The sequence below is a fragment of the Python bivittatus genome, unplaced genomic scaffold (assembly GCF_059951505.1).
Source record: "Python bivittatus isolate LINGU-HERP-01145 unplaced genomic scaffold, Pbiv_v1 ctg000400_np1212, whole genome shotgun sequence".
In the NCBI taxonomy this organism is placed as follows: domain Eukaryota; kingdom Metazoa; phylum Chordata; class Lepidosauria; order Squamata; family Pythonidae; genus Python; species Python bivittatus.
The window spans coordinates 4,141,210-4,285,388 of NW_028277073.1; the positions used below are offsets into that span (position 1 = coordinate 4,141,210).

Genomic DNA, 144,179 nt, shown 5'->3' on the forward strand with positions numbered 1-144,179 from the left:
TTTTTCTCCCAAACAAGAAACTGGAAGGACAAAGACTCTTACCAAAGTTTTGAATTAATCTCTTGTGAGATTTTTGAAATTCGGCTGCTGGGGGCCACATAAAATTAGCCTGAGGACAATATGTTGCCATGTGATAGATTATTAAATCTGCTGGGGACAGGTCAAAGGACTAGGAGGGTCCTTTGCTATTTAATATACAGTATATTGGTAAAAGAACAAAAACCTTAAGTGCAATGTAGCTAAACCACAACTCCAGTTGCTGTCAACTTCGATTTATCTAGTAGGTTTCTACAACCATTTCCTCTCATTCATTCATTCATTCATTCATTCATTGATATGGCCCTTCATCTCAAAACATGACTCTGGGCAGCTAACAATGATTAAACCAAGGTTAAAACATAATTAACAAACCAATAAATAATATATATATAGCAAAAAAAGAAAAGACCAACCAACACATGGTATTCCAGTCTTCTTCAATCTAGCTCTTTCCATATAAATAGGGACTGCAATTCCCAGAATTCTCCAACCAGCACAACTAAAGGGAATTCTGGGAGTTGTAATCCCAACCCATCTGGAAGGTACTTAATTGGAAGGACTACTCATCTGTTTCATGGTGCTTTGTAATTCTAACTCCTGTTATCAGTGTAGCTAGGAGTAAATAGATCTGTAGTGGGAGATAGAACAAGGTGGTTTGGGATAAAAATGGCCAAAAAAAAAAAATTGCCATTTTTAACAAGTGCTGGAATATATGCATAATTCAATGAGTACAATGGGCTTACTCCCAAATAAATACAATAGCTATAAAATGTCAGTGCTTACAATTCATCAGATGCAAAGGGAATCTATGATATTGATCTTAGAATACTACCTCATGTTTAGCAAGATACTGCAGGTAAGAAATGACTGTCTAACCTAAGCTATATTTAAGCCTAGAGTGTGTTCCCATATTTAGTAAGCACTCCAAGTGTTTTGTCACCCACTTGTGTCTATGCGTGAATGTGCACGTTGCCGCATACTGTAAAAGTCTTCTGACTCTAAGAACCATCAATGGTTGAAGCTAGTGTTTTTCTACGTTTCTGACCGTAGGACCCCTTCAGGCCAAATTACACAAGGAGAGGACATCAGGGATTGGATATCTTGATGCTTTTATTTTACTTTATTTCTTTAAAGCAGCTGCAAGGGGGGCTCTGAATTGGCCTAAAGTATTTGTAACGAAGGGGGATCTTTTAAATTCTTTGTTCACATGCACTTTTCCGGAACTACATTGCCCTATGAAGCTGCTATTTTGTCTCATTATAGAAGAAAACACATCTATCGCTGATGCTAAAAGCAGCATCAGAGACATCATTTAAAACAGTGTTTTTCAAACTTAGCAGCTCCCAGAATTTCCCAGCCAGCTTGATTTAAGATAAAAGAAGAAAACAGTTTCAAAGGAATCTTCTTCCAGTTCAGTTCAGTGTTGTGCAGACACCTTTGAATTAAAAGAATCAGTCATGGAGCTTCCACATCATTCATAGTTTGGTCCTAAATATATTTACTTTTAGTCCCACCCTTCCTTCCTGTCTAAACCAGACTGGAATCCAAGGAACCACAGCTGGAAGAGGAAGTCCTGAATACTCCATCTGAATGAGGTTCTGTTGCGGAAAACACAAGACTTTCTCTATTCCACCCCAAGATATTTTTCAGAATATACTTTTCTACCAGGTGCTTTTTAAATAGATGGGAATCCAATATTCATAATCTCTACCTGCAATGATGGGAACTAAAGTCCAGCACATCTGGAGGGCATCAGGTAGGGAAAGATAGTAATAACTCTTTGTACGGATCTACTGTCAAAATGCCAAGAACCAGCTATGCCGATCATGGAGAGTGCTTGTGAAGGAAACAGCTTCAGCATAAGATGTTGTAGGGTATGACCTGGCCTAGAGAACAATCTGAGCAATAATACAAGACTTTCTCTGGCTGACCTATTTATTTATTTATTTATTTATTTATTTATTTATTTATAAACACAGTTATTTGTATGCCAACTGTCAATGGTTTACAATTCATAAAACCATAAACCATACAATAATACTGTAAAATAATAAACACATGAATGCCTAAAGGCAAGCCACTACAGAAATCAGCCCCACACCAAGAACACCTTCATTCCAAATGATCTTGCCCCCTTCATTCCAAAGCCCCTGCAGAAAAGAATGATTTTGCACCCTTGCAAACCCTAAGGAAGGGGGGGGGGTTAACACTGGGGACAGATTGCTGCAGAAAGATGGGACTGCAACTGAGAAGGTCTGGTTTCTCAGCCCCAACTCTTAATGTCTTGGGTGGGGAATCCATAGCATGCCCTTTTGGCCAACGTGTATTCCACCTGGGACAGGCAGTCATAAAGCTAATGAGGACCTGAGTCAAAAAAACCTTCAGACATGTCTTTACAGAGAACAAAAGCAGTAACATGAACTGTGAAACAAATCAAATCTTTATTACGGCCATAGATCAGCATAAGGAGGGTGGGGTACAATCAATTAAGAAGCATAAAAGATACATCAGAGTTTATAAAAAAAGTTTTGAAAAGCTAAAAGATATAAAACAGAAAGTGTATATAAAAAACAAGAACCTAAAAGGATCTGAAAAGGGGGGGATAGGAGCATTAGATGGGTGTGGGGGAGCATATCAAATTACAGAGCACTCTAATATGGCGAATTAGGTGCTCATTAACTCTGGTTTATGGCCCAGGTCATCATCTGACTAATTTTAATCGCTGCGTGGAACCTGGCAACTTTATAGGTTGTAGCAGGGTTGGTATCTGAAAGCAGCAGGGAGATGTGAAATTGTCCTGTGTGCCTGGGTATTTATGTAGTAAACATGAACTGTAGAATATATATTTCCCAGGCAATAATAGTAGTATTTCTTAACTGACATTTTCATCTCAGATACATTGCAAACTACTTCTGCAAACAGGAGTGTCTGCACTTGGCGGGGAGGTGGTTAAAAAAGTCAGCATGGCAGTCCCAATGGCATGACCGAAGCCCCTTTTGTGCACAGGTCACATGTTTTATATTTGAGATGGGTTGGGGCTTTGACTGCACAACTGCGGCTACCATCTTGGCTTTTATGATCTCCCTGTGGATGATCTGGCAGCAAATCTGGGTTTTAGTTTTGTTTCCTTGCCCTCCTTGTTTTTCTGCCCTGAGAAGCCTGTTATGTTTGGCAATAATCCATTTTAGTTAATGTAGGAAATGGATCCGGTTCTCTGATCATTTTGTGCATTTCATTCTCTTGCCAATAAAGTTCACGTGGATTAGTTTAGCTACAGTATTTCCAGACAGGTTGCCTGGTGGTTCAGGTAAAAGAATGAGGCGGGCAGCTCCTATGCCTTTTCCTTCTTAATGCATTTCTGTGGGAAGAAAAAAAGATAGAAAAGGTGGTGGGAAAACAAAACAGAAAGTGAAGGCATTAGGTGCCCTCCTCCTAAAATTCTGTGAAAGAATGCATACCCATAAAAGCTTTGCATGGATGCAACCTTAAGACTCACATGCTACAGGTCCCAGAAACTCATTTTAATGAAATTTAGAAATCAAATGAAAAGTGGGATAGGTTTCCTGACATAAATACGGAATTTAAGTATTTTGTTTTAGAGGGTATTTCATCTTTCTGCTTCTGGCATGGAAGAATAATGAAGGATTCAGAGAAATTGCACCAGGGCTCAGAGAAAGCAACAGATAATCAGGGGAGCAGAAGTGAACATCTATGAAAACGGGGTTGAAGGAGATAAGCATGTTTAGCCTGGAGAAAAGATGATCAATCAAGGACAGGATCGTATTCTTCAAATATCTGAAAGAGTCTGACTTACAGTAGAAGAATGTCAAGACACGTTCTCACTTGTTCTAGAATGCAAGATATGGAATACAGTAATGGATTTAAGTTTCAGAAAGGCAGATTCTGATTGTTAGAGTAAGCCAGCTAACTCTCAGAAGAGTATGACAGTGGAACCAATTCCTGAGAGTTTGTGAGTTCCCTACAGATGGAGATGGGCTGCTAGCTGACTGGGAGGTTCTGGATTCCAGCACTGAGCCAGAGTTTGGACTTTATGGGCACAAGGATCCATTTCAACCCCATCATTTTAAGGAGGTCCCCAGGTCCTATGGCAGATTTTGGATCAACAGATCTTTAAAAGAAGGGCAGATGAAGGAAAAGGTCCCTGCTAAACAGCTGGGAGAGTCAGTAATATTTGATTAGATCAGTGTTTCTCAACCTTAGCAACTTTAAGATGCATGGACTTCAACTTCCAGAATTCCCCAGCCAGCATGGATTAGATGTTCAGGTACAGGTAAATATGATGCCCTCTCTCCTGGGGTTCCAAAGACCTGAGGTTAATATGTTTGTGGGGCCCCTGGGGTGGTTTGTTATTGCTATTATTATTTTAGTCCAGGCTGCCTGTGGTGTTGAATCTGTTTTTATTGTCTTTGTCTCTTGTAAGCCGCCCAGAGTCTACCAGAGTGGGCGACTATAATAAATTTAAGTCAAATTATATTTTTTGGTTTAATGTTTTTATTTCATGTTGATATATATATACCAACAATGTCGCTTTACTGTTATTTGTAAATAGACTACACATGAAGAAAAACTACAGACTGTCTGTGTTTGTTTCTCCTAATACCGATCACTCGTTTAGCAAACTGCTTTGCCCTGCTCAACATATATATTTTGGGGTGTGAGCCACCCAGGGTTTTGGTTAAGATGGGTGGCCATCTAAATGTTATAAATAAGCAACCAAATAAATAATAACAACAATATGCAGGGCAAATAATAATTTGGGTGAGGATTTGAAATTGAAAAATGATCCAAGGAGTTCATTTCTTTTTGGATCTCTTCTGATTTCTCTATATTTGCAGTTAAAAGCAAGCAAGAGTGCAGAGAACCGTAGCATTAGCTCTCCTATGACATGTCTTCTTTTGAGGTTATAACCTTGCGTCTGGGCTGTCTCAAATATCTAGGGCAGTGTTTCTCAACCTTGGCAACGTTAAGACGTTGCTGGCTGGGGAATTCTGGGAGTTGAAGTCCACACATCTTAACGTTGCCAAGGTTGAGAAACACTGGTCTAGGAAAAGGCTTAAGAGGTCACCATCCTTGAACTGGAGGGAAACGTTTCTTTTTCTTTTTCTTATGGGGAAACGTTCTGTCATCTGAGCTCCTACTGGCAACCTGAAATGGTACCATTCACTTTCTCAAGATCAGGCTTTTTTATCTTGCTCTCTAGATCCAGGATGGCAATTACCTTGTTCTTTCTTTGCACTGGAGGCCATCAAAGGGCTGGCAGTTATCCCTCTGCCGAGAGGAGGGAGCAAAGGAATGTGGTCCAGCAGCTATTTAACATTAACTACACCATTAAAGAAAATGCTTGAGTCTGGCAGTAGCGGCAGTTGCCCGAGAAGTAAGTTGAGCTCCTCTTGAATGTATTTCCATAAATGTTCTGGGCTTAAAACCCAGTCTTTTATAACAAGAAAATCGAGAAACATAAAGTTCAGGTGAATGTAATTCCTACAGCTCAGTCCTAAATGTGGTTGCACAGACACAAGGACCAGAAAATTCACCGGGTAACCAAGTGCTCATCCAACTTCAGCCTTAAGTGTCTTCAGAAGTCCTTTTTAAAATTGTTGTGCAAAACCTGCACAGTAGTGCTTAAATGGTTATTGCTTAAAAGCCAAGCAGAGTGCAGCGTTTCTCTGTGGCAGGGAGAGGGCATTATGGCAGCACTTCGGTATAAATGGGTGCATGCTCGTTTGTGGGGGAGACAGTGGATTGTGTGATCCCCCCCCCCCCCAGCAGTCCCAGGAGGAACTATCCTTAAAAATGGGAGCATTTCTTCAGAAGCCCTGTGCATTCAGTTCCCTGTATGTGCTTTTCTTGGGTTTCAAAACCAACTGGACTGGAAAAATAAGTTGTATGGCCCTCATACCCCATGCTGGAAAATCAGTGATGCATCTTCAGTTGGAGTGAGAAAATAAATGCAAAATTACAACTCATGTTGTTTAGTTCAGAGCTAAGAAGTCCTCTCTAGAGGCACACAGTAAAAAGAGAGCTGTGTTAGTCTGCAGCGTGAAAAATGAGAAACTGGGTAGCACCTTTTCCAACTAACACGTTTTATTAAAAGGCATAAGCTTTCCTGAGCTGCTTACGCCTTTTAATAAATTGTGTTAGCTGGAAAAGATGCTACCAGACTCTTAGAAACACACAGACCCATATCTCTGCTATGACACAGCACATTGTATCTGAATGAAAGCAGTTGTAGGTTGAAATAGACATGCCTCAAAAGGTGGAAAGGAAAAGGCAAGGTGAGCCGGTAGGCCTGCATCATTATGGAGTGTAGGCAATTCTCCGTGGGCAACTTTTTATATTTTTATTAGATTTCTACTCCGCCTTTCCTCCAGACCCCCAAGGCGTCTTACGCGGGGGTTTCCCCTGGTTCTCCCAATCAACCGCCCGCTGTGCCCTCCCGGTCTGGGACGGAGAGCGCGCGCCAAGGGTCCCCACCCAGAGCCCTCTGCAAGAGGCCACCTCGGACTCTCCAGGGTCGGCAGAGCCCGCGTTGGCGCGGTTTCTTTCCCCCTCCTAAAAGGCGTCCCCTATTTTTTTTCCCCCAGCCGGGTCGGTGCAATGGCCCAGAAATGCGTCGGGTGTGTTTTTCACCCCCCTTCCCTGGAGAGTTCAGGGAGGAGCGTTTTTACGCGCGGGCCTCGCTTCTTCCGGAGCGGGAAGGGCGCACGCAGCGCAAGAAACGCGGCGCAAGGTCTCCGGGTGCCTCGGGAAGGCTAGCGGACGTGGGGGACGTGCGGGAAGGGATCCCTTTTCGGGGATGGCCGGAGGGGCCTCCTCCCCTTCCTGCTGACAGAAGGAGAGGGGGGGGGGTCCGCCACCGGCGAGGCTTCTTTGCCAGCCCTGCCGGGCCATCTCGCCTCGCTCAGCCAATGGTAGCGCAGGAAGGGGGCAGGTTTTCGACTTAGTCACTCTCGCGTGGAGGAAAGGCAGAGAAAGGAGCATCTTTTTTTCCCCGGCGGGGCTGAGGACGGGACCGCGGGGGTCTTCTCTTTCCTTCTCGCGGCCAGAGAGCCGGGGAGCGGCGCGCCTGCTTCTCCATCCTCCCCGCCCAGACTCGGGTCGTCTTCTCTCGGGGCTGCTGTCCGGCGAAGCCGTCAGGGGCCCCCTTCGGTTGCAGAATGATCGCTGCTCAGCTACTGGCCTATTACTTCACCGAACTAAAGGATGACCAGGTCAAAAAGGTAAGGCGCGGGCCGTGCGGGGCCGCAGCCCCGCGGCCTTTAGGAGCCCGTCGCGCGCGCGCACACGGCTTGGCGTTTTGCACCTCGGGGCGGCTCGGCGGCCGACGGAGCAGCCGAAGGAGCCGGCGATGGCAGTCCGCTGCAGTGTCCTTGAGCGGGGATGTAGGTGTCACAGCGGCGATGAGTAACGCCGCCGTCATGGTTCCCTCCCTCCTCGCTTAGGGCGGAACTTGCCGAGCGGATCGTCCACGAGGGGCGAGGATCCAAGGCCTAAGGGTGCCTCCTTGTATGCAAAATAAATGCATGGGAGGGGGCTGGCTGCAGGTATTCACCGAGGCACGTTTTAGTGCCCCTAATGATAATTCTTCGGATGCCGAGCAGGAGCGAGACTTGGCGGCGCTCCGAAGTCTGCCTCAGCACGTGCCTCAAATTTTGGTCACAATTTTGGTTAACGCGTGGTATTAAAGTCGCGACCCCACCGAAGGCCTCCGAAATAAAACGGCCAAAGGCGGTGACATGACTCCAGATGGGGATCGTTTGATGCAAAAATAAAATGGATTAAATTAGATCACTTCTGCAGCTGTAACGATTACGTGAAGTTGTTCAGGGGGACTAAAATACTCCTAAAATTTGCGATAAATCGCCTGTCTCTAGGATCGCTAGGCTTCGGTTCAGGTGGAAGGCCAAGCTTTTTAAATGTCGATTTTCTCAGTATCGTAGGCAAGGTTAATGAGCAGGCTTTGCAGAAATATTTTATTAGGGATAGAAGGTTTACAAGTGAGCAATGCTGTATTGGAAGAAAGTGCTGCTGATTATTTAAGAAAGAAACGGGTCCTGTGCTCTTGGAGGACACTATATTGTGACTTGCAAAAAAAAAAAAATTAGTTTTGAGAGCAAGTTTTAATCCTTACCTTCGTCTGAAGATGTTTAATATATTTTGGGTCAATCACATTCTCAGTAGATTTTAATTTGAGATTGACACTCAGCTTGGATTCCTAAGGTTTTTTCTAAATGATAGCATGTAGCTTTTGCAATAAGGAAAATGTGCGCAGACAGCAATGGCAGTAGCAGAGGAAATAGTTTATGGCCAGGGTGGGGAGCCTCTGCGCTCTGTGTGCATTCGTATACTATACGGTATTATGTTCTTCCTGGTTTCTTCGTAGGAGGAGAGTCTATGGTAGCAAACAATCAGAACAAGGTTATGACCTTACGCCTTTTAATAAAACTTGCTAGTTGGAAAAGAAGCTTCCAGACTCCTTCGGATTCCATTTCTTTTTTCCTTCATTAATCACATCTATATGATCTTTTTCATGCTTCTGCCCCTGCCATCTCACAGATATGCAAAAATGAAACAAAGCCAACACCGTGAAATAAATTAAGCGAAGCAAACTGCATGTGCACAAAAAATCGAGTTGTTTAATCCGTTGTGATAAAATGTTGGATTTTTTTTTTTTGTAACAGAACGAACACATCTCTTAGTACTAAGAAAAAAAGGTAGTTAGGTATGACTCTTTTTAAAAAATAAATGTACTCTGCATTTAGCTGTTTTGAATTGAAAAGTTAAAATTAAAAATAGAAATAATAATGTAAAAGTATTTAATAGTAATTTAGAAGTATTAAAATAATACTTTAAAATAATTCATTTGTCTTCTATAAATTCTATAAAGAGTGTTGAAAAGAACCCTGGAGCTTCATGATATATAAGGTCTTTTTTACTTATTCAAGATGCTGTAAATATTCAGGATTCTTATCTTTTATTACCTTGTTGAAAAAGAGGATGATTATTCTAGAAGATAGAGAAGCTTTAGATGATCAATATTAACTATATGATTGTGATACTTGTGGTTCTTCTGTGGTATGTGTGTGTTAGAGAGAGAGGGGTTGGATTTACACACACTAAGCTGTGCTTTGTTTTAACCATGGTTTTCTGAATACGCCACAGTTACTGATTCATATGTCAGTGCTAAGCCATGAACTATGGTTTTCAAAACTAATCGTTTATGCTCAGACAGAAATAAACAACATGCTCCATTGAAACAGAGGGAAAGATGGAAGCAAGTCCAATTTTGATAGTTGATACTGAGATGATACCAGGATTCTTGGTAAGAATGAGAGTTTGCTGTTTATGCCATGATTGGTTTGTTTTATCTTGCACAGAATTGTATGGATGATAAAAATACAGACAAATGAGAACACTGATGCTTTAAACACTGGGAAACCACTTGAATTAGGTTGTGCCACAAGAGTCCCTAGTATGGGGTACCCCATATAAGAGCCCAGGTGAGATAGACTTGGAACACAGATTGCTTCATAAACATGGAAAGAAACAATTTCTTGAGCACTAAAGTTTGAGTTTGCTTAAATTCTAAAAGCTGCTAGCTGCAGTTCCATTGGAGGAGAATTGTCAGCATGCTGTGCTCCTGCGAAATAAGTAAATGTTAACAAAATGGTTAGCTGCTGCTTTAAAATTATTGTCTTTGTTTTGGATTCCTCAGTCACAAAACTGTCACATAAACCTCCCAAGTGAAATAGGGACTTAAAGCTCTTACAAGATCTAGATCAGTGTTTCTCAACCTTGGCAATTTTGAGATATGCAAGGCTGGCTGGGGAATTCTGGGAGTTGAAGTCCACACATCTTAAAATTGCCAAGGTTGAGAAACACTGATCTAGATCAAGCACGTATAAGTTGTAGCTAGCTCCTGTACAGGAGCTAAGATATGCCTGTAGTAGATGCCACTTTGTGAATGTGACTGAAGGTGGTAGGAGTTGGTATGACTACCATCTTTTTGAGTGTTTCAGCTGTTTGGCCCTTCTGGTTGCAGTAAAGTGGCATTCTTCCAGTTTTGTTGCAATCTCATCAGAATCAGATGTCTGGGTTTTATTTAGGAGTTTCTTTTGGGGCAGCTGAGGTCTTTGGTATGGTTTCCTTTTTTAGATTACAGGAACAGAGCATATCCCCTGCTCAATGATAGCTGAAGGTGCTCCTTGCTGTGGATATCACATCTTGGGGAGATTGAAGGGGCTGGAACATCCCAGACAGTTTGATACTCTCCAAATAGTTTGGCGTGTTCATGTTTCATGTGGCAGCTGAACTGGATGGATGCACAAGATTGCCCTGTAACTTGGCAGTAACTTCTAGGGGTCCTTAGAGGGTATGAGGATTCATAACTTTTCCCTGTTTTTAACTTGTATTTTGAAAGGTTACTACGCTGGTTGTAGTACCAGTGAAGGGTATGGCCAACTGATATTTCAGAGTGTGTTTGTTGATTGTTAGGTGCAACTAGAATATGGTGTTTAGTTGGGTGCTGTAAATAAACAAAGCTTATGCCAGTGCAAGTCATTGGTTTTATGTTACCTACACAAGTGTAAGTTTTGGAATTCTCCAGATAGCTTCCTCAGGCAAGAAGATAAACAAAGAGCATAGATAGATAGACCAACCAGCATAAAGCAACAAAGCTATGTGGGGCAGACAATAGAGCAGTAAGATGACACATACTCTGACCTTAGCTCTAGTCCATTTAATTATCCATTATCTTCCCCTTCTATGTTCCTTCACCTTGTCCAAGTACTAATTTTTTCTAGTCCATCATTTGCTTATATCACATGGCAACCTTATATGAGTTTCTGCTTGCTGATTGTCATCTCTGGAGAACAGACAACCTTTATTTGTTCCAGGATTGGTTCTTGTAGTCCACGATACTTTAGTATCCATCTCCAGATCCATAATTTGGTCTGTCTTCCTTCTCTTGTTCTTTCTCAGTGTCCTCTTTTCACAGCTTACCATTACCAGTGGAAAACCATTGCTTTAATTGCAGTGGTCTTTCTTTTCTAGAAATATCCTCATCCTTCATGATCTTGCTTAAATTTGTTATTGCCTTCCTTCCTAGGATTAAATGCCTTTTTATTTCTCCAGCACACTTCCTTTTTTATTCTTTTCAACTATGAGCTTGCTAAATATGTTGGTTGATATGTTTTTGCCCTAATATTAGACCAGTTTGTGTTCAGTCATTGTAAATTCTTCTTGTTGCCCAAGGCTTTCATCTCCTATCTTTCTTTGACTATCAAGATAGCTTGTTCTGTAAGACTTTCATCTTTTCTTCTTTGAAATTTGTGGAATATTTTTCCACTTTGGTTTTAATGATGTCTCCTATCTTTCCCTAAGATCCTGGACTCTTTTTTGCATGAGTTAAGAATACTGAATTTGTTCCTTACATTGATCTTGTATTCTGATTCTGTTTTCTCAGGTCAAATCTTGCTTGCATACCTCCTGTCCTTAATTTTCTAAGTTTAATCCTGTATATTTGATGCCAAAAAATAACAATTTAAAATAAAATCTGTTTTGAACTCATTCTACCGTACGCCACTTAAAGATTTTCATAATGGATGTGGCGTACAAATAAATAAAGTTATCCTAGTTATCCTCTTGTAGTGATCAAGACTTGCTTTAAAAAGCATCTTTTTTCAGGATTCTTCTCTGCAAGGACTTCAGATCCTGGCCCATCTAGACAATTACTTGAATTTTAATTGTGTTAATAAAGCGTTCCAAGCTGTAGCAAAAATGTGTGCCTTTGCCAAGCAAATATTGTTTCTTCAAACCAATTATATTTAGAAATTCATCCACCAGTGCACAACAAAAATCCAGTGGGTCATTATTGGCTGTAACTAATTAATACCAGTTAGTCTTCCATTTCTCCCTGCATTCAGAGATGGTAGACATGATATGTAAGCTGATACACTACAAACTTCCAACTCTTTTTGCCTCTAGTACAGAGTCAAGTCACTGCCTTATCTGGTGGTTGCACCTGTACCAGAGGAAGGCCCAGTGAGGTTCCTGTGGCAGAATAAAGAAATGTGAGTCACACAGCCTTCTCTAATTTTAGCTGTGCAACAGCAAGTTACTCAACTTAAATCCTAAATGACCAACATCATCTTCAGGAAAGCTGTACCCACTGATTCTGTTGGCTACTTATGTGGCAAAGGTATAAGTTGATTCCTAGTGACTTCATGGAGATGTCCTTGTTGTTTTCTTGGCAACAATACAGAATAAAGTTTGCCATGGCCTTGATTTTTTTTTTAAACTTTCCAATCTAGCTTACAGCTATGGGATTTTCTGATAGGCTCCCATTTCTGATAGGCTCAATCATTTTCATGGAACATTGGAAAGAATTGAGAATATTGCAAACTTGGAGGGGTTTTTTCCTTTTCTCTCCCTGCCCTCTCAGTTTTCTTAAGTTTGAGGTCTCTCACCCAACCCTCAAAATGTGCTCAGGACAACTTAAATTTCTGAAAGTTGCTAAAATCTTGTATTGAACACCAGGCAAAAATCTTTCCTGTTCTCAAGCGTGTCAAATTCCTAGGACCTTAGACAACTGGATATCTCCTTGTGCTGGTATAATATGACCAACAGTTTAAATTAGCCTCTTCTCAGTGGCATGGCTGAATTGTTCGAGAAAGAGATGCCATTTCATTAAAAACAAAATCCATCTTTTTCTATTTTGGGTGTAAATCAGTTGTCATGATTTAGTTGCAAAGGTGCCTTCATTTTAAAACAATCATTTAATTGTTTGTGCCTCCTGATTGGATTGAAAGAGAATCAATTGATGATGTGGACTATGCAAAAAAGAATCCACACAAAGGCTGCTCTTTTATTAAGTTAACAAAAAGTTAATTTAATGGTATGCAAGCTTTCACGTTCCTAATAATTCTTCATTAAGGTGGATATACATTCCAGAAAGAAGGAAGAGAAGAAAGAATACAATGTTTTTAGTTGTGTCTGCTTCAGGGTTTGTAGTTTCAGTTCTATCCCTCTGTAAGAGTAGTTGGGAATAAATTTGATGACAGGTTTATTTGGCCTAAGATGATGTAGCTAATGTTGATAATTGCAAAAATGTCAAGCTTGCTGCCCATGTAAAATATGCTTCTAATAGAAGAGAATATCTGTAGCTCAAGGTTGAACTGTGGAGTCCTTGGGGTTCTGCGAGCTTGGTTGTTTTCTTGCAAACGTTTCGTTACCCGGCTAGGTGACATCTGCAGCGGACTGAAGATGTACCTAGCCAGGTAACGAAACGTTTGCAAGAAAACAACCAAGTTCACAGAACCCCAAGGACTCCACAAAATATGCTTCCATTGATGCCTCTGTAATTTTACATTCCTCAAGATTGAAACTGGGCTGATCGTGCAAAAGGTTGCATAGTACTTTCAAGTGCCATATTCTGCCCCAGATAAATTAAAACAGAGAATTCCATTCTCTTACACATTTGTGGCGAAGAATGAATGGAATTCTCTTCCTATGAACTCAGGAACCTGGTAGCACCTCTTGAATTTAACTTAAAGTAGCTAAGCGTCTGTATCATCCCTTGAGTTCTGTTGCCAAAACAGAATCCAGGACAGATGTTTTGCAGACTGATCCATCATGAATGGCATCACTATTAAGGGCTTGGGACTAGTTGGCCTAACCCTTCTCTGCTTTCTGTGCCAGCATATGGCCTCTACTCATTTCTGGGAGAGATGTCAGGTGCTGCATTTGGGGTACAGTGCTGTGATAGCAAAATCTTTTCTCAATCTTTGACGGCAGGTAGCCCTGCTGAAGTGCAGGTCCATTAGTGGGCCTCTGCATCTTGATCTCTGCACCCGTGGTAATGAAAATCATTTTGTTAACGCCTTAAAAGCAATTACTTAGCCTAATATAAATAGGATTGTAGGGAAGCAAACTTCAGATTGGCAGAGCAAACTTGGGAAAGTATGGTCCTGGTCCTGGTCCCGGTCCTGTCCTCCTACTGCCCCCTCCAAATCCTTGTATCACTTCCCAGATTTAGAACAGACTCTTGGGCTCCTGGTCCATTTTTGAGTACTGTTAATTATTACAAATTACAACTTCAGTTTCTCAAGAGCTATCTTATTCTCGTTCTGGAGTACATCCTAGAGCTCTTTTCCCTATATTGAAGGAAGGGCCTTCTCTGTGAGGGTGTTCTCAATTTCTTCTCTAAGAGGTTTTCCTTTTCAGCCCATTTAAATTTTCAAAGGAATCATAGATCTCTTGGTTTTACTCTGCTTTTATTGATTTCCTGTTTGCTGTGTCATGGGACTGAAAGCACTAAACAGAGAAGAACTGATAAAACTAAGTGGGTCTGGATTTGATTTGATTTGATTTGATTTGATTTGATTTGATTTGATTTGATTTGATTTGATTTGATTTGATTGTCTGATGGCAGACTGCTAAAGAGGCTTTGGGAACCATGGAAGAAAGAAGAACTACAGAGTTTTACTTAAATAAAAACATGTTTTTTTAAAAAAGTAGATATTTGTTGGGTGGGAATATTAGACTGAACAACAGGACATCAAATGTCTAAAACAGGGATATTGCTTGTAGAAAGTTGGTAGGAGATTAAAGTTCTTTTATATGATCCTTTTTTTCTCATTTAGATGTGGATTTTTATTGTTTGAAATATTGGTCAGGGTTAGTAGGTTTTACCTATGTCTATCTGAACAGTTAAGAAGGGATTTGATACGCTGTGGAAGGTGCAACTCCAGGACCACTTTTGTTCCCCTGGATCATAATAATGGATAGAAGAAAGTTTAAAAAATGCTGAGAAGGCTGGGCTGAAGCAGTTGGATTCACATAAGAAAATAAGAAAAAGACTTGGCCATTAATATGTTTTGTCCAAGATTAAAATGGAATCTTCAATTACTGTGTTTCAGTGATCTACTGTAGTAATAGCAAATAGCATTAATATGGCTTACTTCATCTCTAGCTGCTGGACTGCACAGAATGCTACCTTTTATTACCTTAACTGCTTAATCATATCTATGAAGGATGTGCAGTTTGGTTCCCTCCATATATTTTGGGTCATACTGTACTCTGACAAATCCTTGACATTTGTCTTGCCACTTGAGATTGATGTGAGTTGACATCAAAAATACTTAGAGGGAATTAAGTATAAATCATTTAGGGGAAACTACTTTTGATCATATAATATATGATTCCAAATCTCTCCATGAATCAGGATAGTTCTACACATGAGTATAGCAGGAGATCATACTCTCACACCTTGTGCATTGACCAGGAAACACCTCTCCTTACATATTTGTTGTGGGAAAGGTTAGAGTGACATTTCCAACAAGAGTTAAGAGATATGGTGATGTCTGCACATGGAAAATTGGTCTTGCATTTTTCTTTCCATAATTTCATGGTTTTCTTCTAAACATGCCTGGGTGTTTATATATTAGCATGCTTCATATAGAGCTGCCTTTGATTAATGGAAGGGGAACCATGGTAGAATGTGCTCTGCAGGTGAATATCTCAGGTTAACCAGTATCTTCAGTAAAAAGGATTAGGTAACAGGTGATAGATCTTATCAAAAGCTTTGTAATCTAGTTGCAGTTGGATTGTCATACTAAGCTAGAAGGAACACTGGTCTGGCTTTGGTCTGTAAAACGTCTGTTAAAAAAAAATTGAGCTACACCATTGTGTTCAATTCTGTCTTCTGATTGGGGATAAGTTTTACTAGTGGTCATGTGTGTTTCTTGCCTACTTGTTGCTTTCTGGGCTCAGTTTAAGGTGGTGTTGGTCAGTGAAATTTGAACTTCTTAAAACCAGTAAAGATATGCCTCCTTTCATTTATGTTCAGCTGAGAACCTCTCTACTTTATTACCCCTGTATCATTCAGATAGATATGCAAACAGAATAATTTTGAGTTGCTGCTTCTCAACTCAGGAATGTCTGAGCCCAAGGTGATCTTGTTTGTATGTTGTGTTTTTTTTCCTGGGGTAGGGGATAAAAGTGTTTACATGATGGAATTGGAGATTTATAATTAATATTACCTGCTCTAAGTGTTTTTGTTGGAGCATAACATACATCAGCATTTTTAAAGATTAAGCAACTTTATACTTATATTCAGAAACAAAATCATACAAGATCTGAACTTTCTGTGTTTCTCTCTGCCTCTTCTATAGATTGATAAATATCTATATGCCATGCGGCTGTCGGATGAAACTTTGCTGGATATTATGGGTCGCTTCCGGAATGAAATGAAGAATGGCCTCTCTAGGGATTTTAACCCAACAGCCAGTGTAAAAATGCTGCCTACCTTTGTAAGGTCTATTCCTGATGGGTCAGGTAAGGGTTATCACTCCTATGATGTGCTGTTATAATTGTTAATGAAGATGGTTTCCTAAAACAAAACAAATTCAGTATTGTTCCTTCCAATATAATGAGATCTGATGACTCCACATGTGGTCATAGGGATCCTAGTGGGGACAAAACTGTAAGAAGTAGTACATAAGGTTTGTAGCATAGTAAAAAAATCTCCCATCCAATAGAGTGTGTTATATCAAAATGTAAGTAGAAGATAAAGAGAATACATAATTTGCAGTATATATATATTCAACTCAGGCACAGTTTAATTAGAATCCAGGCAAGAGAGAAACCCAGCCAGAGGAAGTTCAACAAGAATTAGCTTCTCATTTGTGCTCCATCCAGATGGTTGAGTTGGTGGCACAGAACTTCCTTCTCTTTGTTCTCCTATAGCTCCCCCAGCCACCAGGCACTCCTGCAGGATATCACATAATATTGTGTGTGTGTACACCTATGTGTGTATTTTAAGAATTAAATAGAAAAGGTAAAACAAAAATGCCCCAAATCCCACAAGATCTTTCAAATTTAGGTATCTCCTGATAATGTGACCATTAGTATATATTATATACAGGGTATACCAAAAGTCAGGCCCCATAGGTCAATTACAAGGAAGTGTTTAGAAGAAAATGGGAACCAATTTGAACGTTTAAAGTAATTAATGTAATAAATTGTCCAAGGGGGCTGGCTTTTGGTACACTCTGAATATTGCCCTTCAGGTGCGCTGAGTTCATGCTGCTGAAACAGGACAACAACATGTTTGAATCTTTGGTGATGTGGTTTTTTTCCCTTTCTTAAAACAAAACAAAACATCAAATTCAGGGTGGGAATAGAAGCAGAAGGCTCCTGGGAGGCAAATTACTCTCATCCTTCCCCTTACCCCCCCCTCCCAAATTGGCCTGAAATTGGCCCAATAAATTTTCTGTGCCCTCTCCTATTCTTCCTTACTGTCTACCTCAGACTGAAAAAGCAGGTTGAAAAAATTCAGGATGCTGAATTGTGACTTCTTACCTCTCAGATACTGCTCAGCCCTGGTTTAGTTGTGTTTGACAAGATAATTAATTACCTAAGTATTATTTCCATATAATATTTGGTTGCTGCCCCAAACAGACTGCCATATAGACTGTGAAGAAACAACTTGGCACTCTCTTCTGTATCCAGTGAAGATAAATCTAGCTGGTGTCTTTTGATTTTGGCTTCTCTTTCAAGCCAGTACTTGATTTTGTGGCCTGAAGAGAAATCACTGTGTTTTTTCTTGTTTTGTTAAAAATCATAAGGAATTTAAGGTGAGGGGATGTAACTGCAATTAACACCCTTGTGCTGGCTGAGGAATTCTGGGAGTTGAAGTCCACACATCTTAAGGTTGCCAAGTTTGAAAAACACTGCTGTAGTGTTCAGAACTTCCATAATACAGTACTGGAGAGATTTAAATGTATCCAAGACTGATTAAATCCATCTTAATAACTGTGTTCAGAAATTCTTTTGTTACTATTCTTAAAGGGTCATATATCAAAAGCACAGGTGTAGGTTGGAAGGAAGTTCTAGGAGAAAAAGTTACTGATGGTTCTATGAATATGTGATGGATTTTTTTCTGAAGTAGTTTTTCCCAATTTGGTACCCTCTGGATAGCAACTTCTATGAGCTTTTGTAAAACTAGCCATGGATTTCTATTTTGGAGTGATGGATTCACCGTCCAGAATAACTGGAGGGAATCAGATTGGAGAAAGCTAACGCAACAATTAAATAATAGTTACATCAATCATAAATACAGAATTTAGTAATAAGGGTAAAGCATTACAGTGTATTCATATGGGAGGTGAAGAATGTCACATGTGTTATGATGTCATTCATGTCATGAATTATGTCATTTGCATGATGACGGGATGACCACACACGGCATTATGGCTTTTACCAGATGGCTGTGAATACCTTCACGTGAAAGACTGAACCATGAATTGATACGATGAGCGCAGACAGTCATGACACGCTGGTTTTAGCATCTTCCCTTTCTCCTCACTTTTCTTAGCACGTGATGTGAACTCTCAGTTCTGAGATGTGGGCAGACCACACTTCCTATTAGATTTAGATACAATGAACAATAGATAGTTCAAATTGCAGTTTGCTTGCATTTTAAGATCACAAGGCAGGAGCAGATGGGAAGATGAGGAAAGTCCATTTCAGGTCATAGCTGCTCATGCAGATAATATGGAATTAATTCATAACACTTGATCATGGTTTGCCTTTACATCGGAACGCTCTTTAAGTGTTTTGCTGACTGGGCATCTGATTTCTGTTTTCAGGCAGTAGGTCAATTTACTGGCTATTACAGAATACTCATTTGTTTAAAGTATACTCTGAGACTTGTTTACATTTGATGGGGAAAAAAGCACCATCTGTTCTACTGTTTATCTTTGAGGCTTTATTTTATGATAATGACTTGATTTTAAGCAGCCGATGGGCTACAATGATAAAGTCTATTAGTGCACTTGGCATAATGTGAAGTACTTTCCCAGACAGTGTCATTTCACATGGTTTGATCTCCAGTATGTTGCAAAATTGCAATAAGATGCATTAGCATCTGGAAGAATCATGGTGATGTCACATATGTTATGATAGCATCACACAAATGAGGCAAATTATACAATTTTAATCAGTTGTGTCATATGATTCATGCCATTTGCATGATGTCATGACTTGTGACATCACTTGCTCTCCCTGTGGTCACCCATGTTCAAGTTGGAAATGATGCTGGTCCAAGAAACCATTGTGATACTTGTTTGGGAAGATGTGCCTTGTGTCCCTTGTTGAGTTGAGAGAGTGCTTGGCTTCAACTCTTCCAAATAGATTTCAGAATAATGACAGCATTGTGGCATTACAAGAGATTCCTTGATGGCTCTCAGATTTTGCACAGCTTCACTGCTCCTTCAGAATAGCTGGGGATTGAAAAGCACAATTAACTTCTCTACTGAATGAGACCACTTTCTGGATTTGCACAATAACTTGAACCGTAAACTAGGTAAATAAATTGGGTTTGCAAAATGCACTAAGAGACAGAAAATAATCTGAGACGAACATTGACCATGCTTAGCTGGCTGTTCAAGTGTATCTGCTACATCTTGTTTAAATGTGTGTGTGCGAATGCAGTTGCTTGTATATCAGGCTTGCTTTGAAATGAGGGTAAGATAGGACTTGGTTGAAAACTGGGTAGGGCATGATAAAGATTTTCCAGGCTAGGCTCTGCAGTTTTGTGTTTCCTGTTGAAAGTAGCAAGAACTACAATGTCAGAAGGATTTCCGAAGGTCACAAAATAAAGATTGGGGAGGTGTTTATGGCCTTCAGATCTCAGGTTGCACACATCTATGAAAATGTCTACATCCTTCAAAAGAGGTAATTCAAAATGCAGGGGAGCACATATGAAACACCTATTTTTGAATCATTAAAGCAGCTTCATCTTTTTCCAGGTTCACCTGGTTGCTTTAGAAGCTGTTCCCCGCTGTCTCCGTAGCTGACCATATCCAGAGACAGTGGGGAGCAGCTTCTGAAGCACTTGCATGAGCCTGGAAAAAGTTGCAGTTGCTTTAATGATGAACGAATCCCACTACTGCCTCTTTGGAGCACCTCTTTTGAAGTATATGCACAACCCTAATCTGTTGAGTCATCTGTTCTCATGTTTTGGGGGAGGAGGGGATACTAATGTTATAGAAAGTTATGGCATTCTGTGCATTTTGACACTGGTGTATAGGGGCTTTTCTAGAATTAGGGAGAAAGACTTTGATAGGGCACCATTGAAGTGCCCCTCTTTGCTAGCAGGTGGGATGGGTCCTCTCAGAAGTGTGAGAAGCAGCCTCTTCAATGTAATTTGAACTCTGGAACAGGACCTCAGGGTGACAGAGGGCAAAAGCCTTGGTTTTCTGCTGCTCACCAGCACTGCCCATATGGGAAGCCAAACCGAGGATTCGTACCACATTTTTACAGACCATAGGACAGGGAAAATTAGCTGGTCCAGTTGATTGTCATAAGCATGGTGGTGACGCATGCTTTTGAGTTGTATATTTCAAGTCCCTCATCTTGTTTGTTTAAAAGCTATATAAAACATTTTTGGCAGAATCATTCTTTGAGATTCTCCCTGCATAAATAATAGTTTCCTTTGGGGAAAGGTGAACTTAATTACTTGAACCTTTCAGGTCTATTTTTGGCAATTTGCTTAGTTTCAGTCATATAGTAGTTTGGGGTAAGGACTTTCTGAATTAAGGTCTTCTTTGGGACAAAACTTGGCAGGTATTGTTTGCGGGAAACAGTTTCAGTACTTTCACTTAATGCTCATTTTCTTTCTTGCTTTCTAATCTCTTTTTTTAAAGATAAATTGGGCCTCTCATAATATTGTTTTGAATCAGCTTAGCTCTGCTGAAATGGTTCTTAAAGTTTTGTAGAATTTAAAACTGAGTTTGAATTATAACAGGGCTTCTTGGGAGGCTGTTCTATAGGGGTGTACACACTTTTGAAAGGAGTACTTTGCACAAGTGTGTTTATGAATATGAAGCACATCTCCTTGAAGCATTAAAGCAGCCACATCCTTTGCAAGGTTTGTGCAAATGCTTTGAAGGCTCTCCCTGGTTGCCTCTCTGTGTGTGCATACACAGACAACATATCTCTGAGCATGCCAGCAAAGCAGAGGGTTGTGCACACACACACATAACAGAGGTAGCCGTAGACAACTTTCAGAACGGTTGACTGGACCTTGCAACGGACTCAGTTCCTTTAATGCATCAAAGAAAGATGATTTATTGTCAAAGCAGTACCCTTGCTTTGCAGAGCGCCTCCTTCCAATATTTTGCTCAGTCTTAGCATTCCGCTTAAGCACTTCCTATTTGGAGCTTTCAATCGTGATGCAATTGCTTGGTGAACTTTATATCCGTATAGGCTACATTGTGACTGTGAGCTTGGTTGAAATCCCTCAACTCCCAGCCTCTCATTTCTTAATGATTTTTGGAAATTGCTTTTTAATTGCTATTTAACTATTAGAAATCTTTGCAATGGCATGTTTTAGTGCACTGGTGAATCTCCTTCAATCCTTAGTGAAAGAAGGTTTAAATACAGGTTTAAAGAGTTTTTTAAAAATGGGTTTTTTGGAATAAACAGTAAAAGGGTGACTAGAAGGTTGATTTTGGAAGTTACAAACAAAGGATCCAGATGGGTTTAAAATAAGATTTTGAAATTAATTATAAGAATCCTTCCCATGGGAAAATGCTGTTGCTCTGAATTCTTTAAAAAAAACACATGATAGGATGGGACTTTGAAGGTTAGACACTAGAGCGAACCAGAAGGAACTAAAGATTACAATTAAAGATTAAAGATCAAGATTGTTAAAAGTAAAAGGGAGAAATATAAAGTTGGTTTATTTCATCAAGGTAAAATAGATACGTTGTTATCTCTGGAAACTCTTAATGGACCTTTGCTGACCAGGACTGAATGACCAGGCTTTAAAGATTTGTTTATAGATAAGAGATGGGATATGGGAAGAAGAGATCATTTGTTGTGTTTTAAGAGAAGGAGATAAAATTACAGTGGTACCTTGGTTCACGAACTTAATTCGTTCCGTGACTCTGGTCGCGACCTGAATTGGTCGCGACCAGAATCAAATTTTCCCATAAGGTTCAATGTAATTACGGTTAATCCGTTCTGAACCAAATGTGTGTTTTTTTTTAAACCACAAAAATATGACACAAAGTACAGTACGAAGAGAGAGAACACTAACCTTGCTCGATGCGACTTCTGGCGTGGAGGACAGGAAGGTGGGTGGGGAGGCGGTTATTGCTTGGAGGGAGAGTCCCTCTCCCTACAGGAAGCCACAACCACGTGTCACGGCAGGGAAAATGGCCGCAGATCCTGTTCGTCACCCAATCCGGCGTTCGCAGACGGAAGCAAAATTTTGCAAATGGTGCTGTTCGTGACCTGAATTGGTCATGAACAGAAGCGTTCGTGACCCGAGGTACCACTGTATATACTCTTTTATATATATACTCTTTATATAAATAAAATTGTTTATACTTGTGATGAAGGGGAATGTCATTTCTTTATATGTTTCTTTTTCTTTACTATATTTTTTCTTTTCTATTTCTCTTTCTACTGTTTCTATTTTTTTCTTTCTACTTTTTCTTTTTATTCTTTCATTTTTTTAGTTTGTATTCGTTTTTATTGTTATAATCTTTAGTAAAATTACTATTAAAAAAATCCTGATGCAATTGCTGTTTCTATAATTCTGTTTTCATTATATGTCTTGGAAGTATAAAATGCAGTTACTCATCCAGTAACCTTGTAAAAGATTGAATAGTAATATTGATTATTTATGCAGCCTTTGGAATAACAAACTTGAATATCCTGTTCCTGTAAAATGATAGCGGGTTATTTTAAAAACTGGGAAACTAGTCTCTTTTAATCCTAAAATATGGTTAATATAATGGAACATTTATTTCATGTATATTGGACATCTCTGAGAAAGTTCAGCAAAGTTGATTAAAATTGCCAAGCGGCTGAGGATCATGATTTGTCAAAATTGTGCTTGAGAAGGAAATTGTGCTTGAAAAAGAATCATTCATCCTTCCCAGCTTGATTTAGATAGTGGCTGGATATTCTGGAAATTGTATTCCCATCACATTTGTGTTTTTTGTGGACTGGTGCTGAGCCTGAAAAACCTTGGGGAAGTTGAAATATGATTGTGTGTGTGATCTGCAGTGTTTGTCTAGTCTGTGTATGTACAGAGCAATTTATCTTGTTCCAGTGACTGTGTTAGTTGGTAATCTTAACTTTGAAATGATTCAGGATTACTATCTTTGTCCTATTAGATAGGCTTAGGCAAATGTTCTCAGTTGATTCAACAAATGTATTTGCAAGGTCAGAAAGTGAACGCTGATAGGATAATTTCCACGGCCCATGTAGCAGACTAATGGTATTTTACTTCAAGGGTGGGAAAATTTAAATGTATGGTTCTAATGCCTAAAATGATACCTGTTTCTTCCCAACAGAGAAAGGAGATTTCATTGCTTTGGATCTTGGTGGGTCTTTCTTCCGTATTTTAAGAGTGAAAGTCTCTCATGAGAAAAAGCAGACGGTGCAAATGGAAACTGAGATTTATGAAACTCCTGAAGATATTATGCACGGCAGTGGAACACGGGTAGATTCTTCCTTAAATATATAGTTAACATTCTGAATGTTTCCCATATTGCTTGTTAAATTGGGGATGATCTCTTGGGTTTTCTGATATTTAATTTTGAATGGAATAACAACATTAATTTGTAATTTTAATATTCAAGGAAATGGAATATTAAAAATCCTAAAAATGTTTCTTACCAAGTTTGAAAATATATTTTGGGATAAATTTCCTCTCATTTTCTTGCTGGAAAAAAAAACATGGAGAATGCCAGATTTTATTACAAAAATTGGCCTTTTGTAGTAATTTCTTCCAAATCATCCATTATAAATGTGGGTGTTTTGCTCACTAGCATAGAAAAGCAGAGCATACATCAAATACGGAGTCAAAACTAGCTGAACTAGCAGACAGATTAAAGTCCTGTGTGACGGGCATGAATGCATTTGCTTAACCATGAGTTAAAATATGTATTGCTGTTTATTTTGTTTCTTCATATGTTTATTATACCCATCTTTATTTTTATTTACTGTATTCTGGGATGGGTGAGTATCATTAAACATTTTTAAGGACTGATTGTTTGGAAGAAAATTCTTCAGTACAGTACCTTAGGCAGCAATCCTATGCATGCTTACTTGGAAATAAAAAAGATAAATATTCCCTAAAGTTGAGCTTGATCCCAGTGACTTCATAGTTGCATCCATGTAATTTTTGGGGGGAGGGGACCAGTATAGGAAGAGCTGGTTTAGCATTCTTCCAGGATGTTTTTTTCATTTCCCAGTCTAGTGTGCAGCCCTAGTAGTTTTGCTGACTTTAAGCCAAAGCTGGCTAGATGCCTTCTATAGACTCTGTTGAACTCAGATTATCTCTTCCCCTCCCTGGTTGCATTTGTACAGACAGGGAAACTCTGGGGTAAGGCTACCCCAGGAAATGCTCCTAGGGAGAAGGAGGCTTGGCAGGTGGAAGATTTCCCACCTGTCTTTATCAGACTGAATTCTTGAGTGATTTTCCTCTTCCTACATCTAGGAGAGTAAGTCTCATTGTATTCAACAGGACTTATTTTAGTTGACATCCATAGAATTGAAGTAATTGGAAGCCCATATTCCAACTTTTAACATTACCTGTTGAAAGAAATGGAGAGATGCTAACATATTTACTAAAAGTGCTAATACAGCTAGTCCCTGCGATCCTGTGATCACAATCCAGGCGCTTGGCAACCAGCTCGCACTTATGATGGTTGCAGCATCCTGGGGTCACGTGATTACCATTTGCGACCTTCCCAGCCAGCTTCCAGCAAGTAAAATTAATGGGGAACTGCACGATTCACTAAGGACCGCTGCAAAAAAGGTAAAATCAGGTCCAATTGCTTAACAACCAATTTTCTGGTCCCTATTGTGGTCATTAAGCGAGGACTACCTATAAGCAAAATTTAAACAAGGTAGCAGTGCCTGAAAGTATTGCTTGTTCTGGGTTCAGATAATATGCTTAACAGAACAACCATATGCAAATCGGCGTGTTTGTACTAACCAACCCTTGTGTTTAAGCATGCTGTGTGAACCCAGCCAGTGGGTGTCACAAGTGAGGGATGGTTTTTATGGTGGTGCCAGAGCAGTCTGTTTTAGGGAAACAGGTCAGTGAAGAATAAACTTTGTTTTCATATTTGATGCACCTTTGCCTGATTGCCATATTTTGTTGTGTGGTGGATCTCCTCTGTTTATTTTTTACCAAAGGACCCTTCTGTCTCTTGGTCTTCAATCCCTATATTGATCCCTATGTATACATTTTGCAGCCAGCAGCTCAAGCTGTAGACGTTATATGGATGGTTGGCGAAGCCAAGGAAGGCAGGAGAGTTTCTCCTACTTCCTCCACTTAAAACTCTTGTGTAAGTTACAGAATTGGTATCTGCTGTCACTGCTGCTGCTTTTTTTTAAGCTACATGACACAATCCATTGCCATTTCTCTTGCATTTCCCAAAATGTACATTCATGATGGGGTTCTGAATCGCGGCAGCATGGCTGTTGAGCCTAAAGGATGATGATTTGGCCTGTTTGGCGATGGCACTCTTCTCTGGCATCCTTTGGCATTGCTATTGCAAAAATTCTTATTTTGAGCCGGTCAATGCCAGGATTCTTTCTGTTTTTGCTGCTGGTTAGTTCTTGAAAATTTTAGTCTGGTTGCTTCCAGCGTGGTCATGGCAGAATGAGAAGCTACCTTCAGTGGCACTAGGATCAAAGGTTCTGATTTGCATCACTGATTGTTTCCACTCATATGAAGCACCTTATGTTTCTGCAGGCTTTGCACAATTTATTTATAAGTTAGCAGGCATAACATCCGATAAAAGTTCAGCAGTTATTTAAAGTTAGGTTAGCTATCGGTATTGATGTACTATAAAAATATGTCAGTTTTCAGGCAGGATACTTCATTTTTTTTAATGTGAACAAAGGTCAAACCAGTTAAGTTAGTGCATTATGACCTGCCATGTTTTCAGGCATGATTCTACTTGGCAAATGAGGTTTTTAATTTGATTTCCTGATGCTTTTTTATTTGAAGTTACACTTAGTAATTTGGGAGCATTAACCAAGATCTGATCATGTTAGAACACAGATCATCAGGTTGTTTTTATTTTTTGCCTTTTGTTTAAATCTCAAAACAGGAAGCATGGCCTTCCCTACCTGGCACTGCACAGATCTGTTAGGGTTACAGCTACCCAAACTTGGCCCTACTGGTGGGAATTCTGGAATTTTGAAATCTCAGCACACCTGGAAGGCAATGGGATGAGATGGCTGTGTTACATTTTTGACTTTGCTGAAAATCTACAAAAAAGGATGTGTCTCATGAACGTTGAGGGAAAATAAATGAGAAGAATGTGGTTAAAGGGCTTTGTAAAAAATGTAATGAAGTAATTTGGATTTTGATTAATGAAGAAGAACTCTTGGTGAAGGTGCTCTAACTCTGAAGATGTTCAGCCATATTGTTGTGCCCGGCTGCCACTCTCTTTTCTGTATTGTAGCGCTTGTTGTCAGACGTATTCCATAGCATGGAAAGAGACACAGTCTTGAAATCATATTCTAGTCAAAGAACTGCATAATTTGCCTGCATTGTGCTGCATTAAACACACACCCATTTTGCATGTTAAATATTAAGCAATTTCTGGGTGTGTACTTTTAAGAAATAACAGAAGATACTTTGCATGGGATCAATATTCTGGGTAAATGGGAAAATACATAGTTGAAATGCCACGGCCCAGGAAACATTGAGCTTGGCCTCCTTAGATAAAGAATGATCACAAAATTAGTCCATACAACCACAACATTTATCTGTAAGTGGATCAGAAATACTGTATCAGATTTGGTCTACTTTTTCAGTGAGGTGTCACTGTTGCTTCCTAAATTCTGTGCTATTTTGTTGTTAAAGTATAATATAAAAAAAATTGAATACTGTAAAATTATCATCCTACTCTGATGGAGATGCAGTCTCCCAGCAACAGTGAAGTAATCAGCGGTTGCCACCAAAATAATAATTATTATCAGTATGGATCCTCTAATTATTTTTCTCATTTTTCTATTATGGCTTGTAATGCTTTTCTAATTAATGTTTTAGATTACTTCTTAACATCCTTTTGTCTTTGTTTTGCTTCCTTTTCAGCTTTTTGATCATGTTGCTGAATGTCTGGGAGACTTTATGGAGAAACAAGAAATTAAGGACAAGAAATTACCTGTTGGGTTCACATTTTCATTCCCATGTAGGCAATCTAAACTAGATGAGGTATGACTTACTACAGGTTTGTGGATTCTACATTGTAGTTGGAACATAGGAAACTGCTTTATAAGTTGGGTGCACTCATTACGGGCATTCACACTTCAGACTTAGCTTTCTGGTATTTAAATGGTGAATGCACCTCCTGGGAATTCTGTTATCAGGCCAGTAGCTCTTAATTGCAGCCTATCACAGATTTACAGAGTGAATTCATGGTTTGCCTTAGAATTAGTAGGATTAGGCTTATCATAGAGGATGATTTGCAAGCAGCCTTATATGAGAAATGCCTTGTATTTGCAAGCAGCAGTTGTATGAAATTCTAGAAAGGCATGGTCAAATGTATTATGTGATAGCCACTGAGTACCTTCTGAACTGTTCAAAGCTACAGAAGAGGCAATTCAAGTTGTAATAGCTCTGTGCCAACAAATATGGAGCAAGATGGTGTGATCTAGAACTTGAAAAAGGTTGTGCACACCAAAGAAACAGATAACCCAGATTACAAAACCATTATGCTCATTCCTAATGCTAGGGAAGTTTTGCATAAGATCTTACAAAGAAAAATAGACACCTGCATAGGGAGAGAAATGCTACATTAATAGGTTTCCAAAAAGGGAGAGGGAGATGACGTAGGTTATCTAGCATAAAATGAATAGTGGAGAGAACAAGAGAATACAAGATTTCCTTTTGTTTCATTGACTTGAGCAAGGCCTTTGCATAGATAATGCCAGAATGTGTGTGTGTGTATGTATCTGTGCATGTATGTATATGTCAAGAAAAAAATACAACAATAGAAAAAAATAAAAGAATAAAAGATGGCAAGGGTAGCAACAGCCAGATGAGCAAAAGAGAAACAACCCCACATAATGCAAAGGGTGCTTCGCTTCCTCTTGCCAAAGGCCTGGGTGAAGAGCCAGGTCTTCAGGGCCCCATATGGACTATATTAAGGCTAATGGGTATGCCAGAACACCTGGTCATTAATATTTATAATGAACTAGAAGTTACTGTACAGACTGAATTACGATGGATAAAGTTGTGTAAAGAGTGGGGAGGAAAATGAGAGAGGGATGCATATTGCCCCTACATTTGTGTAACTTAAGCAGCAAATATAAATAATGGTAAGATTGAAAGAGATGGAAAACCTAACATCTTGAGATGTGCAGACAACACCACATTCTTTGCTGAAAGTATAGAAAACTTAGCTCATTATGCAAATAAACATGGACTGCGAAAAATCTAGGTCAACGTTAAGTATGAAGAAGACAAAAGTAATACCAGCTTGTATGCTTAGTGATCTTATAGTTGATGGCAAAGATATGAAGGTGCCAGATAGTTCTATTTTCTTTGCTCAAGAGCAGATAAAGATGGACAATGTACTGGAAAAATAAAGAGGAGATTAATTCTAGGTAGAAGGACAGTCACTTGATAGGATCATGAAGGATAAAGGCACGTGACCCTGAGGATCAGAATAGTTACTGCAATGGCCTTTCTGGAGGTTATGTACAGCTATGAAAGCTGCCCACTGGTAAAGAGCAAGTGAAAGAAGATAGATGCCCTCAGATTAAAGATCTTGAAATGGTTATTAAGATACCCCGGACTGCAAGAAAAAAGCCACTGATCTGTCCTGGATCAGCTAAAGACAGACTGTTCCTTTGAGGTGATGATTAGCAAGCCATATCTCATATAATTTAGATGTGTGCTATGAATGGATAATGGATGAGAAAAAATGACTATTAGATACAAGTAGACACAAAAGAAGACAACTCTTATGGTGGATGGGCAGGATCTAATAGAGCACCAGGATGTCTTTGGAACACCTACCAATTATTATTAAAGAGTAGTTGAGATGGTGAGTATTTGTCCCTAGCATCTTCAGGAATCAGACCTGATTTGGTGGCACTAATTAACCACCATGCAAACATGGCCAGGCTCTTTGGCTTGCTGCTGTACTAGAAGATGGTAGAGATTTAATTAGGGACTTTCCTACTGAACTATTGTAAGCTGGAAGAATCTGATGATATGAACGTAGTATTGTCATTATAATAACAGCTACTATACTGCTGTCACTACTACAGTGCAACTGCTTCAGTACTGCATATGGTAAGCAACTGAATTAAAACCATCTTCAGTATTCAGCATTGCAAGGTTATGGGAAGCTGCAGAAGTTCATGTGTGGACCATATTATACCAAGACCCCTGAAACTCTGGAAATCCTTTGGAAGAGTTTGCATATGAGCACAAATATGGGTGAATGTACTCTTTGCTCTCTGTGTACTCTTTGAATGCATTTACTGTGTCCCAAAATTGTGGAGTGTCTGGAATGGGGAGTCATAAATGTGGCAAAAGTGAGCAATGGGATATTTATGCAGTGGCATTGCTTGTATTCTGATTTATGATTGTAACAAAATATTTTGATTTAATTTTGATTTTGCTTGTATTACCTCACTTGGGATGTCAGCAAGTGGACATGTAGGAAGTTTGCTGATGTTGCCCCGTATTTGAACAGGTTTTCAATTATTTTAAACTCTTCCACCACCAACCCCTCAAAATAAGTGATATCTTGGTGGAAAGAAATGTCATGAATGTCATGTAATTTGGCCAGTATTGTAATAGTTTAATTTTTCTAGGGTTTTCTGATTACGTGGACAAAACGTTTCAAAGCAAGTGGCGTCGAGGGAGCTGATGTAGTAAAGCTGTTAAACAAAGCCATCAAGAAACGTGGGGTGAGAATGTATTCCAGACATCTCTGTATAAAACATATAGGAATTGGATGATTTGGGACATAATTTGTTAGATGAATTAAATCTTTTTTGTTGATGTTTCTCAGTGTTATTGGAAAATAATATGATACTTGCTTATTTAAGAGCATTTTTATTCCTAGCAAAATTATTGAGTCAAGATAATGTCAGGCTATTTTCTATGTTAAATATATTCAAATGGACATAACTGCCATTGCTTTAAACAATCCACTCTGAAATAACAAAGACTGTTGTACTGTAAAACCTTCGACCCATTTTACGTGGAAGCAAGTCATTCAAGCTTTATTGCGGTCATCACCCGGCAAGAAAATTGGCACTCAAATATCCAAAATATCCAGAACTAAGTTGACAATATCAGGATAATTAGGGAAAGGACCCACAGAGAGAATTTGACTAAAAGACAATATTAAATAAAAATATGCGAAAGGGCTTGCTCAGGCTACACATATGCAGCAAGAAAAAGAAATTAAAATTAATAATCTGGATAATATAAGCAAGTCCATTGGCATTCTCCTCTGAATGAGAGTTATCCTCAAGTCAGCGTGGGTAAGAATATATGTTTATGGGACCTGCATGTGCCAGAATGTTCTTTTAACATAGCTACAAATCACAGTAACCTTTTTGTTGGTCCCAAAGTGGCTACGACTCGGACTGAGTCACAAATGGAAGAGTCTTGATTTTTTGATGAGGGCCTTTTTTGAGAAGGAAATAACACTCCATTCCAAAGATACAGTCTGTCTTGTGTGTAGCAATAAGAAGAAAATACAAAATTGTGATCCTTAGGCTGGCCTAACATGCTTGACATGCCAAACTTTGTTGAGATTTGACAAGTAGAATATGCAGATCAACACTGATAATTAAATTGCTTGATCTAAGAAAATATTCTGTTTCATTCTAAAGGATTATGATGCAGACATCATGGCGGTGGTTAATGACACTGTTGGGACAATGATGACCTGTGGATTTGATGACCAGCGTTGTGAAGTTGGCTTAATTATTGGTACTAATTCTTTGCTTAGAATAATGCATAATAGCATTTTGATTTTGTGTTTGTGAGTATATTGAAGAATCCCATTTCCTTCTTTTAAGGTACTGGTACAAATGCCTGCTATATGGAGGAAATGAGGCACATTGATCTGGTGGAAGGTGATGAAGGGCGCATGTGCATTAATACGGAATGGGGTGCCTTTGGAGATGACGGCTTATTAGAAGACATCCGGACTGAATTTGACAGAGAGATTGATCGGGGTTCCCTTAATCCTGGGAAGCAACTGTAATTGAGATTATGTTACTATTGATAATTATCTTACATAGTCTAGTCTAACAGAGTTCCTTTTAGATTCTTAGCTCTGGGCACCTCTGGACAATTTCTTGAACAGTTGCATTAGGACTACAGCACTTAATTTATTAATGACTTACACTGTTCAATTTGGAATTTGCATAGAACCAACAGTTCTTGGTTGGGATTCCTTTCAGTGTGCATACTCTCAGTCTTTCCCTGCTCCCTTGCCTACAGAATAGTGTCAGTCAAACTGTGTGGCATAGTCTGGCAGAAAAGTAATGAAATTAGATAAGTTTTCAGACAGGCATAGCAAACTAGCAACATTCGTTAAAGGAATGGTCTTATTCAGGTGCATGTTGTCATGATATCACCATCATGCCTTTCTAAAGCTTTTGTCTGTCAGAAATAATGCTAAAAAATGTGAAAGCAAGTGGGTTTGGTTTAAAACAAAAACAAAAACCTGACCCTGCTGTAGAGAAACAGAATGGTGTGGAAAGCTGAATATGAATGTAGTAGGTATTGGGATCAGGGAATCATCTTGATTGCCTTTTCTTGAAGACCTTTGGATCCCACCCATCATTCTCATATGGGAACTTTCTACATGAATGAGATTTTAAACATAAAACTGCAATCTTACAGATGCTGAGTAGGATGTACTTCTGTACATTAATTTGAATGTTTGAACTCCATTGTTGTGACATTTCTTTTCAGATTTGAGAAGATGGTCAGTGGTATGTACATGGGTGAACTTGTCAGGCTTATCCTTGTAAAAATGGCCAAAGAAGGTCTCCTTTTTGAGGGGCGAATCACTCCTGAACTTTTAACCAAAGGGAAATTAGAAACTAAGGATGTTTCTGCCATAGAGAAGTAAGTAGTTTGGAAGTTTCCGCTAGATTTTCAATTGGATGTAATCCATCAATGGATTTTAAGAATAATTATTGGATAACTTTTAAAAATAATGCCTTGGATTTATGCTAAGTTGTAAGTACAGTAGACCCATTGAAATAAATGGGACTATATTAGTCACAATTCACTTGAGTATCATTAATTTCATTGGTCACTCTGAAGTATGACAAAACCTGGATTTAATCCAATTTTTAAAAATTAAATTACTAGGCAGTGCTAATATTGCAGCATTCAGAGATCATTAGAGATGAATCTTGGGTTGAAGATTGCCAACAATTTGGTTACCATTTTAATGAACCTGCAAGATTCTAAATTACAGAAATTGTGAATGTTTAATTTATTCTGTAATGTTCTTTTCTGGTATAGTTGCCATTGTTTTCAGAAAGCTTGACTTGGCCCTAGAAATAATATTGACATGCAGTGTTAAACCCCACTGATGTATACGTCTGAAATCTGTATCTGAATCTATTTTTGACGTTACCTTTCAAATGCAGCAACCTTGGGGATTAGACTCCTGTTTGTTCTGACAACTAGAATTCTGAAGTGTTGATCGTATCTGTATCAAATGATTAGAAGGCCAGATGTGACTAGGCTATTGTTCACCAATAACTTTTCAGGACTTACGAAACAGGCCACAGATTCAAGCACAGATGGTTTGAGTTTGCATTTACAGAAGTATTTTCTCCTTATTAAGTGTTTTAGATCTGTTTGCTTCCACAACAGTTTGGTCTTAGGGCACGGTAACATATTTCAGTTCACATTATTGCATCCATCCATCTATACCTTTTTGTTTTGCACAACACAAACATTGTGCCACAGAATTATTATAGCTATCATGGTATACTTACATTAATACATTTTACCTGAAAATCACAATTTTCAGTCTATGCAGGATTGGTTTGGGAGGGGAGGAGATATTTGTGTGATTTGAAGAAAATTGGTATGCCAGGGTCCAACTTCTAAACAGTTAAAATGGAAAAGCATTCCTAAAACAAAAAAACAACAAGAAAATAGTGGAATATAGCTCTGCAGCAAGAAAGAAATAAGATGTTAATGTATGCCTTCAGCAGCTGTATCCTTCTATCTGATTTTTTTTTACTTTCTTCCTGTCTGTGTGGCTTATTTAAAAGAAAGACATCACAAATTCTGTTCCTAATTGATTGCTTTGTTGCAAATTAGTTTTAAAACACAGTGCCCTCTTTCCAAATCCAGTACTACGGAACTGTATACTCTTGAGAAGAAGGTCATTGTGCTTTGTAGGAGACAATATCCAGTGACATCCATCCAGGTTTCCCATCTCTCTCCCGAACCTTCATAAGATTCCCATGACAGTAGCTTGCTATCAGATTGTCAGGTCAAATTATGAACTTTAGAACCTCATAGTATGTTTCACTTCTGGTTTTAGGAGCAAAGAAGGTTTGCATAAAGCCAAAGATATACTGACACGTCTTGGGGTTGAGCCTTCCCATGAAGACTGCATCGCTGTCCACCATGTTTGCACCATTGTGTCGTTCCGCTCTGCAAACCTGATAGCAAGTGTTCTGGGTGCTATCTTGAATCAGCTGCGGGACAATAAAGGAGTTGGCCGGCTACGTACCACGGTGGGGGTGGACGGATCCCTTTACAAGATGCATCCACAGTAAGATCCTGTGCAGTCCATAATTATATCTTGGCACCTGTTAAGAGCCATCTCTAGCAAAGGTCAGCTATGCAGCACATCATGCTGGCATTTGATACTCTGAACTTGAGCTAAATAAGCATAGCTCTTCATAGAGGGAAATGCGGACAGTTAACAACACAGGCTGGAACCTGAAACATAGCTAAATAAGATAGATATGAGGACACTCCATATCCTGAGCATCCTTAATATGGATAGCTACTTACAGAAGACAATATTTACAAACCATTTGCCACATCTGGCCATAACATGTCTGTAATGTGCAGTGCTCTGTGGCTTCTATTATATTTTGCTGAGTATTCCATGGATGCACATGCATGAAGGTATGGGGATGGTGGACTCCCATGCTTCTTTCCCCTCTTACCTGTTCAGGACCTGGTTAATAGTTGTATGGAAGACGCTGAGGAAATGCCAGGGTTGTTAAGGAGCTGAAAAATATCCTGGAAGAAGACAATGGGAAAGTTATCTGTCATCCATCCACCCATCCATCCATCCATCCATCCATCCATCCATCCATCCATCCCTATTTGAATTTGAACCACCCAACTAAAACCAACTCTGGGTGGCAATCAATATAATAAACAATAAAAACATAGTACAGAACAAAAGAAGATGGGATCTGGTCACTCTGTACAAAACATAGATAAAAAGACATCCAACAAGGGGCTCCATCCATCTTAACCCAAGGCCTGGAGGACAACCAGGTCTTTGAGGCCTTATGGAAAGCCAATGGGGTAGGAGTCCCATGGATATTAGGGGGGCCTCATTCCAGAGGGCAGGCACTGCTACAGAGAAGGCATGCTTCCTGGGTCACAGTAGATGGCACTGTTTAATCAAAGGAATCCAGAGCATGCCAACCCTGCTGGCTTGTACCAGCTGGGCAAAAACCATAGGACATAGACTGTCCCTCAAATAACCTGGTCCTGTGCCATGTAGGCTTTGCAGATGATGGCCAGAAATTTGAATTACACCCAAAAGCATACTGGGAACCAGTACAGCTTTGCAAAGCAGCAGTGTCATGTCGACATTCTGAGGCATTCCCATCACTGCAGTCTGGACCAGTTAAAGCTTCTGGTTGGTTTTCAAGGACAGACAATGTAGAGTGCATTGCCGTGAGCTGACTAGGGCATGAGTGACTGCCTGAATTTCCATATTCCTAGGAAAAACAAGGCTTTTTTATATTGGGCAAACCAAGAGTTTAATTTAGTAACCCAGTTAGTGTGCTATGTGAAACACAAACATTGTTACCAAAGTGCCAGGACAAGATAAGTTGTCATGTTCTAGATGATCTTTTCTTTGTACTGGGTTCCTTTGAAAGCTGTAAAGAAGTGCATGGTCTGAACCTTTCGAAAGGAACGTTTTTGTTACTTGTAATAAACCGTGATTCCATTCCTCCTGCCTGAATGCTTAAAAATTGTATTTTGAAGGAGTTGTTTCAGTTTTCAGCACTTGGAGATGTAACTCTAATTCTTTTTAATTGTCTTGAGACAGAGGGATTTTTTTCCTGAAGGAGTTGCTCATGTCGTCTTTGTGCCTGTTGCTCCAAGATTCATGTACTGCTATTTCTCACAATGTATGGGATTTTTAAGATAAAGTTTTTTCTGTTTTCTTGAGGGCAGAACTATATTAATCAGTTGAACAAATTAGGCAGAGATAGTTTTGGCAGGTCTCAATTCCATTGATTTATCCTCAGTTCTTGTATACAAATACTATCGTTGCCTTGTGGGACCAGGTCACCCCCTACATTTCCCAAATACAGGTAGTCCTCAATGTATGACCATCATTTAGCAACTGTTCGAAGTTACGACAGCGTTGAAAAATCTGCCGCAACCTCCCCATGATCACGTGATCAAAAATTGGGCGTTTGGCAACCAGCATATATTTACAACAGTTGCAGTGTCCCAGGGTCACATGATTACCATTTGCGACCTTCCCAGCCAGCTTCTGACAAGCAAAATCAGTGGAGAACCACATGATTCACTTAACAACTGCATGATTCACTTACTGACTCCAGTGATTCGCTTAATGACCACAAAAATGTCATAAAATAGGGTGCGGTCACATGGTGCCTCGCTTAATGACTGCACCACTTAACGACGAATATTCTGGTTCCTATTGTGATCATAAGTCAAGTTACTCCTAGATACCATATGAATTGGTTTGATACTTTTGTATAGGGAGCAGTAGTGGTTAGCATGATGGGAATGATGCTGACGATGGCCCAAGGTGGTCGTGATGTACATCAAACTAAAGATGATTTAACACTGATTTTTTCCCCCCCTTATTCCTTAGATACTCCAGACGCCTGCACAAAACAGTGCGACGCTTAGTGCCTGACTCTGATGTGCGTTTCTTGCTCTCTGAGAGCGGCAGCGGGAAGGGGGCTGCCTTTGTGACAGCAGTAGCTTATCGGCTGTCGGAGCAGCACCGGCTGATCGACGAGACCCTGGCAGAATTCAAGCTCACCAACGAACAGCTGCTTCAGGTGAAGAAGCGGATGAGGATGGAGATGGAGGCTGGCCTCAGGAAGAAGTCACACGACCACGCCAAGGTCAAGATGCTGCCCACCTTTGTCCGCAGCACCCCTGACGGGACAGGTAGCTCTCTAATGCCTCAAGTCACCTTTAGGGGAGATGGTTGGTCTGATGCCCGTTAGATATTTCAGACTACAGCCTCCATAAACCCCAACCAGCATGACCAGTGCTCTGGAATTATGGGCACGGGAATCCAAAAATCAGAAGAGCCCCAGATTGATGCAGAATAAAGTTGTTTTTTTTTTTTACATAAAGTATCTAAGGCTGGAACCCACCAATCAAGGATCTGCTACTGGTTGATTATCCTCAGATTCTGTAATTTTATGAGATATTGATGGATTGTTTTTCCAGGACAGAGAGAAAAATGCAAAACATTTGCAAGCCACTAATGGAGTCACTAGCATGAACAGTAAAGCGCTGTCATGTGAAATGTACAAAAAGGATTTTACAAAGCAGTAAAGGGCCTAGAAAATGTTCAGGCCGGTGGGTACAAATTAGTCCTCTAAGGCTGTATGTTACTAGGTGAATTTCTCTTTGGATTTTCAGCGGCAAACAAAATGAAAATGGGATATAAGCGGTAGTTCACCAAACAAAGCCACATCTCTCACCAACCCCCCCCCCCCAATTTCTGGAAATTCTGACCCTGCCCACATGTGACTTTATTCTACCACTGTTGACACCCCCCCAGTGAAGGAAGAATCTGAAGCGGCCAGCAGATACTTTACAGCTTTCCCAGGATGCAAGCTGAGATAACTTTTTAGAAGGCACCTTCCTCCAGCCGTTGCTGTTGAAAGCTGCTATGTCCAAAACACCAGCTGACCATTTAATAGAGCGTTCCATTATTTCCAGCTGATTTTTTGATATGGCCCTTAATTTGTTCTCTTTCTCTCATCCGAAGTGCCATTATCCATGCTTTGGTTTGTTATGAAGAGAAGGGTACCTGTTCCTCTTTTTATTTCTCAGTTCAGGAAAATTGAAAAAAGATCACAACCGCACTGCATCAGAATTGCTTTGGAAAGGCGCAGCCCTTTCGATCGTGATGGAGCTGCATCGCCACCTAGTGGCAAACCCTGCATACCTGATGCTCCTCAATCATGTTCAGTATCGCTCAGCGATCCAACTTCTGTTGGTGTGGGATATTAATACCAGAATACTGCATGCCTCACCTTCCTTTCTGCTTTTTCGGTACATTTTTAGGCCAATCAACCAAACGGGGTTAATCAGGTTCCTTGTTTTGTTTGTTTATTTGTTTGAAAAATAAAAAACTGTGGAGTGGATGTGCTTGTAACTTTCTAAAAATTGAAGGAAATGGGATACACCATTCTGACCAATGAAGCCAGCCAACTTTCAGAGAAGTAGGGGCTATGCTCCTTTAAATTATGATTGGGGGAAAAAAGGAAATTGCTTAAAGCTTATGTATGGTCTGGATTATATGACTTTGGCAGCCGTTGCTTTTTCTTTTTTTTCCTTTTTTTTGTAAATCTTGCCATACCTTATTCCTGGGTGTTCACAGAGGCACAGGGCTTTGTGCTTGTGTAAAAAGTGTTTACAGTTTGGAGGTAGTTCAAACCTACACTGTATTGAACTGGAATTTCAGTGGATCTTTGCAGCTGGGTAATGGGCCAGTAAACTCCCATCCTCCTGTTCCTTTGGTGTTTGCCATGTGTGGAAAAGCAAAAATAACCTAGCATATTTTTGCAAGTACATTGTCTGCAGTTCTGCGGTTCTCCAAAGCACTGAATTGTTTATCAGATTTTGGAAAGATCCATGTTTGATTTTGTCATTTCAAAGCTAGTGGCTCTATATTAATTAGCTATATTAATTAGTCCAGTGTCTATTCTTAAGAAGACTTGTACAGTCAAAGGCCTGTTAAGTGCAATGTTTTCCTCCTGCGGGGGCCAACCCGGTGCCTATGAGATACATACAAGCAGGACATGAAGACAGTAGAACCTTTATTTTCTCCAACAGAACTTTACTGCTAATGTTCCAAAATGCTTTATTTGCAGAGAATGGAGACTTCCTGGCTCTGGATCTTGGTGGAACAAATTTCCGTGTTTTGCTTGTGAAGATCCGAAGTGGTAAAAGAAGAATGGTGGAAATGCACAATAAAATCTATTCAATTCCTATAGAAGTTATGCAAGGGACTGGAGAAGAGGTGAGCATTACATGGAATGTCTTTTATGTTGTTATTCTTTTTAAAATACATTTTTTAAAAAAGCTGTATTTCAAGATAGGAATTTCTTTCTCTTCTTAGCTGTTTGATCACATTGTCACCTGCATTTCGGACTTCTTGGATTACATGGGAATAAAAGGAGCTTGTCTCCCTCTGGGCTTTACGTTTTCTTTTCCCTGCAAACAGACCAGCTTAGATGCTGTAAGTGACTCTTGTTATTTATAAATGTAAATGTTCATATCTGCTTTTGAGGGTCCATTTCCTTCGGCGTTTTATGAATGGAAGAGTAGAACAGATGAAAAAAGAGAGAAGTCCTACTGTTGTTTGCTGAACCATAAAGATGACTTTGGAGCAGGAGAACCCTGGTTTCAGGTTAAATATGTCCTTGGGAAGAATATCTGGGTGTGAGTTCTGTGCCTACATGGATTGCTGTGTCTCAGGCATAGCAGAGATGTTGCCTTCTCTTGATTTCAGATCATTTGGTTCACATTGTTTAGTACTGTCTACACTTAAGTCGTAGCTGCTCTCTTTGGCATTTCAAACAGAAGCATTTCCCAGCTTGCCTGGAAATGCCAGGTGACAACCTGGGACTTCCTGCATACAGAACAGAAGCTGTGCTCCTTTGTTTGAAATGCAATTGCAGCAATCAAAAAGTTATTCCCAGATTAATTGCTCCCCATGTATGGCTGTAAACTGTGCCTTGAAAGTGATCCTGAAATGGAGGTTGAAATAGATACTTCTGGGAATAAGTGGTTGCCATCAATTTACATTGCTGATTTATAGCTTAGAGCAGTGTTGTCAATTTCAGGACCTTTAAGATGTGTGGACTCCAACTCCCAGAATTCCCCAGCTGGCTGGCGAATTCTGGGAGTTGGAGTCCACACGTATTAAAGTTGCCAAAGTTGAAAAACACTGCCCCAGCCAGTTGGAGTCCACACACCTTAAAGGTTGAGAAACACTGGCAAGGAGGGAAAGGAGAGTGTCCTATCTCTTGAGAGTTTGTTTCTTCTTGCTTCACTTGGCTTTTTTTGGGTGGGAGATTTAGCATAGTAATACTGCATAGTAAATAATCTTTCATTAGATCTGGCTGAAGAAATGTAGGTTGGTGTCTACTTCTAGTCCCAAGTATCAGTAGCTTGGCCTAAAGCACAGTAGCTGGGCATAAATGTCATGGAAGGTTGTCTTAATGCCATCATTTTGCTTTCTCCAATCTAGTGCCCATTAGACGAGTTGGAACTACGAGGCCTGTTGACCAAGGGAATTTTGAAAGTTGTAATCTCAACACAGATTGGGATTACAAGGGCATGCAATAGTAAATGGCTGCTATATGTGTTCATTAATTGTTTTGGCCCAGTACTGCTTCTGGTGACTATTTCTGGTTTGTTCTAATAACACATGCACAGAATCAGAAAGGGACTTTATTTATTTTGCATTTTAGGGCATCCTTTTGAATTGGACCAAGGGTTTTAAGGCTACTGACTGTGAAGGAGAGGATGTTGTTAATTTGCTAAGAGATGGAATTAAAAGAAGAGAGGTGAGTTACATCTGTTTTAAGATTGAAGGATTGTGATAATTTTAAAATTAATGTGCTATCTTTCTGGCCCATGGGCCATAATAAACGTTTGATTTTGATTAATGTGCTGTTGGTCTGAGTCACTGATGTATCTTCACATTCTCTGCATTTCTTAAAGCAGGGTTCCTCAACCTTGGCGATGAAGATGTGTGAACTTCAACTCCCAGAATTCCCCAGCTAGCCATGCTGGCTGGGGAATTCTGGGAGTTGTAGTCCACACATCTTCAAGTAGCCAAGGTTGAGGAACCCTGTCTTAAAGTATAGTACATTTCTGTAAAGTGAAGGACGTGCAAAGAAAATGCTGGTGAAACTAAGCGTGCAGGTTGTAACAGCTTTTGCCAGTCCTTGGTGGAGTAGTGCTCCTTGGTGGTGACTTAATAAATATCTGATCTACTCAAAAATTATATAAATGGGTTTCCCATTAGACTGTTATTGCTAATGTTAATAAGAATATGTTGCTTTTTGGCAAAATGTATCAAAACAGTGTAATCAGAAGTGTTCATGGAGGAGGGGAATATTAAAAAAAAAAAGCCAGATGGAAGACATAACTATGTAGTTGAAGCTCTGCCTGTGTACACGTGTTGCATGTGCAAAGCGTTTTAAAAAGGACAGAGCTTCAATTGCTGATTGTGACTGCCATCTTGACTTTTTGGAGCCCCCCCTCCCCCGATGTCCCAGAAAATAATGGATTGAATTAGTGTGAGCAAATTCCTCATTCTGTACCATTTCTGAAGATTGGCCTGTTCTGTGAATGGAATTAGAGACCCCAATATTAAGATCTACCCTAATTTGAATCACATTACAGCAGAGAGCCAGCTGGGTGACCTTGGGCCAGTCACGCTCTCTCAGTCCTAGGAAGAAGGCAAGGGCAAACCACTTCTGAAATCTTGCCAAGAAGCCTCAGGAACTTGTCCAGGCAGTTGCCAGGAGTCAACAATGACTCTAAGGCACCAACCCCCCCCCAAAAAAAAACAGAACACCATCAGTACCCTACAGCATAGATAGGTGGGAATATAGCAATATGACTAACTCAGTAGGCATAGACAATGTCAACTGTTTAGGAGCAGAATATTAATTTGGAGAATTATGGAATATTGCGTTTCTCCTTTGTACCAGGCTGGCCAGGCCATCCTGAGACTGGAATGACTAGGACAGAGAAGGAACAGAACATTCTGGAAGGGCAGGTTTAGCAGATCCTTGTTAGCATGAAGGACTGGGAGACAAAAATGGGTTAATGTAAGGTCCATGCTGTTGCATTTAAGTCTGTATCTTTTATTTATTTATATATCAAATTTATATAGCCACCCATCTCACAAGAAGTGACTCTGGTTGGTGTACAACAAAGATATAAAACAATAAAACATGTAAAAAACCAAATCATTATTAAAAAGTTAAAAAGCATACAGCACAAAAGAGATTAAATTAGCAAGGGAGCCACCTCAAAATCTCATTGGTCCCCTGAGACCCCCAGGCTGATGGCAAAGCCAGGTCTTGAGGGACTTCTGGAAAGTAAGTAGGGATGGAGCTAATCTCACTTCATGGGGGAGAATGTTCCATAAGGCAGGTGCCGTGGCAAAGAAGTCAAGCCTCCTTGGGCCCGCTGAGTGTAATTCCCTAACAGATGGGGCCTGTAGCATCTTCTGCCAGATATATTGGAAAGTGTCTGGTATTATGTTCTGGTAGAAGGGAGAAACTATATTTTTTCATACATGTATTTGAATTTTTCATTTTTCAGAATTGTTAAATGGAAGTTTCTCAACTTGCTATTTTAAAAAAAAATTATAGATGATGCATAAATTTCTTCACTTTGGCTATAGAGCCATGAAAGAATCTGAGCTTTGCAACATAAATCACCATGTAGTAGTTTTTTGTAAATTGATGCCTTGCAGCTGGTTGGATCCAAACCTTCCATTGTCCATTCTGACTAGAAATGCTGGGAACTGTAGTCCCAAAATACCTGGAGGGTGCTAAATTGCGTAGAGATTCATTTTAAGCTTAAATTAAAATGAACAAGAAATAGAATTAATCCCATGCAGTAATTATTAGTATATTGCATAGTATAAGTGATGGGGGTTTTTTTTATGAAGGAAAGTTTTGTTTTTGAACATCATCCCTATATAGTCTTTGACTGTCAGAAGACCCCTCGCAATGTACAATGTCAAATTGTTGATCCTGGGTTGCTTTCAGATCTTACATCTTGTGAGTGGCTCTCATAAAATTGGAGCAACGTGGTTCAGCAAATTTGAAACAATGTAAGAGAATAAAGGATAATAGTCTTCTGACAGAACAATTTGTACTTCTTTTTCAGTCGTTTGGACAGCTTAAGTAGATGAGGAAGATGTGGAGTCAGTGCTAATCTTTCAGTCATTGGCAAAAGTAGATGGAACATTGAGAAGGCGAATAAATTAGGAAATGTGGCTGTAAAGATAAAACAAGATAAAACACAGCAAATCTGAATTCATCTTATCATTGTGGTGGATTGGGAATTAGCAAAGTAGCTCTCAGGAATCATTTTATTATTTATTTACTTTCATGTAAGAATTACAGTTAGCAGTTACTGCATGGTTATATGTTTACCCATCCTCTTTTGAATTGATATACCTTTTATAATATCTCTACATAATAAAGGACTTTGAAGAGAAAATTAAAATAGAGGTTAGCATTTTTTTCTCTTTTCTTAGCAAAGAATAAATTACATAGCAGTCTGGATGGAGCAAAATAAAGATATCCCTAAATATGCAATGTAACAATCAGCATTTTCTAATCCTTATCAATTTAGTTGTCCTTTGGTATGTGAAAAAAAACGCACCATCATCAAACTCAGCCTGACTCCTGGTGACATGTGACATTTTACTAGCATTCATCCGGGACCTTTCATCAGCTTCTCAGTCAGTTCCATAACCCTGGTAGCTTCCCATCCAAGTCCTACCAGATCTAACCTGGTGTGAGAGCTGATTCTTGGACTGACCAGTAGCCACCTTCAAAGCCTGTTTGATTGTTTTCCCGTTCTTCGGAAAAGAGACCAGCTTACTTCCCTTTACATAGAGAGTGTGTAAGAAACAGAAACAGAATTATTCTCCATATCCATATCAGTTGCCTATATGTGTTTCTTAGTTGAAAGGAGCCCTTGCTGGAATTCTTGTGCTGTTATTGTACTTTAAACTCCTTGTTAATGCATCTTTGTAATATGAGCTCAGAGCAGTTTCTTCTTGGGATCAACTGCTTTCATTCCAGGCTGCTACCAGAAGCCAGGCCTAGTTTTTTCCAGACCGGTCAAGTCAGCCAGTAGCTAACACTACTGTGACATTTCCTCAACCTAGTATTCTCAGGTTGGAGAGGATGATGCTCTACTTGTAATTAGTAGCAAGAATGTTTCATTGCTACCAATTGAAAGAAAACCCTCTTTTCCTGATCATTAGGGTATTGGTAAATAGCAGAGAACAGATAATAAAAGCTGGCTTGACTTTTTTTTGTAAATAAAACGGTGGTTGTTTCTTTAAAGGAATTTGAACTGGATGTTGTGGCTGTAGTGAATGATACAGTTGGAACTATGATGACTTGTGCCTATGAAGATCCGAATTGTGAAATAGGACTCATTGTGGGTATGTCTGAGGCTTGCTTTAAATTTTGTCGAGGAGTTCAATATTATTTAAATACTCACACAACAGATCATATGTTTTCAACTATGCCAAACCTTCCTTTTTATTTTAATAATTTTACTATATATTCTAACCAATCTGATGTTTACATTTCTCAAATCAGAAGCTTTTGCAGAAGCAGTTGTTACGTGCTCTTCAGTCTTAGTATTGGTTACCCTGGGAAAAGGGCTTTTCCCCCACCTGTGAGTTCAGAAGGCAGATAAGAATAGAAGAAGGTGTTGGCAAAGGGTATGGCCAGGAAGTATGGATGGCTGGGGATCGCACTTAGCTATGCTTGGAAAAAGCTGTTTGACTTGGTTTCTCATCAAGCGAAAGCATTTCTCTCTTCCCCTGCCCTTCGTTGCTATCCAGTTTTATTCCCCGCTTTCTATTTCCCTTCATTTCCAATTGCTGCCACCCCTTTTCCTGACCCCACCTCCATCCCCCTTATTTCCTTTTCTGTTGTTGTTTGTGCTGGAAGGCAGTGTGTGTGCTGTGAAAGATAATGACTTGTGTATATGAGAGAGAATGGTTGATTATGCAGATGGGGGAATCAGTTAATTTTATAAATAAAATACCCTGTGTTATGGGCTATTAATTTTAAGAGTTTTAAATTCAGTTAAGATTACGTGTTTTTTAAAATTCATTTTGGCCCTGGCCTTTTTTGGAGTCTGGTTTATGGCAGATATAGATATAGATGTATATTTACATATTCATTTATGCAGATAAGTTATACACATTTATTGGGGAGTGGATTGATTTAGAAAGCCTAGATTGAGAAAATGGCAAAGGTAGATTTTGTTTTGTGTTTATACTAGGGTACTTTTTTTTCTATTTTCTCTTCCTTCCTGGGTGAAGATTATCTTAATTTCAGGATCATTTTCCATTCTGAAGTTAGTACAGAAGGTGACCCAAAGAAGAAGGCAGTGAAGTCTCAAGATCTCTAACTTTGACTCTTACCAGTGTGAAACAGTGATCCAAATCAAGTCTGGTTGGAAATCAAGAACAGATAGATGGGAATTGCCAGAGATACAAGAGGCTGGGGAAAATCTTGCTTGAAACTTTAGAAAATCAATGACAATTGTCAGTCCAGTCCAGCTGTATAGATTTATTAGATCCATGCAGCGTAAACAAGACACATTGATCTGCAGTCCTATCTTTGCCAGATTTCCCCAACCTTGTGCTCTCCTGGTGGGTTGGACGTGGAGCTATTGGCTATATTTGGCAAGAAGATGGCCAGAATCTCCCATTTTCCTCTTTAATTGCCAGGACCTCTTCAACTGCTTGTATCTTTTCAGGATTGAATTTTTCAGAATATAATAGATTATATAAAATATGTATTTAAGATGTAGTTTTAGAGTAAGAGGTTATTACATGATTCATTTATATCTGCTGTATAAGAAGTCAGAAGTTATTCTTTTTGTATTTTTTCCTGTTTTTTCTTCTGTTTTCTACCACTTTTGTTTTCTTTCTTTATTTCTAACTTCCTTGCTTTCTACTCTTCTTGACTATTAGTTCTTGTTAGTTTTTAACCTCTTGCTTTTTAAAACTTAATAAAGTTCTTAAAAAAAAGTATTTTTCTGAAAATTGGTTTAGCAGGTGACATAATTGCAAATACAGGTTGGATTTAATAACTTGTGCAGTATGGGTAGTTCTTAATTATATTTTGTAAAAGCTAAAGTCACTGTCAGGAATGTTGAAAACCATTAACAAACTGATAGACAAATAGATGCCTTTTATTAGTTATTTGTGTTTCTGAACTGAGATCTAGGTTCACATTCCTGTTCAGCTATGGAGATTACAAGATGACTTTGGAAAACTTACTGTTGCTCAGTCTAATCTTTTTGGGGAAGAAAAAAAATTCTAGAATTCAGCTGAGCGGAGTATATTTTTGTCTCCACCTCTGGGTTTGTATCATGATCATAAGATACATGTTTTGTCTCTGGCCCCCTGCCCCCTTTTGAATGCCCATAACTGGTACAGCAGTCAAGCCAAGAAAGTTGCATGTCCCTACTCTTGGAAGATAACAACGAACTGCTGTTCTGGTTATGAACTTGTTTATTTCCTTATTGTAGGAACTGGAAGCAATGCGTGCTACATGGAGGAAATGAGAAATGTTGAAATGGTTGAGGGAGACCAGGGAAGGATGTGTGTGAATATGGAATGGGGTGCCTTTGGGGACAATGGATGTCTAGATGACATTAGGACTATCTATGACAAAGCTGTGGATGAATATTCGTTAAATAGTGGCAAGCAAAGGTACGTATTTATTTTTTTCTGAAATATGATGAGAAATGTGAAGTTGTGTGGCGTTTTTTCCAGCAGAGGGGATTATCACCAGTTGGGTGCATGGAGCAATACAATTACTGAGGCTGTGGGTTTTTTTACAAGATCCTAAGGATAACACTCAAGAAGGCAAAAATCCAATGTGAAGTCAGAAATATTTTTATCTACCACTATTAAAGATGGGCAAAAACTATCCTTGATTTGAAAAGTACTAGGATTTTCTAAGGGTTTTTTGGGGTGTGTGGGAGATTTCTTGGCAAAAGCTCAAGGTTCCTTGTAACTTCAGAAAGATCAAACATATTTTTACAACAATCTTATCTGCCAGCTTCTATGTGCTTCCCATTTGGGGTAGGGGAAGAAGAAACATCAGAGGAAGGGACGTATAAAACCAGTGGGTCTCCCTAAGTTTTCAGAAGTCTGTACTAAAAAATTCTGAGCATCCTTGTACTAAAAACAGTAGTGCTTTATTCTTAATGATAAACCAAGAGAATTAACTATATGCATAATTCACACATATGCGCACACACACACAGAGTTCTTGACTTCCCAAAGTCAGCAGTGGAGACTCAGAACATGCTCAGAAATCTTTATAGTGGAATGAGAAGAAACAGCTGTTGGTTTAACTTTGGGAGATACAGATTTGATTCCTGATCAACGTGGAAGAATAAAAACAGCAAATTGCTATCATTCCCCAACTCCAGATTTCCAGGAGAAAGCATCCTTTGTGCTTTCCTCCCTTCCTTTGGCCTATAATCTGTCAATAGAGGCAGTCCTCATTTAGTGACTGCCTCATTTAGTGACCATTTGCAATTACAACAATGATGAAAAGGTAACTTATGGCCAATCCTCACATTTACGACCTTGGCAGGTCTGTAAAGCAAAGGAAAGCTGAAGTAAGATTGTAAACACAGTTGCGGTTTCACTTAGTGGCAACTTTACTTAGTGACCTAGTTGCTGCTCCCAATTGTGGTTGCTAAATGAGGACCACCTGTATAGGAAAACAGAGGAGATTGGAAATGTGTGAAATGGAAGGATTGTCATATTCATTAACGGATGTGAAAGGAGCATGGGACACGGCTTCTCAGGTCACATGGATTTCTGAATCGGGGGAATACTTACTGCCTTGTTTTTACATTTTTGTTTCATGTAAATGAAGTGATATAAAAATTCTCCTCTCCAACATGCTGCTGTTATCCTTACAGTAGATTTTTAAAAACCTTTTCTTGCAAGAAAGGAGAAAAAAGTTTGTGTATCGGGGCAGATGGTTGCCAATCAGTTCTGAGCTAAATGATCCAGTTCTGAAGTGATCCAATGCTTATAATTCTTTCCCAAAGAAAAAGTATCTTGTTCTCTATAAAAATGTTTAATTTCTGTCATTCTTGCTAACAGCGTTTCTGAACCAGTGTTTTCGTCCATGATTGTAGGTATGAGAAGATGATCAGTGGAATGTATTTAGGGGAAATTGTTCGTAACATTTTGATCGACTTCACAAAAAGAGGATTCCTCTTCAGAGGTCAAATTTCAGAGACACTGAAAACTAGGGGCATTTTTGAAACCAAGTTTCTTTCACAAATTGAGAGGTAAGGGCACACAATATATCTGGAATGGAGCTTGTTATTATCTCAGTATACTAACAGTTACTTTTCCTTAGCCATCTCATTTAACATTTTCTCTGTAAACTGACATTAATACTTGTCCTCACCATCTAGCTGGTCTTGATTGCTTTTACAAAAGCTAACCAGGTTCAGGGCTGCTTAGTACTTAGATAGGGATCACAGGAAGATCCCAAACTTGTGAAGTCAAGAAACGTCATGAAACAAGGCAGTGGCAAGAACTGTCCATGTAATCGTCTAGAATTAAGTTGGATTTGAAGGAAACTATCCACCTTTTTTCTTGGAGTGACAGTCTAAAATGCCTTTCACATAACAGGTTTCTGCAATACCAGTGTTCTGGTATCAGAATGGAAATATTTTATTTATTTGTTTGTTTATTTAATGAATTTTGCTTCAGAGAGAGTGAGTGGCCCAAGGTCACCCAGCTGGCTTTGTGTCTAAGGCGGGACTAGAACTCCTGGTTTCTAGCCTGGAGCCTTAACCACTACACCAAACTGGCTGTTGGGCATAATGTAGGAACATACTAATATAAAAACTGAGGAGTAATGCTGAACATCTCCAGAACATCTGATTCTTCAGTGATTGTCTCTAGTACAATGGAGCAATCCTCTCCCAGGTTCTTTGACTAGGTCTTTTAAAAACCAGGCAAGAGGTAATGAAGTGCACTCAAAGGAATGTCTGCGTGCGTGAGACGTTATAGTTTTACCTTGCCAGACGTGTTTGTTTAGACATTTTTTGCAGCTATATTGTGAAACATTACAAGAGCATTAGATGAGGGCTAAAATTGAAGAGATGTGGGCTTGGGTTCAGAGATACTCCAAATGTGAAATCTTTCCCCAGAGCTATTTTGCCTAATGTTGAAAATAGTCATTTTCCTTGAGATCCCTGAGCTAGTTTGGCCCTCAACTGAGATGCTTAGCTTTGGAAAGTACTTCATGTACCTGACTCTACCCTCATGTCCTTTCTCAACAGTGATAGGTTAGCGTTGCTTCAGGTCCGTACCATCCTCCAGCAGCTTGGCCTGAACAGCACTTGTGATGACAGTATAATTGTGAAGACGGTATGTGGAGCCGTGTCACGGAGAGCCGCTCAGATGTGTGGGGCTGGAATGGCTGCTGTTGTAGATAAAATAAGGGAGAACAGAGGCTTGGAGCATCTGAATATAACCGTGGGTGTAGATGGTACACTATACAAGCTTCATCCACAGTAAGTATTTTGTGTGAGTTGTTTGCCTGGGTAGGGAGAAAATGCTGGATTCTGAGTGGCTTAAATCTTCCTCCAGTCTGTGTGGGGGGAATGTTGTAGGAGTGGGAAATGCTGTAATCCAATCTCCTAAGCAGCCTCCCCCCAGCCCCGCTGTTACATGTCAATGCAAGCGTGGGGTATTATGGTGGTTCATTGTGAGTTGTGTAGTTTTCAGAGGATGGAAGAGCTGGCAGGGTGGAAACTTCTTGAAGGTGTAAGGTTGCCTTACTGGGTGGAAGCTATCACAGATTAGTCTTCCTTCCTATGTTGCTCCACCTTTTATATGTGCAGTATATGCACATGTGTGTATAAATTATATGTGGCCATTTATTTCCAACTACAAACATAGGGTATATGTGATTGGTGCACACTCTCTTCCTCCAGCATTATTTTCTGAATGATAAATCGAGGATGGATTACGTAGGTAACTTGAGAGGTTATTGATTCTTGTTTCTGTGTGAATGAAAAGAAGTGCCTGCCTATTTCACCCATGTCCTTGACGGTGCGTAGAGCCCGTGCCAGTCTTTGCATCTGGCTTTCCTTTGACAGTTTCTGCCAGGCATTTCTGTATTAGCAGCCTCCCCCAAGGCTGTTGGTTGGCAGTTCTAGGAAAAGCAGTCTCAGCACATCTTGAGAACACCAAGTTGAAGAAGACTGTTCTATAAAATTTATATGACATTATTCTGTATAATATCTGTGGCCATTCATTTGCACTAGCATCAAGTCTTAGGCTTAATATGGGAAAAACACTTCCGCATCTCAGTCATTCCTGCCTACATGGGCATCTGCCAGTTGAGCCAAAATCTGCAAGATAATGGGTGTTGCATTGCAAAAGATGCTCTGCCCCTTTTGTACATGTGTGGCATCACCACACATGGCGAAGGGCAGGGATTCTCACGCTCCGCTGTGCCCACCATCCTGCAGACGTTGACCTTCTCGCAGAGGCTGTTCTTGCCTGCTTGCTGCAAGGCGAATCCCATCCCAACTGTTTTGATGACGGTGCCATTTTCAGTTGGGTGGAAGAAGGACCTTTCACACCTTCTGTGCTTTCTGCAGCTTTTCAAGGATCATGCACCAAACGGCAAAGGAGCTGGCACCCAAATGCGATGTGACATTCCTGCTTTCAGAAGATGGCAGTGGCAAAGGAGCTGCCCTCATCACCGCGGTGGGATGCCGACTCCGCGATTCTGAGCACAACTGAACTCTGCTCCCCGGGCTGCTTATGACTTCCAGGCACTTTCTTGACAAGCAGCAGTTCTGTAGTCTGAACTGGTGGGGAGAGCCCAGAATTCACTGCTTGGTGGAAGAGTTGGGTTTTAAAAAAAAAATAAAATAAAAATAGAATGCTGACTACGTATGATGTTGCTGATAATATCTCCCACTTTGGATCCTTTGTCTGCATGTGTCTTTTTCTGCCCTATTTAGTACATTCCCCATCTGTGGTTCATGAAAACATGGACTTATAATTTAAACAAATGTCAGAAACTAGTTTATGATTTGAGGTTCTAAAATTATGGCCGGAAAATAGACGTGAACGAGAGCAGGTGGTACTGTGTCAAGTATATTCTTTGCCGCTGCTACTACGTCCATATTAAATAAATATACCACCAACAGTGCTCAATATGAGGCAAATGCTTATGCAAAGGGAAGTTAGCAATTCCCATCTGACCTTTTCGCCTAATGTTTTATTCTCTCCTCGCCCGTCTTGGAGTTTCCACAGCTGTCGGGTAGCATCTGAACTTTCTGTACTCAGATTTCCCTTAATCTGAATTTTCTTCTGTTTGCACTGAATCGTTGGATGGATGGATCAATTAATCAGTCAACCAGTATCTCTCCCCACATTTCTATTATCCCTGGCATTTCTCTTTGCTTTGGTGATCGATGTCAAATTTCCAAGTAAAGCGTGTACCATTTCAAAAGGCAAGTCTTTACTGATAAAATCAAGTGTCCTAGGGTAATCCAAATCTCTAGTTATGGGAAATGTTTTTTGCCTTTATATTGGCTTTGCTATTGTCCAGGGTTTCCCCTCCCCACTTCTCTTAATAAAAGAGTTTGGAATTTCCTTCTTGTTGTTTTATGTCCTGCTGAGAGCCACTTCCAATCTGTAAGATCCTGAATTCTGGGAGAAACACGAGAGCTTGTATGGGGGAATATAATGAGATGTGGGGGGCAGAGCCTTGAGTTTCTGTCAGATCCAAATCACAGATGCACATCTGGGAGAACTGAATCAATGTAAGGCCAGTGTTAGCATCCAACTCCCAAGGCTATAGGCATCTGCAGAACTGAAGCCCCATCTCTTTTTCCTATGTGTTTAGGTAGGGCTTTGATTGTGTGGTCCTGGCCACCACCACCACCACCTTCTTCTTTTTTTACAAAGTCCACCCCTTTGCTCTGGACGTACGATAGCAGTGACTACAGACCTGACCACCATTTTGATTTTCTCTCATAGCCCAGGATGCCTGATACAACATTATTGCAGGAAACTGAGCAGGTGCAGGTGGCTTTCTAATTCAGATGCTTCTGTATGGCAGCATTTACACCATTGCAAAACATTAAAAAGTCTTGACTTTGCTATAGCCAAAGAATCAGAGGGGAAAATGTGACATACTCTACTTCTGTTAACATTACAATAGCAGAATTTGTGGTGGTGAAATCGTATTGATTTTTATGGAGTTGGATTGCACCCATTATACTTCTGAAAATGCACACTTGGAGGTAGTTTTAAGAGCACTGTTAGCTTTTAAATTAGGCATGTGGATAGCACGCTTAACAATTCTAGGAACATTAAGTTTCAAGGCCTGGTTTATGCTCCAGCTGGACTTGGCCGTGTGATTTACCAAGGTACTTGAAAAATACTGTTACAGGTGTCACCAAAGAAAACAGCATGCAAACCATGGATATCCCAGGCATAAGACCTCAGTTTGACCTAGACTTGAAATTCAAATTAGAATGTGACTGTAGAGATATCTGAACACTGTCCTCTTGTTAGTAATTGCCCAAGTAGTGAATGTATCAGCTGGTCTTTTTAAAAGCTGGCCAGATACCTCCATTCCAGTGTGAAATGATATCGATCACATCATTGGCAACAGCAACAAGAAAATAAAACAAGCTTAGTGTATTACTTTGTATCTCAAGATTTGGATTGCCCTCTCCTTTAATAAGCATTTTCAGTGTGCATTTTGGTGCATTGTGATCGAATGTTGTGGTAAAACGAGTCTCGCCCATTATTTTGCAGCTTTCAGTGTGTGTGTGTGTGTGTTGCGTGTATGTCTTCCTGAAGGACCGCATGATTCCCATGGTTTACCTATGCTAGAAAGCCTTTTTATATTGCCTACTAGTAGTGATGATACTACATAGTGCAAAGTGGATATTTGTGACATAATTAAACTTTATTTTGATGCGTGTTTATTTGTGTCTGGTGGTTCTTTCTGACAAAGGAATGAAAGGGGTATTTATGTTGTATAAATGCAAGAGAAACAAAGGAATAATTTACTCTAATTCTTAGACTAGAGCCTCCCTGAAGAATTTACAGATCTAGCAAATTTTGAATTTTATTAAACCAGTTTAGAAGGTCTCGTTATATTTCAGATACTGGACAGGTGGTTGCAAAACTAGTGTTCCTTTTAAGTCAGCAAACCTTTTATTTGTCAGATCAGTTGCTAATTTGGTATCCGTAGGTCTTAATCCTCAGAGGAACATGCTGAGTTCCAGAGTGGGTTTTTACATGCAAATGTGTGTTTTTTCTTTCAGGTTCAGAAGTTGGGAATGTAATTTATGTCTGCACTGTTAACTTGTGCTTATGTGGTTGAGGTAGTTTGCAGCTTCAGTGCTGAAGAAAAAGGTAAAAAATGGGTTGGTGCTTGGTTTCCCTAGAAAAGGTCTCAGCTGTTCACTGTGCAGAGCTAGAAAACCCACTGGCCTCATTTGAAATAAATAGGGATTTTCTGTGTTCCAAAGTAGGATAAAAACCCTGCATCTTAAGGGATTTAAGCTTAATGCTGACAGAGGCTAATGAAGGTCTCATTTAAAGGGATTGATCTGCCTGCAATATATGGAAAAGTAAATAGGATGGTCTGTAAAATCTGTGCCCTCCTGGACATTTTTAAATTTGTGGTCAAACCTCTTGACAAAATGCATGCTTGATGGTAGTTTATCCTTGGTACAGGTAGGTGCACTAAACTGATCCCAGAAATGAAAGAAACGATTATATTTCTCAAATGTCTTAACTTCCATGTTGCCCCAAGACTTTTACGCAAATTTATTCAATATGGTGCTTATTTTTTAGATTGTAAAAATGCGTCTAATTTGGGGAAACAACCAATCCATATACATAGTAGTCAGTTGCTTCTGCTGCTACTGATTGGGATCTCCCAAAGATCTTTTTTAGCAGATAGTTCTGAGGTTTTAAGAGGGTTTTTAAAAAAACAAAAAACAGCCTTTTTGGTTTTTCTCTAAACATTTTTTTTTCCCGATCCGTGAATTTATTTTGTGTTGCTTTTCAGTTTGCTGGGATCGTCTATGGGAAAGGTATTTCCGAAATTCCTTTTTTAAAACAATTTTTATCATTCCTTGGTTATTTTATAGTATAAAACACTATTTAATAAGTTTATATAAAATCAAGGATTTTCCTTTCTTGAATGAAATATTCTTGTTACCTCATAAATTATAATAAATATTTAAAATACGCCTCACGGTACACTGTTTTATTGCTATGCCTATTGAGAGATAATAATGAGTATTTACTGAAATAATCTAGTGTTCAGGTTTTGTTTTTGTTTTTTTTTAAACCATATTCTTTCCAGGAAGGTTTAGGGCTGATCCAATTACGGGGAAATATAAGGGAAGCACGTTTTCACTTTGTCTAGTTTTTAGATCTTTGTGTAAAGTTTAGTCTTCACTTGTCACAGTTCTTGTTTCGGCTCTGAAGCAGGTCCTGACCAGTTATTACTTGGACGGGGAAACAATCAGGACTCTCGTAGCACCTTTTCCGACTACCAAACAAAAGCTGATGCCTTTTAATAAAACTCATTTCCTTTGTACCCTTTGCAGGGAGCAGAACTTTGGGAAAGATAGAAGCCCTGTTAGCTATTATGGGTTTTGTAATCTCTAGTTGAATCAATCCAGCCAGGATCTTTAGTTTTCTTATTTAAGGAGGCTCTAACCTTGCTAGGATAACTCATCATGATCAAGATAGTTGGGTGGGAGGACCTTATTAATATGCCTTTCATTAATTACACCTCATTCTCAAGGCCCCATTTTTCACGATCTGTTCCCCCCCGTCCGCATTTGTGTTACAATTTGGTTTGATGTTCTTGAGGAAAGGAAATGAATGGTTTTGGTTTTCCATAACTCTACACTCTCCACAATCCATGAAATGTAGTTTTTATTATTGCAACAAGTGCATAGAGGTAATTGTGTAAATGTAGGCTTTTTCTAAAAGGAGATTCCCAAAGAGGAAATTTGTCTGGATCAAAATATTTTAAGCATCAGCACCAGGATGGTGAATGGAATCAAAGAAAATATGTTTAGGGAGAAAATGCATTTAGATTGCTAGTCAATTTATATCTATTTACTGTCTAGGAATAAACTGAAGGGGCATATAACTTTTGGTCCCCTTAGTTAAGGGCTCAGCATTCCTGAATTGTTCATGGTAACAACTGGTGAAATTGGGACCAGTTAAATGTACTTATAATTATTTTTAATGTATACAAATATTGAAACAGTTAAAAGTGCAATAAACAACTTAGATTGCCGATTAATGCTGTTTGGTGTACTGAAGTCAATATCATTGGAATTATTATTAATGTGATTATATCAAGAAATTGGCAAGTTAGATTATCAAGACATGTTGGGAAGAAAAAAAACTGCTTGATTTAGTGGGGGAAAAGAACAGCCAATTCCTTTCATGTAAAAAGCGATTTCAAAAGGGCCACTTAGACTGGCAAATTGCATTGCTACCATCAAAGAATAATTACAAACATGTCGGGATCTAGTGCAGTATTTTTGATGCTGCAGCAAAAGAACAGGACAATTAAACTATTATTCACACCTTCAGGATAAAAATCATGCCACCAAATATGCATTAGTAAATGATATTGTGATTAGTTGTGTATGTTGCTAGACTCGTGGGGAAGTTGGGCGCTTGTTCTCTTAGGATTTTCAGTTAGGGTGGGGGGTAGCTAAGGTTAAGCTGGTCTCTCTCTGTAGCTTTGACGCAGGGGCACCACTGAAAAGCAATTCTGAATCCGGAGCGGAACCTGCCGGGCACAAATATTAATAAAATGCATGTTATCCAACCCAGAGACAAGAGGGTGAAGCCATCAACTTCTTTTTCTAATTTCTACCACATCTTTCTATTTTTTAAATTGTTCTACAGTATTTTCTACCACACGTTTCTGATTTACTATGTGCTAACCCATTTGTCTGTCTCTGGCCTCAGCTCTCATCTCTTCCCTGGCTGCCCAAGCAGGGGTGTCTGCAAAGGTGGGCTCAGAAAAATCAAGATGGAGGCATGGCAATGAAGTCCCATGTTCTTTTAATGTGTTATACTATGGACTTAAAGAAGGGTTGGCCGTTGATCACATGGTTGGGCCGCTACCTTGACTTTTTCGACACCTATCCAACCTCTCTCTCTGTTAGAGATGTAGACCGATTGCCTGCTGAATACTTTTGAAATCAAGCTGAGATCAGGGATCAAGAGCGGTGGTTGAGCATTTTTGCGTGAAAGGCCTGCTTGGTCTTGGAATGGCTCATTACAAGCCAGAGAGCTCAGGACAAAAAAATGGGTGGAATCAGGGCATACCTTCTCCCTAAATTCAAAAACCAAAAGACAAATATTTCCCCAAAAGAAATTGATCCCCCAAACACTTAAACTTTGATCTCTCAAAATTCAGAATGGAGTAAATGTAGAATTTGCTCCTACATTTCCATGGCAAATGGGGAGGATGCAGAAATGCCACAAGATGCTCACTTCTGGTGCAGATAGAAATATTTCCCGTGCAGAGTGCTGATGAAATATGGTACACATTCTAGGAATAGTATTGTCTTTGGAAGGTTTTAAGTTTTCAGTCCTAACCACATGCCCAAGAGGAAGCCTTATGTTCTGATTACACATGGCTTCCTGCCACATCCCTGCTCAGATTGTGTCTCATTTGGTTACTTAGCCCTTACCTTTCTCCATTATCCAGGTATGCCAACAATGGCTGGGTTCACCTATGATAAGCAGTAAACACTCCCCCCCCCCCACTAAACATGGCTTAGCACACTGTGAATCCAGCCATTGTGGCTTCTAAACCATGGATTCATGACTTATTTTTATATAGGGGTTAGCTCACCACATCAAACCATGGCTTAGTATGTGGCGCTAACCTGTCTCATAACTTACCACTGAGCATTTGCTGCTTTCTAAAATGCTGACATTTTTAAGTAAAAAAAAATGAATGTTAGGAAAAAGGGCAAGAGTTATTTGGTGTGAGTGATGGTTTTAAGTCCCAGTTAACATTTATCTGCATGTACTTTTATACTGTATTGTCCTCTGGTGATAGATCTTTTTACCCACTGAAGCTGTAGCCCCTTAAACTACATAATACTCACCTATGATTAAGACAACAGTAAATAATTGGGCTGTACATTGCAGAACTCATGGCCAGCAAAAACACAGCCAGATAAACTTGCTGGATGTACTTCTGTCTGTTGATTTCCTTCCAGATGCTCCCCAAGATGAAGTAGAGATGATAAGGGAACCAGCAAATGGCAAATGTTATTACAACTGCGACCATTGCTCTGACGAACTGAGGGAGGAAAAAAAGCATAGGGATGTTTTATTGCTGTTTCACTCTTTCTTTCTCACTGTATAATCTAACTGTACCCCAAGGAATGGTACAAAATATTCCACATGAGAAACTTTCTGAGCTTGGAGCAGTCATTATTAAAGGGCCATGCTTGGACTCTGGATTCCAGAGTTTTGTTCTGAATTTGGGAAACAATGAGTGTTTTGTTCATAAACTTTCAAATATTTTGGCATCCTGTCATTGACTTGCTCTTAAAAACTTCTTCCAAGCCATGGCTACTTGGAAAATGCATTAGCCAAAAAAAAAAAAACAAACCAAAACAAACCCAGCAAGATTTCATTCTTGCCATACTCACATAAGTTGAAAAGTTAAGAACGTGGTAGTGAATGAGTGAGAGAGAAATGCTTCATTGTTGCTTTCACTGTTTGGAGACTTTTAATTCATTAAAAATGTCAGTTGTTCCCCTGCCTGCATTTTTATAGGCTGGGTAGCAAGTAGCAGTTAACCTGGATGTCCATCCACTTGAGAGGGAGAAAAGCCCTGTTTCAAGTTCCCACTGTTCCCTATGCAGAGCTCTTGAAACTTTCATGGGATACTCTTGGCCGCATCCTCGTGGAGGGGATGAGGGGGAGGTTCACTGCATTGCAAGCTGCATCATGGTGTTGTGAACAAGCCCCAGCCCTTTTCTATGTGCATTGCAACATTGCAGGCACACCCCAAAGAGATGGAGTTTGCCCCCAAAGGACACCGTTCACATTCTCATGGAGGTAGCAAGAGCAAGATGCCACAGGAGACTCAAAGCTTTCTAACACAACATTTCAAGTGGGGCTGTTTTATTCCAATCTCAGAACAAAGCAATTATTCATCTTTGATAAAGCAGTCAGCCTTTGACCAGCTTTTATGACTTTATTGACCCTGGCATGCCTTCACTACAAACCAATGGCTGGTCAATAAAAATGGGTTCTCTGTGCGGTTCTTATGGCTAATACAGTGGTCCTTCACCTTCGGAAAGATAAACCTATGGTCCCAGTTCCTTAGGGGATTGAACACCTGATGTTACTTGCAACTTATGAATGAGTGGCTTCAGACACAGATTATGGATGGAGGAGTACAATGAGGATATGATTACTTTTGTTGCAACTGTTTTATGAGAAGCCCTTACAATATAATCTTGTTAGTAGGGTGTTTCGCTCTTTTTCTTGTTTTCTTGTTTTCTATTTTTTGATTGTTTTGTTTAATTAAGTAATGGCAAAATAAAATTATTTTTAAAATCTAGGCTACAAAAATCCAGATTGTGACTGGATGGCAGGAAAGAGAGGAACAAAGAGTTCTCTGTTTTTTTTCCTGCCACATCTAGTAGTCATCCAGACTTCTGTAGTCCAGACATGAGAGGCCAAGTGTGGGCCCTTCTTGGTCACTTCATGAGTGCCAAGAAAATTAACCTATTCGTCACATTATTATCTTCACCTTGAAGTTCACTAAACATGGCAGGTTGATATTATTTTTACCTGAATTTTCCATTTTAATTTCTGAGTAGGCTCTTCTAAGTCTTTTTTTATGTTTCACTAGCAAAGTAGTTTTGTCTGCATATCTCAAATAATAAAAGTCTGGGGTATAAGCTCTCTGGGCCCCGAGGCAAACCTCTCATCTATGCAGCAAAACTCCAGACCAATAGATGCAGCAACAAATTAAGAGTTTTTTGTATGTTTGCAGTTACCTAAAGGTTGTCTAGAATTTAGCAGTCCATGTAAGATCTGTCTTTTCTTTCTTCCTTCCAATTGGAAGGAGGAAGAGAAGAGGAAGATGCAGAGAATGGCCAAAAGTAAGTACATTGAGGTCAATCTTAAGCTCAGAGGCACCTAAAAACAGATGTTAGGATGATGTACCAATGTTGGTGTCTCTGGCCAGCTGTTTTGCTCCTCCAGCTTGACCTGAGGTGTTTATATAAGGTTCTAAAAATCATAAACTGGTTCTAGAAGGAAGACCAACATGACTAAGATACCTTGTCAGAGGAGACAACTGCCAGCCAGTTCTTTGCTGACCTTCACTGCCATCACTCCCAAGGCTGCAAAGCTGAACACTCCTCCTTTGCACAGAGTATCCAGGAAAATGTATCATTTTATTTTTACTGCTGTTTTGACCACACTGGTGCTTACTAAGTGCAACAATTTGCTTAGTTAGAAGGTCTCATCTTTGTTAGGCGAGAGGGGCCCATTCAGAATCCCACGCTTGAGGGCCTCCAAAAATCCTGAAGTTCACGATGATTATTGTTGTGTTGGAGTTACCAGACCAGCAGGATTGTAATGGGTGACCCAAAACAACAGATGGATTCCCTGGTCTCAAACATGCTGACGCTGTCTTGATCCCCAGCCTGTGCCCCAGCTCAGTTCCAGACTAGCAATCTTACGTAGGTACATAATAGCAGGGAGCCTTTTGTGAAAGCTTGCTCACTGTGCCTGGTTTCACTGTATAACCTTTTCCCACAGACTGAGCTCTAGGCAAAGCTGGTTCTTCCTGTCTAAAGGGCAAGATAACATGTACCACATTGATTGGCTGGGCCATTATAATAAACAAGAAATTCTCTTCCAGAGACCTACCTTCCTTTGGAGCAGTATATATAGATTCTACAGGCTGTCAAAATTGTTAGGCATTTTATTTGAAATTAAGGCATTTTATCTGTGGGTCCTGGTGCCATCCATACTAGAAGTATTTTAATATTACTTGATGATGCAGCTATAGGCTGCTTATAAAAATGCTGAAATTTTTATACTTTACCCCTGTGAGATCTTGCCATTGAAAAATTATCCTAAATCATGCTGTGGCATTCATTTGTTTTCTTTTAAGGATTCAGGAATACAAGGTTGTGATTGTCATACTGACAAAAAGGGACACCTTCAACTTCTTTGCCACAAACAGATTAATGTCAGCCCAACTCTTACTGCCATGGGAACTACTGAAGACAGCAGAGGGCATCTGAGGAAATTTAAGCTGCTTTACAAAGATTGTTACTGGAGACATAATTGATTTATAATCTCCTTGGAATGAATGTGCACCTTTGTGGTGGTACAAGACTTGAATGGGTTTATATTACAATTCCATTTTAAGGCAGCATTTTATTTATTTTTTTTGTGAACAATTACTAACCTTTTTCTTAGCCACAGTCTTACGATGATAGTAGACCATATTAGTGTGATCTCCAGGAACATCATTATGCCACAGAGTTATTCCTATTGCGCTGTATGTAACAAACATCACAGTGAGAGGCAGCACATAAACCAGAACAATGACAGCTATGTGATACCTAAACAAGAGGAAGGAAGAAGAAAGAAAAGAAGAAAGGCTGAGTGTGAATTATCAAGGATAAATATTTCCCTTCCTTTAGTGAGAACATTCCCTGTGATACGGTGGGCAGCCTCTATCTACATGATGAAGCCATGATGGTGTGATCAAAGCTGTGCCTGGTTTTTATGTGCAGCTCATTGTAAAAGTTCATTATGTTTTGGGACTACCCCCCTTTAAACCTGTATTACATACATCAGTGTTTTCCAAACTTGGCCACTTTAAGATGAGTGGACTTCAACTCCCAGAATTCCCCAGCCAATCATGCTGGCTGGGGAATTCTGAGAGTTGAAGTCCACTCATCTTAAAGTGGCCAAGTTTGGACAACACTGGCATACATGATGCACATTAAAAAAAGGCAGGGCTTTAATTATGCAGAAGAGTCGCCATCTTGACCTTTTTGACCGTCCCTGTGGATGCCCCTGCTTCAAAGGAAAACTAGTTAAGCTTTCCCATCCATAATGGATTGAACAATCTTCTGATCCAATCAAGAAATGAAAACGGCCAGTGTCCGCCATCTTCACTCTTCCCTGTGTGAGAAAACTCAGAGCAAGATCTGGCACTGAAAGGAACGCTTTAATTATGACATCAGAGAGCGCATGATCACCTTCCTTTAGGGAACTGGGGCAGCTCATTAGTGGCAATGAAAAACTGATGAAATCATGATGGCACCATGTGGAATATATGGAAACAAAGAGGAAAAGAAGTGATGGGAACTTGCAAACAAGACTTGGTTGTAGTAAATGTTGTTTTTCTTCCTTTTGAAAGGAGATGGAATGGAAAAATATTTTAAGACTGCGTAGTAAAGACCTTTTGTTATTTGTAGCAGAGCGAAGCATTTTCAGTCTCCTGTTTTCTTTTCAGGCATTCTTATCTCTTCCTGTATCTGCCTCAATTTTTTTCCCTTTGCTCCAGAGAAAATCTGAGTCACCATGATGTAGAAGAAAATTTGTAATGCATCAACCAGTCTTTAGATGCTTCCATATTTTTTAACTGATAAACATTCAGATAAGGCTTGTTTTCATAACTTCCACTCCAGGAATCGGACACAGCAGTTAACTCACTTCTGTAATATTAGGTGGTGTCTATTTTAATGTAGTTTATGTACTTCACATTCCCACTTCAGCCATCTTTACAACACTGCAGCTAGTGGACCACCATGATTAGCTAGTGAATTATTCTGGGCTCCATTGGGGCACACATCTGTATGTGTGTATGTATGTGTGATACATCAGCCATTTTGAAAATGACAAAACCTCAGGGCCACAACTGTCACCTTGATTTTTTTGATCCTCTCCATGGACACCCATGCAAGAACTCTGACTAAATGCTTACTGCTCATGTCTTGAATAGACATGGGGGAGAGGACAGATACTGGCAGCAAGTCTTGCTCCCAACTGTGCTATATATCCCACATGTGCATAAAAGAAGGATTTTCTTCTAGCTGCTGTGAATACCAACTATATTAAAGACAGCAAATGTGAGAAGTTCTCAGTAGCAAATGGCAGAATCTATTTGGCCTTCTCTGAGCTCCAAAGTTTAGCAGGGTTAAAACTGGTGAGAACTTGGATGGGAGTTAGTTAGCTACACTTGGGTTCAACTCTTGATAATTATTGTGTTTGGTCATCATTTTATATTTTATATATCGGGTAGGTTTTTAAAAATGTTGTGTTGGTTTGTTTTCTTGGGGGGTATTTTTTGATTTTGCTGTACGCCACCCAGAATCACCTTGTTTGAGTTAGGTGGCCCTATAAATTCATCCTCTCCCCCAAAACCCTCTATGGACAAATGCTTGCCATCCATGTCTTGACTTATAACTCATCACTTTTCCAAGGACATTCCAGTAATCTTTTTGATGCCATCCATCTAGCTTGTCAATTTTTCTTCTTCCCTTCTACTTCCATCAGTGTTGCCAAACGTAATTATTTTTGCATACACAAACATTCTCCCTTTCTTGGGAATCTTCTTGGAGGGTGGCTATAACATAAATAAATATATAAATATTTGCTGTATAAATTTAACAGACATGGGAATAATATGTTCATCTCATTCTCATCCCTATTTTGAACAACTCTCCAGGTTCAGTTCTTATTGCTGCTTCAATTCTTCCAGTAAGGAATCATCTGGCACAACCATCAGCCTTACTATACTCCATTCAGTGAAATACCTTGCTGGAAAACCAACAGGGAACCCCCAATTATAGACTGGAAGGGGAAGTTGAAAAAACATCCTGGGAGGAGGAAAGAACAAATAATTTCCATCTTGTTATCGAGAAAATGGAATGAATATGTCCCTGTAACATCTTCCTTTCTGGGAAGACCTTGTGGCTTCTCCGAAATATCAGGGATACTGTTCCCCAAAATCTCTTTTCTCTTCCTTGCCCTAAAAATGGGATGCAGCTATTTATAAAGCCTAGTTGTACAAAATTTGAGGACTTTGACACAGAATTTCAAGTACTTCCCTTTCAAGGCATTCCTGATCCCAGAATGTCACAATCCAAGGAAGATAATAGCAATTTTTCATCTGCCGAGCAGAACCTGCAATATTTCTTTCATCTCATTATCTGTCATCCTGCTCCATAAGTACAAAGATGATACGCCTTTAAAAAGGGTATGGACTTTTTAGCTGACGGTTCTGAAAGCAGATGTAAGGCAGAACTACCAGCGACCCAGAATTCTCGTTCCTCCTCTTTCCTTGGATTAGATTTGTCAAAGTATATTTCTCACTTCAGTCTACATGGGGAACTTACGTGAGTTGCTGTCTTTGGCCATGATCGTGTGGCCAGGCAACGGCACATTTGGCCATGCCGTTATCAGTGATGACTTGCGCATAAAAGAACTGTGGAAAAGCTAGTCCACAAGCCACCAGCCAGATTATTCCTATGATCACTTTCGTGTTGGCTGCAGAAAGTTTTTGCTTGAAAGGGTAAATGATTGCCATATACCTGAAAGAAACAGGGAAGAATCAGAAGAAGTGAATTTTTCCATTGAACATCTATGCTAACAAACCCTTCAAATGTTACAGTTGAGGCAAATTCATTTTTTCTACATTAACTTGTTGAAAATGTCAATCTAGCTTCATGTAAACCCGACAGGTTTTCTACGGTTAATCACTTCTGATCTGTCTTGAGAGCAATATGGCCCTTCCCCAACAGTTTGCCTGGATAATGAAGAGATCTGAAAAGTGAAAATGAAAGGGAGGAAGAATGAAAAGGAGACCACAGAGAAAGAATGGAAAGCCACCTTCCCAATCAGCAACTGCTTCAGCCCTGCTCACCAGGAGCTTCCCTAAATGCTAGAAATAAGATTGTTCATCCTCTGGTCCAAAAAAGCAACAATGAATGGGGCCTTCAGTGCATGCAATGAAACTTTTGAGCATCTCTCCCCCACAACTATTTCAGAAATACATCATATTTCTTAATGTATTTCTTTAAAAATGTAACCAAGGAACTTTAAGTATTGATGTAAACTGCTAGGAGTTGTTTTCTAAGTATACAAACAATCCATTTAAAAAATGAAATAAAATGAAATAAAAATATTGAGGGATGCAAGGCCACATTTCTGCACCTCGATGGGGTTCTGAGGGCCAGCTAAGATGTATGCCATCTTTAGTGCCCTCGGTGCCAACATGTTTCCTTGATTCTCTCAACTCTGCTTGTAAAAGACGAAAACACAGTCCAACTCTCCAGCCCCTCTTCTCGGATAATGCTACCAACAATCCTGGATTGTGCAGATATAAGTTTCATTGCAAGGCCTTTTGTAATAATTTCCCACTCAGTTCTTTAAAATACGACATTATTTTATTCCATCTCTAACCTCTGAGAGGCAGAAGGGAAAAACTAAATGGCAATTTTTATAGGACCCCTGAAAAATGTTTTCCTTCCATTTTTCTAACAGGAATAGACAATGGTGTCATAGTTTACTCTGATTTGTGTATGTAGCTCTGGAAATGTTATGAGTCACTTTTCTTTTTCCCATAAGGGCTGTCCAGTCTTATCCCTTGCAACTGAAAGCCGCATGTTGCAAAGCTTTCTATCTCCCACCTGTTCTCAGCCGTCATATCAGATTGCTAATTCATACATTGCTTGGAGGGCAGTGAACTGTTGTGTACAAAGATGTTGTGTTTAGTGTAGTTATGCTCTGGGGCATGGAGAACATTTCATTTTTGGCAATCCTTGGCCTTCCCAGTTCATTTTTCTGCATCTGTATAGTTAATCTAGGCTTGTCAGAAGTAATACCCCTGGTGAAATAAAATTCAGGTTGGACTGGACTGGGCAATACACATACATGTACATAGAGAGAAAAATGAACCTGAAAAATACCATACTGATTTGCCTTTCTGGCAAATATTTAACATTTCTTACACTTTCATTTAGCTGAATCAAATGCAAATTATATGCTCCCAATTACTTTTTTATTTTATTTTTTTGTTATACAAGCTAAAAGCCCTTGCCTAGGAAGATCTCTAGGTTTTATACAGTAGAGTGTAAAAGAATATTTAGGAACGACAGGTATTTTTCTTGGCAATGCTCCTCAGCTGGAAAAAAAATGTATGGAAAGCAAAAATTTAATGGGTCAAGTTTGCCTGATCTCACTATTTGCTTGTCATATGCAGGAAAAAAACCCGACCAAACCTAATTGCAACAAAATCTGACTCATGTTTAGAAACTTACACAAGGAGGATTAACTTAGTTTACTTCCTTCCCTGAAAAAGATTTCAACAGCTGTTTGAAAAGCAAAAGTTCCACAGATGTGGCTTCTCTGGCCTTCAAATGTACCATTCCCCTACCCTCCTTCACTCAATACAGGTTGCTTGGAATCTCTAACTGCTGATTCCTCTCTGACCTACTTGGAAGGAAAGCATCTTTTGCATGCACCAGCAGCACACATGTGGGTGTGTTTCAAGTCACTTTCATAATGTCTGATTGCTCAAGTGATCAATATCAGCAAAGACCAGGGAAAATTACTTAAAAGTGATTCATAGATGGTATTATATCCCCATTAAAGTAACTAAAATTACTGGGAAAGGCCCATATAAATGTTGGAAGTGTGGTGAAGCAGAGAGCACCTGTATGCATCCAGGTAGTCCTTCTTTAATGTCCATTCGTTCAGCAACTGTTTGAAGTTATGATGGTGATGAAAAAATGGATGTATGACTGGTCCTCAAACTTATGACAATTGCAGTACCCCCGTGGTCATGTGATAAAAGTTCAGACTCGCCTGCATTTATGACCGCCCCCTTGCTGCTGCTGCCCCCCACCACTCCTGGGGCTTCGTACTGCGGCACCAAGGTAGCTGACTGCGGTGCAGGACTTGAGGCAACACTCTTTGGCAGTGGTGGCGGCACTAGTGGTGCTGGGGCTGAGGTAGAGGCCTGGGAGTGGAGACAGGTGTATGGGAGGAGCTGGAGGTAGTCCCTTACCTTACCAAGGCTCTAGGCTGGAAGGGACTAAGCCGGGGATGGCTTGGATCAGGATGGGTCTTTGCCTAACAACTGCATGGGATTTGCTTAACAACGGCAACAGGGACTGCCAGAACTGCCATTGATCAGTGGCGCAGTCACATGATGTCTCATTTAACGACCACATTGCTTAGTGACAGAGTTGTTGAGCATTACCTGTACAGCTAGTCCTCATTTAGCAACTCGGTCATTAAGTGAAGCAGTTGCTAAATGAAACCGCAACTGTGCTTATGATCATATTTCAGCTTTTCTTTCTTTTCAGACCTGCCAAGGTAAATGCGGGGATTGGTCACAAAGTTGCTTTTTCAACACTGTTGTTAACTACAAATGGTTGCTAAATGAGGCAGTTGCTACATGAGGACTACCTGTATATAGTGGTTCTGTGAGGTCGTAGAAAGATTGTGGTCGGAGGTGGGAGAGATAAATAGCGTGGATATAGGAAAATTTAGTCATGGCCCCAAGATAGGTTTACTGTTGTCGTTTAGTGAGGCCACTAGTGAACTAAAAATTAGACAATTGCTCAGTTCATGATGGTTGAGGCAAGGCTGGTCATAGCACACTATTGGAAGAATCCAGAGGCTCCATTATTAGAGCTTTGGTATGAAAAAATATGGAAAATTGTTGTAATGGAAAAACTGACATACAAAAAATGGGGGCGTTGGGATATACTAGAAAAATTACTTTTGACTCAATTTGGGGAAAAGTAATCCTTTTTCCAGAGTATAATAAGGCAAATTCCATTTTTTACCCCAGTACTTATAAAAGTTGCTATTGCAATCTTCCTTTGTTTTTAGATCTTTTTAATCTGTTGGTTTTTAAATTAATAAAGTTGATTTTTTTTAAAAAGGTATGATTGCTAAGATAAAGCAAAGCAGCTGAAGAATGCATAGGAAAGGTTCGACGCACCTTTGCTTAGTGTCTTTTATATCCAATTGTACTGTGATAAAGCAGCTCCTTCTAGGAGACTCAGGGAAAATTTTTCATGAGGGTTTTATTTTGTTAAATTTGGTTTCTTTGTGATTCACAGGATACAGCTGATTCAGAAAGAACAGGTCTTGTCAGGCCCACACCTTTGTTCTAAGTAAAATGCATTTCTGAACAAGGTGAACAAACATCTTTGATGCATTGTCCTTTCCCGACAAGGAGAAAAACAATCTTATTTGTACCTTCTGCCTGTTTAGAATAGACCTTACAGTGAAACTTTGTTTTACTGGACTTCAGTTCAATGGACTTTCCATGCAGGGGAGCAAAGTTCTCTTGCAATTGATATAATTTGCATAATGGCATCATTAGTTACATACATTGACATACATTGTATAATTTGTATCACTGTGTGATGATTTCATCACAGACATTATATAAAGTCTCATGAATCTGGAGTTTTGTTAACTCCAGATTCCATGCCAAACAAGTTAGGTCATGCCCAACTTTGTTTAAGTTTCTCTGTCATGTTTTTCTTGGATTTGTAAAAATCCTTTTTTGCACCAGTAAAATTTATTCCTTGCATTTAGAAGCCCACCCTATTCCATAAAAAGCCTGGGCAGAATACAATATTAAAAAAAGAAGCAATAAAACAAAGAAAAGAACAATGCACATCCAGAAGAACAAACATTCAAAATCACCAAACAAACGAGCAATCCAAAACATAAGAGGCTCACCAATACCCCTCGCCCAAGGCCTAGGAAGTGAATCAGGTCTTCAGAGACTGCCGTGGGGGCCAAATGGATCTCTTGGGATGGTATTTCAGAGGACACACACTGTGACAGAGATGGCCTCCTCCTGGGTCCCATCAGATTACACTGTTTGATTGGTGGGATTCTGAACATGCCCGCTTTGTCCCTCAGATAGCCAGGCCCTGTGCCATGAAGGGCTTTATAAGTGGTAACTAGCACTTTAAATTGCATCTGGAAGTTCTGGCAACTGGTGCAGCTTACAGAGCAGCGGTGTTATGTAAGTATATTGTAGAATGCCCATTACTGCTCATCCTGCTGTGTTCTGGACCAACTGAAGCTTCTGAGTGGTCTTCAAAGGTAGCTCCATGCAGAGCTCATAGCAATACTCTACATGTGAGATGACCAGGACATGAGTGACCATCTCCTGATCCAGGAATGGGTGCAACTGGCATGCCAGATGGATCTATGTAAAGGCCTTCCTGGCCAGAGCTGCCACATTCTCTTCTAGCAGGAGCTACAAGTCCAGGAAACCCCCCCTCCAAATTGTCCCCAGTGTGGAAGTGCTACCCCATTTAGGACTAAAGATTGAAATGTCTGGAATTGGGGAGCCCAAATATGCACAGCTACTCAGTCTTGTTAGGGTTGTGTCTGAGTCTATTCAATATTTTATTGCCCTAACCCTAACCCTGGGGTCAAGATGTACAGTTGGGAATCAGCAGCATACCGATGATGCCAGACCCCAAACAAATGGATGACCCAGTGGCCTCATGCAGATGTTTATTTATGTATTTCATTTATTTAACTGGATGACTCACAATATGCCAAACGATATAACAGAAACAACAACGAAACCAGACTTGGACAAAGAAAAAGAAAAAGAAAGAAGAGCAAGATGGTGAATGCAGCAAACCCTGAAATGTGCCACCAATGGATACCACCCAGCAAAGGGGGCACCAACCACCCTAGCCTAAGGCCTGGGAAAATAGCCAGGTCTTCATGGCCTTCTGGGATGCCATCAGTGTGGGAGCCATCCAGATTTCAGGGGGAACCTCATTCCAGAGAGCAGATGCTGCAACACAGAAGGTGCACTTCCTGGGTCCTGATAGACGACAGTGTTTAATCGAAGGAACCCAGAATGCACCACCCTGTCAGCTTGAATTAGCCAGGCAGATACTATGGGAGACAGACGACCCCTTAAATCAGTGTTGTCCAAACTTGGTCACTTTAAGATGAGTGGACTTCAACTCCCAGAATTCCCCAGCCAGCATGAATTCTGGGAGTTGAAGTCCACTCATCTTAAAGTGGCCAAGTTTGGACAACACTGCCTTAAATAATCAAGCCCTGTGCCATGTAGGGCTCTACAGGCGATAACCAGCACCTTGAACAGCGCTCAGAAGCAAACTGGCAACCAGTGCAGCAGAGGGATCATATGGGCATACTGAAGCATGGCTATAACTGCCCGCACTGCTGCATTATAGACCTGCTGAAGCTTCTAAGTGGTCTTCAAGGGCAATTCAGCGTAGAGCGTGTTGCAATAGTTGAGCCATGGGCACGAGTGACCGTCTGAAGGGCCTCCCGATCCAGGAAAGGATGCAACTAGCATATCAGATATTAAATAGAAAAGGCAAAAGCATCAAGTCCTGAGGCATCCCACATATAAGGGGCCTTGGGCTCACCACCTCCCATTTTGCAAACATTTGCAGGATTCTTCTTTCCAAGATGTAGGTATTTCCAAGGGCTTCTCCCTTCCTGAAGAGTGATCTATTAGGAGAAGTCCAATCAGTTCCTGTTTCCCTGGCTCTTTACAACTCGTAGCTTCTCTAGAGAGTTAATTCACTGGGCAACAAAATATTATTATTCCATCTTCAAGGAGGATAACCTTACTTCTCTCCCCCTCTTGTTTTTAAAGATTAGCTGTGAAAAAAACCCCTAGATCAAAAGCTATTCACCCTTCTCCTCCCACCATTTTGCTCTGATTACAAATGTCTTTACAGCAGACAAATAATTGGAAGGAGGTGTTTGGGGACAAGGGGTTGTAAATCACTAGCATTTATTTATGTTTTGTGAACTTTCTTTGCAAAAAGCAAGCTGCCTACACAGGAACACATTTTCAGCTGGCCAAAGTAGCGGAGGAAAATAGGTAAGGAGTTGATTGGTGGGTTTTGAACCAATCAAAATCTAAGTTTGCTTTCATCTTCCCACTGGTTCAATCAAACAAAATGAGACACAGCTCAGGGTGGCAATGATGGAGCAGAGAGATTATACCCAAAGCTTTTGCCTTTTTAATCTGTTACAGTCAGAGCTGGACAGTGCTAGGTGTCTGTGCAGAAAAGGTCAGGCATACTTCTGCTTACAGCTTCTCCTCCCGCAGCAGCTCCCTATCTATCCAGCCCACTACGGCTGATGTGAACCTTTTCTATCATCCTGGGGCACCATCTCTGAGTGCAGTGAGTGACTGCAAAAGAAGCAGAATCTTTCATTGGTGAATCTTCTATGGAAGCAGAATCTTCCATACAACCTATACATACGAAATTTAATCTAAAAAAGTAAGCCAGAAGTGGGGAACCTGCTGTTCTTTAGATATTTCTGAAGTACAACTTCTAGCCAACTCAACCAACATGGCCACTTTTTCTTGTTTGTAAATGAGGATTTCTTAGAGCAGATTTTTGAAATTCCTTGGAAGAAGAAATAAGGAACAATGTATTACTGGAGGCTTGTTTCAGATTTTGTTATGTTTACTATTCCTGTAGCCAGGAGCAAAGACACCTGTTCTGAATACTAGACCCTCTTTTCCAAATAGTGAGATAGTCCAACAACAATTTTTCCGGACGGACTGAAGCCATTGTTCTACTCCTTCATGTCAAATAGTCTGTAAATTAGTTTTACTGCACAATGCCTGCTCTTTTGGAAGAGCAGTAGACTGTCTTTAGGAAAACAAATAAACAAACAAACAAACAAACACAAGAGAAAGCTTTGATGGATCTGTGCACATGCATGACTGTCAGACCCAGCTCAAGAAACAATGGTGAAACTATCCAGCTGAGTAAAGTTCCTTTATTTACTTACACTATATAGACAGAATCTTGCCAGACTAAATCTACACTACTGCAACTAGTGGATATACTCTAGGAGATTCTAGGGAGTGGCTATCCTGAACCTCTTTTGCCTCCCACACTCCCCCTGTGGACTGTGTTGTCTCTTCTCCTTTCCCTCCCTGGTGCCCTTGCTCTCTGTTGCAATCCCCCACATCACCCTCCTCTTTGTAGATACATTCCATCACACTGAGTGCCATCAACCCTTTGCCCACCACAGCTGCTGGGGATTAGGAGATGGCTGCAGATAACATCAGCCTCAAGAGTTGCCTTTCCCTCTCCCTGACCCAGCCTCCAGCACCCACTGAAAGCACCAATGGAATTGGCTAAGGCAAAACAAAACTGATTGGTTCTGTGTTGACATAACAGCAGTGTCTTCTCTTTCCCAAATGCCATTTCAGTTCAACATGGGAAACCAGGTTCAAAGAACACTTTTCTTTTTAAAAAAGAACCCCTCTGCTGTTACCCCTAAGATATTACTTTGAAATCTGTTTTAAAGTTACAGGAGTACCTTTAAATACAGCACTATTCTGAACAACACTATTCCATTATAGCACTAAACCTGTGTCAAAAATGGCTAGGGTTAGAGTTGAAGCATCCCTATGAAAAACTTGCACAAAACCAGAGCAACATGTGACAGGTGGCCAACCCCCCCTCTCTAGCTACCTGTCAAAGCTTGTCTCCATCCCAGCTCCAAACATCTGGACTGCGGGATGTTTTTCCCATCACCTGGCGATCCTTGGTTGGAAGGCACGTGAAGCCAAGGGAATCCACAGTGCCTTTCCTTAACTTGTTCTGCATTAAAATGTTAAGGATAGCCCAGCCCCACTCCCTGGCACTGCTACTGAGGCAGAATACAGCTCAGCACTGAGGGGAGTGCAATTTATGCCTGCCAACTCAAGGACATTAACTGGTTAGTGAGGAAGATCTCTCAGTTTCTTCTAGAGGCCTGAACTAATCCACTAATTTCTTTCTGCTGCTAACTAAGGCAGAGATTTGATGTGTGTTCCATTTTCCACACAAGCAGGAGCATCTTTGGGGAGGGTCAAAAAAGTCAAGATGGTGGTCTCCAACCCCCCACCCCTTTTTATGGTTGTCACCCATGCAATGCATGCCCAAAAGGAGCAGGGCTTTGATCTCACAGTTTTGGCTGCCATCTTGATTTCTTGACTTCCCCACTCTCCGTGGCCACCCCTGCACACAAGCCCATGGCTTGTTTTAGTCAGAATATTTGAAACCTGGGAGATGTTAGCACATAAGTCTTTCTTTATAAAAGCAAGATTCTAGCCAAGGACAGAACAGGAGAAACATCAAGAGTCTTACGCTATCTTAAAGTACAAACAAAAATTAGTACTGGTAGAGTACTAACAAAGACTAATAGACCTATTGCAAAAGGCCAATAAAGATATCCTTCTGGAAACTTGAAAAACATTTGAGTAATGTTTAGTGAAATACCAGAAAGGAGTGAAGTGTTTCCAGCAGTAGTGAGATAGGTCATTGCTCTCTTGTGGAATCCTAACCAGCAGAATCTGAACAAACGATGTAAAACACGTTTTTGTAAAATGGTCACAGAAGTTGGATCTTATAAGACAAAATAGCACAGAACGTACATAGCAGTGGATAAGGGATGCCTCCTTGTAATTTAGGGTTAGATTAAGTTAGCTTTAGGCACGTCTACAAGAAATAAATATTTTTCAGTTCCATGGATTTATGACCAGGTAAATGTGCATAACAGTCTAGAACTATAACATTAACACCTCACTGCATTATTTCCACTTGACCCTTCTGAATACACGTGCTTTATGATGTTAGTTTTCATATTCTAAGAGCAATTATTTTCTACATTTATATATCTAACATACCTTTATGTACACCTGAGCACCCAGAAGGAGGTCTGTAGTTTTTTTTTTTTTAATTCCAAGGGAAAATTTTTCATCATTGCTTTTCTTACCTCTCTGCAGCAACAGCAGTCATAGAATAAATGCTGACAAACATTGCGGTAACGGGAACAAAATTATGGAAGCGGCAGAACCCCTCACCAAAATACCAGACATTATGACAGGCGTAAATAAAATTGAAAACTGTGTTTAAAGCACTCATAAGCAGATCGGAAAGAGCCAGATTCACAATAAAATAGTTGGTGACTGTTCTCATTTGTTGATGCGACAGGATAATCCAAATGACGGTGCCATTGCCTACAATCGATGCCGTGACTATAAATAAGTAGGTGATGGCCCAGAGCGCAATTTGCCAGCCAGGCTGAGAAAATGCAGTCATCGCAGTCTGGTTAACATCATCTTCAAAAATGCGATCCTCGGAAGCATTGTTAACGTTTGAGAAGGAAACTGTCGTCATGTCTTTCTTCTGCTCAAAAAACAAAATAAAACACCACCTGGCTGCAATTGACTTGATTTGGAGATCTCAGTCTTATCAATAGAATTATGAGCTCATCATAATTTTGTATGGTGGCTTGAATCTAGAGGCATTGGTTCATCACATACTGACATTCAGAGATGCAAATGAAGGAGAAGCGATTGCCGCTCTTACATTCGTATCATCGCAATTTGTGATGAGAAGAATCTTCTTAAAAATCTTTGTGTGTGTGTGTGTGTGAGAGAGAGAGAGAGATACATGAAAGAAGATACTGATAATTCAGCATGGAATTGATAGACTTTAGTGTGTTCTTCCTTTGCAGTTCAGAACATTATGGAAGCAGGCAAACGGGGAAAAAAATCTACCAGGCTTAACAAGATTCCAAAAGGAGGTGACGAGACAAGAGTATACAAAATTAACTATGCATCAAATCAGGTTTCAGGAAGTGGGTTCCTCATTTCCTTCCAAAGCTGTTGCATTAATCTCAGTGACTCTACCCTCCAGTTCAAGTGAGTAGCCTCACAGATTTTACCCTACAAGGACCAAGACCTTTATTCCTTGAATAACTACAAACTCCCACTTTTTGTGGGAGTTTCAATAAGCAGAACTTGGCCTGTAGAACACCATAAATATTGTCAAAAGGGCTCAAGAACAGCTCCAAAGCCATGATACAGAAGACAGGAAAATGATTTAGAAGTCAGAGGGAAACCCATTTCTTATTTCAAAAAATCTGCCTACTGACTGCTCTGTGAACCTCCCTAAACATTTCTAGGTAACCGCAGACAATGCATATTGTCACCAGGATCTGAGATCCCATAGGACAGTGTTGCCCAAACTTGGCCACTTTAAGATGAGTGGACTTTAACTCATGAGTGGACTTCATGCTGGCTGGGGAATTCTGGGAGTTGAAGTCCACTCATCTTAAAGTGGCCAAGTTTGGACAACACTGCCATAGGATAAGGTATCCTAGAACATATTTCCTAACAGTGGGCACATCTGTATCCCAAAACTCAAAGGGCTCTTCAGAATGTTATTCCAAGACCAAGAATCAGCTAAAGAAAAACATTTTGCCTCTCCCTGCAATATGTATGAACTGTTATCTGCCCTTGTGTGGGAATTTGTGAAATGGTATTTTACAAGTGCCATACATTTCTCTCAAACAGTTTGGATACTGTATTTATGTTCAGTGGTGCCCACTGGGTGGGACAGAGAGCACTTTCTATGGGTGTCATGACATCACTCGCACTCCTCATAGTGGAGAGCTTGTGACACGAGGCTACCACACTTCCTGCATCATTCTGGCAAAGGCAGTGAGAGCCTGTGGGTGCCAGTGTTCATCTACTACTTTATCTGCCCATATAATCAAAATCCATTCTTAAAAGTTCCATTGTTATTTATTTAATTTTAAATTGTATAATTTACAGTTGGGTAATTTCTTGTACATTTACGTCCAATGAAATTTCTTGAACTAGTCCATTATCCACACGGAACATCACCTTGAAAACACATTGAAGACTTCTGATTGACCTCATCTGAGTATTCAAGCAGGTGGAGATATTTTTGTAGAACAGGAAAGCCTTGATAAAATATTATGATGAATCACCTATTACAAAATAGTCAGAATTTACGCAAACATGATTTCAAGAGTGCTGTGTTCAGTTTCTAATACTTTTTTATTGTAAATACTTTTACATCAAACAATGCTTAGGAATATGCTAGCGATGAGGTACAAGTTAAAATCAAGCAGCCCAACCTTAAATAAATACCGTATCAACTCCAATTTCCCCATGTGCAGAATTCCCATCACTAATTTTTTAACATATGATCAATTCAATAAATCAACCTTTGAAAGTTACTAGTTTGCAAAGGTCAGTTAATAACTGCATTCACACATTAAGTCTGGTTAGTTTAAAACCTGGTTAGTTTTTTGTGGCTTAATATCCTGTAAGACTGTTGGATTATGTTATGGTCCAATGTATAGTGCAAATGCAGAAAACTGGTTAATTCAGTCTCCAGGTTCTATGAACAAGAGCAAAGCTTGCATGGCATAGTGATTGTAGAGAAAGCTCTCAACATAGAAGCACACGCTCCCATGGTCCTAGCAGATTAATAATTACTAAAAGAAACAAACAAACAAACAAAACTTCTACTAAGGCTAAAAGAGGAAAGGCAAAGCGATGAGTCCCTTCCATTCCAGTCTGTTCACTTACCTGTATAGTAGGTGTGGTGGCCTTTGGGTATAGCTTGTGACCTATCATGCTGCATTTGATTTACGTTTTGCCCTTATGCTGCTATTACCCCAAATGCTTAGTGTTATAGGCTGGGTTTGATTCAAATGAATGAATGGAATTGTTCCATCAATTTCACTGGGAATAAATATGACAAAGCCTGAATTCAGTCCAGCGAGGAGCATAACTCGAATAACTTACATAGAATAAAAGTCTTGTATATATTGTAAAAGTGATATAACCTTTCATCTTTCCTTGTACATTACTGTCTGAGGAAATGAGCTAAAAATATCCTACATCTTGAGATTTCCCAATGTCAGTTTCAATTTCCTTGAAACCTTGATTTCAAATTCATCTGAAGACTTTAAAGAAGTGTTTTCTTTAGAATCAATTCACGTAAACCAGTCCATAAATGAATTTGAAAATGCACTTACTTAAATTTTAATCTTTAAAATTTCACCTGAAAATGTTGTTAGCAACTGTTGAGATTTTTCTCACAGACTCAAATCTTGCACAGCTGCACAAAAGAATGGAAAAGACCAACATCCTTGGATATTCTGTATGTGACAGAAGAAAGTAATTCATTAAATGCAAAATACAATGGATTTGATATTTAATATCTTACTTAATGGATTTCATGGACACAATGATCTGTAATTATTTTAAATAGCTGTATAGTATTTCCAAGAGTTCTCAAACAAGGTCAGAATGGTAATTACATTCTTTGATGGAAAGTTTCACAACTCAAGTTCTTGATGCTTCAGAAGATGAAGAAATACTGTATTTATACAAAATAATATGTATAAAAAATAATTGTTATGTTTTACTGCTAGACCCTTATACAGTAAGGGGATGTGCTCCTTATTGGTTAGCAGAAAGATTCTGTTCTGCTCCTAGAAGAAAATACATTTAAAGGTCACATGTAGGAAGTCCAGCAGAATTTCAAGCAAGTTTTTGTAGTTTTGCACAATGGAATTATTTATAAACCCTCAGCATAATTTAGGTAGTAATACTATAGTTTTAAGATACAGGGGTGACATGTAAGTAAAATTAAAGGAAGTGTGTTAGTAAAGACAGGAGTTTTGTTAAATGCAAAGCATAAGATGCAATGAGATGCATGGGATAAAACCTGAAAGCTACTCAAATATGTTGATATTAGACACTGACACAACTTGGGTAATGCTAGTCATTTATTCTCAATTCCTTCATTCATTAGCTTGCTTGTTGGCAAACGGCTAAGAACAAATTCCGCAGTTGTTGGCCACATCAATGAGCTATTCTCCCTCAAGAAAATAGCTTTCTTGTGTAAGGCCTGAAGTGATACATTTCTCTCTTTAAGCTAGGTTAATATCAATCATATATTCTACTCACGCTAGCTAAATAACATCATAACATTTCACTTTTTTCCCCCTTGTGTTCAGTTAGGGGGTTGCTGCAAAGTAACAACAATAATGAGATGAATAATGATGATGATTTTGGGCTATAGAATCTTTCACGATAAGAAAAAGATTCTAAGTGCTAAGTGCAGATTCTAGGCACCGACAATGCATTCCACAAAGCTGGTGTATATAATGCTACAGTGCAATCAATCTTTAATGTTATGAAAGATTCTCAGCCCATTTGCTTCTAAACAGTTGCTCGCCGTAACTCTCACAGGAAACGTGCACAAGCAAAGAGCTCCATATCACCACCAAACATAATAAAACTGCCTCCACAGCATCACCCAGATCTTAAAACACATTTACAGGTAACCGTAGGTAAGAGCTTGTACTAAGGACTACCTTGTAGTGATAACGGCAGCAACACATGAGTATTTCTCCACCCTTACTGCATCAGCAAATATCTGCCTGGCAACCCTGTTTCAGATTACTTGGTTCCTTCTGGGTAAGGAGGGGTCAGGAAATCCCTTGCAGGGTCGCCCTGGGGATAGCCAGGCATACTGATGGATAGTCACTTGGATTAGCTTGGAGTCGGATTTCAGCCATGCTGGTCCTGTAGAGGTGACTGAGATCCAGTCTTGTCCAGTTATCTGGGCAGAGTTTGATCTGGTTACTCCTGAGGGTCCTTGGGATGTTGAATTCTGCCACCTGTGCAGAATTAGATCTATGCCCCTCCTGGCTGGTCTTGGTTGGGTTCAAGTGGTGGTGCATGTCTCTTTGCAGGGGGGTGGTTCTGCCTGGCTTGAAGGAAGCGGTGGTTCGCCTTCTCCTCAGAGGCCATCGCTGGACCCATCTGTACTGGGCAACTTTCATCCACTCTCCAAACTCCCTTTTCAGCTTGTAACTCCAAAGGTGGAAGCAGATTATCTGGACCTGTGGCAGAGGGGATTCAGATTGGGTATAGCACTGAGACAGCATTGATTGCACTTGTGGATGACCTCTGGTGGGCTCGGGATGGGGGTAGTGTATCCTTCCTGGTCCTCCTTGATCTCTCTGGCTTTTGATATCATCCATCATGGTATCCTTCTGAACCGGTTGAGGGGATTGGGAGTGGAGGTACTCTTCTTCAATGGTTCTCCTCTTTCTTCCGGGGTCAGTTCTAGTTGGTAGAGGGGGAGAGGTACAGTCCTAGGCCCCTGCTTTGTGGGGTGCTCCAGGGCTCAACATTCTCCCTGCTCCTATCTGACATCTACATGAAGCTGCTAGGTGAGCTCATCTGTTGGCATGGGGTTAACTATCATCAGTATGCTGATGATATTCAGTTGTACATTTTGGCCCCAGGCCATCCAAGTGATGCTGCCAAGATGCTTTCCCAGTGCTTCAAGGCTGTGCGGGTTAGGAAGGGGAAGAACCAACTTCTGCTCAACCTTGACAAGACTGACTGGCTGTGGGTCTTAGTGGCCTCCATATTTAGTAATTGTCCATGGTTAACCCTGAATTGGGTTATGCTCCCCCACTCAGAGTCAGTGTGCAATCTGGACATTCTCTTAGACTCACAGCTCATGCTCAAGGAGCAGGTGGCAGCTGTGGCCAGGAGAGCATCCTGTGCGCCACTTGTGCCCATTTCTGGATTGGGAGGCACTGCTTATGACTCACACCTTACTTACCTTCTGATTGGACTACTGCACACATTCCACTTGGGTCTGCCCTTGAAGAGCATTCTGGACCAGCTAGTCCAGTAAGCAGCAGCACATGCAGTTTTGGGCACACTGCAGTACTCCCATATAACACTGCTGCTACACAAGCTGCACTGGCTCCTAGTAGGTTTCTGGGTTCTATCCAAGGTGCCAGTTGTCACCTCCAAAGCCCTACATGGCATGGGACCAGGTTACTTGCAGGACCACCTATCCCCAGTGTTTTTTGCCTGCTCCACCAGATCTGGTCGAGTGGGTGTGCTCTAGCTGCATCAATAATTCAATGTCATCTGGCAGATCCCCTGAAGTGTGCCTTCTCTACTATGGTGCCTGCCCTATGGAACAGCCTCCCCCTTAAAATACAGACAACCCCTACTCTACTGGCCTTTTGCAAGGCCGTGAAGACCTGGCTCTCCCCTGGCTCTCCCCTAGGCATTGGGGTTGGGATGTTACCATGGGAACCCTGAGATGAGTGCATGTGTCTAGTGCAGTGTTTCTCAACTTTGACAACTCTAAGATGTGTGGACTTCAACTCTCAGAATTCCATGGCTGGCTGGGGAATTCTGGGAGTTGAAGTCCACACATCTTAGAGTTGTCAAAGTTGAGAAACACTGGTCTAGTGGTTGGGTGTTTTTATTGAGCCTTGATGCAGTTTTAGTTGCATTTACTGAAACTCTCTGTTTTTGTTTTGTTTGCTGCCCAGAGTTTCTTGGGTAGATAGGTTGCCATATAAATTAGATTAATAAATGAATAAATACTTGAATAATTACATAACTGACATCCATAAATGTCTGTGACATTCTTGTGACAAAACTTCCACAGCACAACAAGTACTGTTAATCTTAGTCGTTATAGGGGATTATAAAGACTGAAAACAGATGTAACATTGAAGTAGGCGTTCTGAACAGCTTCTTCCAGCTGCCACCAATGTGAAATTCAAATCCCTTTCATCACATTTAAACGTGTTGCTTGCTTGTATCACCCCCGCTGTACTGTGATTTAACAAAAATTCTGTTCGATGGTATGGAATAAATATTTTGGCTTAGGCCCAATTGTTTTTTTAAACAATTTTTTTAAACCATCCTATTTAGTTTCTTCATAGATATTTTGTGATTTAAAAAAGTGAATGCAAGTCAGTTGGATGGGAGACCCAGGAAATACTAGGAGTGTAAGCTAGATTAAAATCGAAAGAACATCTGGGAGGAAGATGTAGATTCTAAGGACTGGAAGACTTCATGCTTTGAGGCTCTATATGAAATAAATACATGTGCATAAAAGAACTCCATGAGTTCATTTACTTCCCCATTCAAATGTACAGGAGGAAGCATAAAAAAGAAAAAGAAGAATTATCTGTGCAAACCTTCAAAGTGAAGTTAATATTCTGCTGCCTTTATTACCATTTGCTTCTCATTTCTTACACGGTTCCGCAGAATATGATGTCCTGTGCACTGGCGGTCTGACCCTAACCCATGTTAACCGAACAGATTTTTCTTCCCAAGCAGCCATCCTGAAGAATCTCACCCAGTTGTGGAGCTAAAGAAGAGGGCTGGAGGACTTTGAACAGTTATGCACAGGAAAGGTTGGACTAGAGATCTCGGAACTTTCTTTCAGAAACTCTGGTTCTACAATATAAGGATCCCAAAAGGTTGGAAGCGTTCAGGCGCTCTGGAAGAGGGATTCACTCCGGACCGAACCAGGCGCAGACTAGACTTACAGCGCAGCCCGCTGCTTAACCCGAGGCGCTCCCTTCCCGACGAGAGGCGATCTACGGACCTCCGTTGGACCTCCACTCGTGGCCTCGTTGCCAGCTGCCACAACGCGCCCGCCCAGCCTTCAACCCTTCCAGCCCGAGCAGGGCGCGCCCATCCCTCCTCTTCGCAGTTGCTCTGCCGCGCTCAGCCACGCAGGCCGGCTGGCGCAGGCGAGCCTCTTCCCGGAGACGCCGCCGCCGCCGCCGCCGCCGCCACCGCCACCGCCACTGCCACCGCCCGCGTCGTCGCCCCTGGGCTGGCTGGCACGGGGCGTCGCAGGTGGCGAGCGGAGGAGGCGCGCGATGGCGGCGCCGGGAGACTCGGAGCAGGTTCGCTACTGCGCGCGCTTCTCCTACCTGTGCCTCAAGTTCACGCTCGTCACCTACTCCACGGCGTTTTGGGTGAGTGCGAGAAGGGGCGGGCGGGCGGCGGCGGCGGCTGCTACAGGCACTCCGGGCGGGGAGGCCGCGGGCGCCGGCCGGGAAAGGCGGAAAGCGCGCGGAGCCAGCCAGAAGGTGGCCGCGGGGCGTCTCCGGGCGCGGCGCTCGCCTCGCTCCCCTGGAGCGCGCGACGGATGCTCGGAGGAGAGGCGCCGCTTGCAGCGCCGGGCGCCCTGCGGGCCACAGGTGGCTGCCGTGGGGAGGCGGAAAGGCGGCTGCACGGGGAAGCTCGTCTGGGAGGCGGCGGGAGTTCCCGGCGGCGCGCGAGGGAGGTGCTCGGCTGGCCAAAGTTTCCGCGCAGTTTGGAACGCTCTGCGCCGGGGGAGGCCGGCGAGGCTCGGTCCCTGCTCGAAATGCCGGTTCAGAGGCGGCCGCGGCCGGTCGGGATGAAGGCGGAATCCTGTGCAAGCAAACAGAGGCGGCGGGGGTGCAATTGTGAGGTCAGCGCAAGTGCAGCTCGCTTCGTTTGGAGCATTTAATGAGGAGACTTGCAGGGGACGGTGGCCCGTGCCAGTAGCCGCGCTGTTTTTCGTTTTGATTTCTTCTCTTGCTTTGTTTTTGAATTCGTGCTTCCCTTCTGACGTATGTTTTGATGCCTTTAATTTCAGCTTTAGACCGACTGTTGTGTTTGCATTGTGTTGGTTAATGAAGTTGGATTTCTCAGAGAAATGTGGCTAATCCGCATCAAAATGCAGCTGAATATCATTGAACTGATTTAAATAGTTATTTTTCTTTATGGGTCAGATACAGAAACAGATGCTCCGTACAAATTATAAATATGATTTTACTCTCATGGGGAAACGAGGAGCATAAATGTCCTGCATGGGGCAGAAGGATGGTTAATGTATTTAATGTATTTGTTCTAAAGGACCTACAGCCTTTATGTTTTGTATAATAAAATTTAAGGCTGTGAGCTGACTGCATACCTTTTAGCCGACTGATTTAAAAAGCTGGATTACTGCTTGAAAAATTAGGCTGGGCATATTATTTTTAAAATAACATAAAAAACAATAAAGAATAAATTGATAATTTATGTAATGATAGATAATAGTAATAGTAATAATAATAATAATAATAATAATAGATAAATGAAAATGTGTCTTTTTGTGAATGTATATAAACTCCTGCAGCTGTGGCCACCAGGTTCTTTGCCCAACACCTGGATTGGGAGGTTCTGCTTGCTGTCATTCATGCATTAGAAACCCACCAGTTGGATTGTTGCATTGCGCTCTACATGAAGCTGCCCTTGAAAAGCATCTGGAAGCCACAGTTGGTACAGAATGCAGCTGGTGGGAAGCTACGGCTGCATCTTCGTCCATCCACTACTCAGTCAGCTGGCCTGGCTCCCATAGGCTTCCAGGTGCAATTCAAGGTGCTGGTTATCATCTATAAAGCTCTACATGGCACAAGACCAGGTTATGTGCGGGACCGCCTGTCCTCAGTGGCATCTGCCCATTCCACATGCTCTAGTAGGATGGGCAAGCTTTGGGTCCCTTCCCGGGTGCAGGGTCACCTGATAGGACCCAGGAGGTGAGCCTTTTCCTTTGCACTCCCTAGCCCAGTGTTGTCCAAACTTGGCCACTTTAAGATGAGTGGACTTCAACTCCCAGAATTCCCCAGCCAGCATGGCTGGCTGGGGAATTCTGGGAGTTGAAGTCCACTCATCTTAAAGTGGCCAAGTTTGGACAACACTGCGCTGCCTCTGGAATGATCTCCCCCCACGTCCCCTGAGATACGGTTGGCCCTGACTCTGCTGGCCTTTGGGAAGGGTTAAAAATATGGTTCTTTCCCAGGCATGGGGGAAGTTCATTGGGGTTCCCACCTGGAGGGGTGTAACAGAAATTTGGCTTCTGGTTGCTTATTAATTTTTTTTTGTTTTGTTTTCTTGCCCAGAGTCACCATCTTTTGGGTTGGGCAGCCATATAAATTAAACAAACAAACAAACAAACATTGGGAGACAAATGTAAAATTTTGAATGATTAATCATGTAGTTTCATTGATGTTTACACTTCTGCTTAAAATATATTATTTTCTCATTTAGATTTAATACTCTTTCTTTCCCTCTCCTATTTTATTTCCTTGAGCTAAATATAGATACATTCTTTGGGGAAAGGTTTGGTGGGCTAATACTGATGTAAAACCCTTTGCACATTGCTGATGCCGTAGAAACAAACAAGCAAATAAATAATGTTTATGAATAAAATCTGTTGTTGATAAGACTTGTTCTGGTGATTGTAGAAACTCCAAGCTCTTGTGTGATCAGAAATACAGTTTAAATATCACTACACTCTTCTTCCACATTCCTTTTTCTTTTGTATAATGCCATACTTTCACTACTTAAAGCTGTTTAGATGCTTTTTAAGTTTCAAATAATCATAAAAACACTGTGCATTTTTGATTAATTAACCATCAAATATAGATAATATTAACCATCATGTGTAGATAATATTAAAACATAGCTGGCTTGGACGGAACGTGATTTATGAACCAGTTAATGAAACTGAGTTCAGTCTTGCGCTCATGTGGTCATCGCTTGGTGTTATGTTGATAAGTCAACCCTGACTCCTGGTGATTACAGAGACAAGTCCATGCAATTTTTTTGACATTTTCAGAAGTTATTCTTGCACTTTCTTCCTAGGGCTGAGAAAGAGTGGCTGGCCCAAAAGACAGGATTAGAACTCGCAGTCTTCCAGCTTCTAATACAGCAGTTTAACATTTGACCAAACTGGCTTTTGGGGTTCTCTCTCATCCCTCTCCTTTTCTCTTTAGAGCAGTGTTGCTTAAACCTTTTGCTCTCAGGACCCCTTCCCTCTTTTAAAAACTGTGGAGGATCCCAAAAAAGCTTTTGTTTTTAAGGTTTATATTTATCGATATTTCCTGTATTAAAAATTAAAATTGATGCATTCATACAATATTTATTGAATCATGTAAAATTACAATATTAAACCCATTAGATATTAACATAAATAAAATATTTTTCATGAAAAAAACCTATATATTTTTAATAAATAAAAATAATAATAATGAGAAGAGTGACATTGTTTTAAATTTTTGCCAATATCTTCAATATCTGGCAAATAATTTTGATTTCGCGGACCCTTGAGAAGGTCTTGGGGGACCGCCAGGGGTCCTCAGACCACACTTTAAGAAACACTGCTTTAGAGTAACATCCTTGCTTGTTTAGGAAATGTACGCCTATTAAACTTTTAAGCCAGGTCTGACCTTGAGTTCATCTCCTGTTTAGTAAGCTGACGTTAAACTGAATTTTCAGATGAAGCAGGGAACTGTTCTTTCTGTACTCAGTCAAGTTTATGGTGGGAAGAGGAGTATGATATGCATACAGCCCTCATTCCTGGATTTAAACATCATGATTATAAAGCTGGGGTTATTGCATATGAACGTATTCCTTATTCACATGAATACAGAATTTTAAAAGGTGTTGTAATTGAAAGGAAAACGTCTCCTGACCATATGAAACATAACATGTTTAAATGTATTTTTAAGAAATACAGTTCATTACACCTTTTCTAACACAATTCTTGATGCTAGCTAAGACACATTAATATGCAAAGGAATTAAGGATAGTACCTACTAAAAAGTGTTTAGTTGCTTTATGCCCTTTACAAGAGTCACTGTTTCAGGAACTTTTTTTTAATAATAAAGAATGCTCATTTGCAGGGAGATTACTTGTTTTTGTACCTAAACAACAACAACAATAATTTATTAAACTTGTATTCTGCCCAGCTCTCAACGACTCTGGGCAGAATACGAGAAGCGTACAAGAAAAACATTACTTCGGTTCTTCAAGAGAGGGGGGAAGAAGATAAGCAGAAGAGCTGAGGTAGTTTCAAAATGGCATGCTGGTCATTGAAATTCTGGAATTATAGAATTCTGTTGTAAACTAAGTGAATAAGAAAGCAACATTTCAAAACCACTGGGAACTGTCACCCATGGTTTACCTAATAGAAAGTTCATCCGCTATTCTGTATTCAACACAGAGCTGTATGAGCGGCGTGAAAAATTAATTGAAGTTTATATAGGACTGCACTTCCCTCTCCGAAAAAGGAAGTTAAAGTCTCCTATCCCCTCACATTGGAATGCCAGTTTGGGTCAGATCCTTTTCATTTACTTTTGACAAAGAAAATAAAATTTGTAGGAAGTCTTGAAAGCAGCATATGTGACCCTAACACTGAATTAATGTGGAAACATGCTTGATGACACTCTGGCATGGCTTCTTGATACCTCTGAATTGTTCCAGAGGCCTTCATCCCTTTGAAAGTGAGACTTGGATACAGATTCTTCCATATATCTTTTCCTCAGATATTTTCCTTTAAGTAAGTTGCGTTTTCTGTGCATTAAAGGAAAATCCTGTATAAGCTTATTTATGTATTTATTTAACTTTACCGTTTTTATAGCCCACCCAACTTAAAAGAGTCTAGACAGGTTCCAGCAAGTTAAAATTATAAATGCAGCAAAACAATAAATGAAAATTACAGAAACAACAAGAAGAATAAATCAACAATAGTAAGTCAGCTGTACATTCTGCTTCTCAGAATGAAGCTCTCTTTAAACATATATTGTAAAGGTTTTACGCTCTCTTTTCCTTGCTCTCTTTTTGTACATTGAGAGTTTATAGAGATTTGATTTTTTCATGATTCTATGATTCTCAGTTCTTTGTTAGATTACTAATTTTCTGTTGGCTCTAACTGTATTTATGCACTTACTGTATGTATGGACTTTCCTTGGACAAGAGTTTATGCTGTCAGTGCAAACACACCTGAGACACTTGTAAAAAGCTTACATGTTTTCTTGAAATTCACATTTCATTTTTTTGTCTTGAGTAAACATCTAGAGACTTTCTTCTTTACTGTATCACATTTCTAACTAGAAAAAGGGTAGAGCATGTTAAATGACCTGTGTAGTTTCTGGGAGAGGAGGAGGAATAAGATAATTTAAGTAGTTAATTGCATTTTGTTGTTTAAGAACCTTCCAGGAATTTTGCTGGTCATTACTGGTCAAACTGGTTAAACCTTCCAGTGACATTTCCAGATTTCACAGACCAAGGTACTACAGTACTGACTAGGATTCTGTCAGAATGTGGAAGCATACATATTTTCATTCTGCAGTATCCGACTGAATTGTTTGAAAAGCATATTTTCTTTTCTCTCTTGCACACACTTGCACGCATCTTTTCAAAGATCTCATGCACCTTTCCGTTCAGAATGCAGTAAATGCAACCTCTGTTTCCATCTTTCAGGTCAACAGCAATAAAATGGAGTTTCCTCTTTGGGTTTCCAGATTCCTCTTGAATTCTGTTCAAAATCCATTGCTGAATTTGAGTTGGGAATCAACTGGGAATGAGCTCTACTTTGGAAAAACAGTCTGCTCAGTAGCTCTGTGATCCATCTGCAAGTAATTGCTTTTGTAATCTAGTCACATTCCTTATAATTCAGATCTTCCTCTGATCCTTTGTAATTCAATATTAGGTGACATGTGACCCACAGGGATGGCAAATTAATGTAGCACATCTGAAAATTATAGTTAATAAGGTACTGCTGTGTGAAATGTTTAGTTTTTTTAATCACAAGACACAGTATAGATCAGATGAAATCTCTTTAAGTGAATTTATTTTTGATCAGAAATATGTAAATGGAAAGAAATTGAGGATTTTGAGAAAACCATAATCTAAGTACAGTACAGAATATGTAAAATGCATAGTATGTACTGTAAAACTTTTACATTTCCTTACTGCATTACAGTAATCTCTTAACAATAGAGATTACTCTTCATTAAGATATCAAATAACAATTAATTGTTAGCTACCAGCAGAAGAGTCACCTTATGCAAAGCTCTTTCAAGAAACATTACATAGCAGTATAATTCCTTCCTTTGGATCTGTTTTCCTCTTATTTTCAGTTGTGTAAGTCTGCTGTGCTTTTCTCCTCCTTATGTCGAAATATGTACAAACATGGAGTCTTCGTGCCATAGTTTTTCTTCTGGATGGAAACTAAACATGATTGATAATTGTATATATTATATACATATATATATATATTAGGAGTATGAGTTCATCATGAGGGAGATCTCTTCCAGCTGAGGTGCAACTGGACTGCCCCTCACACTGATCAGCTGACTCTGTCACTTGGCACTTGTGTCACACTTTGTCCCAGCTTCATCTTGCTGCAGTAACTAGGTGTGCTGAAACAAGGAAATCCGTTTTCAGATAGCAGGTGTCCATGTAGAAGTTGTATTGCCACTATAGTCTAAGTGGCCATTAGAGTGGGTGCCAGACTACTGCCATGTTCTAGATCCCAGTATCCAGGCCTGGAAACAGGAAACCAGGACTAGTAAAGAGGCCACAATGAACAGGGTAAGGGATAAACAGGCTTGCCATCTTAAACATGCTCCAAAATGCCTGTTTGGGGTTTGTTTGTTTGTTTGTTTTTTTAAAGCAGTGGGTGAAGGGATTTGTTTTTTGGCATAAATCTGAGGGAACTGGATGAGGTGCTCCTTATTCCCAGTGGCCAGGAAGAGTGAGGTCCGACTGGCAGCCAGTTCCTTGTGAGTCTTGTAGATGTGTTGCCAAAAAATAGAAGTAAATTAACCTATTCTAGTACATTCTTGTAACCTCATTAGCCAGATTGATTTGTTTAAACTCAACTTCATTTTCATTATAAAGCCAGATTACTTGGGCCATGGGAAACCTGGTCAATGGGAAGTTCCCTTAATGTTTATAGATTTCATAAAATATCATATTGCAATTGAAAATAGACTGATTTCATCTGTTTGTATAGAGCGGAATTGTTTTGTAAGCTTCTGGCCTCTTAAGCACATCTTGCAAGCCATATTAATCCTGATCATTGCAACTTCTGTATTTTTTCCAAAAAAATCAGTTAATGACTTAGATTATAAGAATACAACATTGTTCACAATATCTAGAATAGCCTTTCTCAACTGGGATTGAGGCAGCTAAGTGTTCCATGAGATGTGATTGAAAAATAAAAATTGTTTTTTAATGTTTAATGTACTGTGAGCTGTAGATATAATAATTTTTATGCAGGGGTTCCCTGAGATCTGATAATTATTTCATGGATTTCTCCAGGGTAAAAAGGTTGGGAAAGGTTGATCTAGAACAGCATTTCTTAAAGTGTGGTCCGAGGACCCCTGGGGGTCCCCCAAGACCCTCTCAGGGGTCCACAAAATCAAAATTATTTGCCAGATATTGAAGATATTTGCAAAAATTTAAAACAGTATCACTCTTCTCATTATTATTTTTTATTTGTTAAAAAATAGTTTTTTCATGAAAAAATATTTTATTTATGTTAATATCTAATGGGTTTAAATTGTTATTTTTACATGATTCAATAAATAAATATTCTGCTTATTTTTAATACAGTAAATATCACTAAATACAACCCATACAACCAAAGCTCTTGTGGTCCTCCATAATTTTTAAAAATGGGAAGGGCAAAAGGTTTAAGAATCACTGATCTAGAATGATATCTGGAGTTGTCAGGGATCTTGAAATTATCTACATTGGCTCTTACTAAGTCCACAAACAGTCTGAGATGTAATTATAGCATCCTTGATAGCTATAGCTGTCCAGTTTCTGCTTAACTGCCTCTTGGAAGAAAGATCCTGCCCTGACCGGCTTGTATTATTGGGAGGCCAAAAACTGCTTCCCGCCACCCCAATTTTAGAGGCATTTAGAAAATCAGTCCATCTATTATAGCACAGGGCAAAATGCAGGCAGAAAATCCATGTCTTCCATTCTTATTCACAGGGCTACTTTCTATCCACTAATTAGGGGAATACCGAGATGCTTCTTGAGCACACCAGCTAATCAGTGTTTGTCCTTGCTGTCTCGAAGATGTCCTTGGCGGCTGTCCACATGTCCCACCCCCACACTGCATATGAGCTCATGCAAATTCTGAACCTCATATCCTTCCTTAAGCAAGCAAGCAAGCAGACGAACAAACAATCAAACAAATAGTGATTCCCTCCACCCACCCAAGCATTTGTCTACTGTGAACCCAGGTCCATAATTTACCAAGTGAGTGAAAAAAATTAATGGCAAAAATGACATAATGAGGGATCATGGAGATTTGGACCATTCAGAAGGGCTATTTTTCTATGAAAGGTTTGCCTCATCTGCCCTCTGATCTGTTCAATTGAAAAAAAAAAATCCCCCATCCCATGCTGAAATACATGGAGGTTTTTGGAAGCTGGCTACCTGGGAGAGCAAAAGATAGCTGACCTCCTGAAGATTGAAAATGATGTGGAGAGAATTGAAGGTCCCTGGAAGGTCAGGGAGCGGTAAGAAAATACTCCTTTAGCAAAGTCGTCATAGAAGATTCACCCCCAAAGAATGATGAAGTGTTATAAAAAGCCCTGACATTGTATAACAGTGAAGCAGGTTACAGAAGAAATAGCAGTGGATTGGGACACAAGGCTTTTTGAAAGTAATTGATTATGGTGTTGTGAGAATGGTAGGAACATAGCTTCTTCAGGTAATGGAAAAATGGGGTTTAGAAAGTCTTGTTCTCAGGAGCAGCAGAGAACCAATTTGCTGCATATACTTGTTCCATTTATACTGAACTCAGTTTTTTAATTCTTCATATTTTAATGAGCTGTGGCAAGAATGTTTATTTTCTGCCATTCAAAAACTTGGGTAAAAATAACTGAAAATAAGAGTAAAACTTTTCATTATTTCAAATAAAACTTAAACCTAGGAAATAGCATGATGGACCAGGTCTGCCTTTCTCCACATGGTGCCTTGCAGTTATGCTAATGGTCAGCTCTCAAGACCCTTATCCAAAAGCCAGCCTCTCTGGGGGAGTCTGGAAATTGGACCGGCATGTCTGAAAGGCACCAAGATGAGAATACTGTAGCTGGTTTTCTATCTCAGAGATGTGTCTTTCTCAAATGACTATTTCAGATGAGTAATTTTAAGTATTATTTATTATTTATCCTTCTCTACCTCAAGATAGATAGGGACTAAAATTCCCACTGTCTAGTCTAGGTAGAAAATCTGAAATGTATAGTCCTAACACACAGCAATCTGTAAGATTTTAAATAAATCAGTTCTTCCCCTGAGTAGTTAGATATACTTGGAGTCCTTCAATTATTATCTTATTGTCAGTTATATCGATTGAGCTACAAACAGTTCAATAATAACGTTTCTGTTGGGTGTACTGTACTAACCTAAAGGAGATGTAGTATGCTCATTTTATCACTGATCAAGAAGGTCACCATACTTCTGCTGCCTGCTGTTTTTTGGCAGGCAATGATTGCTTCTGGTCTAGGCTTTGGATTAGTGATGCTTATCAACATTTCTGCACCTAGTTATCAATGAAATGCACAGAATTTGTAATTCATAAGCCACAACATTTTCTTCTTTTTCTGTTACAGCTGCTAGGAGCGTTTGTCTTAGCTGTGGGCATTTATGCAGAAGTTGAAAGACAGAAATATAAAACTCTTGAAAGTGCCTTTTTAGCTCCAGCAATCATTCTAATTCTCCTGGGCATTGTGATGTTTCTTGTTTCCTTCCTTGGGGTGTTGGCTTCCCTGCGGGACAACTTATGCCTTCTTCAAGCTGTAAGTACTTTTATTTAAGTAGAAACCTATTTTCCCTTGACCCTTCTAAAATAACTCCATTCTCCTATCTGTAAACAGTTTTAAGAAAACTCATCTAATAACTTCCTTCTTCAAAAAATAGCGGAAAGAAATCTCAGTGGGTCAGTGTTGACTAACGTCACTTCTGCCAAGGTAAAGCAATTTTTATGGCTCCTGATAGGGATCTGGAAAAAATCAGGGGAAAAAAAGGTGGAAAAAGGTGCATTCAAAAACATCTGGAAAAGGGGGCATTAAAAAAAGGGTTAAACTGAAGTAAAAGTACCAAAGTAAGATTTATTTAAGAAAAGTGGAATATAAATTCAAGCTTTTAAAAACGTCGTTTATTCTTAATTAATAATTAACCCTTATGCTTGCATAGTGTGATGTTAAAAAACAAATCAAGATTTCATTCAAAACACTGTACAGTATAGATATCCATCTTTCTTGGTAATAAAGCAAAGCTGAGCAAGATTCTTTCATTCTTTCGTGCTAGAATGTTCACTTCCTTAACAAAACTAATTATTTTGATGTAAAATATGCATCTTCTTATTAATAAATAACTTAAATTGAAGTTAAACATAAGTTTGATTAAATCGAATAGTCCCAATTATCCCTCTATGACTAGAACTATTATAAACATTTTGTCAGCCTAGTTGCTGAGATCAGAATTGGAAGTGAACAACTGAGATAGTAACACTATTAACTAATTGCACGATGATGATGATGAACAAAAAAATTGTCAGAAATGTCTGTAATGAAGACCAGATTTAATTTGAAAGGGAAATTGTAGGGTGAACATTTGTTGTTCCAATATGTATTTCAGGCATAAGAGAAAACCTGGGTTAGTATTTGTCAAGCTTTTGACCTGAGACAGATTTGTGGTCACTTCTGTGATCCTGTACATATTATGATTATACATTTGTAATCAAATATTATAAACCTATAATAATTCTGCTGTAGCATGATTAGATATAACCTCTGTTTCAAAGTTAAATTTGTAATAGTTTTGAGAATATGTAGTTATGTCAAACATATTTTGCTCTTTTGAGACACATTAAAACTTAAAATCTGCCAAAAAAAAAAAAAATGGAGCAGGAATTTGATGAAAAAGTTGAAAGAATGGTGTTGTTGTTCACTTCCTGGCCTCTAGCAGCCTGAATGTTTTACCAGGTAAGTGTAATAAGACCTCCATAAAGGAATTACCGTGTACAAAACATCCTTATTAAAAACAGTTAAATATTCAACTCATGCTACATCCAACATAATCCCATTTCCTCTAGTATATTTCTTGACAGAGTAGAAGAGGACTCTTCCCAATCTCCATGTTTTGTTGTTTTGCTGTTTGCTTCCAAATACAGTTTACCATGAGTGAGTGACAGGAATCTAAATTTGTTTAGATTCTTGCAAAATACAGCCATTTCACTGCCAAGACATTAAAAGCCAACCAAGAGGCCCATCTTTTCAGGAAAAAGAGAATGTCCTGTGGTCGTTTTTTTTTTTAAATACTCATCAGCCTTGAGAGAGCTATATTGTTGGTAAGCTGAGATAAACAGGATGAGGAAGCGGTCGGGCTTGATAAATATGGGTTGTGCTCCATACATTCTATTCTGATGCTGTTCAAGACAGGAAAACTGTCGGGACTTGCAAAAATTCTTTTTACAAATGAGAGGGGACCCTCAGTAGAAACTGTTGAGAATTGTACATGAATAGGAGGAAGAGCAGCGACATTTCCTTGCAAGCAAGACAATAAAATGGGCAAAGATGGCCCCAGAAGCAGGAGGCATTGCTGTTTTCCCACTGGTTTGCTGCAGTTAACATCATGCAAGGCCCAGTAGCTGAATAAGGAACACTGCAGAATGCTCATAGTATGTTGGAGGCTATGATATTGGAGCCAGGCTACCTTCAACTATCTGTGCTGGACAATTCTCTATTCGGTATTTGTGCTTTTCCACACTGTTGGCAGAGATACGCCATGCCTCTATTGCTGCCTTGGCAAGTAAAGGTTTGAACAAAAAGAGTCCAGTTGCCACACAGTGACAACTAATGGCATCTTCCTAGTGAAGTGCCATGCGCCTACTTTCTAGAACTTGAGCGCTGCATGAGTGGCTACAATGTCAGGAGTATGTTGAGCACCTGGGGCAGTGTGTCTCTGTGAGTATGTGTAGAAATGGGAGGGGGGATTGGGGCAAAGGTGACTTTTCTCCTGCTGCCTTCTCAACTGGGTAGATTAGAGGCAAATATCTCCCCAAGGCATGGGTAAGAACTAGGGGTGTTGCCAAGGTATAGTAAAAAAAGTCAAGATGGGGGCCACAGTGGTGCAATTGAAATTCTGTCTGCTTTTTATGTGCATCACGCACATGATGCACTTCAAAAACAGGCAGAGCTTCAATCGCACATGACAGCCAGCATCCTGTCTTTCTTGACCATACCCTGCAGACGCTCTTGGTGAGAACTCAAATATACTAACTCATCTCCAATTGTTCTGAAAGTTATTTAAATTAAATAAAAGTCAGAAATTCATGATTTCAAAACTTTTGGATTGTGCAAGTTTTATGTAAGATTTTAAAAAATCATTCTTTTGCAGTTTATGTACATCTTGGGCCTTTGTTTGCTCATTGAACTAACTGGTGGAATTACGGCCTTAATTTTCCGAAATCAGGTAAGAAAATGGTTTACCGAGTTAACAGTAAAATAATCTACATGTAGGTTAAAGAAGAGTACAGAATCAGAAGAGAATAACTGAGATATTAACACTATTAATTAAATTACATGTCTGTTTATTAATATTATTAACAAAAATAATTGAGAAATGTCTGCAGTAAAGACCAGATTTAGTTTGAAAAATATTAAAAATGTACTTAATGTAAAAACTAAGTGTCTGAAGTAAGATAATAGCTAAAGTGAAATGATGTGTAGTTATGGCCAAGTTACAGAAGATCACGCCAGTGGCAAGCGTTGACTATACTTGGATATGAGAAAGTACCCCACAAACTGTATTCTGGCAATCTACATATTCTGCAAACTGAGCACTTTAAAAATCCCATCATTTTGTACAATTTATTTTGTAGTGTTTATTATTTTCATGTTCTCCCAGCCAAATTATTTTTCATTAATCCTTCTGGCTTTCTAACATATTTTTAACCACATCTTGATAACCATAAAGGTTAGAAAACTTAATTGCTTTGGAAGTTGGAGTCAGTTCCCAATACAATAACGTTTGCCTTCCTGTCATAACAGAATGCAAGCATCTATTTAAACTCTTTCGGTATTATAGAATTGGTATTCTCCCTTGCATATTTTTTTTCTCTCACGCTTCACAAAATTTTCACTTTGGAAACTTTGTGAGCTTTGAAAATTGTTCTTAGATTATTGATAGTGTCTTGCATGTGTTAAAATATTGATGGATCTGCTGCATCAGTGGAACGTTGATGGTTGAATATAATAAATGTGTCTTTTCTCTAATGTAATTTTAAAAGGCTGGCAGCTTTTAAACTTAAAATTATTGGCTGAAAACTCTGATGATCAGCCCGAAATTGAAATCAGCTTTGTATGTGCTACTAGGAAGCCAATAAAGCTTTACATTGCTTTAAAAAGATTTAGGCAGGCAAAGGTATATATGTTACTGATGTTATTTCATTATTCTTCAGGGACCTTTCTGATTTAATATGTGTGCAACAATATAGAAACGATAGCCTGAACCTAGCCTGGGCATCAAAGATGGCCTTCTGTATGCTGCTAAAATAATGTTTTATTATTTTCCTAATCAGAAAAAATAAGGAAGTCTTTCAAGAGGAATCCACTGTGAGTTTGTTCAAAGGTTTACCGAAGATAGTATGTTAGGAGTAGTGCACAGGGGCCCAGGGCATAAAGCCAGGGATTGGTAGCCTTTTTCAGTTGGAGGGTACTAGTGATTTGAGAATGCTTTGGTGTGGCACGCCTGAATGGAGCTGATGGATTGGGCCAATCAGATCAGGCCACAGGCACCTATACACATGGATACCTTCCAAACCCAGTGACATCTGCAACATCAGCTTGTGGGTTCTTCCCATACACATGTATAAGGGCAGAGCTACACTTCCTGCTTAGCCCGTCACCCATATAGCCAGGCATGCCTTCCTAAGTACAGGAACGGATGACATTGTCCTCCTCCCATTCCCAGCCTGTGACAAATGCACTCCCTGCTTTGTTTTCCAGCATCCATGTGTGCAAACATCCAGGAAAACAATGGAAAAGATGAGGACTAGCGAGGAGGGAACAATCCCTAAAAAGAAAAGACAGGGACTGGTAGACCAGTCCATAGAGGGGCCAGCCAGTGAGACTTCCTTGCATGGAAGGACAAGAAGCAGGGGAATGACCAGTCGGGTCTTGTGATGGCCATAATTCGAATTGAGCATCAGCCTGGTCCTGCTGCCAACCCACTGCAATCTGAATTTGGCTTAAGAAAAAGATGGGGCAGCATGGGAGACAAGCAGCTTAGGGATGGAATGCAGAATTGCCCATGCACTTTCATCTTCATGTGTGACACAAACACACCATTCACCCAAATACTCCCTCCACCAGTAATTGGAAATCTGGAAGTTAAAGCCTCCCTTCATCTTCTGTTCTGCTCTTGGTGCTTAATGTTGTGTACAGATATGCTTTTAATGTGAACGAAGTAATGAACTTAGCTGAAAACTTAGTTTTCTTGGCAAGGTGTTTTTTGGGAGTAGCTGGGGTGGGAGATTAAAGCGCCTGTTGGTCCCCCCTCCCAAATAATTGTGATTGAGATGGCGGTTTCCCTGCCATTAACTGTAGTATTAAACAGAAATCTCATCCCTGCTATTCCGCTGATCTGATCAACTGGCAATGGAAAAACGGATGTGCCTGTTGTTTGATCAATTGGTCAAACAACACAGTCTACAGGCTGTGTAGCCTAACATGGCAAAGAACATTCCAGCCCTGGATATTTATTGCCAAGACAGGAGAAAATTGGAGCCAGAAAACTGGACTATATAATATCCATAGCATGTTGGGTACTATGACATTAGAAACATCAACAGGAGAAGACTTCTCTGAATAGTTAAAAATGATGTTTTTTCGGCCCAGCAGCAGTCTGCAGGGAGTGGTTAAAGAAGCAGAGCCTGGCGAAGAAATGACTACTCACACCACACACTCTCTCTCTGTATAGAGTGCTGTGAGTAGTCATTTCTTTAATATATGTCAAATTAACTTGATATAATGAGGCCATGTGATCTACTCATTCCAGATAAGCTAGCAGGATAGAAACTAGTTGCAAGAAGCCTAGCTGGAAAATGAGAATCATAATGGAAGTAAGACACTTCCAGGTCCACCCTACAGAGTAACTTAAGGATGTACCACCACCATTATTGAAAAATTTCACTTTGCAACCATATCCCATGAAACACTCACAGTATCAGTGAAGTAGAGGAAGAATATTTTCCCACTGGAAAAACAGTGTAGTTGGAATACTTGGAGAATTAAGTCTGTCTATAACGGAAGCAGATGAGTTAGTTATGTAGATATTTATTTAGATCCTGGATATTAAATGAATAACAAGGATTATTGCGTAATAATATCATATGGAAGATCTGTAAGAAACAATCACTTTATGATTTTTCTTTGTGCTTTTGAGTCAGTGTTGACTCCTGGCAACTGCGTGGACAAGTCCGTGCAGTTTTCCTGGCAAGGTGTTTTTTGGAAGTGGTTTGCCGTTGCCTGCTTCCTAGGGCTGAGAGAGAGAGACTGGCCCAAGGTCACCCAGATGGCTTTGTGGCTCAAGCAGGATTAGAACTCATGGCCTCCTGGTTTCTAGCCTGGTGCCTTTAAGCACTACACCAAACCGGCTCTCTCTCTGGTAGGAGTAGTTCATGATTGTTCTACAATCTGGTGAAGTATAGATTTGGCAAATCACTTATTTGTCTACACAAATATCAATTCACTGATTGTTTGCCTTCAGTAATTTATTCAATTAAATCATAATATTGCCATTTTTCTAAGATGAAGACAATGTGAGATAATAACAGTTTAATAAACAAAGTTACCACTATTAGAAGAATAGAAATTTTACTATTTTCTCTTTGATACTTGTTATGTAACTCATTAAGCCAAAAAAATTAACTTTCATTTGTAGCTTCAGTGATTAACCTAATGATTACATTAAAATTGTTTCTAACTGATTTCATATCAGGGCCAGGCAACCTTTTGATTGTGCTATTATATGGTTGTTTCTTTTCCTTTTCAACAGAGCAAGCAGGAGTGTCTGCGGGGAGGGGGTCGAGACAGTCACAATGGAAACTGCAACCATGTGATCAAAGCCCTGCCCCCTTTTGATTGCGGGGGTTTGATCACATGGTTGTGGCTGCCATATTAACTTTTTTGACACCCCTGTGGACTGCCTTGAGAGAGAGCAAAATAAGACAAAAGAGATCAGGAGGCCTGGGAGATGCACGTGAGCAGAGGTGTTCAGTGGGGCAAATGATGAAAACAAGGTTGCATTGCAAACTCCACCCTTTTTGCACCTGCATTGTGATGTCACACGTACAAAAGGGGTGGAGCTTGGGCTATTTTGATGAAACAGTCCGATTTTACAGATGCCTCCGAGAGGCTCTGTTGCCAACCACCCAGCTGTATAGGGACGTATGCCAACTTGTTTCCATTTCATATCTTCTCTTCTTTTTCCTTTTAAAGACAATTGACTTTTTAAATGACAATATCCGAAGAGGAATTGAGAATTACTACGATGACTTGGACTTCAAAAACATTATGGATTTTGTTCAAAAGCAGGTTTGTTTTTCAGCCTCAGCTCAGTCCTGCCCAAACTGCTTATAGGTTCATTAATATTCCAGAGGTCAGCAGTCTTTTTGCCTGCAGGTGCCACCTTACATAATGGCTCAGGCATTCCTCCTTCAAAATTGCCAGAATTTCATGAGAGACTTGCTAGATGTTTGTATTCCTGCAGGAGAGCTTGTGAGAAGCTGGTGATTGCACACAGGGTCTCAAAGAATGGTGGCAGTCCTGCATTTCTGATTAAAAATACATCGTATCAGGGTGTACATTCAGAAAAATAAAATTCATTTGATAGTAAAATGTTTAATAGCTATTGTGGAATTCTGCCAGAACTGCAGGTCATTTCTGCTGCTCATCCATCCCTGAGTGACTTCCATTGCAGCTCATGGCATAATGAAATTAATGGGTGATATCCAATAGATGACATACAGAAGGCATCTATCAGCAGAAAGAGAAAGAATGATGGTCTTCTCTGGTTCCTTCCAACCATGACAATCTCTATTAGTTTATGTTGGGCTTTAATATAGTTTCCACTGGTTTTTGATAACTCTTTGGTCTATAGCTGTATAGAGAAATATTCTTCTTGATCCTTTGCAACGCCACTGCTCTAGAAATAGTGGATGGGGTGGGGAGTCCTTTCTCATATGGGGTGAGAAAAGGGATCACTGGAAATTTCCCTTCTCTGTTTCAACACAATACTATAGCAATAATCTGTTAGATGCTCATAATATGTGTGTAAGAGTGACATATTACCGATGGAGTTTAAAAGATTCATCAGAGAATGAAGATTTATTTCTTAATTACTGGCAACATTACAATTTACAGCATATCTGATCTGAAGTAAGCCCCACTGAATTCAGTAGAATGAAAGCATGGATGGAACCCTTATTGAATTTTTCAACCAGTAAGAAGTTCGTTGAAACCTGAAATTTTTAGTGAAGGAAATATGCTGTTAATATTCTCATGAACTTATGGTGAATTGGGTTATTTTTGCCTTAAGCTGCTGAGAAGCTCAATGAAATAAAAACATATAGAGAGGCATCATATATGTAGATGATAATGAAATCCCTTGTGATCATATAGATATGTTGGAACACAATGGAATGGAAGGAATATGGAGTGTGGAAGAACAGTTTTATATTTATATCACCTTTTTATTAAAGCTGTTCTTTATAACAATTAAATTAAATTAAATTACAATGGCAATCTTCTTTCTTTGGAAGAAAAAAAAAGATAATTTTTATTTATACCACTCTACTGCTTTCCAACTTGCCCATTTCTTCTATGTTTATGTTAGGATTCAAATATATATATATTTTGAGAGTCTTGTTTATTTAGTTTTATGTTAAGTAGATGTTTAATTCATGTATTAAATTTGATTAACAAATTTAATCTAATTATTAGAAAATGGATAGAGTTTCAAGCTCTATTCCATTTTCTAATAATTAAATTATATTAGCTGTAATCTGTTGCAATTTAACTGTGTCTAAAGTGGTTCTGATAAAATCTGTGAATCACATTTGTGATTTGTAGGCAAAACCAACTAAATAAAAGTGCAAAAGATAGAAGTGTGTGTTAGTAAGTCAGAACTAATGCATCTAAGGTTTATTGCCATTTTATCTGTACATTTCTAATCAAAATTCCAACTTATTTTGAAGGTAACTTTCTTTAGGAATGTCAGTGTCGGCAGATCCTATTTTGTTTGTTGAAGGTGCTTCTCTGTAAATGCATTGGGATTTTCACAAGATATTTATAAAGCTCTCAAAAGATTTTAACCATTTATTTACAGTATACCACATTTTGCATATTTCTTTATTTTTGACCTTAATCCTGCCTTTTTTCATTTCAAAGTAACTCATTTATCTTCTTTCTTTATGGTACAACTAGATGTCTTATTGAATACATATGTGCACATATGTGTACAAAGACATAAGCAAACACACGCACAATGTACTCCTTAATCACTAACCTGGAAAGTGTACAGTAGATTGGGATTTGACTGAAATTTAGTCAAATCAGATTTTAAGGCCTTATTTCCCTGCAGAATCTTTTCCAAAATTTTATTCTGAAGTTTATTGCATAACACAGTACAGCTACTCTCATATAACCAGCATTATTGTTTTCCTTGATCATGATTTTAAATGAGGAATGCTACCTTATATAATACCCTTTTCCCTTAAAGTTTAAGTGTTGTGGTGGAGAAGATTTTAAAGATTGGTCAACAAATCAGTATCATGATTGTTCTGCTCCGGGACCATTAGCCTGTGGAGTTCCTTACTCTTGTTGTGTCGCAAATAAGGTAAAAATAATTCATTACTCTGGATTACTTGGGCAGTTTCTTGAGTGTTTGTCATGTTCCATCAAATTAATAGTTTTCCCCTAAAAGATTGTCTGGTTGGCAAGCTAAGCTTGTCACCAGAAAGAAAAATCTGTGTGTGGAAGCATTCTTGATATCCATCAGTTTGTTTGATGTGATTTGCATGGGGCTAGATGTATATGGAGAATCAGTTTGGCATAATGGTTAAAGGGCTGGAAACTATGAAAGCAGGAATTATAATCCCACTTTAGGCACAAAGACAGCTGGGCGACTTTGAGCCGGTCACTCTCTCTCAGCCCGGAGAAAGTTGTCCTGGCAGACCGGTTCCACAAATGTTGCCAACAAAACTTCACGTAGTTGTCAGGAGTCAAGACTGACTTGAAGAACTACAACACACAAAGATTGTATAAAATAAACAGAAAGGAAGCATAGCTCATTGTTATATGGAAGTAGCCTGATGGGTATTGGGAGCATAGACTCTAAATACAATTTCCCTAACCAGCATTTGGATAAATCTCTTATAAGTTAATTTGTTTGTGTTAGGCTTTTTACTGATAATTAAACAGCATTTTTGCCTTATATAAACATTTTCTGAAACAAGTGAAGAGCCAGACTCTTTTCTTTCTAGCATGTCATTGAGGCTGATTAGATCATGTAACTCTTTTTGCGACCAGTCACAAATGCACTATAAAATATGGCTTTTCAAAGGCACAGTTCTGATTGTCATCCCCAGAATATGTATTCAAATGAATTGTAATGTCCTGCACTACTGAGACTTAATTCACTGACAGTGTAATCCTGTTTATCGGCTCAGAAGTAAATCATTGTGTTCAGTAAGGCTAAACTAACAATAATGCAGCTGTAGGCTACAGTTTTTGGAGGTAAACTATCTGTAATGCTCTGATATGATTATCAGTGAGAAAAATTTGCACGGTCTAATTATCAGATAACCCCAAAACCTATGTGAAGGCAATACCTTCATTAAGCCAACATCACTACATTTGTATGTTTTTTTCAAACACCTTCACGATGATAAAAATAGCACTGTTTTTTTAAAATTAAAAAATTAACATTATAAGCACATCAGAGAATAGTCCTTGACATCTTTGCAATGCTGTCTTGCGTTATACACATTTGTCTGAGAGATGCCACACCAGCATTCTAAAAATAAATTAAGCCAAATAAATCGTTCCTGTTTGACATAGTTTCCAACACTAGCTTGGCTTTTGCATTGGAAAAATACAAATGTGAGCAGCAGTTATTCATTTACTCTGTGGTCATGGAAAAGTACAATTAATATGTGAGGTCAATGTCTTTATCTTTGGGCAACTTTCATGGAATACATAAGATCTGGATATTAGGCTTTGCCACTTCAGTGAAAATCTATAGGGATAATGTCAACCAGCGTTTCTCAGCCTCAACAACTTTAAGATGTGTGGACTTCAACTCCCAGAATTCCCCAGCCAGCAGGCTGGCTGGGGAATTCTGGGACTTGAAGTCCACGGATCTTCAAGTTGCTGAGGCTGAGAAACACTGGTATAAACAAATGCTTGTGCTATTGAAGCCCAGGAAATTTTACCAGATCGAACAAGCTTACTTTGTTCTATCCATAATAGCATGCTGATCATGCCTAGGAAGGGGTGTGGAATGAGTCAAGTCCATTTCTCTAGCATAAGACATTAGAAGTAAATAGGGCTGTGTCATGGCTGATACAGGATAAAGGTGAGCATATCTTGGCTCAGTCCAGATCCTTTCCCATACCTTAACAGATAAGAAACTAAGGGCCAATGATTGTGAAATGAAAAGCTGGCCAGTGTTTCTCAACCTTGGCAACTTTAAGATGTGTGGACCAACTCCCAGAATTCCCCACATCTTAAAGTTGCTAAGGTTGAGAAACACTGCTCTATGCTAATGCTAAGAATACATTATTTTATAGCCAGCAAGTATTTGAGATGCTTGTGTTGTTGGGTTAAGCTTAACTAAAGGGCTCCCAAACCTACCACCACCACAAAGTTGTTGGAGAGAAAGGGAGAGACTGTAAATAGTCCTATTTCTACCCTCAAACTTGTTTTTAAAAAGTCCTATTTTGCAGGTATTCAGTGTGGTAAGTAGAATAGAAAAGATTTCCATGTGGAAGAGAGTAAATGGTTGTCTTCTCAAATGTCTCATGCTGACTGTCAAATGGCCCTTTTAGTTTTCTTTCAGTGTTTTGATCCATACAAGGAGATGTGCATAAGTGACAGTTTAAAGATAAATAAGAGTAGCAGCCTACTTGAATCAAGAGGAGGAGGACAATCTTGGCAGCTAATCTGATTATTCAGCTGTCTGATGGGTATATTGTGAGCTAAGTGTTAAATGCCTTACAGTAATGCAGCTGGAATCTTGCCCATTCCATCTGGGGAATTCTGGGAGTTGAAGTCCACATATCTTAAAGTTGCTAAGGTTGAGAAACATTGATTTAGAATATAATCCCAGTGAATTTTACCTTGATTTGTTCAATTTATGTGATTTGCCAGTTGTTGGATGCTCTTGTTCAAGACCGAAATGTATAGGACAAAGAATCTTGATTTTTCAGGGGCATTCTTGGAATGATTCATGGCTTAAACCTTTCACAAGTTGTTTACAAGAGAAATTGTGGCCTAGTGAAACCAGGTATATGGAGGAAAATGGTTGTATGGCCAAGTATGTACAGTGAATCAACAAACTGAAATGTAACATTTGAACAATTATTATAGATGCCAAAATCATCTGTAAAACACTTTGGGCATTTGGATACCAATAAATTGTACTAATAATTTGGATGCAAGGAAGTTTGTTTATGTCCCCAAATACTTCCTTTTGAGATATTTAAAAACTTGACAGAAGTAGGTATTGATTTTTGAGCTTTTAGCTACTTGAACATTAAGAGAAAATGTTTTCCATACAAGGGAAACTATTTTTTTTTCAAACTATAACAATAACATTTGGAGTTTTAACAGATACTGGGTTTTAATTTTTCTTGTTTATTTAATGTTTCAGGAAAGGTAAAAAAAACACAAGGTGATCATATTATAATTTTTATATCAAGTTCTAAAACAAGCTATATAAATCTGTTCATGACAATGTGTGTATATGTGTTTTTTTTTTCAGACAACGGTCATTAATACCATGTGTGGATATAAAACGATTAATGAAGAGGTAGGGATATGAAATATATATATATATATATATATTCAGTTTAATATTACTTAAAAATTTGCTGTTTTAAGAGTGCCTAACTTTATTTATTGCCAACTTTTAAAAACGGGGACAGTGGCCATCCTCTACTTTCTTTTGTCTTGTGCTCTTTTTTTGTGTTTTGGCAACCACACCCACAAAAAGGATGGTGCATAAATGGCACATTCCTTGTGATTTCTGTCTATTGCTGGTAGATTAAAAGCTTGCTGAACTACTGGCTTTGCTGATTTAAATTAAATTTTATGACAATGCCACCAGATTATGGCAGTATATAAATGACAAAAATATAAAATGTAAAACAGTACCCAATTATGTGGCAAACAGTATATTATAAACAGTACTTCAACATCAGGAAAACAAAACAGATCATCGTGTCTGAGAGAATAATAATAATAATAACAACAACAACAACTTATTCAAATTCCAAATATACTTGGTGATTCCTAAATGCTGGAGACCTGTCTTACTGTGTTGCATGTCTAAGAATGGCTATGCTTATCCCCAGGCCCTTTGGAACAAACCTGTTTTCCACAATTTTCAAAACAATATATACAGTGTAAAGCTGTCCAAGTGTGCCCATTATCTCAAGATGCCAGACTGACAGCATCAGATTGAGGAATGCTTTTTAAGTATAAAAAATAAGTTGGCCTGCTGGGGACTCTTTGGAGAGGAAGTTCTACAAGGAAGGTAGCATCATGACTTTATTGAGTTGTTTCCCCACCACCCTGGGACTAAATGATCAAAAAGAATTTGGTTAAGGGCACTCAGATATCTCAGTCATGCCAAGCCTTCTCCAGGGAGTCCTGTTCGGTAAGAAGTTATTCTTGCCAACTCAACCCAATAGCAAGTTGCCTGTATAAAATACGGTAGGGCTGTAGGCAGTCAAGAGAGGGAAAACCCATTTTGTCTCCCTGCATTAATGAGGTTGCTACTTATTACTTTACAGCGCCTGAGTGTTCAACACATCATATATGTCAGAGGATGTACAAACGCTGTACTCATTTGGTTTATGGACAACTATGCCATCATGGCTGGAATTTTGCTTGGTATATTGTTTCCACAGGTAACTCTCTTTGTAAGATAGAGGGAGCATTGCCCCTTCCTTCCTTCCTTCCTTCCTTCCTTCCTTCCTTCCTTCCTTCCTTCCTTCCTTCCTTCCTTCCTTCCTTCCTTCCTTCCTTCCTTCCTTCCTTCCTTCCTTCCTTCCTTCCTCCCTCCCTCCCTCCCTCCCTCCCTCCCTCCCTCCCTCCCTCCCTCCCTCCCTCTTCTACAACCTCCTCTTGCCCAGGTTGCTAGGCTGGCAAGGAATTGTGAACAACAGATTGCAGCAGACAGAATTCTGCCTGGTCAGGAACTTCTCCTGATAGTAGAAGCAGCAGCTAGAACTCACAAATCTCACCCAGCATCAGCTACTTCTTTGGGCTTTGCAGAATGTTCATGATGATGAGTGCAGTGTCAAAGTTGGGCAAATAGTGGGTTATTGCTGGCCCCTGAAAGGCTATTGGATGACAGTGAGGAGGAGAAGGAGGAGGAAACAGTTACTATGGGAACAATTTTGGTTTTTTGCTTTGTTTGTTTGACAGTTTCTTGGAGTGATGATCACTTTGCTTTACATCACCCGAGTAGAAGACATAATTACTGAGCACAAGTTGAATGAGGCACTGCTTGAAGGAAGAAGAAGACAGAAGGACGATGTTGAGCTCGCTGGAGCTGGGTGCTGTATGTGTTTTCCTGAGTAACACCAGGTTGCCCTTTGAACAAGACTAACAGTTAATATCCCCTTGCAATGTGCCTTGAATGTAAACTTGAATGTATTGTGATTTGTAAACAACAGAAGACAAACCTCCTGGCATTTTCCAGACATTGTTAATTAAGATGTATCAGCTCTAAGCATTCTTTATTATGATGAGATTTGTTCCTATCTTGGAATCTGTTTTTTCTTGTGACGTCTAAAAAAAACTAGCTAGTTTCCTGCTGTATGATAATCCAGGAGAGAAATAATAATTTATTCTAATGTAATTATTGTAGACAAACTGACTTTATACCTAGCTGATCTACCTAAGAGTATATATAACAAGATGAAATTATATTTATTTTAAAATTATTTTAGTCACTGGCAGAATATGGCAAGTCAACCAATGCAGGAGATGTTTCACAAACCCATATGTATTGATTTCCCACCATGAAATGATTCTGTGCCAGAAGCAACCCATGTTTCTTTGTTTCATGGAAGGACGCTCCTATCTGGGTGAACTCTTGCTTTTCTAAAAACTTGGACTTGCTGCAGTGTTGTTTTTAAAATGAAGATAATTTTCAAGCTCCTTGTGCAGATTTCATGATCACAACTGCAGATCGTAATAATTTTCTGGGAATAATCAAATGTGAACTCTTGTGTGGGAGCTTATGTAAGTAAAATTTAACTTTCCAGTTGCTTCTTCGCTGAGTCCTAGCCAATGAAGTATTTTAAGGAACTGATTTTCATTCTTGTGCAATCAAGTTTTTATGCTGCTTCTAACAGATAACTGAACGTTTTAGAGGACTTTGCTGTCTTTTGTGCCTTCCTGATCTAATCCACTGTGTGGTCGGTTAAGTAAAAGCTGCTTATTTTGATGCCAGTTTTTAAATTTCTGTCTTTAACTCTACAGACTTTTCTGTGAAGCATATATTTGATATCCCTAACTAATACGAATGTGTATGTACCATGTTGTATTTTTCTTCTGCCTTTGATCAGAATTCAGATGTGAACAGATGTGCCACTGAGAAATTACATTGTTTACATGGAAAATAAAAGTTACGGTTTTGTAAAATAAAAATGTAATCTTTTCACTATGGCATTGTAAAAATCGAGTGGGATTTTTAAAGAGAATAAGTGCCCAAATTAAAATAAATCACCCTCTTCTCTCACTGCTTTCTATGTAATGCCAGTGCTGTTGTTTTACCAGCTAAGAGGCTCTTCCCTTTCCATGTTTTCATTTGCTTGAAAAAAGAACCTATTTCTACTTTTGGTTTTCCAGCTGGTGCATGTGTCCAAAAGATCCTGAGCATAAAATATTTGTTCTGTTTAAAGATAGTGATAGCTCTACCTCTGCAAAAGATTACAGAGAAATGTCTCATGTAATTTTATTCACAATATATGAATTGACTAACATCAATAACACGTACATTATTGCTGCAGCACCAAGACAAAATTCTTAAGAGTTGGATGTAAGCAAAAACCATGAAGAAAAAGATCAAGTATAATCTTTGCTCATCTCCTCTATCAATGATAGTTTGGCTAAAACATGAAAAAAGACATTTTCAGCATGGCTTTTATCTACATACAGTACATTGAAAATAAAATGATAGACTAAAAGAACAAATGTTAACACTGAACTGTCTATGGGCAAGCAAATCTCAAACAAAACCTATCACACAGATTTCTCTAATGTATCACATGCAGTTTTCCCACAGACATTTTTACTGAAATTCCTCTGATGTATTTTTATATAATTGTCCATAATAAGACTTTTTTATATATATAGTAAGCACCTTTCCCAAGTATACATATTTTTACTCAAAACATTGGAGGTGAGCATAGCAAACATTCCGTGCTTTTTTGCTCTCCATCTTATGATAGAGTTTGGATTGGTTTCATCACATTATTTTGTGCCACATCTATGTAGGATTCCTTTCATATCCCAGAACCAAGGTGCCTATTACTTGCTGTTGGGGGGGGGACTACTCTTCCCATCCCTTTCTTCCCAAGAGCCCCCCAATGATTGGAGTGAGATTTTTCCCATTAAAAAAAAAAAGCATGTATATGCACCAGCACTTCAGTAAAGAGATAAAAACAAGTTCATTTCTTCTTAAGTGATCGTTGTTTTTGAGTAAATTATGGCTTCCAAAGCATCAGAGAAAGTTGACAGCTCCCACTCTCCATTCATCATCCCCAACGTGCAAAGGAGAACAGGCTGTAATTGAAGAAAACAAAGGAACAAATTGGGAGTTATTTTGACTCCTGACCCATCAGAGAGTCCAGAGATTTAGAAGGTGCCAAATGAAAAGTCCTCTTTCATGATCTCAAGTACTATAGGACTGCAACCATTGCAAATGTGTTACAGTACTTTTCTACAAAATTGTACCTGACCTGGATTTGGGGAATAAATTGATTCAATAGTGAAGGATAAGTTATCTACTTCCTCTTTCATAAATATGAACCTTCTGTTATTCTCCTTCAGTACTCTGGGTTCTTTAAAGCCTAGACAGACTTTAAATATTTTTACTTATTGGTGCAAATAAAGCAAAGTATTGTTTATCAAAATGTTTATCTTTAATGTTGTCTGTCCTATACTGTAAGTCTCTTGCAGCATGACAAGTGAAGGGTGAAAAGGATCTCACATATCTAAATATTGTATATCTTTTTATTATGTCCCCCAAACTTCTAACATTCAGTGAAATAAGTTTAGGGGTATCACTCATATAATTTCTACTACTGTACTTTTAATATTTTGCATAGTATAAAAGAAAGCAAATTCATTCATATAATAAACTTTATTATAATGTCCCTTGGTTTATTCACCTTTGCAAGCTGGATTTTGAACTCTGTGCACATTTACTGTGTCCTTTTCAGACAAATGTAATTCTGGGAAGAGATCATTAAGTCCCATGACTGTGAAATCTATCACATTGTCATCCTCAGCTGTTTTGCTTGTAACTCTGAAACAGAGGTTGGTTCATCCGTTAGAGTCTTCATCTGCCAGATATACTTTAACATTCTTGATACCTTTCTTAATCTTTTCTATAGTGGAGGCATTTGAATACTGAACTCATAACCTTGCCTAGCAGTCTGAGCCATGTCTAATATTAACCAAGGCAAGTCTTTAAATTATTTGTTAATTCTTTCAGGTATGCCTGATAAAACATCTTTTTTTTTATCAGAGTAAAGGACTTTTCCCATTCCAATTTCAGGTGCTGTTTGAATTCTTTGAAAAAAATACTTGATTGAGTTGGAATCCTCTTTTAATAACAAGATGATTTAAGAGCTGCGGTTTGCATTTTGGTTTTGTCCTCCTCTTCTCTAATGGAGGAGGACTTTTGATTTCTTGTTTTTGGCTCTTTCATGTACGTACTAATCCCTTTAGGTTTTTTTTTTTGCAAAGCAGCTCTCCTGGACACATTGTATTTATTGTTTGTTTTGAAAAGAAATTCAGTTCAGTTCAACAGTTAATAATATTTAAGGATGCTGAGTTGGGGGAAGAGCAAGGGTTTCAGCATGCCATCTGAAATTGGCTAATTATCATTCCAGATATTAAAGACAGGATTCAAGACATGTATAATCTATCCATCTTTGAAAAGGCATTTTTTTCTACTAATCAAAACATGATGCAATATGCTTCCCTTTGATGCAGATTTAATGACGTTTCTCGACAACAGAGGTTTTTCTTTTCTTCTGAAAATTTGAAATGTTTATATATTGTTTAATATTTGATATATAGGCAATATGCTCAGATTTTTCAGATTTTTCTCTTTTTTCTGTTTTTCTTTTTATGGTGTATTACTAATTACATCTCTTCTTTTTTTACTTTTGCTTATAGTTTGTTTTTGTTGTCAGTAGTTGGTTTTCTTTTTCTATATTTGTGTATTTTTTAAGGGTAAACATCTGCCAATCAATCAATCAATCAATCAATCAATCATCATTATATCTTATAATCTTCAAGTGAGGCCAAGCCAGATTCCCCAATTTGGTAGATATTCAGTGATGTCTGAGTCCATCCCAACATAAATATACTTTTTTGTTCAATTCCTCATAAGATTTGTTCTTGACTTGATTATTTTTAAGTTTCTCAACCTTTGATTGACCAGGTAGTCAATTATAAAGCAAGTTCTGCTGCTAACAAGGCAGAAACAGGACACTCCATATTTTGTACTGTATGTACTTCATCCTTTCCTTACTCCCTAGTGTGTCCCTTGCTAACCTCTCCCTTCAGGACATCCCCACCCACTCCTTAGATATATTTCCAGCCTTGGAGGCCCATGAGAAAAAACAAGAACTATTCTGAAACAACTTGGGCAGGGGGAAGATTGCAACTGAAAAAAGTTAGTTCCCTCTCCCACTTATCATCTGAAAATATTCCCTCCAGCATAAACAAAACCAAACCTTATACTTAAGATGGCTGTTTTTGCCTTGTAATCTGCCTAGATTTGAATCTTTACTCTGATTAAAAACTACAAGGAACAACTCGTTACTGGAGCTACCATTTTTCTAAATGCAAGGTCTTCCCTTTACTCTAGTGCAGTGTTTCTCGAATTTGGTAGCTTTAAGACATGTGCACTTCAACTCCCAGAATTCCCCAGCCAGCATGCTAGAGAACTCCAGGTAAATTGGGTGGCAGCCACCAAGATCCAGAAACATCTGGAATCAAGTCAAAGCTCTTCAAACAGCCTGCTGAAGAAGCTTTTGTTGCTTGCTGATTTTGAACACATCTTAAAGTTGCCAAGATTGAGAAACACTGGCATAAACTAAGAATTGCTCCTAGAATATGTTGCCACAAGAGAAAACAGGGAACAATGCAGTCCACATTTAATGGATGGTATTGCGACTCTGAAAAGAGGGGGATTGGGGAAAACAATAAAGTGGACAGTGCAAATGGAAGTAAAATTCATTTTATTTGAGCTCAGCAAATCTATTTCTCTTCCCTATTCCAAGCAAATTGTGAATCCTCTTCATGGCGTATCTGTAGATCATTTAATCCAGGTTGGCCACTCCAGCATGGAACTGATGTTGTCAAACGAAGCAACAATGAAAAGAACTGAAAGCTACACCAAGGATTACAGTCCAACTGGATGCATTTTATATCAAGCATTATACTGATTGTAATTGAGAAAAAACACACATGCCCTGTCCTCCAATAAACAATGATCCCAGTCCTAAAATTAGGAGCAGAAAATATTCTACAATAAAAGCAAAGACAATTCATGGCGTTATTTTAAAAATCCTCATAGGTGGTCTCCTCATTAACATCCATAATATTTTACAGAACAAAAACGTCTTCCACTATGGGGGGCAACCGTCAGCCAAAAGAAAACATGGAACAGACATTGCGGATCTTGAGCCAAACAAATAACATGCAAATGTATTTAGCAGCAATAGACAAACAATGAGCCATATTGAACAGACAAGGTTGCCCCTTTTTTCTTTTTATCAGCATTAAGGCCATTGGCAATGAAAATACATTAAGAGTATAGAATTTCTATAATTAAACTAACAATTCAAGAACACACATGAAAACTATATGCCAATGATGGGTCACAGTTTCACAGGATTCACAGGATTCACAGTTACCCAACCAGAATACTACCTAATGCTGTTAATGGAATATATACAGCAATATGGGTTTGTATCAGGTTATTGGATCAATAAAGATGACTCAGATGTTGACATGGAATTTAACAGAGGAAGAAAATCAATTCTGCATCTAATAATGGGGTTTAACATTATTCCAGAAAAGGTCAAATACTTAGGATTTACTAGACAAAAATAATGATTACTTAAAATAATTACAGTATATCAATTGGAAAAAAATGTAGCGTCGGATATTTCCAGGCAGAAAAAATTGAACTTGTCTTGGTTAGGAAGAACTGCAATCATCAAAATGAATAGTTTACCAAGACTTAACTTTCTCTTCCAAATGATTCCAGTACATATTGAAAACAAGTTATTAAGTGATTGGCATAAACAGGTAAGGAACTACATATGGTCCAATAAAAGACCAAGGATTAAATTCAAGATTTTACAGGAGTCAAAAGAATGAAGTGGTTTAGTGGCTCCAAACTTGAAATTACATTATAAGGCCAGCTGCTTGACATAGATTATATCTCCTTATGGGATGAATTCCATCTCCTTATGGCTTGGCTAACTCTATGGAGAACTTCCAGACATCTCAAGACTGATAAAAACAGACATAAACAATTTACAGGAGTTTGTGCAATAATAAGTAATGTATTGCATGTCTGGGATAAATATAGGAAAGGAATAAGCCTAGATTTTTCCTTTCTTGCTTTCCTGTTAAATGTTTATTTTTACAAAGAAGAAAGCACAAAGAAATTCACTCAGTGGAGAGAGAACTATTTGTTTAGATTGCAAGATATGATTATTAATAAGACAAAGTTTATGTCTCAGAGAGTCTTATTTCACAACCATCTAGTTTACCTGACTGATTTCAGAACTTTCAAATAAGCAACACAGTGTTAAAAGAGTTGCAGAAACAAAGGGGGGCACTTAGGCACTTGTCTGAATTTGAAAACCTTATACGACATAACTCAGAACATCTGCTGAGCCTTACCTATAAACTGCTGGTGAAGTATGGCTCAGAAACCAAATAAGTCAAAGGCTGTATGATTAAATGGATGCAGATTCCATTTAATGGGATTTTTCATGGAAATTTCAGGGGAAAATGGGAAAATTCAACGGGAATTCTGGTGGAAAAAGAACATTAAAATTATCCTCAATATTATATTTCAACAGCATATTGTTTTATTGTTGGTTTATTACTCCAATCCTGATTGCTAATATGGATATTCATTCTCTAAAAATTGCTGGAAATGTAACGAGCAGTCAAATCACACTGGATGGCAATGCTGTAAAGGTCAACAATTTTGGAAAACGATTCATGAAATAAACTGAATCCCCATTTCAATCTACAATATTTTTATTGAACTTCACTAAATCATATATTCTCTCAAAGTATACCAAATTAGTTTTGCATATGCTAACAGCTGCAAGGATTCTATATGGCTTTTATCGGAAAGAATGTTTAACCCCTTCTATGGAAGAATAATAGCTAGCAAGCTGTGAGGGTATACTTGAAAACTGAGGGAAATGCCTTGTGACATTTCAGAAGTCAAGAAGAACAACTGAGTCAGTTTGTCCAGTAGTTGGCTCAGTCTGTAGTAATGTTCTTTGCCCCTTGCTATGTCAAGAGAAACAAGCAAAAATAGGAGATGCATTTTTCAAGAAAGAAATATGTCAATTTACAATCTTTATAAATTTTTTTCCAGTTGAAAAGATTTGAGCATTTTTGCCATACAATTTGGATTGCCTGGGTGCAAAATAATTTACGATACATAGGGCAGAATTGTTTCATTTTTTTCCCTCCGTTTGCTCTAGTCAAAACATGGCATGGATTCTATTGTCCAAAAACTCACAATAGTAAAATCAGCTCTTGGTTTTATCTAAAATGTAAACAAATTTTTCAAAAGTATGTTGTGTGAACTGTTGTCCAGCCTTCTCAAACTGGTTATCTCCATAATTCCCAGCCAGGATTCTAGAGGATTTTTCCTAAAAGTCTCTATAAGAAACTACTATATAACACTGGCTAATTCTTCATCTGCAAGCTTGCTAAATATCTACCGATGCGCTTGTCATCAAGGAAAGATCAGCGCTACTCAGTGATTGGAAGAGTAGTGGAAAGATTTCAGGACAAATTCTTTATAATGTATAGCTTTGAGAATATATCAGATAGATCATTAATAGGTTATTCATAAAATGCTTTTGCTTTAGTTTTCTTTTAAAAGCCTTCTTGCAATTATATGTTGAATTGGAAGGGTTAATAATCCCTCAGAGAGTGAGCAAGGCAGATTTCATGTCCTCGGAGACAGGTCGTTGTTTGGCCATGTGGAAACAGATTACTGTTTTGCTGGATTTCTTTTACAGAACTGAATTTGTTAGAATTAGTGGCTAATTTCAGGTATGAAACTATTTAATAAAGATCAAGGTTGTTAGAAGTAAAAGGGAGGAATATCAAGTTGATTTATTTGATCAAGGTTAATATAGACACATTATTATCTCTGGTAACCTTTAATGGACTTTTGCTGACATCAAGACTGAAAAGATGATGTTTTATGGATTTGTTTATAGATAAGAGATGGGATATGGGAAGAAGAAATCATTTGTTGTATTTTAAGAGAAGGTGATAAGTTACTAAAATTGTTTATACTTGTGATGAAGGGGGAAGTCACTTTTTTATATATTTCTTTTCTTTTTCTTTACTATATTCTAATTTTTTCTTTCATTTCTATTTCTATTTCTCTTTTTTCTTTCTTTTCTGTACACTTATTTTTTCTTTTTTTTTCCTTTTTCTTTAGTTTGTATTAGTTTTTACTGTTGTCATTGTAATCTTTAATAAAATTACTACATATATGAAAAAGAAACTATTTAATAAACAGGCAAGTGTCATCCTGTTTCTGAAAATGAGAGTTCTGAGTTGGGGTTGTATTCTCAGACCTCTTTTATTTGGATACTGTGCGGAAAGGAAGGGTCTTATTTCACTCTCTTTGCCTTTCTGAGATCTTGCAGAGAGGATTATTACATTTACAAGTTGATTTGCCACAGATGCCAGTAGAAGTCATATCTGAATAGACCATAGCATAACGCTTCCTACCATCTGCTATGTTTTTGTTGACTGAAGTTGCTGTCTCATGTCCTGAAACTTATGTATTGATTAGATCTGTTACTCACTGCAGACTTCTAAAACTTCCTTGAAATGGATTAAATTTGTCATGGGGATACAGTGCTTGAACAACTCCCCAAGAAGATGACCGAAAGTCGCTTTCCTACCTTTTCTGTTCAGCAGAGCTTCAGGAAGTGTGTTGGGGATTTGGTAGTAAATGAATCCCATTGACAAAGAGAAAATGGTACCTCAAGGCTATCTAATGAAGATCTGAGAGTCTCTTAGAAATTGGTACATCCTACAGTGTCTTACTACCTAGACACTGCAGATGAAACAGTGTGAAAGAACACTAGACTAGGGTATAAAACCAGGACCAGCAATCTAGTCCAACGTTTCAAAGAAGGAAGATTCCCTCAATGGCTAGTGGGGACAGTGCCCACTGTAGTCCTTCCCTCCATAAAAAAAACTCAGTGAGGTTTCTCACTCTGAGATCTTGATCTTGTCTCCAATTTTCACCTCGCCACCATGCTGAAAAGGAAGCAATACAGTATTTGGTTTGGGGAAAGGGAAAGTGGTTATGGAGAAGAAGAACCATGTCTAATCACTTTGCATACACTCTAGTGGTGTGGTGTAGTTGAATGCAAGAATTCCTTCCTTCCTTCATTTTACTTTTCCCAGCATAGTTTTGGGGATTGTGGGGGACAGCTTGTTTTACATAGATAATGGATTAATTGCAGGGAGCAGAGCACGATCCAACGGATGGAGAGGAAGGGCGTTGAAGATCTGTGGCTCCAGGGATGGAACGCTAGACATCTCTAGCCCTGGGTCTGTGGGATAGCCTGCCCCTTCTCCATTCCACAAAGGATACATCCCTTGAAATGAAAGTTAATTACTGAGGTATATTGCCCTGGTTCTAGCTCAATAATTATCTCACCTTGGTCTATTCCTAGATACTTTTTAAATATTTAAGCACTCCACATAGAAGACTTTTCAATTTGACCTGAATTGGCCAGTCATCTGTTAGGGAAACAAGTGGCAGGTCCGCCACTGTGAAAACCATACCTGTATAAGCTCTGATATCATGGCTGAGTCTGTTCCTCATGTACTGTTATATTTATTATATAGAGTACCTGCTACATAATAAATGAAGGACAGAATGCCCATTGTTAGACTTCTTAATTGTTCTTCTGAACAGGAGGCCATCACTTTCTTTCTGTGAGATCAAAGCCATTTCCAAAAAGGTTGCCAAATTTCTAATTATAGCCATAGCTCATAAAAGTCACCTGGTGCCTCCTTTACACTAATAATTATTTCAAGCTTTCCTGTACAATGTTGATAGTTGTTTAATATCTTAGATTTGATATACTGTTGTATTGTTACGTTTTTAAAAAATGGTCTTGGACCATAAATTGACAACAACAACAATAATTATAATCGAAGGACCTCCCCTTCTCTTGCTTTTCTTCCAGCTTTAAAATAATAATCACAAGATGGTCATCTGGATTCTTGAGCACTCCTCTGGACACCACTAGCATAGAGAAAAGCAAATTATTTTTAGCAAAGTGGACTGAAAAATAAGGGGAGAGCACTGAAAAGAAAGCAGAGAAACAGTGAGATGTTGGGTAGTCTCTTGCATGCCCTGTAAGTACCTCACAATGGATTCCCATCTAGCCCATTGCTATCGTTAAAAAAGAGAAAACATATTTTAAAAAGAAAAAAAAATAACATGGGGCTGGGCTATCCATGGAAACTATCCATACAGATGTCTGGTAGAAGCCATGACGACATCATGTGCACCATGACATCATTACACGAATGACACAAATCATGTAATTTGCATCATTTGCACAATGATGTTGTAACATATGCAACGTCACTTGTCCTTCCCTCTGCAGAACTCAGGTACACACATACTGAAATACTTCATGTGCATGGGAGGAGTGGGGTTTTGTGTTCTGCCACCCCACCCACCCACCCACAATTTAAATTCATAAAAGAAGAAATCTACTTCCTTGCATTCAGGGCACTCAGGGTGTGTGTGTGTCAAGATGGCAGCCACAACTGTGCATCTGACCCCTCCCCTTAAAAGTGTGTTGCACATAAAAAGGGGGCAGGACTTTGGTCATGTGGTGGCGGCTGTCATTCTGACATTTGTGATGCACCCTGCTTCTCTTCATCTCCTTCAAGGTCTCAGCAAGCAAAGGATGAAAGTACATCACTGAGCTGCAGCTGACCTGAATGCTGCTGTGTTCAGAAGCAAATGTTCAGTGCCTAACAGACTTCAGGGAATCCATTCACAATCAAGTCTGACAAGTTGGCAGAGGGGGCTTCCCACTATTCTGAATAAATCTTACCTTAAGAAATCATTAGCCATAGAAGGCAGAAGCTGTCTAGATCTGGACAGTAGAGGGCACTGCTTGCTCACAGTTAACCAACTTCAGGAAGCCTGTTCCATCAGCTTCATTCCCAGACTCAACCAGCTGCTGCTTCCTGAATTGCTTGGCTGCCTCAGCCTTTTATGAGGAAAAAATTAGCAATTTGGCTTGGGGAAAGGATGTTGCATGTATTCAGGACCTCCACACTTTCATATAGGGTGGGGGGAGGTCATGCAACTCACTTGTCAGCAGTAAGGTCATCAGCAACTCGATTGCTGGGGTGGTGGTGGGTGAGGAGGAAAGTTCATAGAAGTTCCACATGTACCCCCCCAATTTTTATTAGGGACTTTTCTCTTGCGGAGGGGGGATATGATGCAACTATCCTCATTAAGACTTGCTGAGCCAGTCCTGGCACTCTCTTAAACTGGAGATGGGATCTTTGTCAGTTCCTGACATGATCTTGCCTTAGCCCTCTATGGGCACCCCTGGCCTTTCTGCCAAATCCATGGGTGGACTTGGCTGGGGGCCTTTTCTCCCTTGCCTCTTTTTTCATTAAGCCATCTCATGTGTGTGTGACTTTGGGGGGTGGGGGTGGGGAGGCGCTGCCTTCCCCTGGAATCGGCGTTAATTGGCTTCAGCTGCCCTCCAGAGCTGCCTCAAGTGTGCCTTCCAGCTGCTTCTCCCAAAGGGTTAACCATTTCCTAGCCGAGTGATGTGGTGTTGGCCAGAAGCCATTCCATGGGTTATGAGGAGATCAGAGGCAGAAGGAACGCACCACCCATGCCCTCAGAAATGTAGGAACCAAACATCAGAAGGGTCCTGGGGTAGGTGCTTGTTTAGCAACCTACATCCAGCCCTTGTATCTGTAGGGAGAGCAGGGGAAACTGTTCTGGACTGAGGCTGGAGATACTGTATAGGTTGAGATGGCAGCCTGGCCCATGTAAAATAGGGGCAGGGCTTTGATCACATGGACACAGTTGCCATCTTGGCTTTTTTGACCCCCTTGCGGATGCCCCTTATCTACTGGCAGCAAAGCAAGCCACCAAACCCTCCTCTGAATCTGTGGCAGGGTGAGGTTGATGGGATTTGGGCACTCCCTCATCCATGGTCTGTATTTCTTTTTGACAGCTCAGGGTCAGTGTTCGTATATTTATTTCTTATTGCTCAATCTTGTATTTTGAATGCATTGGCACAGAAGCACCTCCAAAAGTGCTTTGCTGTCTGCCTTGGTGGCCCCTGTTGGCTTGCCCTTGTTTTGCCCCTGCTGCTCCAGCCACCCACTCCACTGTCCTCCATCAGCAGTCTGGCAACTTAAAGGATTCCCATCTACAAAATGACATCAATCCACCTAGTCTTTGAACATCATCTAGCCACCAGTCATGATGGGACTACCCTCACACCACTGCAGCCAAAGGGCCCTCTCTTCTGCCCCAGCCACATTTGGAACTTTGCTGGAGGAGCTACTCAACGCCTCTCTGGAAGCCCTTTAATTTTAAGCAAACCATGCAAAGAATTTAAAAATTTCTAGCCATAGGAATATCAACTTCTCAACATTCCTACGGATAGAACTTAGGGGGAAAAAAACATTAAGGCAAGGTGACCTTCGCAGCCCCAGTGGAGGTGCAGAGTCCAATGGCTGGATGGTGTGTATGTGGACCTATAGACCAATTGCAGCCCAGTATGACCTCCAAAGGCTAAAGGCTTCTCCTCTGTGTGCCCTAGAAGGTCCATGTGAGAAGTCTTCTGCTGGCACAAGATAAAAAGAAAACTTTCAGCCCAGCTTCAGCCTGCAGCAGACTGATAAAGGGATGGACTAGATGATGAGAATGCAGCCTCAAGAAATGGCTAATAGGGCATCCGTGCACTGTGCCAAGTAGGTCATTTGGATGAGCCCCAGGCCCTCCTTGTATGGGCATGTGGTGGACTCTGGTTTGTGGAAGGCTGCTTTACTGAGGCCCAGAAAGGAAAATTACCTATCTCTTCTCATTGCTGCATTTGAAAGAGGAAAGACTCATGTGATGTGACTTTCTCTTCACAAAACCTTTGGAAGCCCAGACGTCCAGCTGTTTCACACATCACATAGCAGAATCAGCAGCATCCCCAGGGTAGGTAAAAATCAGCAAGTGGGCAGAGGGTTGCTCTGCGAGCCTGCTCCTTTTGAATGTGTGTCAATGTTGCTTATGGATTCAAGAGAGGTGGGCTTGCATTGCAGTGCTCTGTCAGCCTGCCAATTTTGACCCTCAGGTGTGGACTCCACTAAGCAGAATATTTGCCAGCTGGATTGTATTCCCAACTCATCTGGAGAGCATCAGGTTGGGGAACTAATCCTGGGCAGTTTCCAATGTTCCATCTATTTCCTAATTGTGATTTGAATTAAAAATGTCCAATCTTTGAGGGAATGTTTGCTGTAAATAAGCTTGGTATATCATCCACCAATTTCCCTTTTTTGAACATAGATGATTTTTCAATCTCTAAAGGTAAATTCTGCTTTGAGATGAACTTCTTTCCTGCAGTTATCCTAGGCACATCAGGCACACGATATGGAAGTGATTTGCTATTCCCGTCTTCCAAGTTTTAGTACTTGGATGGGAGTTAGTACTTGGATGGGAGACCATGAGGAAATCCCAAGACTGTAGGCAAGACTAGGAGTAAAAAAAACTTGGAAGACAGGAATAGCAAATCACTTCCATATTGTGTGCCTGATGTGCCTAGGATAACTGTAGGAAAGAAGTTCATCTCAAAGCAGAATTTACCTTTAGAGATTGAAAAATCATCTATGTTCAAAAAAGGGAAATTGGTGGATGATATACCAAGCTTATTTACAGCAAACATTCCCTCAAAGATTGGACATTTTTAATTCAAATCACAATTAGGAAATAGATGGAACATTGGAAACTGCTTTTACAGATCAGCAAAGTCAGTTAAGAGCTGCCACTAGGTTGGGCTTTGGGTCTCTAGACATGCACTCTATGCAAACCTTCCTTCAATCCATTGGAAGTGATGGTTTGCATTGCTTCTACTGATCAAATATAGCACATGATGGCCGTTAGAGTGGCTCAGTGCAATTCAGATATGCTTAAAGAGCCGGGGAGCATGGATGTCCAAACAATCCATCATTTAGAGGTCATGGGGATCACTAGTCTGTACGGGCATACCCCAGTGTTCAGTGTCTTCTAAATATTTATGAATGCTCTATGAAATTAGAGACCATCTCCATGACTCATATTTCCGCTCACTAACTTCCACATCTCCCTAAGGCAATTTCATATATTACTGAAGGACAGGCCAATATTTGGTCACTTGGCATACACCCATAAGGGTCTGTGGCTGATCCTGAGATGGCAGCAGACAATGCAGACGTTTGCAAACCTACAGTTTACCTTTGTGGGTCTTGGAGGGAAAGAACGTGAGGCTTATGCCAGCAACATGCAACATCTGAACCAGTCTTTGCTATTCAAGTCATCGCTCCCCCACCCAAAGCAACAGATGAGAAGAACAGCACAGCATCAAGCCATAATTACTTGGGTGTTGACGAGAATCAATGAAAAGAACGTGCAGGAGAGTTGTGAAGAGGTCATTTTAGTGCTTTTTCATTTCTTCTCTGAGAAGGAAGTTAGAAAAGCAGAGTTGCAAAGCAGCATTGAAAGAGGGGCAGGAACAGATAATGTGCAGAGCTGAAGCAAGGGGATCCCTGAGCGTGAACCACAGTGTCTTAATTATCAGTCAACAATTGCTCCTTTCAGGGTGGAACATATGGTAGATGGTTTGCTTAAGAAAGAAAACAAAAATACTTTAGAAACTTAAATGATGTTGGAAAAATAGTAGAAATTGCTTTAAAGGGGTTGACGCGGGGGGCGGGGGGAGTGTGTAGTGGAGAAGGAGGTGCCGTGCTTACGGATATGTTTCCGTAAAGAGTCAGCTGGGTTTGGTTTTCTTTAACAGTCTTGCTCCCGGCACACAGAGAAGCGGTCTGTTCTGTCTTTCTCTTTGCACAGGGTATTTTTGAGGGAATGCTTGGAACAAGCCAAGAGAAATAAGGAAAACGTCTTCATAAGGAAGCAGTTCGCAGTTGGAGCTGTGAACCAGTTCCCAAGTTTTGATCATGGAAAATCACTGTATTTTTCTGCAGAAACTACATTGGCATTGGGTGAGTGCATGGGGACAGGACAGAATTGCATATAGTGAAGTCCACCACTAATTTAGGCTTGCATTTCCATTTGCTGGATCCCACAAAATCTAAATAAATTATGCCTAATACATCCTTGGCTGAGTTCTTAAGCTCTAGATCCCAAAGTGGTAGATATGGCTGCAGAAAGAATTTGTTTCATCTGCATCTCTGAAGATAGGAGTAAAATGATTGATCACCTGTGAACTAGCAAGGCTGGTGTTGCTTCCCACTGAGATTCTGACATACAGTTTAACTCTCTTCTTCAGAGCTGCTAGTTGTTCAGCCAGCAAGGAAAGAAATTTCAGTGGGAGAGTGTTGCTTGCTGCAGTTCCTGGAAAATGTAATGTGACTTACAGTAGGTCTCCCCGAGAGCCAATCTGGTGCTGTGGTTAAAGACGCCAGACTAAAAACTGGGAGATTGTGAGTTCTAGTCCTGTCTTACACATGAAGCCAGCTGGGTGACCTTGGGCCAGCCTCTCTCACTAAGCCCTAGGAAGAAGAAGACAAGGGCAACCCACTTCTGAAAATGCCAGCAAGAAAATGGCCTGGACTTGTCCAGGCATCTCCTAGGAGTCAACTGACTTGAAAGCACCCACTCACAGGTCAGCCGCAGAAATCCAGACAACTACTAGAGGTCAGCCAAGACTCAGTTTTCCATCTCTTTGCTGACATTTAGTGATTACTAGATCTTGGCAGACTGGATTTTACTTTATTTTATTTTATTGGTGAAATAAAACAAAAATAAATAAAAATAATACTGCGTAAAAGGTACATATTAGCAATTAAAATAAATTGAAACTTTAGAGAAAAAGCAAAAAATCCCATATATTATTAATATAAAATTAGCTCAATTCTTTAGCATATTATTAAATCTAGACTGTAGAGAAACGTGTTTCTCCAGCTGTGGAGTTTTATAATACAGAGGCATCCCAAAAATGATCCATTGTTGCCAAGAAAACTATATGGATGTCCCTAAATTCACTATAATTTATGCATTTATTTATATCTGCTTGACTATATTTCTTTTCTTTATCTCAGGTACTATGATTTCTTACTCCTTTTCTGTGCTTTCCATGTTGTCCATACGAAAAGGGAATAACATAATGGGCATGTATGTATGTATGTCCCCCCAAAAGGGGGTTCCTGAAGTAATTGGGATCCCTATCCTCCATGTGCAGACTTGGGGGTCAGGGTTGGTCAGGTACATCACAGCCAGAAGAGAAGCTAACTTGAAGTCCATGGAGTTTGGGTTGTGATCTCACCCCTAGTTTCATCCTTTTGACGCCTATCTTTCAGGGATGTCTGCAAAGCTGCTTAGAAATAGGCACCTTAGTAAACCTGTCATAGCAAACAGATGTCAGAAGGTGGAACCAGAGGGGTCCACCACCTCTGAAGGTGGGCCAGGAAGGATACCTGCTCCCATTTTTCCACAAGGTAGCCCTAGAAGTAAACAAGGGCAGTTTAGAACATCCCATTTCCTAGGGATTTTCACACAGTTGGTGACTGTAAAGATGAAGTCTCCCTTGAGTCATGGAAATGTCCATGTAGATGGATGGATGTGGGATACAGATTTTTTTTCTTCCTAGCATTTTTCCTGCAGGGGCAGAATCCACTTTTTTCTGGATTAACCAAATGTTGATCCATTGGTTGCTTGTTGCCCAAGCCTGGCACTGGGGGCTGAGAGAGAGTGAATGGCTCAAAGTCACCCGGCTGGCTTTCATGACCAAGGTGGGACTAGAACTCACAGTGTCCTGGTTTCAAGCCTGGTGCCTTAACCACTAGGCCAAAAAATAAATAAAACAAGCAAACAAACAATGTGAATGTGGTTTGCTGTTGCTTTCTTCCAGCATATTTTTTTTCTTTTCAGAGTCACTGTTTAACCTAGAGTTTTAGAATCTTCTGATGCTCTTCTATCCAAGTGCTAACCAAGTCCAATCCTACAGATGTTCATGCTGTATTCAATGTCCTCCAACAAAGGGCTAAATTATACATGCCACACAAGGGTGGTGTTACTGGGTGCACTCTTCTCCAGTCCAGTTACAACTTCAGCTTATTACAACTCCTTCCAGCTTAGTCACTGTGAGAGATGCTGCAGGTTGCAGTTTCAGAAGATCTGAAAAGCCATAGATTCCTTATTCTTGCTATAGTAATTCAGTGGGGCTTGCATAGGACAATGCTCACTTGAAGTTATCACCTTTATCTCAACCACGGTTGCATAATGTTCCTGAACCACAACTTCCAGACACTCCAAACAGCATGGCCACTATGGAGAGACACTGGGAAATGTAGTACAATAATATTTGGGAGGCCATACTTGGGCACCTATCATTTTAACTATATAACTGTACATAGTTCTGGTTTAAAACTTACCCCAATTCTGCAAGGTGAAGATAGCACTTATATGGTGAGGAATAAAAGTTGAGGACCAACAACCAACACTGAGACAAAGTTATCACTTGTAGAATTTCCTGGGGATTCCAGTGAATTCACTGCCTGAGCCAAGATAATCACATTATTTTCTTAATCACATTAGTAGTTTGCCTGAAACTGGTGTCCTCCACCTGCACTGAACATCTACAATTCAATTTCCTTGAAGTTTTGTTCGCTTTCAGAAAAGTATATAAGATTTGTAAGGTTATTTTAGGAGGAGAGCTGTGCTTATATATGGCAGCAAAAAATCAGCAGGAGTTTCATAGCACATTTTCCAATAAATTTTATTAAAAGGCATAACCTTGCATGAGGTGCAGCTCACCCCATCCAATGCCTGGAGTGGCTGAACTGAATTTTTGGTAAGTCATGACAGTGACCCCTAAAGTATCTGTCAGTTGATTCCGTGCTGAGAGGCATAAATACATAGAATTCCATTTGTGTTTTCCAAACAAGCTTCTCTTTAATAATCCTATTTATACAATGGCACAACTACTGAAAAATAGATTGCACTTTTATTGTTCCATCAAGGGTCATTAAGAAGGTGGATATAGTTACTAGATAAATTCTGATCTGCTGGCTAGACCCAGAACATCAGGGAAGAACATCTCCCATGACAGGGCAAGGCACTAGTCGGTTTTCTCCAAGAAGGCTGGCTTTCAATGGCCTCCACATTCTGTAAAACTGAGGATAGTGGGAAGGAAGGAAAAGGAAGGAAGGGAGGAAAAGGAAGGAAGGGAGGAAGGGAGGGAGGAAAAGGAAGGAAGGAAGGAAAGAAGGGAGGAAGGGAGGAAGGGAGGAAGGGAGGAAGGGAGGAAGGGAGGGAGGGAGGGAGGAAGGAAGGAAGGAAGGAAGGAAGGAAGGAAGGAAGGAAGGAAGGAAGGAAGGAAGGAAGGAAGGAAGGAAGGAAGGAAGGAGGGTCTGCCAATCAATATTCAAGAAGAGGCACAGATAGTGTCTCTCCAATGCTAATTTTCATTTTGGTTGGGTAGTAAACTACTGTATCAGCTTTTGATTATCTTATAATTTCCTGCAGCATGGTCTCCAAGATTTTGTTCATCTAAAATTTAAGCCAGGCCTGATAGTGACCACCTCCCTTTAGTATTAAAATTAAAATATTCCAAGTGACTCCTTGGGAATATCCCAAATATCATCCCAACGTAGTGTCTGAAACTGGACCTGTGAGAATAATATGGAACAGGCAGGTTGGGCAAGCTGGTACAAGGCTATTCATAACCTATGTGTTTTGAAGAAAAATCCAAAGATCCCAGGAGGAGTATTTTAATAAGAAGTGTTTTGGCACGGAATGTGTTATAACCCTGAACTACCAGATATGGGCCATAATCTGTCACAAAAGAAATCTTCAAGCAGCTCTAGCAAGATTAGAGGACATGGGGGATGTGACCTTTTCTCTCATCATAATCTGGTTTTTATTATGTTCTTTTTTTTTATTGTTACTGATACCGTTGGCTTGGTTTTTTTCTTAATTTTTTTTTTTTAAGTTGTTTTGGGCTCAAGTCTTATGAAGACCATGGAGTAGCTTTTTAAACTGTTATATTAGTTTTTCTTCCTGTTGTTATCATGGATGCTTTATTATATTTGTTGCTTTTTCATACAGTGAATGTTTTATTTATACTTTAGAAATAAAGTGTATTTATTCTTTATTTGTAAATAAAGCAAAATAATAATAGTAATAGTAATAGTAATAATGAAATCAAAAGACCTTTTTGAGTAAAAAAAAAAGTCAATTGATACAGCTGTGAAGGTGAAAAACCCTTAATTTTCTGAACTCAACCCTTCCTTCCAACACAGGCCCATCTAGTTTGCATGGATGTATTGTAGCGTTGATGTCAGGAATCACATTTTTTAACTTTACATGGAACACCAGGTTTAGAGAACTCCATTTCTGATCTACAACACTGGCCCCCAGTGACCGTCACTGAAGCAAAGCAGTTGACTGATCAACTAAAGCTGGAGAAACCCTCTGGTAACAGTCTCTCCTAGCAGAACACTAGGTTAATACTTCTGGGTGGGCTCCAGTTCTTGCATCCATGTTTACCTCTAATGGGAATACAGCAGACACCCAAAAGAGAAGTGTGTTGCAAGGATCATTCCCACCTTCACAAAGGAGACAGAAAATGAACTGGCAACCACAGACCCATAAATCTTCCGAATAGCCAATTGTACCCAAGACATTAAGTTGGAAATTTGGGATGGAACAGTTTTGGAAGACCAGCCAGCTGGATTCAGGGAAGGGGGAATTGCAATCATCATTGTTTGTTTCTGCCACATTTTGGAGACAAATACACGGCATAGAGAGAACACGGTGTTACATTCATTGATTTCAAAGTCACCTTTGATTTCCAAACTCTTTTATAGGTCAAACAAAAAACCCACCACTGACAAATATTTGCTATTATTAATGCCTAAGCTGTATCAAAATACCAGTCCTAGATGCAGGTGTCTGTGGGAAATGAAGCCCCACGCCTTTTTTACAGGCATCACAGATGTGTGAAGCTTTGATCAGGTGATCATAGACACCATCTTGGTTTTTTTTATCCCTCTCCCAGTCGACATCCCTGAAAGGAAGTATCCTGGCTCCCTTTTATTTAACCTTTATATGCATTCCCTTGTCAAATACATACTAGGGCTAGACTTACATGCCCCAAGGATGACAAATGGTTCTTGTTTCTCCTGAGGATGCAGACAGTTTCCTGACCCATCTTGGTCTCCAGAGAGCGATGCAGGGAGTGACAGCTGGTAAATACACCACCAAAAAATGAACATTTTGGTATTTCTTAACAGTACCAAAATTTGTAATTGGTACATAGATACCAGGGTAAATGCATTAACCCAGGTTAAATGCATTACATAATGAAGAATAGTGTTACACTCTTCCAGAAGTAACAAAGCTGAGACCAGTTGTGCCTCCTCCATTGATTGTAAGAGCACAGCTGCTATTTTAAGATTTCACAGAGGCCAGAGGATACTTAATCCCAGCTGCAATTACACAGAGAAGCATCTATTACACAACCACTCCATGGGACACAACTGGGAGTTGGTTTCAGTTTTGTCCCTGTGAGAAGGGAAGATCTGTTTTTTCTAAGGGCCCTTTTTTGATTCCAAGATGTGGGCCAAGTGCAGGACTTGAAATTGAAGGCAGGTTTGTCCAGAAAAGAGGTTAGAGTTAGGCAACACCTTCTGTGCATGGGTTGAGGATCCCTTTGGACTGCTTTCACTCATCAGTAGGAATAATTATAGATCTAAAACTATGTTCCTGTGATTTGTTTTCTGAGTTTCACCTAATATTGGGGCAGGATAAGGCCAAGAAAATAATTATGCAATGGATAGATGATATGGAGCTTCAATATGAGCTGAACCACACTATAGAGATCTACCAGATCATTTAGGGGAACCTAAATCCTAGCAAAATACCTTTATTTTCATATTTATTATAATTTTTGATGGACCTTCTCTAGAACCTGTTTCAATGATCCCCTCTCAGCAATTTTGTTAGACTTATCCAAATTCCTTTATTGCAAAAGCTATTTCTATATACATTAGGCAAAACTGAATCAATGGAGTATGTCTTACATGTATTATATTCTGATCTGAGACAAACACTACTTTTGCTGCTTTTTAAACATTTGAATCAAACAGAGGAATTTTATGCAAGTTATAGCAGACAGAAAGCCCAAAATTAGCTGCTTAGCTTCCAAATTTTGTTCGGTCAGAAGGTTACCACTACAGGACAGGGTGACTAAATCAAATATATTGATAGGTGTTTGTTTTTTGAGCAGGAATTTTATTTAATTCTAGTCTGTGACAGTAATAAAGTTGGTTTCTTTCTTAATATCTCTCCAGACATCCTTTCTGAAGTTTTGAACATCTGCCGAAAAAAACCAAAGATGGAAGCCAAGTGAGTAGTAATAATTGGGTCCTTCAGCCATCCAGATTCAATGGGAAAAAGTGATTCAGAGAGCATGTGGGTGCACAAGTTGTACTTGTTAGCACCTCCTTAAATCAAATGCACCACTGTGCAAACCCGGGAAAAGACACAGATTCTTTAAGGAGCTGGTGATAGATGCAATGTGAACATCTCTGGATTTTTCCCTTTGAATCTGGATTCCTTACAACTCCAGTAAGTAAGCCCCCCAAACTCCTTGTTGTATTTAGAGCTTTTATTGTTGTCTAAATATGAAAAGAAGATTTGGGATTAGTGGAAATATAGGAAAGGTTCAGAGTTTGGGTAGGAGGATCCAAAACACTTTCCCTTTTTTCCCCCCTAGATTGGGTTGAGGGGAGAAAGTCTTGATAAAAGGGCTAAGTGCTCCTCAGCCAGACATACTAAGGGATGTTGGAAAGTTCAACCTTTAATAAGTATCTTTTATTGGGGAACCCTTGGAAAAACAGATCTGCCAGTGTTACTTTGTGTTGGTGTTACTGGCTTTGTTAGATGCAGTAACTTGTAACTCCACAGGGATGGTATTGAAACCAGCCTTAGCTAGTCAGGTCTCCTTCAAATATGTGGAGTTTATAGTTCCCAGAATTCCACATTAGTAGCCTTGTTAGTTGGAGAATTCTGGAAGTTGTCATTCCACCACCTCTTGAGAGCATCACTGGGGCAACTTTCTGTTGGTCCAAAACCTGCAAGATCTCAGAATAGCAGTGGACAGAAAGATCTCTGCTGAAGGCCTTGGACCTTGAGCTGAATAAATAGTCAACACTGGACTATAGAAGGGGTAGAAATATGAAAACATTGAAAGGGGTATGTTTGTGATGCTGCTGAGTTTGGAGAAGGCTTTGATGGACACACTGCTTCTATCATTAAGTTAGACCATAATTACATTCATAGTCTGTCCCTATCCAGCTGGATTGTTAGAGGTATTATTTTACAGCTTAATCTTCTGCAAGGCATTGTGGCAAAATCTCTCTCTGTCCCTCAGATCCCTGGGGACTGAATGACCCCCTACAACACCAGAGCTGCTCATGTTGTTGTTTTCATACTGTTTCCAGCAGGAAATTGAAGCAAGTGTAAGTACAGTACCTTTTAAAAAATGTGAATAAATGCACATGCCATTTACTTTGTAGGAATAAAAGTTCCAGTGTGCAAGAAAAGTCTTCCAATCTGCCTACCTTTGTCACCCATACTGCAATAGGAACTGACCCAAAGCCTTCAGCCTGGTCCTAAGGTTGGATGGGTTAGTTCCAGAAGACAGCGAGCTCATCAGAAAACTTTACTTGCATGGTAGGTGATTGTCTGTTGCTAACTAATCCCCAGGCCTTGTCTGTGTTACCTAGGAAGACCTCCAGAGACATTTCTGTATGTAGACAGAACTTTTTTCTCTTGCACTTTCTATGGACTGTACACACAAAGGACGCCGTGAAAAAGGGTAGAAGATTTACTGTGCCAGAATACAACTGGTGGGGTTTTTATAACCGTCCTTTCCTGCTTTTCCTATTCACTGAATTAATGACTGATTATTCCAAAGCATTTTCAAGTTGGTTGAGTAATTAATTATTTCCCTGTTTAAAACACCATTGATCTTTCTAATGCAGTGGGTGGGTTGTGTGAGTGAGGAGATGAACGGTGGTGATAAAAAAAGGAGTTGGGTAGGAAGGAAAGAGCATATTTTAAACTTGCCTTTCCAAGTCAAACCTTATTGTTTCACCTCGTGGCAATCAAGGCAAAAATGGGATCTTTGCATATCTCAAATCCCTGAATACATTACACTGGAAACGAATGGTCCCCAATTCCCTCTTGAATTATTCTTCTGGGATGAATGGATTGGTTGCCATCCCTGAACTTCTACCTTAGCTTAATTCATTCATATGATCTCTCTTGATAGGAGGAACTGCATTCTCTTCTTGAGATGATGCCTCATGAGAAATGTATCTTTAGCATCGTTTGGTTTTGCTACAATGGAATCAACAACAACAGAGGGCAGCCATAAATCTGACATTACCATTTATGGAATGAGAACATAGGCATTGCATCTGCTGGGTTCAAGACATGACCATATTGGTTCCCGAGAATTGCAGCGCTGCGACCTAAGAGGAGGTTAGCAGGCAATCACTGGGCAGGACAGTCCTGAATTTACTTGCAAATATTCTGGGCTCCATTGTGTCCCATGGAGACAATCTTCCTAGTTAATATGTTTAGGAGGGCAGCTTTTCAGACGTCTATGTTAAAAAGGCGTGAGAACAGTAGGATACTGAGGAGACTATTGGTTAGGGCTGTGCAGGGCTACCAGTTGGAAGGCAAAAACGTGCCTCAGAGCTTGCATAGGCACTCATTGCACCTGTCGGCAACTCCTTTCCCCAAACATGGGATTACACTGGAGCTGCAGTGTGCAGCTGTGCAATTCTGGGGGAAGATGTAGCTGCTTTAAGAAGTTGCAGACAGGTGCTAGATTTGGGCCCCCAGGCCCTCTGAAGTACTTTTTGGAAATTAAATCCAAAACATTGCACAATGGGGGTGTCTACAGAGTATAATAAAAAAAAGTCAAGATGGTGGCCACGTTGATGTGATCAAAGCAACATTCTAAAAACACACTAAACACACAGGGTGGACCTTTGATCATACCATCATGGCTGCCACCTTGGCTTTTGTGACCATACTTTGTGGATATCCCTGCTACGCAGCCATACTCTTCACACAGACCAGCCAGAGGAGTTCTCAACAGATTTTAGATTTTCTTAGTCTTGCATGCTACCAACAGAACAAAGACACCAATGCGCAAATATTCTCCTATGGTATTCTTAACCATTGGCTCATATTTCTGGACAGGATCATTTGCTTATATCCTGTGACGTTACTTACTGTTCTAATACCTTACCAATGGTCCCAACATTTGTTCCCTGCTTAGGGCACAAGGTTAACTAAATTCTGTACATTGATCTATAATGTGTTGGTCGGTAACTATGATAGGATTTGTCTGGATGAGACTGATGCTGTGTTCCTTCTAACCATAGTTATCAATACCTGAAATGACAACTTGGACACTGTTCAAACTGACATGAGAAATGTCTGATTCCTCTCTAAATCAGAGATTTCCAAGTAAATGTCCTTTCAGGTGTACTTTGAATTGATTCAGGACCAGAGGCTTCTTCAGCTCAGTCACTGAATTGTGTAACTAGATAATTCCATGTATTATTGCTTTTCATGTGTACTGGTTAAAGCATCACTCTTCCTTTATATTCATGCAATTGCTTCGTTTTCTCATATTGGTTTATTTTAGACTGCATACATTACATTTGAATCAGTAGTTTCTAAGAACTTCAGAATACAATATGATCAATCTGCATTCGATCAGGATTTAAAAATAGCACATTATTTTAATAAGATTGAACTGATTTTTCAACAAGTGACAGTTCATGATGTAATCAGGACCATAACAGAGAATACAAAACAAATTAGGAAGCATGGGTCTATAATAAGCTCACTTGCAGTCACTTTTCCTTAGTGTTTCGTTGAGAAGGGTTCCAGTGATATATGCCAAAAGTATTTTCCCTAAGATGCAAGTACTATCATTGTTATAGATAATAAAAAGTAACATTTTTAAAATGTCCACTTTGTTTGAAATTCTTTCTAATTTTAGTTGCTTAATTTACTTTTCCACAAATTCGATATCCAATCTTTCTGTACCAGTGTTTTTCAACCTCAGTGACGCCCAGAATTCCCCAGCCAAACTGATCAGTGAAGAATATCATTTTAGTTTGCAATTCTATCTTCAACCTGCTAGGTTAGAGAAAGTAGCCAGGTTAAGAATTTCTTTTGTAGGAAGGCCATATGTGATCATCAAAGAGATACAGCAGAGTCACTTTTGCACTGTGGAGTATGTGGTATTTCTAGAATGAACTACTTTTGCAAACTGCAATGCAATTTCTAGATTGTATGGAAATTGGCTCGTACTTTATTGTAACTCTCCAACAAGTTTTTTTATACTTTATATTCCTCCCCAGCTTTTCCTGAAGACCTCACCAGGTAGCAGCACCCAGCTAACCTTGGATGATTTGGAAAAATGAATAGAATTGGCTCTGGCTAGTAGTTGGGTAGAAATCCCTTGGCTGTAGCATAGATGGAAAAGTTGACCAAAAGTCTTTGAAGAAGGGAATGGCAAACTGTGCGTCTGAAAGTTATGACACAAACCTCAGATATCATCACCCAAATGACATGGCTTACCATCCAACATCATGATGGAAATACATAAGTGTGTCATTGTGTAATGACATCATGGATATATACCTTGAATGTATATTTTAATTTCCTTGGTTTAACTTATATTTCTTAACCAAGATGTAGAGGAATACAGAGATGGCCTTGAAGACAATATGCAGCAGCCATTAGGAAAACATGGATCTACCCCAGGAAACAGGAAGGTATGAGAAAGAAACTCAAGATTGCCTTGACTTGAGTCTTTTTGGTATAAGAGGGAGGGGTGAAAAGTTCTCCAAAATTTTTGCATGCATATATGCCTATTTAATCCAATAGAATTAAAATTGGACACAAAATTGTATTACTTCAACCCAGTTCTATCAGAAGTGTGGCCACTGAGTTTAGGATTGCAGTTGATGGCTCTTAACTAGAAAAGCCTTTTAAATTGTTTTAATTACCTGTATAATATCAGCAATACTGAAAATAATTCCCTCTAAGCACACATGCCCTTATCATCCACATTCAGTGGAGAGAGCAAACTATTTCTCAGGGTATCTGCATGGTATGGTCAAAAAAGTCACAGTAGTGGCTGTGATGGTGCGGTCAAAACTACACTTGTTTTGACTCACTCCAATTGCACCGGGGTGACTGCTATCTTGACTTTTTTAACCATACCCTGCAGACATCCCTGATATTTTCAGTCTTTTGAGCAAAGCAACCGGCACCACATTTTCCAGCCTTTCATAATCAAGAAACACCATGCAGCCAAAAGGGAATTCTTTATGTTGATTTCCCCCCCCCCCAAAACCACTACTGCAAAATTTGAGAACCTCTATCTTATTAGCATTATTGTGACTTGATTTTTAAAAATCTTTGTTGCAATAACACTGCTTTTAAAAAAGACACATTGATACTTCCAGACAATTACCTATTTTGATATTTCTCATTTTCAGGGGCTAACATTATTGTTGGAATTATTGTTGAATTACTCTTGGAATCAGTTGTTGCCTAATTTAGACAGCACTCCTGTCTAAAGGCAACTACAATGGGAAAGGGAATATCTGTAATGGTGCCTCTTTGTATAATAATTATACATTAATTAATTTATTTTTAACACTGTTTTATTTTTCTGAATCTATTGATAAATAACTCCTAGAAATATATCTCAAAATACATTTTTTAAAAATAATGCAATAAAAAATTACCACTTCAGTTTATCAAATGCTTTAGTGGCATCTAAAGAAACTATAGCTGATTTTAAGTTATTGCTTTTAATATAAGTTATGATATTTATATTTATATTTATATTTATATTTATATTTAGTCAGTTTGCATCAGTCTTCTTGAGCAGTTTTCTTCAATCTAGATACAAACATGGCCTTTGAGTGGCATGCAAGGGACCATGTCCCAAAATTGGTGGGACCGGGTTCAAGAAATGGTTTGAGCTAGGACAAAAACTAAATTTAATTTAATTTAGGTAATTGGGTTAAAATAAATTAATTAAATAATTTTAATATAATTACTACCCCCTTCTGTCCCAGTAAAACTTACAATTTGGTGGCAGCCGTAAGTCCTATATTCTGCTTTGTAGAATAAGAGATTTGTCTCTGATCACACATGCTTTGATTTCATCTAATATATAGTTGGCAGAACTCCTAGAAACAGACTTGTACTTGGTTAGTTTATATTATCCATCTATAAAAGCTATTTTCTATTTTTCTAATAGGTTTTGATATTATTTGTGAGGTTTGCTATGATCTGAATATTGGTTTTCCTTTTGAACTCCATGGAATAATACAATTAGATGAGAGAATATTCTTTTAACTGTTAATAAATTTTTTCTCCAAGCTTTGGTGAATTTTCTCTTTTATCCATGTTATAATCTCAGATTCAGTTTCAAAACTCCTCTAATCAATTTCCTCTTTTATCATTCATCAGCTTTTTACAAAACAGTTGATTTAAAAGTTCACATGATCCTTATTTACACAGTAAATTGACCCAATTTATGTATTTATACACCTTGATCTGTGATACCTTTATAAACATACATTTCCTTTCGTATCTCTTAAAATTACTTCCTCCCCATGTTGACTTTCTCTGCTATAAAATAGTCTCCAGTCCCTGAGTGATTCAGTAATTTCTCTTTTTTCTATTTGTGACATATTTCTTGAAAAGGAATGATGTTTGGTTATTCTTTTTTTTTTAACCTACTCTGACTATATAATCTTCCTTGACATTAAAAGAAAGCCCGTTCACATCTGCCAGGGGCATCCATGGGCGAATGTCAAAAAAGTCAAGACAGTGGCCATGATCTTGAGATGGAAGTGGTAAAGCAGTCATGGCCACCATCTTGACTTTTTTGGCCACACCCTGAAGGCACCCCATAGCTACTGAATCTCCTGTGTTGACTTTTGTGCCTTCAACTCCACGAAAACTAAATATATGTTAACTTTTAACCAAAATAAAAATCATTGGCACTCGGTGGATGGAGTATCCCCAGAGTTTAATTTTTGCTCTTAAAAAATGGCTTCCATGACATTTCCTTTAAGTGCTTTCATCTTTAATTTCTCTACAGTGCAGCAGTCTTCCTCAATTTGATGCTTTTGGGCCCTTCACCCCAGTCAGAATGTTTGTAAAGTTCCCATACATAATATAGCTAGATGGGAAGAATATACTGCGTCAACTTTTAATGAAGTTTTTAGGGGTCTCTGCAAGGTGCGGTAAACAAGTCAAAATGGTAGCCATGACAGTGCAGTTGAAACTCTGTTTGCTCTTTATGTGTGATGTGCACTGTGGCCACCATCTTGATTTTCTATTTTTTTTTTACCATACCTTACAGTTACCCATGACAGTTTTCCTGGAAACCCACATAGTAATCTGTAATATTTGCTTTTTAACAATTGCTCTAACAAAATGCTTGAAAATATTTTGGGTGGGGGAACTCTTCTGTGCACTGGAGACTTGCTGGTTTTGGTAACTTTTTTTTCATACTCAAGTTCCTTTAATCATTTTGTTTATTTTCATGACTGTTCTTGTTTTCCTCTTTAACCTTTTTTCTAATTTTACTTCTCCATAGTTAGATTGACTTGTGAGACCAACCTTCATCTTCTCAGTATTGTTTTATTTTTACAAAACAATAAAATTAAACAGAATCAAATTGTATTGTCCTGCCAGGTGATGATTGTTTTAAAAAGGAAGCCTATTGAGAAGCTACAGTATTTGTTAAGTAATGATATTATTTTTATTTTTGTGATGATTACTAGCATAAGTCCTGAAATCTATCCAACTCTGTTACTCCACATTGTCTTGGCACAGTGTCTTGTTGACAAAAAAAGTCCATGGACTTCCTCCATTTTGCAGATAGAGACCAGTAAATGCATTCTGTCTCCCTTGCACCATGATATACAGTATTGCCCAGAAATTTAATGGAATCACATTCTTCTTTTGCTGCTTTGATTTCTTGCAAAAGCTTCAGTCTTCTAAGTCTTTTACATTTTCTTGCATGCCAGTGTTAGACTTCTTTATTTTTAATATGGTGACAGATGGGAGGCATCCACAATGCCACAATGGTGTGAAAATGACATTGTGATGTCAAGATGCCAAATTCTGCCCTTTTGTATTTATGACATAGCTTATATAAAAAGACTTAAGGGGAGGAGATTGTGTTGTGACATTTGCTTCATTCCTTGCTTCCCTTCTGCACTTCCCTGGACACCTTTGTAGAGAATAATGGACTGAAGGAATAACCTTGAGGAACTGGAAGAAGAGCCGCAACCAAGACAAGGGTCAGATAAAAGAAACCTGAGTCTGGGCCAGAACTGTAACATGAGAAAACATCTCAGACAAGACCCTCCCTAGTTCTTATGAAGGTAAAGGGAGGCAGGTGGGAAACACGTTCAGACTTGTAAGATTCTGTTACTATAACCTTATAATAAATTTAGTATTAGCATGCATGACTTTGGCTTTGTAGTTTGGTCTATCCTGAAGGGCTGACCACAATGGGATCTATGTTTCAATCCCATTTCGAAAGCCTCACCCACAGTTTCAATTATGTCACTTACTTCTATAGAGAACCTTGATCATTTTCTGCCATTCGCTCGTGAGTTATTTTATTCTGTTTTTTCAGACAATGGATTCAGTGGTAGGGGCTGGCCATGAAGGTATTCCAGAAGCTTCAACCAACCCAGAAGAATGTCTACTTGTTAACTGGCTCATACTAGTACAGCAGAATTACATCTTAGCAACTACATAGATTTTCTCCATGATGATTGTCCATAACATGGTCCTTCAGGTCTTCCAAAACTGCACCCATCACCACTGCTTAGCTCCTTGTTATTTAGATCTGTACTTGCTCAAGTAATACATGATTATTATATTAATATGACTAGGTATTATTTTAGGCTATTTTTTGAAAGCTAGCTTTATCCCTAAGTGTTATTTTAGGCTAACCCTAACACATTGTATAGTGTCTTATAGATGTATAGATTCAGGCATAGTTTCTAGCTTTATAGATGTAAGGATGATCCTGGCTGCTGTGGGTCTTTTCCCAGCAGCGTTCCTCATGCTTTCTGAGGACAGGAATGATGGGTCTTTCATCTTAGAAGATTCATCTTTGTATGGAAACAACACAGAAAGTAAGAGATGGGAAATATGTTGCTCCAGTGTAGAAGAAGAGTTGGTCGTCCGTCTGTTCTGAAACATAATCCAAAGAATTAATGCTTACCTAAAAATCCTTGGTGTGGCTTTGGACTATCTAACTGAAGGAAGGCCTGTTCAATCTAGCAATGCACTGTGGGGAACTGAAACTTTCCTCCAGGGTCTCCATCATTTGAAAGGAGACGGGGAAGAGCCTTTTTGTGCTAGTTCTGAGTTTTGGCAGTCCCTGCCCTAACCTAGCTGGCTTAGTACCTATGGTGCTAATGTTTCAGTCCTGGGTCAGTCTCTGTAGACCCGTCTTCCCAGGACTTTGCCTTTGTTTCTCTGGGAGAAGTAATGGGGAAGGTCAGGTGAATAGATACGTACTTCAAAAGTGTGAAAAAGCTCTCTGGGATGAATTTATAGTCAAATATATACAGTAATATGCTATTAAAATACATTAAATACTGTATACAATATCTTAAACATATAAACAATATAAACTAGGCCCTTGGATAACACCATTTCATTATACTATTGTATTAATTATATTAATTATTCATCATTATCTTAATGTGAACATCACCTTTGAAGCAGCTGATCTCTGAAGCACAGTGCTGTCAGATGCTCCATTTCCTTAGAAATCACCTCTTAGGAGTGGGCTGGGACTCCCAGAGTGCAAGATCAGGGGAGATCAGAAGAGTCAAGAGGACAGCCATGACCATGTGATTGAAGCCTGACTCCTGTTTTACATGCAGCATGGTCACCATCTTGACTTTTTTTATCCCCTACATGGACATTGTCAACAAGATAATAGCTGGCAGTGGATGAGAGTACCCCCCTTTCCTCATTTTTCTGCTTCTGCCCCCACTTCTCCACTTGGGAATGGATAGCCCACTTGCACAGAGTTTTAACTGGTGCTACCTTCTAAGGGTGTATGTAGGCTGGGGGCTTCAGTCTTCTTCTTGCTACACTGATTATACTGTGGAGTCCTTGGGGTTCTCTGAACTTGGTTCTTTTCTTGCAAACGTTTCATTACCTGGCTAGGTAACATCTTCAGTGCTAAAATGGGATGGGGTTTGCAATGAAATGTTTGCAAGAAAAGAACCAAGCTCAGAGAACCCCAAGGACGCCACAGTTCAACCCTGAGCTACACATATTCACCTCTATTGATACTGGTTATACCCAGTAGAAAGTTTACCTGGTGTGAAATTGATTTCCCTTGGCTTCTCCTATGGCATCTCATGTGTCTCACTGACTTCTTTGCTGAATGATCAGAGTTTGTTAAAAGCCAGCGTAAGCAACCTACAGTATTTAGCTGCTGAAATCAAGAAATGCTGATTTCCTGTGCAGTATGTTGTCTTGTGAAGCTGTTTTTCTTAGCGCTTGTGCAACAAAGAGGCTAAGATGTCTGCTAGATTTGGGAAGACTTTTTTGATATTCTCCACCCAGCCATGAAACCTTCTTGGTGATCTGTCTTTCAACCTACCTTCTTCATATGAGCATTAAGAAATAAATGAAGTGTGTGAATGCTCTGAAAATTTTAAGTATTACAATTCACTACCTATTATTAAACAGTTCCGGAGAACTGGGAACATATCAGTAAGTGATCAGCTTGTGTTAATCAACCTGTAAATGATGGTTGGTTAGTACAGATTTATGAATCATCCCATGGAATTCAACAGTGCTCAGTGATTTGCTCTATAATGTTGCCCTGTACGTGTAGCTTTTGTGAATTCTTCATATTTTGGGAAGTTGTATTTAAATTTATTTAGGTATATATTTATTTAAATAAAATAAAAAAGTTACAAATAACTGCCTTTAATTTTTCTTTCAAAAAGCACACAGCACCTTTGGAGCTTTGAACAAATGACATAGTGGGAGGGGAGATTAAATTCCCCTAGTGTTATATTCTTGAGCTATATCCCTTTCTCCCAAACAGTTATTTTTTAAAAAGAAATGGCAGATGTGATCTCTGAAAAATGGTCTTCTCTGGCCCTGAGTCAATTTTCAGCATTAATAATTGGTTATAGCCAAAGGCACAATATTAAACTGTTCTAAGTAAAAAATTCTATCTCTAAAAAGCAACAACCCAAGAATTCAGGTTTAAACCTTTGTCCCAGACACAAATTCTCTCATTTGCCTTGCAAATTTGTAGAGCACTATTTTTCATCACTGAATTGACACTTGTATTATACTATTTCAGATATTCGCTGGCCTCTCCTCTTACAATAAATAGAAATGATGGCAGTTATTTGACTGAGGACTGTTTAATAAAATCCCTGAAAAATCAGAATACTAGAAGGACAAAAGTTATCTCAAGAACATCTAGATTAAGTCTCTCCATAACAGGAAGTAGCTTTCCATTTCTCCATTACTTTTTCCCCAGTAGATTAGCTGATAACTAGTTTATGTTGTTGCAAAAAATAGTGTAAGTTCTAATGGCCGATCTGAACGGTGTATCATCCCACATGCCAACATAATCAACTAATGTTGTGATCGGAGCATGGATTTCCTTCCCATTTTGGCAGAATGATCAATTGCAACCTCACTATGGAGTGTTGATTGGGTTCATCTGCAAAAAGAGGAATGTACAGACCTGAAGTTTCATGGTTTTGCACATGCAATGATTAACACACTTATATACACTTGTGCAAAGTGCATACTACTTTGGAACTAAGACTTAAGGCACCACTGAAGAAAGAGAAATTCGCAGGCCCATAAACACCCTTGTAAGGGCTAAAGTTGGTGAGCAGGGAAGCAGTTGTCAGGCTAGACAGAATTATTATGTAAACATTGAGCAGATATTTCCCAATCTCAAGGCTGGGGGAAAAATGGCCAAATTTCCATTGATTCTAAAAGGCAGAAAGAAAAGACCTAGAATTTAAACTTTGGAACAGAAACATATTAACAGGCTTGATTTCCGTGTTCTGCAATAAGCAGATCCTTTGTATATACTGTATATGTCTTCTAGGTTGTCTGCCATAAAGCAACTTATTTAGCTATTTCTTGTCTGTGAGTTTCTGCTGCAAACAAGCTCCTGAATATGGCCTTAGAGTCTGAAGAGCTGACTTATTGCAATATGTGGCATGAAGTTTGACAATCCTATGGTTTCTGAACTGTGAAATTCCTCTTCCCAAATCACAGTTGGGAATGGCTCATGAGCCATGTGATTTCCACTGCACCACTTATGGCACCTACTTCAATTTGAAGGCCATCAGAAGTTTTGGAATACGATTATCAGAAGGTTAGCCAACATGGATGATGGGAGCGGTCATCCAGCTTGTCTGTTGAACACAACATTAGGGAAGGCTGAACTGTAGGATCAAATTATGAATTCTCGCATCCAGAACTTCTATCTACTGTCAGTTCGTTCTAGATCAACCTTCTGCTGTGGAGACTGCCCATGCATTCAGATAATATTTAGGCTACTTTACATTAAAGATACTTGCACCATGATTCAATGAATCAAGTATCAAATGAAATACTAAAATACAACCAACATTGGCTTAAATGCAGCAGGCACAGATTAAACTAGATCACATCTGAATAAAGAACTAAAGGCGAAGTGAAAACTAAGGGAAGGAAAAAGCAGAAACCTGTTGCTCAGAACAGTTAGCAGAGCCTTTTCTTCACTCACTTATATGTTCCCTAGTTTCTTAGCAAATCCCCCATTTATCCTCTCACCCTAAAAGGTAAGAACTAGATATTTCTTGGAGATCTGGAGAATTTCTCTGCTCCATTTTGAGGTACAGCTTTTAATAACACACCCTTCTCTTTCCCAGGCTATAGCAAATTTGTTCAATTATTTTCCCAATTTGCTGTTCAATATCTCTTCTGATGTTGCTGCTGTTAATTATCACCTGATCTCAGTGGTGCCTTCAGAACAGAAGTCCAGAAATCATGGAAAATTCTCAAACATGATAGCGTGAACTTACTGGCTTATCCACATTCAGGAAAGAAAAAAGCAAAATAGTCATGAGCATATGAAGAAGGGTCTCAGTACTTTTCCATTTGTTTCCTTTGGTTTGGTTTTTGCAACAAAACAGAAGTTACACAGAGCTTAGACTAGTTTTCATCAAGTAGGTTTTAACGCATTACACAGCGCAACTCACAAAGGCTCAGGCCTTGTAATAAATTGTTAGTCGGAAAAGGTGTTTCAGATTCCTTTTGATTTTGATCAAATGGGTGTCTTTCAGCTACACTGGGAGCACAATTACCAGAATTCCCAGCCAGCTTGCTATTCTGGCTGGAGAAAGCTTGGTTAGGGCATATTGGAAAAGCGTGTACAAAAAACTTTCCCCCAAACTCCCACACATCTTTTCTAACCCTCCCAAATTCCAAATAATCAACAGGTGGAACACAGCTCTCTCCCCACACTGAAGGTTTCTGTCTAATCTATAGCTTTGATTCCTCTCTTTGGGGGTGGGGGGTGCGCAGGTAGAAATCCCTGTCCTGCTGAAGAAAGACACTTTGGATTCACTGCCTCTTTCTGAAGTGGGGAGAGCAACCTGGCCACCCCTTTGCGCCTGGTGTTTGCGTTGGAAAGCTAACCCGGGCGTCTGAGCGAAGGTGGAGAAGGAAAAGAGCAGCAGCAGTGGGCGTGCATAGATGTGCATTTGGGGGTGGGAAATCGAAGTCCATCTATCCATCTTGACAGCAACTCCCCCCCCCCCCCCCCGTAAGTCCCTGTCTTCTCCAAGGTTGGCAAGCGAGTGTGGCGTGTAAACTGAGTGGGTGCCTGTAGGTGCACGTGTGTGCGTGTGCAAGAGCAAGGCGCAAAGAGGTGGCTTCCGAGCGCTGGGTAGGTACCACAGGAGCAGCAGCTGTTCTCTCTGGGGCTTCTGAAAAGCAGACAGATGTAGGCGCTCGACATATGGTCCCACAAATCACGCTGGCTGGCTAATGGCCCCTCGCCTCGCCCTAGAGTTTCTGGTTGGGGTGGGCGGGGGTGGGGGAGGCGCCGGAAAGCAGAGCGCTGAGAAGTCTCCCCGGGCGCAACAGGTGTTCCGGCGGGCCTCCGCACCTTTCGGATGGGCTCCTCTCAAAGGTTCGTTTGTCGAGGCTGAATGGGGGAGCCGCGGCGGGTCCGAGCGCGCGCGCGCGCGCAGGCAGGCCAAAGGGGGAGGGGGGCGTGCACATACAAAGCCCTCCCGTTCCGACCCTCAGTCCCTTGTCTCATCTGGCGCGTGTCCACGGGAACCTCTTTCCTCTCCCAAGTGTGTGTCGCGTGCGCCTTGGTTTTGCCCAGAAGGTAACATATGGTGGCCCTCTTACCTCTCCAAAAATTATTATTAGAATAATAAAGGTGATGTCAGAAAGCTTTGGAGGGCCGTTTGGAGACCCGGAGAGTCAGATTTTAGTTTTTATGGGCTGTGTGGCGTGTCTGTGCGTGTGTACCAGTCTGTCTCTGATTGACTGACAAACTAAACAGTACCAGTTGGTCGTGGCAGCCTGCAAGCCGGAGTCCAGATTGCCCCAACCCTTCCCCGACGCCTGGCAGGCGAAAAGTGGGATGCTCCGCTCCTCTAGTTACCATATGCTTTCAATAAAATAAGACAAATAGGACGGGGCGATTAGGATTGCTGTAAACCTGTTATAAAGTAGCAGAAGGGAGGCCAATGTAAACGCCAGAAGGGTCCCAACTGGAAGGCCATTTCAAGCCAACCAGGCCTGCAAGCTGCCCGGACAGGTGTGAGGAAGAAGCCAAGGCGGCCCCCACCTTACCCCAGTCAATTTTTATCACGTTTGTGGTCATATTGCTCTTGTTATGCTAACTGTGAGTAAACAGAAGCAACCAGCCAATTGTGGCAATTGGAGGGAAGTTATCAGAAAATGGCACAAAGGGAGGAGTGTTGAGGCGGGAGAGAAGGTGATCTAACAATAAAGTTGCCTTATTTTTCTGAGCAGGTGATGGCTGCCCCCAGCCTCATGATTAATGTTTCCCCAAAGCACTCCACTTGGCAATCTCTTGCCATTATTTATTAAACGAAATCTATTTATTATTATTTTAGCAAACAGTGCGGCCAGGTGGGGCTTTCTTCTCCCTCGTTAGCCTTTGTTTGGAGGACGTTTGAAGTGGGCAGTCTAAGGGGTTGGTAACTCGCTCGCCAGATTTTTGTCATCCATTTGCGTGCAAGTAGAAAAATCTGCCAGGCCTATTCAGTCCCCCCTCTCTCCCTCCACCGCTCTCCTGGCTGCAGATCTAAGAGGGCCCAGAAAAATTCGAGAGGGAGAAAAGTCTCTTCTTTTCTCCCTACCTCACTTCCCATCTCCCTGGGGAAAACACACACAAAAAAGACGGCAAGTCTTTCATACCTCTCTTTTGAAGTGGAAAAAAAGAGCAGGAGCAGGGAACCGAACGGCTGTCGCCAGATGCACAGGGCTCCCGTCTCGCTGTGCCTCTTCCCTGCGCCTTTGGAGACAGCCGCGCGTAAAAGGGCATCCGCCCCCCGCCCCTCCCCAGGTTACCCAGCGCCTCAGGGAAGCTGCGGACGGGCTGAGTCCACCCAGGGAGCAACCGGGAAGGAGCTGTTTCAGCACCACCGCTTTCCCTATAGGGATCTCTCACCGATTCCAGCGGGGATTACCGCAACTCACGCCAACGCCCTCGGGAATGACTTTGGTGAAGAAGGTGCGGGTGACCTACCAGAGCAGCCAGTAGCGCGCCTTCGGGTCGTGACGGAGATTCCGGCCTCCTCCCAATCTCAGCTCTAGGGAGCCCTCTGAGCCTGGCAAGGGGTCCTCCCGGGATCATTCACTACCTCCGCTGGGAAAAGTGACCAAAAGCTCACCACTTCTCCGACTCGGAAGTGCAATTGCGCAAAATTCCGAGGTCATTTTTGCGCACTGAAGTGCCCCCTCCTATTCTTTTGTTCGGGGTAATTTTTTCAAAGAAGAGACTTGTTACACCTTAGACTTCCCAAGCACCATCATTCCCTGGTATTCCCTGCCTTTTTGGTGCTCCAGATCGTGTCCTTTCTGGCGCACAAATGCAGAAGGAGAGGAGGATGAGCTGTGTTTTGGAAAGGAAACGTCCTTCGGCCCTTTATTTCACTGGAGAATTAGAATGCAGGAGTCTTGGGGGACAGGACAGTTTCCACCATGCCATTACCGGAATGAAAACATTTGACTCCCTCCTGCGGAGGGGCTCCAAAGAAATGCTGGGACGATTCCACCCAGCCTCCTCTAACCCAGATGCGTGAGGAACTACAACTCTCATTTCCACCCAGCTAGCAGCCCTAGGCTGGTATGGATAATAAGAGCTTTAGTTCCTCAGTTCAGTGGGCACCTGGTTGGAGAATGCTAGCTCATGGGTATTTGATTGAAGGAAGGGAGGCTCCCTCATCTGAGCTGGCTGAAACAAGTGCGCACAAAGGAAATCCAACTGTGGCATCTTTATTGTCCCCAGACCTCAGCAACAGCAACTTCTTCTGTTCTGGTTGCATCTTTTGATCATGGCACTGTGCCAATACCTTTGTTTTCATTCCTGGATATATATGCATATCACTATAAATACTTCCTGACAGCTCACATTCTTTGGTCATAGGAAGGTCTCCCCAGCCCCCCCTCCACCCACAGGCAGTCTATGCAAAACTCAATCTAGCGGTTGCTTTTACAAGCCAGAGAAGAAAGAAGGGAGGGAAGGAAGGAGGGGAGACGGTTAAATAAGGAAAGGGTGCAGAAATGAAGCCACAAATGAAGTTGAATGGAGAGTCGGATGTGTATGTGGAGGAGAGGACCTGTACCATCTTTCAGATAAAACTATCCCTTTTCTCAGTTAAATGGGAAATAATTGAAACCACAAGGGCACTTGGTGGATTAGACATGAACATAAGCTTTCCCCCCACCCCACCCAGAAAGGCAGCCAGCAAAATGGTAAGCACAGGTTTAAGTCAAAGGGTTTCTTTTGGCTGCTTGTCCTTGGCATCATGAGTTACTGAAAGACAGGCCGCCTCTTTACAAGGATGATTTAACCTCCACGTCTGCAGTAACAGGCCTGGCTTCCATGCATGTCTGTAAGACCCCTTTGAAAAGCATGGAAGACAACTATCCCGTCTTGGAGTTAGAAGTCATATTCGTATTATGCCTCCTATCAAAAGGCACTTTCTGTTGTCAATCAGTCATGCAACAAGGGCAGGCTTATTCAGCAGAAAGAGCAGGAGGAACCTCCCCCCGCCCCCCAATCCTGCAGGGCTGCCTTATCACATTTCAAAATAAAGGAAACAACATGACAAGCGAAGGGGGTAGTGAATGATCAAACTACTAAGTTCAGAGTTTACAATGTCCTGATGACATTACTGGTGCCATCAGATGACTCTGAGATTTTGCATTGCTTTATTCAGTAGACCCCCAAAATTCAACATTATAAAAGAGGTACATGAACTTTTGCCATGCTTTCCATTTTTAGTACCATGTCACAAAACACTAAAGGAGCCTAAATGTTTTTATTTTTCATGGTTGGGAAGATGTTCCAACCTCATCTTAATTGGACTTCTTGCTTAATACTACCATGAAAAACTGGATGCAGAATAGCTTGGCACTGTAACTGAACAGATTACAAAATGCTCATCCTTGCTGTTACATCTTTCGGCAATAAAAGTGTAAAAGCAGAGTGTCAAGCTTTTGGTTTCAGTGTTGCTTCTGTGGGCTTTATTGTCACAACTCCAGTGTCCACTAAATAATATGCTAAATGAATTTACAGCTGTGCATCTTCTGGATGGCCTTGGTTATTACTTTAGATCTCTTCAATCTAAAATTATAAACATAAATTCATGAAAAGTTTGTATTTTGTATGCTAAAACAACGCCATTTAAAGGTGTGAGTTTCCTTGGCAATGCCTGGGCAACCATTCCTTATTGGTCTTGGCTCTAAAACTTAAGTGAGCTGTGCTAAATATCAACCCTTTGTAAGAATATGCCACAATAATGAATGTGGCCAATTCCTTGAAGAAATTTCTTACTAATTATGATCTGATAAATTTGCCATTATAGTTTAAAGGTTAGCTAGTTTTTGAGCAATTATTATCATGGGACATGTTAGTTGGGAGTTATGGGAATTGCAGTACAACACATCTGGAGTGTACTAGATCTAGAAGGGCTGATCTAGAATGAAGAACTGGGGGTTTAAAGTTATTTCCCTCTTAATTTTATTTAACAAACTTTGAACATTTCCTTTGTTTGATGGATGCTGTCTATGGTGAATAATTTAATGGAGATGTTGGCATTCTCTCAACTTTTGCAACATTGGCAATCCTTTGTGTTTCACCTATAGGGCCAGGCTATTTGTGGGACCACCTTTCTCTCATTGTCTCTGCTGACCTCTCCAGATCTAGCACAGAGGACATGCTCCAAGTTCCTTCTATCAAACAATGTAATCTTGCTGGACCCTGGAGTTGTGCCTTCTCAGTGCCACCATCTGCCCTATGGAACAGCAATCCCCTGGATATTTGGATGGCTCTGATTCTGTTAGCCTTTCACAAGGCACTCAAGACCTGGCTGTTTTCCCAGGTGTTTGGGTCAGGAGCTCTGCTGCTGTTAATGTGTTTTTTTTTTGGTAAGTGGGGTCATTGTTTTATCCTTTGGTGCTGGGGGTTGTATATTGCAGTTTTCATGCTTTTAATTCTTGTATGCTGCCCAGAGTCATCTGTGTGAGATGGGCAGCTATATAAATCAATCAATCAAACAAACAAATAAATATTCATTCAATATGCATATTGAAAGGACAACAGCAACGTGCAAAAAGGTTTGCCCTCTACAGCAGTGTTCCCCAACCTTGGGAACTTGAAGACATGTGGACTTCAACTCCCAGAATTCCCCAGCCAGCATGCTGGCTGGGGAATT

The 144,179-nt window shown here is 39.8% G+C and overlaps 3 protein-coding genes across 7 annotated transcripts; 2 read left to right on the forward strand and 1 right to left on the reverse strand.

The window, feature by feature from the left end:
- Positions 1-6,749: 6,749 nt before the first annotated feature.
- LOC103060616 (hexokinase-1) lies at positions 6,750-52,398 on the forward strand. Its single transcript, XM_007427495.3, has 18 exons — positions 6,750-7,280; positions 16,233-16,395; positions 23,433-23,581; positions 27,200-27,319; positions 29,935-30,030; positions 30,967-31,066; positions 31,156-31,339; positions 32,060-32,215; positions 33,660-33,893; positions 36,225-36,529; positions 38,473-38,621; positions 38,721-38,840; positions 40,078-40,173; positions 43,715-43,814; positions 45,926-46,109; positions 47,561-47,716; positions 48,722-48,955; positions 50,051-52,398. The coding sequence occupies exons 1-18, from the start codon at positions 7,218-7,220 to the stop codon at positions 50,193-50,195; spliced, it is 2,754 nt and encodes a 917-aa protein (XP_007427557.1). The 5' UTR covers positions 6,750-7,217; the 3' UTR covers positions 50,196-52,398.
- Positions 41,364-80,220, reverse strand: TACR2 (tachykinin receptor 2). Of its 4 annotated transcripts, none has more exons than XM_088144330.1 (6): positions 80,130-80,220; positions 75,410-75,506; positions 62,873-63,067; positions 59,929-60,085; positions 56,588-56,784; positions 41,364-42,630 (listed from the first exon to the last, which is right to left on the reverse strand). In XM_088144330.1, the coding sequence occupies exons 2-6, from the start codon at positions 75,493-75,495 to the stop codon at positions 42,618-42,620; spliced, it is 648 nt and encodes a 215-aa protein (XP_088000456.1). In that variant the 5' UTR covers positions 75,496-75,506; positions 80,130-80,220; the 3' UTR covers positions 41,364-42,617. The 4 variants fall into 4 exon arrangements, 3 of the variants coding, with proteins under 3 accessions (XP_088000456.1, XP_088000455.1, XP_088000454.1); XM_088144329.1 differs by lacking the exon at positions 41,364-42,630 and adding an exon at positions 54,372-55,251 and having other exon boundaries at positions 59,929-60,019; XM_088144328.1 differs by lacking the exon at positions 41,364-42,630 and adding an exon at positions 54,372-55,251.
- On the forward strand, positions 79,574-106,556 carry TSPAN15 (tetraspanin 15). 2 transcript variants are annotated; one of them, XM_015887943.3, is made up of 8 exons: positions 79,574-80,653; positions 89,625-89,810; positions 92,413-92,487; positions 96,516-96,611; positions 98,797-98,913; positions 102,061-102,108; positions 103,094-103,210; positions 103,731-106,556. In XM_015887943.3, the coding sequence occupies exons 1-8, from the start codon at positions 79,589-79,591 to the stop codon at positions 103,884-103,886; spliced, it is 1,860 nt and encodes a 619-aa protein (XP_015743429.3). In that variant the 5' UTR covers positions 79,574-79,588; the 3' UTR covers positions 103,887-106,556. The 2 variants fall into 2 exon arrangements, with proteins under 2 accessions (XP_015743429.3, XP_088000453.1); XM_088144327.1 differs by having other exon boundaries at positions 79,963-80,174; positions 103,731-106,527.
- Positions 106,557-144,179: the final 37,623 nt, after the last annotated feature.

Excerpts from the sequence above, each read along its gene's own strand:
- TSPAN15 (XM_015887943.3), top strand. The coding sequence starts at position 79,589 with ATGCACAGGAAAGGTTGGACTAGAGATCTCGGAACTTTCTTTCAGAAA. Across the intron at positions 92,488-96,515 it reads CCTTAATTTTCCGAAATCAG|ACAATTGACTTTTTAAATGA; the intron begins GTAAGAAAATGG and ends TTCCTTTTAAAG. Across the intron at positions 96,612-98,796 it reads TGGATTTTGTTCAAAAGCAG|TTTAAGTGTTGTGGTGGAGA; the intron begins GTTTGTTTTTCA and ends TTTCCCTTAAAG.
- LOC103060616 (XM_007427495.3), top strand. The coding sequence starts at position 7,218 with ATGATCGCTGCTCAGCTACTGGCCTATTACTTCACCGAACTAAAGGAT. Across the intron at positions 31,067-31,155 it reads TGAAGTTGGCTTAATTATTG|GTACTGGTACAAATGCCTGC; the intron begins GTACTAATTCTT and ends CCTTCTTTTAAG. Across the intron at positions 36,530-38,472 it reads CAGCACCCCTGACGGGACAG|AGAATGGAGACTTCCTGGCT; the intron begins GTAGCTCTCTAA and ends CTTTATTTGCAG.
- TACR2 (XM_088144328.1), bottom strand. The coding sequence starts at position 75,495 with ATGTTGGTCTTTTCCATTCTTTTGTGCAGCTGTGCAAGATTTGAGTCT. Across the intron at positions 56,785-59,928 it reads AGACTGTGGCTAAGAAAAAG|TTCGTCAGAGCAATGGTCGC; the intron begins GTTAGTAATTGT and ends TTCCTCCCTCAG. Across the intron at positions 55,252-56,587 it reads TACTGTTGTCTTAATCATAG|GTTCCGCTCCGGATTCAGAA; the intron begins GTGAGTATTATG and ends TGTGCCCGGCAG.